General features: G+C 36.7%; 1 long non-coding RNA gene across 1 annotated transcript; it reads left to right on the forward strand.

Moving 5' to 3' along the window:
* Positions 1 to 906: 906 nt before the first annotated feature.
* On the forward strand, positions 907 to 113,617 carry LOC137850126 (uncharacterized). Its single transcript, XR_011092283.1, has 5 exons — positions 907 to 1,040; positions 70,199 to 70,260; positions 71,738 to 71,843; positions 106,888 to 106,974; positions 113,484 to 113,617. It is a non-coding gene; the product is annotated as an uncharacterized lncRNA (long non-coding RNA).
* The last annotated feature ends 30,562 nt before the right edge of the window (positions 113,618 to 144,179 follow it).

A 144,179-nucleotide genomic window follows, 5' to 3' on the forward strand; every position in this document is an offset into this window, starting at 1 on the left:
TTTTCACGGCGGGGGAAAAGGTAATTGACAGCCCCATTGTCTGCCCTGGCCCCCCGCGGCTTTAAAATACTCCCAGGCCCCAGTCACACGTTGTCAATAAGAGCTGTCGGAGGTGACGAGTGAAGAAGGGCTGTTCAGGAAACAGTTTGAGCCCTTCAAGTGGACAGGCCTCAGTGACTTCTCCGGCACTCTGGCTGCCAGAGGCAGCCCCTTCAAAAATAACCTTAAAACAATAAATCAGACGTGTTTCCTGGACTATACAAGGAACAGCTGGTTGTTTTTCCTCCCCCCACACCCTTTTTTTCTTTTTTTTTTTTTTTTTTTTTTAAAGCCTAAAAATTATTTAAGCACAGGAAACCAAGCATGTCAAAGTTTGGCAAAGCAGCTTGGGTGATTTAGCAGTTACAACACTTCTTTCTGTATTGGCCAATCTTTGTGCTTTGACTTTTTATCTCCTCATTCCCACTGGTTTCTGCATTTGCTCTGATGGCTGTGATAACTCATCCCTTGCTTTCTGCACAGCAAGGAGTGCAATCTGCATAGATTGCAGAGAGAAGTTTGCTCTAATCCTCATCTCTCACAGGAACGCTGTATCCTGGAATTCAAAAAGATGTCTTGGTCTTAGTCGATCTGTTTATTTAGGAATGAAAATCCTGCACCTGAGAATTACTGAAATTTCTTGCCATAGGCAAATCTGGACATCTGTGCCATACTTAGTGTTTTATACAGGCAGCACTCATTGCCTTTACCTATCTGATAGAAGCAGTGTTGATATATCATCACACATGACACATCATCATATGCAGTGTGTGTGCTTAATGATACATAGGATGCATTAACTTTTAAATGCAGCTTCCCCCCCCCCTTTTTTTTTTTTTTTTTTTTTCTTTTTCACCCAGAGGCCTTTGCAAGCATACCCTCTGTTCCTGTAGTTGGATCTGCATGGGTCAGCATTTATGTTTGTATCAAGCCCCTGTGGGAACCCACCTGCCTGGACCTGATTTCAGCCTTGGAGCTTTCCTTTCCTGCCATCACTTAAGGTAGCTAGCATATGCTAACTAACTAAAATCCATATGTATTAGAATTAGACTACTTAGTATTGTCATTTAGCAATGCCCAATTCTGATGATATATTCAGTGCATGGCACTGATGGTGCTTAGGAAATAAAAGGCAGAGGTTAAATATGCTTTGCAATATTCTGCAATGACCATGCACTATGACTGAAACGTTGTAAACCATCCAGAAATGTAACTGTTCAAAAGACTGACAGCAAAACCAGAAACAGAGGTAAGGATTTTTTATTATTATTTTTTTTTTCTTCTCTGGAAGTCTGGGCTATCTGAAACATAAATTAAGGAGAAAAGGAGCTAGTTGATCCCCAGCAGCATTAAATTTTCCTTATTAACATAGCACTGGATGTATGTTCTTATTTCTTTACCACAGCATCTATTAAAAAGAACCTTTTTGTTTGCTTAAGGATGACCAAGAGGCATTTAAGTGAAATAAATTGTCATGAGAAGTGAGGTGTATGTCAGAAGGTTTAAGTCTGTGATCTATATGCAGCACAGTTTACTCCATTGCACTAACACATCTACTCTGGCAGCTCTGTGTTCATGGGCCACAGGAAGGATGATTTGTGTATCTTTTTTATTTTTGGAATACTGTCATTGTCTATCCTACATTTGCAATAAGGGATGCAGCTGTTAAAAGAATTGCATCTCCTTGTGCGTCTAGTTCCATCTCACCTATTCACAGCACACTTCTTCCATATTTTAAAGACCAGGTTAACACAGACATGCTAAGTGCCTCAGAGTAGTTTGCAGGCAATTTTAGCCAAACCTTACAGCATGCTGTAAGACATGGTCTTCCTGAATACCTTTTGAAATCCTATGGGAGTAAAAGCTGTTCAAAACCTCAGAACAGATGCTTTCATAGGATCCAGTCTTTAGATTGCAAATTACTTCAGGCAAGGATCTCCTTCCTGTTTGGCAATTTCCTAGAACACATTTGCAGCAGGATAAATAAACAGTATATTACACTGAGGAGATATTCAGCTGGGGTGATTTACCATTGCTAACTTCCATCCTCTGGGAGTCCACCTCCATGTGGAAGTCAGGGGTTATCCATATTCTGCAAAAGCTTCACAAATTGGGAATCTATGATGGCAAGATTTCACTGTATAGCCTGTTTTACTTGTTTTCTGTAATCAACAATTGCACATGCTTGTTTGTCACATTATAACAACCACAGTCTGCTCATGCAGTGTGTATGGCAGCATTTTGCTGTTAAAATTAAAAATAGTTTTATAATTCTGCCAACTGGGAGTTTTTGGGTGTGTCTTTTTTGCTGGGGAGTGGAACAAAAATGCATGGGTAGCAAGTTTGGTATTGCCTTTGCCCTGCAGTGCAGTGTCTGCTTGGACACTATTAGACCTCTGAAACAAAACAAAACAAGCAACAAAGAAACTCTGCTCTTCACTGACCCACATGTAGGAAGGCACTTGAAAATCCATTACAGAATATGTATATTAATTCCACAGAAGAGCTGAATCATTCACTTCTTACATCTTTTCAGCTTTTTAGAGAGGCAGGGAAAAAAAAAAAAGTTTGTGAACATCATTGGCAGAGAAAGCCAGTGTCAGTACTATCCTGACAGGCTTTTCCTTCTTAGCAGAGCTCATTTTTAATGGGGGACAAGAAGCAAGTATGACAAATATTTGTCTTCCGATTTACAAACAGGCCTGTGAGCTAAGGCTGTGAATTATGCCTTCTGAAAAGTGACAGAAAGATGGCAGGAGGGTAGACATAGTGTGCTGAAAGAGTAGTGACAGCAAGGCTGACAGAGAAGCTTAACTGGACAGTCAAGCGTGCAGAAAAGGCAACTGGATGGGTGTCTTTATATGAGAAGATGGTAAAAGAAAGGGCCAAGTACTAGTAGCTGTCCCATAGGAGGGTCCATTTGATTTATTTATGTGTTTATTTATTTATTGCTTTAAAGTCACAGAGAACCATGTGCTATCTCTGATTTGCAGTGGAGAAGGCATTCTTGCTTTTACTTCGCCTTTGCCTCAGTCTTGTGGTCATACTCCTTTAACATTTTGTTGTGAAACCTAGACTCTGTCAAAGTCAACAGAGATTTTGCCATCAAGTTTAGGGTGGCCAGGAATTTGCTCAATACAGAACTCCAGCATTATCAGTGATGCTGTACTCGCATAGACTACAACTAAATTTGGGCAGAGGAAAAGGGAACATTTCTCGCATTTCCCAAAATTGCAAGTTCCCTCTTCCCAAAAGAAAGGTGTAAAAGACTGTTGAAGGACGGTTAATAGTTATTAGTCAGATCTGTATGAACAACGAGAACTTACAGGAAAAACACACATTCTGCAAGGTATAGGCCAATCACAGCCTGCAAGTTCAATCTATCCAGCTCATAGCCTGCTCTCAGCCGTCCCCTTTTCCAGGGGCAGCTTGGGAACAAACTGCATAACATATTCATGGTTTCTGTGAAACACTGTGCTACTTTGCATGCCAGTCCAATGGACTGGCATGTATGCTCTACCTCAGGCTATACAAGTGGTAAGTGCAGGAGTATAAAGCTCTCACTGGCTTGTAGAAGGAACTATGTTGCCCAGACAGTCAGAAAAATTGGGGACTACTGATTTAGATCACGGCACAATTTTCCTTAGAGATTCTTGTCAGTGCTTCCACTATTCAACCAGGAAGAAGTTGGGCTGCCAAATGAATTGAGGGTGAAACCTGTTTCTGAACATATCTTCAGGTTCTGAAGCACATAAATGTAACAGATGAAGTTCTGACTCTTTTGAAGTCTATAGGAAAACTACCCTTGACTTTGATGAGGTCTGAATTTCATCTTTTTCCCATCACCTACTTCTTTCCCCTTCACTTCATAAAATCAAAACTGAGGTCCATGTGTATTTTGGTATAGCTGTTTAGATTTCTGCTTTGAGCTATGCACAGGCATACAGGCTCCATTTGTATGTACAAAAGCCAGCTATACATATTCAATAGCAGTAACTGTGCATGAGAAGATCCTCTACAACCTACAGGCCTCAGCTTATGAAAATCTGATCCCGGAAGCTTTATGGTTCCAGACTCTTTTAGGGAGAATCAGGGAAGTGAGGGACATGTCTGTCTGCTAGATTTTGCAATGAGTGCCCTTTTTAGGAATATAACCTATAAAATGCTGAGTGCTGCTATTCCCTTTAACAAGAGTCTCTTTAAAGGCATGGTAAAGTAGGATTCAATTCTGTGAGAATCTGATAATGAGAATCATGAGGAAAAGAAAAGGCCTTTATTGACTCTGTCTTGAAGTTTTCTGGAGTCCTTTGTATGGACTTTTTAGTGTGTGGAAGAGCTTAACACACAGTTTTCATCTCTTTCATACAAGGAAAAAGCTGGAATTTGGGGGCAAACAGTCCCTACTATTGTCAGCTGTTACGTAGCACAAATGTCATATGCTTCATCTTCAAAAACTTTTACAGTTATTAGGCTTGAGACACATGGAAATTTTACCTAGGTAATGACAGGAAGATCAGGCTCATTAGCTAATTAATTCTCACAACATCCAGATCACACCCTTTTTGTAGACATTTGGGCACAGGTGTTTTGGATCCGTGTATATGTACAAACATGCCCTTTGGAAAACAGCATTTTTTTTTCTTTTTTTTTTTTTTTTCTTTTTTTCCTGTGGCTGCTGTTCATAAGCATGTGTTGTTCCACTGAGTAAGGATGATATGAAGGTATGTTTTGGGGATACATGATGCCCTGGCATATTTTATGTCTTGTCTCAGTGAAATTACCTGCTTGTGTCTGCCTTGGTTCCAGGTACTAAAAGTTGTTTACCATACAGCAATATGACTGTGTTAATTTACAGCTGTACTCATGAGACATAGAAAGGTGCTTTCAGCATTGAAGGTGCAATCGTAATGTTCTAAAAATAATAATAAAAAATAGTAGATGGAAAATTAGAAAAGAAACATTCACTTTCAGGTTTGAAGTCCACAAAAAAACAATGCTTTATACTCCCTCTGCTGGCTCAAAAGCAGCAGTTAGCCACCAAGACTTCCTCTCAAAGATGGAGTAACACAGTAAGATGTTTATACTATTTCAGCATTAAAATGAAAAACTTGTACATTTAATGTAACAGTTTCGTTTGTTTGTTTTTAAGGTGGGGTATGAACTATATAATAAACTATTTAAGAAACTTGTCAACTCATTCTGTTTTCCAGAAGTAAGGGGTTGAGGAAGAGTCTGGCTAAGCTACATGATCCTGCATTTCTCCTTACATCTCTAGCCTGAGTGTACTACTTCTTGTAACATAACCTATGCTCAAAAGGGAAAAAGACATATACAAGGTGTCACTCACAGTGAATAGAAAATAGCATTTTATTCTTACTTTCTAATTTTATTTTATTTATTTATTTTGCTTGAGACCCAAACCTAGTTTGAATGCTGCTGTTCTGACTTCTGCTCTTCATTCTAGGTGTTTTGGAGGCTCTTAGGTTATTAGTAAAGGTAACTTACTTATTTATATGATTTCAGCAGTATTAAATAATACCTTTTTATTTGCTTCTTATTTAAGAAATAATAATCAATGGTAATATTATCCTTTAGTAAATGGTCATTTGCATTGGGCTGTGAGTTGCTTAATGGGCTGTAATTTATATAATGCAATTTACTTATTTTAACTACCCTGACTTTTAATGTCTCTTATTTCTGGAGATATATCTATCTATTTATAACTGTTGAATTGAAGAGAAGAATTATTTTTCAATTTGTTTTGTTATGTAGTACTCTTTGATGCTGAAGAAAAAATAATGGTAACGTATTATTTTATTTTATACTTCTCTTATCTGGATATGTTTTCGTTTGCAGTGGAAGTATCTGATGAAAGGGAACAAGAAGGTATTGTAGAATTAGTTTTTTGTTTGTTTGTTTGTTTGCTTTTTTTTTTTCCTTTCTCTTCCTTCCACCATAGATTTCCCAGCTTTAGCTAAGAGACAGTGCAAAACCTTGGGCTGAATTATCACTTACAATGTATATACCCAGAAGTGCCTCCCTCTGAGACTTGAAACAGATGTGGCAGAGATGGCCATGCATGGGGTACAGGTATTAGCTGCATGGTGACTCTCCCACATTGTCCTTGCTGGAGGGAAGTGATGAAGAGAGGGCAGATAGACACTGTCATACTTTTTCCCTTTTTTCCTTACACTTGTTACCTATGAACTGCAGTTCATTGTTCCTGTCTTCTGCCCTTTCTTTATCCACTTTTTCTCTTTGCTGCCTGTAAAGGACGTGCCTGAAAGGAAAGCTGGATTGTCAAAGGTCAGATCTTTAGCAGCTTTGGTTCAGAAAGAAGTGCAGTAGGGGCTACTTTGTTCTACTACAGGGGTTCAGAGTAGCGCAGATGTGGAAAGCACACCTTAGTCTAGCTGAAGTCAGCCTTAAGTTTGACCAAGGTTGAAATATCAACATCTTCATATTATGCAGATCACCTAACTCTTGGACAAATCAGGTGACACTCCCACCTTCAGACAACATCACTGGCTACAGTCCCAGAAAACTATGATTAATTTTGAAGGTGTGACTTCTTCCTAAGCCACGCATTCTCTTCTCTCCAAAATCAATGACAGAGGTGGATGCCATGACCAAACAGACTTCTTAAACAGAGTCTTTATTTAGTACTGAGACACTTCAAAGAAAACAGATTTGAAACCAATTAAAGAAATGTATGCATATCTAGCTTTTCCCTGAGGCTTATCTCTCCCTAGATCTGGGAGGGCCTAACAATCTGCAGCTCTCTCCATGCACTTCTCTCTCTCTTTTTTCTTAGCATGTTTCCCTAGACAGCTTCTGACAAGTAACTGCAGCAGGATGGGAAATGTTTTTCCTATTCCACAGTGGGACAAGACTTTTAAAATTAAACACACAATATACATAAAAATAACCCCCCTCTCCAAAGACAGCATAAATATATTCTGATAATCTGAATAATATCTGAATGATATGCTGAATAAATATTCTGAATAAATAAAAACAAATGATCAGGTATCTGATACAAATGTAATTTCATGCTTAAACAAATATGTCGTTATTTATACCTAGTGGAATATTTTCTATAGGCAATAGTATACTGCTGGAAATCTTAAAAAGCTGCTTCTGTAACTGGTGCTGAGTAAGTCCTAGCACTACCTTGGCAGATTCCCCTTTGGCTCCTCTTAGGAGTTGAGTTAGAACCTTGAAGGACTGAAGGAAAGAAGTACACATCAGTTAAGAAGAGAAATCTGAGGGAAGAGGATGTGGGTGAAAGCCCTGGTTTAAGTTAAGTAGTTAGGCAATGAATAGTAAAATGAAGAAAAGTGGAATTGCAGCTCGGCTTGTAGCTGGTAGATGTGTAACCTAAAGCAAAATCTTGTAGTATGAGCTTCTTTTTGATTTGGAGGAGGCAGGCTCATGGGGAATCCTGAAATGAGTGGAGTAGAAGGGTCTTTGAATTTAACCTTGGTGAAAGACCAAAACATATGATTTCCTCTAATAATCACAGTTTTAAACGAATCTTGTTAGAGGGCTATGTTCTGAATACAAAAAGCAAAAGGAAAAACTGTGTAAGACTGGTCTGTTGGTAAACCCTGTTATGCAGTCTCAGAACAGACTGTAGTTTAGCTGCTAGTTTAATGAGTTTGGTTATGATAGATAACTGTTCACAATAATGGTTCAAGTTAATTAAGTGGGTATTTGTGCTTGACTTTTCCATGTACTGTTCTAATTGGGAGTCTGTTGGCCTCCCTGGAGATGATGTAAATTATGTTTATTTCTCTCATGTAAATGTGAGTATTTTTTGTTTAGACCGGAGAGAATTCCTCCACAACAATTTGATCAGAAAAATTACAATACCAAAAAAGATTATCTGATGGGAAAAAGTGTACCTCCCCATTCCTGTCTAGCTTTAACAATATGACTGTATCAATTAAGAGTTTTTCAATTCATATTCTTGCCCCCACCTCCCACTTCCCTGGCTCCTTGGTTTTAAACAAACCTTACAGCAACTCATCAGAGACTGAATCATTAGAACACATTGCTTGATCTGTGATTTTCAAGTGTGAACAGAAGTGCTTTCTCTTCTGTGATTACTTTGATTACTTCTTTGTAATTCTTGGATTACTTCTATGAATAGCTTGCACTGGGGTACACTTCGTTGGGTTAAAAACTGGCTGGATAGCTGGGCCCAAAGAGTTGTGGTGAATGGAGTCAAATCCAGCTGGAGGCCAGTCACTAGTGGCATCCCCCAGGGCTCAGTACTGGGGCCAGTCTTCTTTAATATCTTTAGCAATGATAACTCAGTAAGTTTGCAGATGATACCAAGTTAGGTGCTCGTGTCGATCTGCTCGAGGGTAGGAAGGCTCTGCAGGAGGATCTGGATTGGCTGCACCAATGGGCTGAGATCAACTGTATGAAGTTCAACAAGGTCAAGTGCTGGGTCCTGCACTTGCACAACAACCCCAAACAGAGCTACAGGCTGGGAGATGAGTGGTTGGAAAGCTGCCAGGCAGAGAAGGACCTGGGAGTATTGGTTGACAGTCAGCTGAATATGAGCCAGCAGTGTGCTCAGGTGGCCAAGAAGGCCAACAGCATCCTGGCTTGTATAAGAAACAGTGTGAGTAGCAGGTCCAGGGAAGTGATTGTCCCCCTGTACTCAGCTCTGGTGAGGCTGCACCTCAAGTACTGTGTTCAGTTTTGGGCCCCTCACTACAAGAAGGACATCGAGGTGCTTGAGAGAGCCCAGAGAAGGGTAACGAAGCTGGTGAGGGGTCTGGAGAACAAGTCTTATGAGGAGTGTCTGAGGGAGCTGGGCTTGTTCAGCCTGGAGAAGAGGAGGCTCAAGGACAACCTTATTGCTTTATATAGGTACCTTAAAGGAGGCTGTAGCGAGGTGGGGGTTCGTCTGTTCTCCCACGTGCCTGGTGACAGGATGAGGGAGAATGAGCTAAAGTTGCATCAGGGATGTTTTAGGTTGGATATTAGGAAGAACTTCTTTACCGAAAGGGTTGTTAGGCATTGGAATGGGCTGCCCAGGGAAGTAGTTGAGTCACCATCCCTGGATCCCTTTAAAAGATGTTTAGATGTAGAGCTTAGTGATGGTTTAGTGGAGGACTGGTTAGTGTCAGGTCAGAGGTTGGACTAGGTGATCTTGGAGGTCTCTTCCAACCTGGACAATTTTGTGATTCTGTGATTCTGTGTGAATTCTGTGATTTTTTTTTCATTGGTCTTACAAAAGCCTTTCCTAAAGTCATTCAGAAAATCCTCATAATTGAAGATGGTGGTACTGTCATCTCCTTTAATTGGCCAAATCACAAACATCATCCCAAAAGCAAATATTCCTGATATATATCAGGCTGATATATAAATATATATATCAGTTGTACAACTGTACAACACAGGTACCATTGTGTTGTATCAAATGTCAGTCTGGCTCAAAAGTTTGTGCCAGCTTTTTGAGGGAAACATGATCATGCACAGATTGCAAAGCCAGGCAGTATTTCATTTCACAATAGTAAACCAAAAAATGTTGTTCTCTTTATACATACACATTTGGAAGACAAATCTTGCTGCACTATTAGCTGAACTTTGGAGTGATGCTCTTGTCTGAAGTAGCTGCTCAAGCATAACCTCAAATAAAATGGTTTGTATTCATCTAGCCCGGAGAGTCATGAAAAATGGATTTTACAGACAATACATTATTTTGTTACGTTACTCAATTTAGCATTATTCTTATATGCTCATTAGTACCACTCACTCCATGGTTAATTTAGAACAAAGTCACCCAACTGGTAGCCTACAGGTTATTATGGCCCATAGATTGGTTTCTGGTTCTCTGGGCAGCTACATCATCAGATAAGAATTATTTGCCCTGAGCAAACATCTGTAATATAATCCAACCCACAGTTGTCAAGAAGTCGTGCAGCCCTCAGTTAGATCAGTTCTGGGAGTCTGAACAGGTCACATAACATGCATAGCATGTGCACAGTGCGGAAAAGAACTGGGTTATCATGGGGAGCATGGATGAAAGATAAATCAAATCCTACTGAAAATCCTACCTTCAGCTGTGGGAACCCTTATACCCAAGCACTGGAGTCACACAGCGTAAGGCCCCAAAATGAAACTTAAATGCACTGGCACAAAAAAAAAAAAAAAAAAAAGAAAAAAAAAAGAGAGAGAGAGAGAAAGGTTTGAGCCAAGGCAGATGGACTTTGACAGCTGACCAAGCCCCTTCTCATTTTCAGTATTAAAGACCAAACATTAAGGTAAGAGATGATGAAGGAATCAGAGAAAGGCTAAAAGATTAAATGGATGTTTTAAATTCTGCATACTGCGAAGTATTTTTATATTTATATTCTCTCCCCTTCTTACCCCCTCCTTTTTTTTTTTTTTTTTTCCCCCACTTTCAAATAGATACATTGCCTCCCAGACACTTAACCTTATCTGTAGCTACACAGGAAAGTTGGGATTTATCTTCAGAAACTTGTAGTGTCATTAACAGAGAGAAAGAGGCACTTTTAGAGCACAATTCACTGGCATATTTCATATGTCTGTCACAGGTTAAGATGAGTTACATCCTGCAAGTGCCTGCTGTTGCCCTCCAGTAGCTATAAAGGAAACCAGGATGACTAATTTGGAGGTAGATGTCCTTGGGGCACTATGATAGTTTCACTGTGGATGTCTTTAGACAGGCAAAAAACATTGTAATTCAACTCCTATCTTCAGGTTCCTTCCTAGTCTTAGGTTGAGAGAACGTTGGTGATAAACTGGTCTTTCATATAAACACATTGGACTGTTGTGAGAACAATATCCTGTATGCTTGAAACAGAAAGGAAAAGAGGTATTTATCTAAGTTAGTTCTATACCAGAGATACATACTGGAGCAATTGATATAATCTAGGATAATATTAAAGGGAATAACAATACAGCTGTGGTCGTAAACCTCTTCTCTACACCTGCATATAGAGAAACTGATTATTCCCTTGGATAGTTTTGCTAGATTTAGCCCAGAAAGGCTTATCCTCTCTATACAAGAAACAATATTGACTTGTGTTGCAGCGTACACTGGCCTCTGGATCAGCTGTCACTAGATAACAATGTATAATTGCATACTGCCTACATGAGAACATCCTGTCGCCTTGTCTCCAAGAATAACTTTGCTTCAGGGTCACTGCCAGTGAAGTCATATGCTGGAGACCTCCAAGAACTGTAACAGTTACACTAGCCCAAAAGTCCATGTTAAAAAATAAATAAATAAATAAATAAAGAAAGCAAGCAACAAAAGGACAAACCAAGTAAAATATAAAAGTTAAAAGTGTTCTTCTCTACAACCTTAACTTTCCCTTTATTCTACAACTTTCAATCACATGATTACATACATTTGGGCTTCTGCCTCATTTAGTGTACAGCATAGATCATCTTAATTGATTTTCTGCTTACTTGACTTTTCCTAGGAGTTATTTTATACTACAGATTGTGAATTGTTGACAAATGTGTTATAATTCAGACATCCTTGTGCTGATATCTTTTTTTCCTGTTTCTTGTTGACATTAGTGGCAGTTGTAGGTGTCATAGCTGTAGAGGTTTGCATGATTGCAAAGATGTTTTGTACGTGTATGAGTGGGGAGATTCATATTTTTCCTTTAGAGCATTTTAAGTGGTATCTCCTCTCACTGACACAGCATGGCTTAATTTTTCTCTGTTTCCTATAGATTTGTATTGCTAATGAAACATACAGTTGTCACAGTTGTGTTATAATGAACAAAGGTAAATAGAAGTGGACTTTTTTCACTTTTCTGCATCCATAGTGGAATGATTAATTTTAGATTACTGATTACAAGTGAACAGTGTTCATCACTCAGCTGTTACCTTATTTGCAAAGTGTATACTATATGGTATATATTGCATTTTATCTAACAAAATATTATTTTCCTTAAAAAGGAGGAATTTGACAAACATTTATTTATTTATTTTAAAAACTGTTAATGTAATGAGGAATGTAGAATGTTTTAATAAGATAATTTCAAATTGAGCAAAATACATTAAATCAAAATTGGGAATTTTAAACTGGGTTTCCAAACAATTCAGTGATACCAGTTTTCCTGTTGGATTCACTGGAAGATGCTGATTATGTTGTCCTTTTCCTAAAAGAGAATGATTGTTGGGAAGATAAAGCAGTTTTGTTTGACATCAGAAAAAGTACTATTCACATACATATGATACAGTCTTAGTAGACCTGAAATAGAGGTCTACTACACATTTCTCCATGCAGCTTTTGGCCAATAGGCATTACCTGTGCTCCATTTCATAGAATCATAGGATATGAATAGAATCATAGAATCACAGAATCTCATAGGATATCCTGAGTTGGAAGGGACCCATAAGGATCATCGAGTCCAACTCCTGGTACCACACAGGTCTACCCAAAAGGTAGATGGAGATGACAAAGCCCACCAGGGTGATGGTATGTCGAAAGCAATGAATATGCACTGCGTTTTCATTCATGCTGATGGCTCCCTCATGTTCTCAGCATGGTGCCATTAAAGGTGTTAAAGATCTCTAAATCATTTCCTTTCTTTCTACCACAAAATACTTTTCCAAATGCACTCTTTCAATAGCTGACATCTTCATAACATATACAATCTAAAACTTCTGAAAGCAATTAGGAGTACATTTTTTCCATTTCATCCCCTTTGATTGAAGAGATTAGGCATTTACAATACCTCATAGGTCTTTTACTTCCTCTCCTTGCCAATGTCAGCTTTTTTTTTTTATTATTATTAATTTTTTTTTCATTTTTCCCTGTTGGCTTAACCAGTCAACTTTAGGCATTTCTAGTAAGATGTTATTTCTGAGGTTATTAAAACTCACTAGTGAATGTTTTCTTAATGGTAAGCCTGACATTCTTCTTTGTTAATATTGTCCTGTTTCTTCAGTCTACTCTCTTAAATATTTTTTCCACCTTCTTCTGGTGAAATCTTAGTCAAGTTCATGAGAATTTTGGCATCAACTTCAAAGAGGTTAGGATTTCACACTTGTAATTATCAAAGTGTACCTGCATTTTTCTGGGTGAGGAAATCATATACTCAGTGATTACCATTAAGTTTTGGGAAAGTAGGATTAGAATGTAACTCAGCATAAATTAGAATAAAAAACCTAAAAGGATACACAGTCTACATCTGATACAAATATTATTTTCACAAAGATGATACACTACTTCTACCATTACAACAACAGCAATAACAACAAAACAAAATACATCAATATCAAAAACACCACCACCAAAATAACCAACGAACCCCCTCCCGCGCCCTCCCAAAAAAGTTAATGATAGTCACCTGAACTTTTGAATTTTCTTTCATTTTAGAGTCAAGTTTTCAAAACTTGCATGCACTACTTCAACATCCTAGATTTTCTAGGAAAGCAATAGTGGGATTTGCCATGTCTGACTTGTGTCAAGTGTAAACAAGTTAGATCACAGAATCACAGAATGGTTGAGGTTGGAAAGGAGCTCTGTAGGTCATCAAGCCCCATGCTAGAGTAGGGCTGCCTAAAGCAGGTTGCCTAGGAGTATATTCAAACAGATTTTGAATATCTCTAAGGAGAATGTCTAAACCTAAGTTAGGCTGCTTTTTATACTCACAGAAAAAAGGTAGATATCTCTAGCAATAATGTGTCTGACCTTATTCCAGAAGCCAATACTATTATGTAGAGGCTAATTTCCTGTTTTTCTTCATTGATCATGAAAAACCTAGAGGGACTGACTCACAGATGCTGGATCCTTCATTGCCTAAGACAGAGTACTTGAACCACACCACCACACCTTAAATTTCCTATTCCCTATGCCAAGCATAAGTCTCTCTCTCTCTCTCTCTCTTTTTTTTTTTGATTTCTGAGTATCTCAAAAGTATACTATGTGTCCCAAAGTGGTCCTTTTCTGGACCTGTTCCCAATAGTTGAAGACATATTTGGGGGCATTGATTGTAATTATCTATAATTCTTTACTTTTTATCTTAGATGAGATACACAGTTCAGGTCCACGTCTTGGTTTATTGTCCCACCTTAAATTTCATCTTCTTTCCATTTTCTTTCATTGGTATAATATCTTTTTATCTCTCTACATCTTTTCCCCTTTCTGTTGCTATAAAAGTCCTCTTAGTCTCCTTTTCCCTTTTTGGTCTATTCAAACTTAAGAATCCTTGGATTCTTTTCCTGCCACTCCTTCCTGTACATGTACTTTGAACTCTGAACAGCCCTTGGGAAGATACTCTGACCATTGGCTTGCCTTTTTATCATTTTTTTTTTTTTTAATAAAAGTACATTTAAAACATTTATTACCATCCTATGTTCAATCATTTATGTTCTCTAAAATCTTTCTGTAAGTGGAATTGATTCTCTTCCACCGTTTTGCTTTGTGAATTATTTTCTTTCTGTAGTGTATTCAAATATTCTAGTTTTCCATAGTTTAATCATCCTCTTCCCAATAGGTGAAACTTTGGCCGAACTTTCATCATCTTTATTGAATGAGACCAGTAGCTTTGCATGGGTATGTCCTAGCCAGAGACCTAATCAATTAAAATCCACTCAGAGGATTGTTTTTTGCCTTTCCTTTTGGATCTGTTCCAGAATGGTGTCCTAAGGGAAATGCTTGCTATTATTACTATGTATTTTCTTGCTTGCCTTTTTTTTTTTTTCCAAATTGTATGCCTACTGAAGATTTTCACCTTTTTATTACTGTCTCTATAAAAATTATAGCATATTGGCTTTGAAAGCATTATATAACATTTTTTTCACCCATAGATTTACTTCACACTGCCTCCCCATACATACTGCATCCTGTCATTTCAACACACAGGAATTATCCCACTAAATTTCAGTTAGTCTTTCTAGATCGTAATCTCCTTTATTTAGTACAGCACCTTCCAGTTGTTGCTTGTTTCTCCACACATTTGCGTCAGGCATTATATTCTTGTTATCCTTCATCTTTTGCTTCAGAACAATTTTAGTTTCTCGCTTAATTTGTATGTTGGAAGTACAAACTGGATTATTCAAATTAAGTGAAAGCTTTCCCTTTCCCTCCTTCTCCTGAAGGCTTACAGCCTGCCTAACAGGCCCTGCCAGTTCTGAGCCTAAGAGATTGGCAACCTGTCTGCATAAGTGTAGACAGCACAATCCAAACAGTTGGCTCCGGCTGCAGAAGGCATTCCAGTGTTCTATGAATTTAAAACCATCCAATCTACCTATCTGATCTTCCGTTCGTCGGTTTCCAGTATCAGCATTTTACTTTATTCATCCATGTTTGGCATGGCGAAAACTTCTGCAAGTTACTTATCTGCACAGTTCCTTTTTTTTATTATTTTATTTTTTTTAACTGTCTGAAGAAATAGTTGCTTATATATTATATAAATGTACTTCACTACTGTCATTTGTTCCTGTAAAGAATATGTTGATTAGAAATTCCAGAGCATTACTCAATAAATCTAGCAACACCTTTGTTATGACAGTTCTTTGTCCTGGCTCTGTATTATGTTTTCCTTATGTAATATTTTGAACTACTTTCCTTCTATGCAAAGTAATCGGTTGGGACTGTTTGTCTACTCTGTCTTTCTACCTTTCTGACAGGTCTCTTTCAGTGTTTGTGCTTTGGTCATAGATTGCAGTAACTGCTGCCTTCATATCAAAAGAATAACACACCTGTTGCAGGTATTAACAGTGTTTCCATGCATGTTTTCCATCTGTTTTCCGACATGCCACAAAGCTTTACTTTTCTCCTCATCTATATGCAGGACCTTAGTTTCCTCATTCTTTCTTGCTAATTTCTCCTCTTGGCCTGTGTCTGGTCCCTGTTTCAGTCTGCCTATCCAGTTTGCACTTCATTTGGCTGTTCCAAATGATTCATTTGTTAAATACATTTATTCCCCATTTGTCATGGGAAGATCACGGGCATTTTTTGAGCAGCTGTTTCTTCCTGTTTCTTCAAGCTGTTTAGCAGCGTCACAGCCTTTTCCATCCTTTTATAAGAATTGCTACATTGCGTTTATTCTGTAGCTATTCAGTAATTCCCATCACTACCAGGTTTTCTACCATGGTTTGCCATGTGTTTGATGTGAGGTGATATACTGGACCAAAAATAAGAGAGTAGGAAAAGTGGAGGAAAAGTTAGCCTATAGTTTACTAAGGAGATGGCATAATGTCAAACAGGTTTTCCTGCTTCAGCTGGCATAAAGGTTGTTCACGTTTCCTTTAGCTTGGGTTGATTTTGCTGCCAAATGCTTTTTTATTTTTGGGTGGTCTCCTGTGAAGCCAGGAGCTGGACTTGTTGATCCTTGTGAGTCTCTTCCAGCTCAGGGTATTTTATGATGATTCTATGGTTCTATCATGATTCTATGATTCTAAGAAAGCTAAATGTTCTGTTATAGCCATGAGTAATCAAAGTGAGGGAAAAGATAAAAATGTTTAGTTAAGCATGTGCAGTCCATGTAGCACTCACCATAATATTTAGTTTTCAAAACATTTGAGTGACCAGGGAATACTGTTCCTGTGGAAGTACAGCCATCTAGTTTGAGGATAGATCACCTAATGCAATGTCCCCCTCCATAACTGGGAGGAACCAACAGTTTTCTTTTGGTTGGCCAAAGGAAAGACACTTAAGCAGGAAAAAAAAATAAATAAATCTTATTCCTGAGACATCAGGATTCATTAGGACCCTAAGATCTGCTTGAACTTCTTTGTCCTGTTGGAGGTGGGCAGGAGAGGGGGACAAAGTGTTGCCTACCTTCCTCTTGGAAATGCTAGTCATCTCTGTATTAATTACGTTCCTTTTGTACACGTATGTATATTACCTGGCTTTCACTCTCATACAGCAAAGACATGGTAAGATATAGCAGAGAATGGTGGAAATATGGAACTTCTCTCTGAGTCAGGGCTGATTACCTTTGGATTTACCAAGTTTTATAGGAAGCATGTTTGGGACCCGTGATGGGATTCCTCACAAAGAATTGTGATGTGGATTAAAGAAACTATATTCTGCTGTACAAAGTTCCCAAGATGCTAAGGTTTTCAGCCTGATTCTTTGCATAGTGAGTAACTTAGAATACATTTTCTAAAGACACTCTTAAATTCTGTTATCCTTGGGTAGCTGATTTCTGCTGATACTCTTCTCTGTGGATGACTTGCATCATTGTTTTTTTCCCCTCTTACTTTTTCCTCATCTTATTAAAAAAATATAAATTTTACTGGCCACTGAAATGAGGTGGTTAAACAACTATTAACTGTAAGGTAACATTTTAGAAGATAATTTTGTCATTTTGTCAAAAAGAACAATCACACTTATTAATACTAGGTGAAAAATAACATTAAAAATAGATACATTTTCAGTCTACTGGTAATTTTCCATTCTCAAGAAGAAAGCTCAGTTTTATCCAAAACAACTCAATCCCCACTCTTATCGCTAATGTACATAGTGTGATTGATATTACATTTCACTATGTAAACATTGCTTTAATACTTCTCATTACTTCTGCTCAAATAACCCTGAATAAATGTAGTATCTGGCACACGATGCTATTCTTATGGCATTGTTTCAAAATTAGTGGTTTTGTGTTGCACAAGATGGAGTTCTCTGTAACATGGCAAAGCCTCCACTTTTAGTCTTCATTTTAGGAAAACTGTTCAATCTAAAAATAACCTACACCCTACATGGGGTTCTGGCTAGTGATGCAAACCTAAGACCTAGGTATGCAAGGACCTTGAAATCAACAAGAATAAGCAAGTTTTGATTTAGGGCTTAAATATGTTCTTGGAAACATATTGTTGACAATTGGAGAGCACTAGGGAAATGTCTTTACTTCTGTCTGTTGCAAGACCAAAATCATTGTAAAAATACTTTATTTGTTTTGCTGGGGTGGGCAATAAGAGAAGCAGAAAAAGGGGAAGGAAATGAGTGTCTGCCTAATTACACTTCTATAAATGTCCTCAAATATTTTGCTAAGGTGGTTGGGGGAACTTTTTCAAAACCAAAATAGGCAAATGTGAAGTCCTGTTAAAGTGGGCTATTTACACTAATCAGGCTTGGGTAGAAAGCTTCAGGAAAGCTTGGCTTTAAGTGTGGAGCCACACCACATCATTTGCTATGTCACAGTGACCAAAATAAATGACAGCTAAAGCTGTCTATAACATAGCCTTGACTTTTAGGCTCTGAATCTTCAAAGAAATCCTTCATTTGACTTAATGTATCAATACTGGTGATGACATGATTTTATAATCACTTCCCACCACTGGCATTCTGGTTAAAGGCACAAATTTTCATTGTGCACTAAGTGAAAGAAAGCAAGGGAGAGAAGTAAAGTTTCGGATGCTTCATTGAAGGCACTGTTGGCTCCCTTCCAGTCTTAGGGAGGATCTCTCCAAACAACTGCTTCTGAGTCAATATGTGGCAGAGTTCTGGGGATAATTTGTTCCACAGACCACCTCCAAAGACAGTGTCATAATTTCTTTTGGTCTCTGGACATTTTTTATTTACCAGCATAGACATAGCCATCGGGTTTGTGTTGGCTTGCAGTCTTATGAAATTTTTCTAGTAACGTCTACAAAAACTTTCATGGTGATTCTGTTTCTTAGTGATGTCACCCCATCAAATGTCAGCTTTATGGCCCAGTCTATCCAAACCCAAATATAGCCTACAGTTCATTTCCTCTAGCTAGCACATCCAAAGCTCCAAATGTCTGTGATCTAACATTTTCTTCAAATTATTATTATTGTTATTTTTAGTTATCATCTAGGTATTTTCTCTCTTTCTCTTTCTCTTTCTCTTTCTCTTTCTCTTTCTCTTTCTCTTTCTCTTTCTCTTTCTCTTTCTCTTTCTCTTTCTTTCTTTCTTTCTTTCTTTCTTTCTTTCTTTCTTTCTTTCTTTCTTTCTTTCTTTCTTTCTTTCTTTCTTTCTTTCTTTCTTTCTTTTCCTTCCTTCCTTCCTTCCTTCCTTCCTTCCTTCCTTCCTTCCTTCCTTCCTTCCTTCCTTCCTTCCTTCCTTCCTTCCTTCCTTCCTTCCTTCCTTCCTTCCTTCCTTCCTTCCTTCATTTTTTCTCTTTAAATTTGACCTGAACCCCACAAAACTGACTTGAATTAAGGTCTCTCCTCTCCTCTCCTCTCCTCTCCTCTCCTCTCCTCTCCTCTCCTCTCCTCTCCTCTCCTCTCCTCTCCTCTCCTCTCCTCTCCTCTCCTCTCCTCTCCTCTCCTCTCCTCTCCTCTCCTCTCCTCTCCTCTCCTCTCCTCTCCTCTCCTCTCCTCTCCTCTCCTCTCCTCTCCTCTCCTCTCCTCTCCTCTCCTCTCCTCTCCTCTCCTCTCCTCTCCTCTCCTCTCCTCTCCTCTCCTCTCCTCTCCTCTCCTCTCCTCTCCTCTCCTCTCCTCTCCTCTCCTCTCCTCTCCTCTCCTCTCCTCTCCTCTCCTCTCCTCTCCTCTCCTCTCCTCTCCTCTCCTCTCCTCTCCTCTCCTCTCCTCTCCTCTCCTCTCCTCTCCTCTCCCCTCCCTCTCCCTCTCCCTCTCCCCTCCCTCTCCCTCTCCCTCTCCCTCTCCCTCTCCCTCTCCCTCTCCCTCTCCCTCTCCCTCTCCCTCTCCCTCTCCCTTGATGGAACTGGTACAGATATGTTTAGAAGAAAAAAATATCTATTTTATCTATCAAACCCTTACATGATAATCATTTCCATTAAAAACATAAAATTCAATAACTTAACTCTGTAACATAGAGTTAGTAATTTTGAAGTATCGCAATGTGTTTTTAATTAATTACATTTGATTTAGAGGGAGAACATATGTTATAAACACTAATATGAGGGTTTTTTATTTTGTACGAAAGTTGAAAAACGTGTGTTTCGATGCATATAAACTGTGCTTTGTGAAGGCCTGGAAGGTGGCTTAGTAAGCTCTTACAGTCAATGAAGTCAAAGTAATGAAGGCTATACATTGGGATAAATATATATATATATATATATATATATATATATATATATATTGCCATGGAGAGCATAAATATTGATGTATCAATGAGTGGAGGACAGGTATTGTATTGAATGGTTTCCATAGTTCATTAGAGAAAGGAAAAATGTTTGCAGTACCAATACATGTCCACAACAATTTCCTATTAGCATACTCACTCATTGTACTGCCACATACAGTGAAGAATGTTCACGAGTATCTCAATCCTTGTGATATTTTAGCAAAAAGTCTCTCCTTAGAATTTTACAATTTTTTGTGTTTGAAATTAGACATGTTTTCCTTTAGAAAGGAATATATGTGTATCACTGAAAGGATAAGCCTATTCAATCCATTCAGAACAAGTCTTTGAACTGCATCTGTTTGGTTTTTATGCCCTGTGCTTGTAGGACCTCAACTCTCTCTTGCAATCATGCATAGTCTAAGGCTCATTTGATGTTATGAACAGTTCTCTATTCCTTTTATTTTCTACCGAGCTTTTCAGATGTTACCTTGTATGTGTAGTTCACTTTCGTTTTTCATATATAGATTTTAACCAGAAATTAGTCTGTTACACCTCTAAAAAAATGTTTCATGCTGATACTTACCAGTATATGACAAACAGTTAATATGAAGAATGTTTTGATGCTGAAAGTGCAGGTCAGTAACAAGCATGTAAAATTAAATTCAGGCACATGGTCAACTAAAACTTCATTGAAATCAAGGTCAAATATCTTAACTTTCTGTGCAAGCAGGAGGACTGATCTTATTTGTCTTTGGGAAAAAGTTAGACTTTAGAGTCAAATTTTACTTTTGTGTGTATCAACCATTTTTTTTGTGTTGAATTTCTTAATTTCAGAAACTCCTTAAGTTATATTAACAAATATACTCTTTACATGAAAAAGGTATTACACAGCAAATCATATTCTTCAAGATTTCACACTTCAGAAATTTTATAATTTCTTTATTTTAATGAATTCATCTTTTGTGTCACACAGTAAATTAGCTAGAGAAAAATATGTGGAGGGATATTATATCCTCAAGAATATTTCTTCAAAATATTTAAGAATATCTCAAAAACATAGCAGTGGGATTAATAAATGATAGAGTAATGATTAATTAATTAAATGATAAAGTAAGATTGGCTAAGAATCAGCAAGTTGGTTATAATTTTTCTACATTGGGTGGCTCTGAGGTTTGACTGGGTACCAGCTAACAAATTAGTATATTGATATGTTACCTTTGTATAAGGATTAATTCTTGATATCTATGTGGTCTGTCCATATATGCAGGACTCATCTTAATTCCCAGCATCCTTCTATACCATTTTGAGAAAGAGTTTGCTGTCAAAACAAAACCTACTGATTCACTGTCCTCCACCAAATAAAAAAATATAAATAAATAAAGGAAAGAGAGATTGTCAGAAGTTATTTAGCAGAAAACCACCTCACATCAAAAAGAATAATAAATAAACTTCACAAGACTCTAAAACCCCTTAAGTCCATTGTGTTTCTATTAGAGAAAAATGATATATTTCCATTTTCTGAGACAACCAGGTAAAATTTTTTTTAAAGGTTAAAAAATATGTTAACCACAATATGCTACAGTTTGCATATGCTTATTTCATGAGTTTGTCTTCTCTTGAAGTTGGGAGGACTGGATGCAAAGCAGGCACAAAACGCTACTATTCAGATCATGTAGTACTTAACATGTATTTTGTGCAAGACAACTTAGCAGAAGCTCAAGCTTGTGCCTTCTTCCTTTACTTTGCAATGTTTAGCATATACCAGATTTGCCTAATGGTGTGAACTGATGGTGTTCATACTTGGCCTCCCTTCAGGATTGGCTCCTTCCTTGACTGTTGCCTCTCAAGTGTTCAACATATTTTTAGGCCAGCAACTGCCTGACTCTACCATAAATTATGCACATCTCTGGGCCTCTGTGGAGTCACCTGGTCAGGAGACAGACTGACCCCTATTCCTCCTCTCCCCACCCAGCAGACCAGCAAAAGAGATGGAGGAGAGGGAAGGGGAAATGGTGGCTGGCAGTGGTTGCTTTTGGAGGCTCAGCTGAAGGCTGGGAGTGAGGAAAGAGAGTTAAAGACTCTCTTTAGAGAAAGAGAGGAGAAGATGGAGCATTCCAACTACAGGAGAAATGGTGGTTTTAAAAGTATAATAATAATAATAATAATAATAATAATAATAAAGTAACTGATAAGAATTTATAATTTAAGGGGAAAGAGATACTAAGGCAGGGAAGTAGAATAAGGGAAGATCCTAGATCTTGTACTGTCAAAGTCCCTGTCACCCAAATTAAATATTTCAGTGCAGTAATTCTTGCTTGAATGTCGACTGTTGTTATATATCTGTTGTATATGTTATAAGAATTGAGGAATATCAAAACAGGAGAGAAGGAACCTTGCAAAAGAAACATTGAAATGTCATATATAGTATACTACATATTGACTGTACATACTGTACTTCTGTATGCCCATTATTTTTAGATTGTCTTTTCAAAGCTTTCTGTCATTTAGATATTGTCAGGTTTTGTAACATATCTTATTTCTGCATACGCTCTCATAAGAATAAATATCATATTTGTGAAGCTAAATAAAAGATGGCCAAAGAGCCGTTGTTAAAGCACTAGATCCATTGTTTCAACTCAATACGTATCTGTATGTATGCATATATGTAGGTTTAAATACATATATATATATGCATATGTATGTATATGCATATATCAGGGAATTAGGTACCACTGTGATAGGGGTATTTAGAATACTGAATGATTAATCAGGGCAGTTTTAATCCAAAGATTAAAACATAACTTTATTAGATTGAAGTTCATAAACAAGACACAGAACAAATTCCTACTCATTAATAATCATTACATATTCAAAGTAGTTAGTCCTTAAACAACATATCCTAAATTAGTTGTTGGTTGTCTGTGCTAATGCTTTGGCTCTGTCCTGGACTATGCCAATTCTCTCCAAGACATATGTACTGTAGAGGGGATGATACCCAAGCAGTGGGAGTGCAAGCCAGTCAGTGACAACTAAAGCCAGAAATCAGTCCTTGTCTCTCCTTGGTTTAACACTGTAGGCAAAGACTGCATGACCTCAGAGAAGTCATTTGGTCTGTTCTAGCTGCACTGTGTTGGATTAAGAAACTATTGTCCCTAAATGCTCATTCCTAGCTTCTCTATTGTATTTATTTGTCTAGAGAATTTGAGATTTATTGATCTACAGAAAAATAAATAAATAAATAAAATCATCATGATTTAACATCTTCACCAGAAGATGGGTGTTCTCATATCCTATCCCTCTCTAAGGGTTGTTTATATGGAGGGAAAAAAAATGTATACTCACAGCAACAGCAATTTCCACTTCTACATATTGGGACTAGATTACAGTTCCTTCTCAGAAACAGTAATGTTTTTGACATCTGGTTTAGTTTCAGTGAATCTTCCCTTCTTGGAAAATTAGGAAGAGATTTCCATCTAACTTGCTATTTTTTGTTTATTTATTCATGTTGTTTTGTTCTATAACAGCAGTCTTTAGTACAGTTGTATCTGTTATCTGAAGGGATTGCTAGCAACTTAAGTTTCATTGTCTTCTGTGTGTCTATGAAAGAGATTTTTACCTTCATTAACAAAATAACAATGCAAGCCTGTGGTATTAGTACACAAGGAACAAAAGCATTTATTCTGACAGTGTATAAATACAGTTTGGCCTAAAGGTCTGTCAGGAGTCCATGCAGAATTACATGCCTGTTGTGCAGGTTTTTTGTAAATGAATAGTGAAGGTATTTTTTGCCATGACATTTGTGCAAATAGAACTGAGCAAACCATTACAGACGCTTCATCTTCCACGTACACTACCACAGAAGGGTGTGTCACTCTTCTTCTCACTACAGCCTTGCATTGTCTCTTCCCTCCAGGGACACAGCTGATACTTATCTCTGTACCTTGCACTGCAGTCAGACAGAAGCTTTATTAATAATGACAATGGCACATCCTTTGCAGCTTCTTCCTGCAATAATTCACTTGGAGCCTTCTCAGATGTTATCTTAATTGTTTTGTAGTGGCTATAAATACAAAGATATTTACAATGAATTGTTTCCAAACAATTAGTTGCTGAACCATGTGCTGTGTGCTAAGTTTATATCATCTTTGTTACACCCAGACTCAAACCAAGGGCAGACTCAGTTAGATAAGTGTAGTTCTTCACATCTGGGGCATGAAAAAGATCTGCTCTCCTATCAGCATGGAGTCATTTGCATTTGCAAAATATGAGGCAGCATCTTGGATAAATTTGCCCCTGGATAAATATTTTTTGGGTAGGAATACAAGTACTAACAAGAAAAAATAGCAGAGTTCAATTTTCATTTGGAAATTGTATTTAAATTAGAGTAATAATATTCAACATACATACCATATCTTTTCTTGTTTGCAAGCCTCAAAGGAATTTAGAAGTGGATAACACTAAACATGTGCAAAATGGAGACACCAGAGATTAATTTACTTGTCCAAATCACATCGTTCCTCAGAAGCAGAAAGCAGAGCAGAGAGTGGAAATTCGGACCCTAGCCAGGAAAGTTCGAGTTCTTGAATGGTGTTATTTTAAATATTTTTGTCATGAAACTTAATTAAAAAAAAAAATAAAAATCATAACTGAGATAAATGAAGACAATTAGGTAAAAAGATATGCTTACCTTATAAGATTTTTCTTTAATTTTCAGACTTAAACAGAAGCAACTGTCCCTGCAAACTGTAAAGGATTAAGTTAATTGTATTAATTTTTAGAGGTATATCCCAGAGTTCATAAGTTTGGATGGAACTTACCAAACTACCAAAACTGCCAATCATGAATTCCTTTCTGTTTCTCAGACAGCTGTCATAAGTCTTGTTCTGAGAAAACTACATATGATTTTGAGCTACCCGTACTTTGGAATTGTCAATTTCTGACATGAAAAGGTGGAAAATATGATATTCTACAGAGTACTAACTGATGATCTTCAAGTGAATTCAAATAGCAAATTAATTTACTGAAGAGGATATTTATGTGTAAAATCATGTACAAAGGGTGATATTGAGATCTTGACAGACAGCTGGGTAATCACCAACAATGACATTTAAGAAGTGCCAGATTCTGCACCTGGCATGGGGCAGCCCTGGCTATATGTACAGACTGAGGGATGAGAGGCTGGAGAGAAACCCTGCAGGGAGGAAGCTGGTGGTTCTGGTTCACAGCAAATTGAATATGAGCCAGCAGTGTGTCCTGGCAGCCAGGAGGGTCAGCTGTACCCTGGGGTGCATGAAGCACAGCATTGCTAGCTGGTCAAGGGAAGTCATTGTCCTGCCCTGCTCAGTGCTGGTGTGGCCTCACCTCAAGTACTATGTGTGGTTTTGGGCACTACGATATAAAAAAGACCTAAAACTATTAGAGAGTGTCCAAAGGAGGGCTCTGAAGATGGTGAAGGGTCTAGAGGACAAGATGTATGAGGAGCAGCTGAGGTCCCTTGGTTTGCTCAGCCCAGAGCAGAGCAGGCTGAGGGGAGGCCTCATGGTGGCCTGCAGCTCCCTCACCAGTAGAGTGGAGGGGCAGGCGCTGAGCTCTGCTCTCTGGGGACACTGCCATGACCTGAGGGAATGGCATGGAGCTGGGACAGGGGAGGGTCAGACTGGGTGCTAGGGAAAGATTCTGCACTGAGACGGTGGTCGGGCAATGGAACAGGCTCCCCATGTCATGGCATCAAGCCTGCTGGAGTTCAAGAAGTATTTGGACAAAGCTGTCAGACATATGGTTTGATTTTTTTGTGTGGTCCTGTGTAGACCAAAGAGTTGGACTAGATGATCCTTGTGCAACCCTCACAACTCAGGATATTCTATTATTATGTGTTTCTATGGTTTCTAGTACTGTAGTAAAGTGACTTCTCATGTGACATCTGGCCAATGTAAAAAAAGTGTTTTTTTTTTTTTTTTTTTTTTCACTGTGTGACCTGGTAAAAGATGAAGTGCTGTTTCTTTTGCTGTCATGGCTGTGCTACTGAACTAATGTAATTACTTTGAGTAGCATTATGATCACCATTAAAATGAGACTACAGTCCTATGGAGGAAAAACTTGAAGCTGAAGACCACTGTTGAATCAGAGTGGTGAGTGGTACAGAAAATGCAGTGCTGAGACAATGATGTTTTCTGTCACAGTGTGCAGATTTAGTGGTCTCTAATCTCTAGTCTTAATGGGGCAAAAATTCATGCCAGGGATTTTTTTTTCTTTCTTTTTGTTTTCTCTTGTTTGTTTCATATAAACAAGAGGTTGAGGAGGAAGGAGGCTCAGGAGACAGACCAGTCTCAGAAAAGCTGTCAGCAGGAGAAAGGGAGGGATGGAATTCCCCACAACCCTGCCTCCTGCTCCCTCTAGAGACCCACATTTTTTATGTCTCTCTTTTCAAGAGAGACAGGAAGGTAGGCAGTGTTAAGTCAGTGGTAATTCCACTGCTGCTGTGGATGTGAAGCAGTGTGGTTTTTTGCTTTCTCCCATGGGAAAGTGAAATTAGCTTTCGGTGGAGTTCGGGGAAGAGTTGAAAACATAACTGATTTTGAGTCGGAGATGGTATACCCAAACCCATGAGAAATAGCTCATGAAGGCAGCATAAAGTTGTGCTCAGAGCCCAGCTAAATGTCACAGAAAACCCTAAAAAAATCCTTCCATTCATCCCTCAAACGTTGGGATCACGAACCCTAAAAAATCCTTCCATTCACCCCTCAAACTTTGGGATCATGAACCAAGATATCTTAAAGAAGCTACTAATCCCAAAAAAGTAAGGGATAAAGTCAGGCAACTGCAGTCATACTTTAGACACGTGAGGAAATGGTGTCCTGCAGCACAGAAGACTCTGACCCACGGAAACTTTAGGTGATTGGTGTTTTATTGGTCTTTTTTAATTGTCTAAACGTGAACTTAGTATTTAAATGTGTACACGAGTACACAGTATACTCACACAATATATTCCCTAGACATGAATGTCTTCATTAGACCCGTCTCTTGAAAATATTAGCATCAGCAGCACTGCTGTTATTTCCCTGAGAAGTATTATCGACTCCACAGCCTTGGCCACAGTTTATTTAAGACTCCTCTCCACATGAGAAACAGAAATCCAATTTCCTGTTCCAAGAATGAGGAGTAGTGGTTCAAATGCATTAAGTTCTTGCCTAGATTGTATCTTGCCAAAGAACTTCAGATTAATTATTATTTCTTCCTGGTTAAGTACAAAGTATGTGCTTGATGCTCTGTAAGGCATACGCAAAGACTATACCTACAGCCAGTTGCTTTTATTTTCAATACCTAATTCTTCACAGCCATGCTTTCATAGCAATCCCATTGAAACTTTATTTGAATTAATAAGAGTTATTTCAAAGACAAACAATTTACATAGAAAGATTCCAGCACATATAAAGATATACATCACAATAATCTCAATAGGAGAGAGAGAGAACTGACATGGAGATACCGGCAAAAGCCAGCAAGCGAGAACATAGAAAAATAAAATTCTGCAGTTTTATATTAATTGCATTAGTAGAGTCACTTCCTGGCTATAATCATTTTACTTTTATTGTTGTTTCTGGTTTGTGGGGAGAAAGAGAAATAATAACTTTTTTTTTTTTTTTTTTTAACAATAGAGTTTGGAAAGAAAATAAGACATCTGTGGTCTCACTGAGGTCTGAGTAAGGCTAGGAGTGCATTTTCAATTAACTTAAATTTAACAGCATCCTAATATAATTTAATTTGATTTAATTTGCAGTTTTCAGTAATACATTTTATAATATACATGTAGTTTAAGGAGGCTCCAAATTTGAGATGATAAAACATTTCCAAATAAGATGCAGACAATATTCAAATAATACTCATCCTCAGAGGTATATTATTGTAATTGATACAGATGTCAGAGCAACAGATTTCAAAGTTTGTTGATATTTAAAATGCCATATTGTTGCAGCCGATATGGTTATATTCATGGTTATATTCACAAAAGTCTGCTGGATCTGCAGCTAAACAGCTTATTCATTGGCAAAGCTTAAACTCATTTTCCATATAGAGGAAGTCACACTATCAAAGGACTGTCTTGGCATTATAACTCAACCATTCGGTATTTCTGTTACTAGTTTTGTGTGACAGTTAGGTCCCTGTCTCACCTCCCACACTGCAGTATTCGTGTATAGTTACATGCGTATCTCCACTCCAGCTAGGGAAGAACAGATCCTCTGATCAGCTGTGCCATGCACGGGGAACTGTGATCTGGGAGTAGAGTGTTTATGCTTTCTGGAAAGGTCAAAGACTGAGAAAAGTCCCTTTAGAGACATGTCTCTAACTTCAGTCACTTACAATGTTGCTCCTTTCATTTAATTTCTTATCATTCTATGAGGGAAAGATTGAGATGTCTTTAGTTCTGTGGGTGCAATTAGGTTTCACAGAGATTTAACTAGGGAATTAGCAGATAACAAAGGTTCACTTCAGTGAAGCAAAGAGGGCAAGAAAATCAGAAAAAAAAAAGTTTGAGAATGTGAGAGACAAGGTCCTCAATGCAAATAGTAGCATGGAGGAAGGGTCCACTGGAGATTTGCAATTGGCTGCAGGACAAGAACTGTATCTGCTAAACCACAATATTTTGTATGACAGATAAAATATTCAGAAGGCTCTACTGTATGTGTCTTGTCGCTGCTCACACTTGCTGCAGTTCTTTTTGGTTATGATGTCATACAAATAGCAGGAAAGTTAAATCCATATTAATTACATTCTACATAGTTGTACAAACATTCTGAAATTTTAGAGGGAGAAATGCAATTCCACTGGAACCTGGCACATTAGACTTATTTCATTTTTGCCATTTCTGTATAGAGGATATGAGTTTATTAAAAAAAAAAAAAAAAAAGCCTAAAAAATGTTCTTATGCTGTAATAAGGTGGTGGTGGTGAAACCACTTTGCCTGTTCCTTGTAAAAAAAATGCTTTGTTTTTTAACATCATCAACTGAGGGCATGCCTCAAAAAAACTTTTTTGATCCACTTATTTTTCAGGGGACTGCAGCATATGTTTTTCCTCTTCCACTTTTTAATATTTTGGTCTCTGGTGAATACGCATACAAAAGCTTCCTTCCTTTAGTTGGAGTCCACAAATGAAAGGCTTTTCTTTCTCTGATTGCAGATTAGCCTGCCAAGAAACAAACTCTAACTGGAGAACATCACTTTAATTTATTTATGGGATACAGATGACAAGGAAGTCTGTCCTCTTCTCAGGCTTTTTGGAAAGCTTTGGGCTGACCCAGCCCAACAGAGTTCATATAGCAAAGGCAAACTATGCCAGGAACCAAAGCCAATAGTCATTGCAAACCTCTGAACCAAAACATTCCTTTAGTGCTTGAATTTCCCTATAATTTGTGTAGATTCCCTTTTTGTCAATGAAGCTTGCAGTGGATAACTAGCTTAGTGCAATCAGACTAAACAACCGTGCTATTCATTCAGCAATTAGATGATAGCAGTAATGCATGCTTTATGGTTTCCGGTCTTCATTCTTTCCTTTCTTTTAAAGTCCTTGGAGACAAACTCTGGGATGTTTGGCAAAGAAGAGGCTCTTGCTGAAAAATATCCTGTCTTTTTTACTTTAGGGTTGCTAATAAGTTCTATTCTCAGAGGCAAAATATCAGATCCACATAGGAAGAAAAGATCAGCTAGAGAAAAAGCAATAGTGCCATCATTTATATATACATGAACATTTGCTTTGATCTATTTAATTTTTTTTTTTTTAATGCAGCAGCATATGGCTTAATTTAGAACAACAACAACAACAAAAAAAAGAATATTTTTTGACTACAAATAATTTTAGAAGAAATAGAGCAAGTTACATTTGCTCAGTAAATGGTTTTAGTGTAGGGCTAGAGGAAATAATTTTGCTGTTGTTGCAGAAGATAAATCTTTTTGGAAAGGAAGACTTCAGTTCTTCAGTGTTCAATGAGGAGTTTCAGCTTTGGCCAAAATCAGCTGTGGTTTTTAGCCTTTCTTTACCACTGTGCATAACTTCTCTGTGTACAAAAAAAAAAAAAAAAAAAAAAAAGATACATATGTTTCAATATCTCAGTCCCATTGTTAATGATTCTATCAGTTAACAGGCAAAGTTTAGCTCTTTGTGTGTGTCTATATATATACAAGATAAACTATATATATAAACTATTTTTATATATATATATATAAAAGATAAACTAAGTCAATGAAAAAAGGATACAGCTTAGCGGCTCCTCATATAGCAGGAACACGAACTGTTGATTATCTACTAACTTTACATTTTCCTATCCTGGCAATTCTTCCTTCTTCCTCCTACACCATTTTTTTCACTCAGCTACTGTGTGACCTCAAACAGATCAATTAAACTCCCTGCACTATAGTTTCTTTATTTAAGAGCTAATCCAAACCCCATTAAACTCAATATGGGCTCTAAGAGATAAGTACTGGCAGATTTAACAGTGGTAGTTTAAAGCATTACAGCACCCAGACGCCTTTCTTATCTCTTTGAAGAGCTTAATTTCCCAATAATGGGCAAGGAAGGATAGGATATGAGCCATGTGTCAGTCACTGTGGTTTGCAGTAGAGAATATTAGATTAAATTGCACTGAACGTAGGTGCTCATTAATAAATGGACTATAAAATGTGGCAGTTGAGGTACAGATACATACTTTGTTCTGTGGTTCTGTAATACTGGTGATGACCTAAGACAGATGGCCAGGCTGAGAACATGAACAGTACCTCTTCTAACTAAGAACATGAAAGACCACTTGCCAGAGCTATAAATACTTTACCTGGATAATGCAGTAGCATTAGAAGAAACTGATATCAGTAAACTGCTTGAAGATGCTTATAAAAGGCAATGAATAACAATAAAGTATCATTACTGTTTATACGTCTTCAGGAAAGAATGCTAACATTTACTTTTTAAATACTAAAAGAAAAAAAGAAAAAATATAGGAAAAAAGGAATTTTCAGCTGACTGCAAGTACATTGCATTTCTATTCAGACCACTTCATTTTGTTTCCAAATACACTGTTTTGAAACACCTTTCAGTATAAGGATTGTCATTCTTACAGACAGAGATTTGGCAATCAGACACAACAGGATAAATGTTTGTGTGGACTTGAAACAGAAAGAAAGACAGAGTTATGAGAAGCCAACAGAGCAAAGTGACATTCCAGTGTGGTTTGTACTAACCACTGAGTTGAAATACCTTCTGCATTCCGACAGTCCTCGGAAGCTAGTCTAGCATCTGTTTAATTGTCCACTTGAGTTCAGTGAGGTCTTCTTCAGGACCAAGGTCACTCCATCATTCTTAGATAATTTAGCTCATGAAGTGGTCATGATTAGAGTCTTGTTGTCCTTGTTTCTTCTCTTATCAGTGGTAAGAACAGTTCTTCAAAATTAACTGAAGATCTCTTCCCTGTGAGTGCTTGAAGGAGAAAGAATTATGGGGGCCTGGACTATGGTCTGCTGTTGCTCTACTGACATATTAAAGCTGCCTTATTATTTAGACAGAACGATCCGAAGACTGTTTTGCCAAAGCAGAAGAGGTCAGATTTTTTGTTTCCAAGTCCAAGACTAAAAATCATTATACAAATGCTCCATATTCATTTTTCTTTAATTGGACTATATTAACCAAATGTAATATGATATTGGTAAGTATAGCAGAGAGCAATATGAATAGTGGCAAATCATTATCTTTTCCACAGACTAACAGGACAAGATAAAAAGAATGCAAGCCCATTCATTTAAACCTTGCCAAAAATAAGAAGGATAATATTAACAGCAAGAATATAGATCACACAACACTAAAAATCAATAAGTACTGGTAACATCTGAATATCAACAATTAAAGTCTGCCTTGCACAAGTAAATGAAAAGTAAAAGTTTCAGGAAATTGTTACTGAATCACAGAATCACAGAATTTCTAGGTTGGAAGAGACCTCAAGATCATCGAGTCCAACCTCTGACCTAACGCTAACAGTCCCCACTAAACCATATCCCTAAGCTCTACATCTAAACGTCTTTTAAAGACTTCCAGGGATGGTGACTCCACCACTTCCCTGGGCAGCCTGTTCCAATGCCTAACGACCCTTTCAGTAAAGTTCTTCCTAACATCCAACCTAAAACTCCCCTGGCACAACTTTAGCCCATTCCCCCTCGTCCTGTCACCAGGCACGTGGGAGAATAGACCAACCCCCACCTCGCTACAGCCTCCTTTAAGGTATCTGTAAAGAGCAATAAGGTCACCCCTGAGCCTCCTCTTCTCCAGGCTGAACAAGCCCAGCTCCCTCAGCCGCTCCTCATAGGACTTGTTCTCCAGGCCCCTCACCAGCTTCGTCGCCCTTCTCTGGACCTGCTCAAGCACCTTGTTACTAGTGATTCAGTCATATACTCTACTTAACCTCAGTGAAATCAGCAGTTTCCAAACAGAAACAAGCATACAAATTCTCCTATACTTTGCCTGTGTTTACTCAGTTAGTATGGCCTTTGAAACAGAAAAATGAAACAGGAACAAAGCTTCAATGCCTTAGGGCTAAGGAAAAAAATATTGATTCAAGGATGAAAATTTACAACATCGTATTGTGGGAGAAACAAAAATTAAATATAAAATGATCTCTACAGATAAAGAACAGTGATGTGAAAAATATATTATTTATTTTACCCTAGAAACATTCTTACTGGAAAGAGTATGGCATTGGTTGAGTTCTGGCTATAGCAAAGCCTCCTTTGAAAAAAATCTATGGTTTTACAGGATATGGGCAATCGTGCTGCCTTTTAGTTTGATGGTTTTCACTTTTGGGACATGAACAGTTATCAGCAATGCATCACACGTAAATTTACTTTATTTGTACTGTTTACTATCATTTGTAGTGTGTCATTATTTGAATTTTGTTGTAAGTCTCAATTGAAACATTAAACTTTTTATGAACTGGAAATCTTGGAAATCCTTCAGAGGATGGCTTTTATTTATGATATTGTAGTCAGTGTTTCCATTATATCCCCCTGTTTTCAGGGATTTATAACTTAGTTATAAAAAAATCATGCCAGACTGAAATTTGGCATATGGGATTGAACCCAAAGAATGAAGTTTTTACCAGGTTTGAAAATAAGTCTGGTCACATGTAAACTGCAGGAAGAAGTGGATGAGGTTTAAGGTATTCTTTAGAGATTGTTCTGCTTAATTATTATGTTTCCTTGAATTATACCATTTGCTACAGGCATTTCTATATTAATAATATTGTATTTAAAATGCCTTTTTCATCCTGCACTTTTGGTTGAAGAATAGAGTGATTACCACTATGTTTACCACTATGTTTACCACTGAAATGTAACAAGGATGAGTGTTTCTGCAACCTCAGAGGAACATGATAGTTACTTCTGAGTAGCATAGCTTTCTGGTTTAGTACGTAGAAGAAACACAAGCAAACCAAATATTGCCAAAAAACAACTGGCCAACCAACCAATAAATAAATAAAAATGCATACATACACGTGTGTAGATATGCATGTATAATATATATATAAACACAATATAAACACACACACACATATACATGTATATTTATATATCCAAACATCTAAAAGAATCATACAAAAGCAAACAAATAAACAAAAACCCACAAAGCTATAGGTGACACTAGGTAGATTAGAGGCAGGAGAGTTAAGGTAGTCTAAATTCTACAGTGAATATTATGGAATAAAATGATTCTGTCGAATTTTCAGTTTTTTTTTTTTTTTTTTTTTTTTCAAGCTCTCCAGTACCATTCCCAACACAGAAAATGATATCTTTAACTGTCAGATTCCTGTTGCTCTCTCACTGGAAAATAACCACAGTAAAGAAGAAAGACTACCATTACAAATTCATTATTTTCTGGGTCATCTGTGGGAGGTTTCATACTAAAGTAATTACTAAGCTCTACTTCTTTTAGCTTGCCTGTTTAAAGGAGAGAACATTCAGGGAAAAAACAAAAACAAAAACAAAAACAAACCTTTGCAAACACTTTTGTCAACTAACATTTTTAATGAGAATTTCTTCTCAGATTTCTACTGTCTTTATTAAGATTTTAATGCAAATTATATCCTTCAAACAAATATAAGAGGATCTCTTTGAAGCTATCTGAGCATTTTTGCTGAGAGGATGAGAGGATTTACATGATACCAATAATATAGGTTTACTGACCACAAAGACAAAAAAAAAAAAAAAAAAAAAAAAAAGAACCCCCCCCCAAAACAAAACAAAACAAAACAAAACAAAACAAAAAAAAAACACAAAACAAACAAACAAAAAAACATACAGTGCCAGGAAGTTTTAGACAGATATAATGCTATTACATAGTCAGAAAGACCACCTCTGTTTATCACCTCTCTTATTTAATCTGAGAAGAAAGAAGATGTGGAGCAGAATGTACTAATGTACTAGCAGGTCTGAATCCATCAATTCATGAGAGATGTAGCTTCCTGTTTTCTTGGAGTTGCCATACACCTGACAATATAGAATGAAATGAGATCAGTATTAAAAGATTTTTAATGATGAGGTTGAATCTTATTAATTCAACAAAGCCTAATAATATGTACAAAGGAACAACAACAAAAAAATACATTTTATAGGACTGTGAATTGTCATATTGTCATGTTGTGTAATAAATACGGAAAAAATAAATAAATAATAAAAAAAAGTAAAACTGTGGTTCCCTTTTTTTTTGGAAAGAACCTGAGATGATAAAAAAAGAGGATGATTTCCCAAGTGATGTAATGACAATATATGGTGATTGTGGAGGATGTTACAGGACACCCTGCTGTGAGGGTGACTGAGCACTGGAACAGGTTGCCCATAGAGGGAATATTCTTGGGAATATTCAAAAACCAACTGAAGACAGTCCCAGGCAACTGGTTCTAGATGACCCTACTTGAGCTGGGAGTTTGGTCCAGATGAGATCCCTTCCAACCTCAACCATTTTGTGATTCTGTGTCAGACTGGTGTACTTGATTTTGTGTTATGCGATCATGACTGTGACACATATACTCATTACACATTATTTTGTTGCATATGTTGTTACAGTCAGAACAAATACAAGGCACATCTCTACCCCAAACAAATGGTAGAGGGTCATATGTTATTCCGTGGTTTCGTTGAGACATTGAAAACTAGCATGTACCATTTTTTGAAACAGTTCGCTTTTAGCTGGTGTAGCTGATCCAAATGACCATTGAAGTCAGCATGGAATGTTTCCATTAACATCAGCAAGCTATGGACAAGTTCCTCAAAATCTTACTCTACTTGGTAAAGACCATACCACATATATGATTTGACAACATTAAGTTTAGTATTCATAGGTTGGAGTGAAATGGCTGAATACATAACTATAAATTGAGAAATTATGAGAAAAGACTGAGATAAAATGGTAGAAAATCAACAGCTGATTTCAGTACATCTAATGGGACAGAAATGTGCACAGCAAGAAACATAAAAGCACAAACAATGAGAACAACAGTCAAGTAGGTGGACAGAGTTAGTGGTTAAACTGAGTTAGATGGTTAAACTAGCTAGCAAATAAGATTATGAATTTGGGAAGAGACTACCGGTTAAGAAGTAAATTAATATGTAGGGCCGAAAAGGGTTAAAATGTATTTTGGAAAGACTCTTCAAAAAGAATAACAAAGATCACACTTGAGGCAAGTCTTCCATAACATTTTAATGGGTGCTCTGTGCATCTGCAATGATAAAATATGTGTGATAAAAAAATGGTGAGTCGTTGGCAATACAATTAAATTATATGGGCAGAGCTGGCAGACCTACAAACCTGGAAAAAAATGATTCTAAGAATCCCCATCATCTTTTTCAAGGAAGTGAATAAAAATGCCAAAGAGGGAAGAAGAGGATGTGTTAATTAATCACAGCAATATGATCTGGTATTGAAAAAGGTAGATGACACATAGAATACATGTATATCAAAGGTACAGAGAGTTTCAAGAGACATTAGTGAAGTTTCCTTTACATTACTTACAATTTTGTCAATCTGTATATTATACAAAAATATATTAAATTGAAACTAGAATGAAACAGAAAAGAAGGGATAGCAAGGGAAATGGAGAATACCTTCTGAGAAGAGCATGATATTTAACTTTGCAATGAAGACTGAGATGAGGATATGGTTGCTGCCCCTAAATATGTTAAGGATGTAATATCAGAAAAGGAAATAGCTGCGTTCAGAAACAATGTTGGCATAAAAACAAAGTAGATGTAAAATAGCCAGAAATACATGCAAAGGGAAAATATATAAGAAGAAAGTTTTTAAATGCTTGAATAATGAGGTTCCAATATACATTATGGTGGTTAAAACAAGCAAAGCCTTCTTTAAATGCAGCATCGTAAGTTCCTTAGGAAGATTCCGTGCTGCCTTCAACAGTAAGAAAACGAACATGAAGGACCATGAGGCCCTCTTTGTGTTCAGTAAATGGCCTGATTTTCAAAACTTCTGAATTCTTGTAGCTCCCATTGTTTTGCCATTTTTGATATCCATCATTTCCTGTGATGCTCTCAGAAACTAAAACCTGATGGCTGGAAGTATTTAGTTTCTAAGTTATAGATTTGCTTTATGACTGTTATGAAAAGTTTGTTTTAGATCTATGGCAAAATGAACTTGCAAACAGTTATATTGTTGTGAGGTACCTAGTTAGTTTAGTGTTATGGTTGCTAGCCTGCTTATTTCACCAATGCAAGCCATGGAATGCATGAAAGCAACCCACTGACTGGCCATCATGACTTTGCTTTCACACTCCCACAGAATAAGTCTCTATCCTCCTTGAAGTGCCCAGTGGGCAGTCTTAATTCCTACAGTGTTTCAAATATATGCACTTTATTTTAAAGATTATTCTAGATTTCCTTTAGCTTTCATGAATTACATTGTATATAGCTTTTATTTACATGTATGAATGAATTCTAGAGTCAGTTTGTGAGCAGAAACTGAAAAATATTTCTTCTGTAGGGTTTGATTGAGATTGAATGATTTTTTGGTAGTGGTCAATTAAATTTCAGCATTAGTTTTTGTGGAAAATTGCTGAAATCTGCAAATGAAAAAGCATTTCCTCTGTTATCCTTATGGTATAAGCAAAGACCTCATAATAATTTCTTAGGATGAGGCTGAAGATATATACTTTACTTGTGGTTTAAACAAATAATGGAAATTGAGCAGAGGAAGAACTCAGTGGAGGGTGACTGAACCCTCTCTTTTATTTGTTTTTACATTTTCTGTTGGGATTTGCAATCTGGCAAGCTACCACTAAATTAATGAATTTCATGGGCTGGAATTTCACCTAGAGTGATAGTTATTTGTATTGACATGTATCATTTCCTCTATGCCCCCTGGCATTTTTTTTTTCTGTACCTGTGCTTTCAGGAACACTCTGTATATTCTTTTTTAGCCAGGTCTATGTGATCCAATCTACCCAAAACCATCAGTATTCATCCTCTAATATTACCTTTGATCTGCCAAACATATTTCATATCAGTGGGCAAAAAGAGCAGTGTGGTCTGAAAGTTTTCTGCACTGATTTCGTATGCCATAAAAGCTTGCACAGGCCACTCCTCAGGTCCTGCATAGGCCTGCCTACACTGAAATTAAGTTCTGACAGCTTCAACCTGGATTTAATACAAGATCAGCTAAACAGGTGTTGATGTCCTTAGCTATATCTTAAGGTTGCAATTTGTAAAACTGGAGGTTGCAATATGTTATTAAGGGTTTGGTGTCAAGGAAAGCAGAAGGGATACTTTGTCACTGCACAATATCTGCTCATGTGCGCATTGATTCCATCTATTTTTTTTTTTTTTTTCAGTTAAAATGTGCCTTTATTTTTATCTGTTCCTTTCATAAGCCTGCTCCTCATTATTACAACTTGCTAGCCAAAACAGATGCATGACGTTAACTCTGTAAACCTATCACTTCCTTTTTTGTTTTAGTACATTTTGGCAATTTTGCTAGCTTCATTTTTACCCATCTTTCTTTTTTCTTCAGTGGATTCTTTTCCAGGAGCATTTGATTTCCATCTGTCTGTCAAGCTACATCTACACCACTAAGTAAAAGAGCCTGCTGACTTGTCCCCTAGGCAAAGTGACACCAAGCAACTCACATTTGCAATACCAAAAATCCCTTCTAAAGTAGATTTCTCACAGGTTTAGTGGTCCAAAATTGAGACTGTGAGTGAGCTAACTCTTAATCAGTATGAACAATCAGCAGTTCAGTACTTGAGTCACTCCCATGCCCATTTTTGTTTAACAGTACAGTTATACCTTTAGGCAATGTCTATACTAGTAAATAATGTGAACCAAGGCCCATTCTCTGGACCTGGGTGTGTGGTATGGCAGAATTTGCACCCGTGTAGCTAGTCTTTTACCTCCGTGAAGGTTGGCTTCATCTTTAGCAACAACTGTGAAAAATCTGTGGCTTGTGCTATCTCCAAACTATGCCTGGGAATGGTCTGAGAGGCAGGTATTTATCACAGACAAAAGCCATGCCAGGGAATGTAATTAATAAAGATTAAGTAGCTTATATGTCAGATGGAACTTGAAACCATTTCCTGTTCCTTTTAATTTTACTGTCACATGCAGCCTTAGGTCTGACTGCAGGTTCTGGAGAAAGCACTGCTGAGCATGTGCATCCCTTTCTATCCAGTCCTCCTGAGTCTGGTCCCTTTTGCCATGTCTCTGCACCACTCTCTTTGCCACTTTTGGCACCTAGTCCACGTTTGCTCAGGCCTATGTTTAAACTTCATTAGAGAGATGGTTTAGTGGGTGATATTGGTAGTAGGGGGACAGCTGGACCAGATGATCTTGGAGGTCTTTTCCAACTTTAATGATTCTATGATTCTGTGATCTCTATTACCCCTTTACTCCTCTAATGCTATTTCTCTCTTACTGTTCTCCATATCCAGGATGAGTTTCACAGCTCTTCTCCTAACTCCATCGCTGCTGTGAGCTTTTATTCTCTCATCCCACTCTACTTCCTTTTCTTAGTGGTTTGTTTGTTTGTTTGTTTATTTATTTATTTTATTCCCTCTTCCTTTTTCCCCATTTTTTTTTCAGCATTTGGTTCTGTTACCCTTAGCTCTGCTTGCCTTGCTCATTTCTTTTGCCCTGCTTCCAGACCCACGTGAAATCCTCTTCATTGTGGTTTCCACAGCACCCCCTCCTAGGCTTCTTGATGGGTCTATTCTCCCCACATAGCCTGGCCAGCATGCAGCCGAGTGTCCATGAAGAGCCCATTCTGCTCCCCATGTCCAAGTAACCAGTGGCTAGGTTTGCCAGTGTCACCTCCTTTGTCCACATCTAAGACAGATAGGAGAACCAGTCACCATGAAAGCTTGGCTCTTCTACTGTAGTTCCAGTTTGCTTCATTGCTTCCTGGTGAAAGCAAATGCATAGCTGGGTGATAAAATATGTAATGAAGAACTAGTTCATACCCAGCAAGGACTGCACTTTCACAGAACTGTAATGTCTGGCTCTGCAGGAGGATCTGGATTGGCTGCACCAATGGGCTGAGATCAACTGTATGAAGTTCAACAAGGTCAAGTGCTGGGTCCTGCACTTGCACAACAACCCCAAACAGAGCTACAGACTGGGAAATGAGTGGTTGGAAAGCTGCCAGGCAGAGAAGGACCTGGGAGTATTGGTTGACAGTCGGCTGAATATGAGCCAGCAGTGTGCTCAGGTGGCCAAGAAGGCCAACAGCATCCTGGCTTGTATAAGAAACAGTGTGAGTAGCAGGTCTAGGGAAGTGATTGTCCCCCTGTACTCAGCTCTGGTGAGGCTGCACCTCAAGTACTGTGTTCAGTTTTGGGCCCCTCACTACAAGAAGGACATCGAGGTGCTTGAGAGAGCCCAGAGAAGGGTAACGAAGCTGGTGAGGGGTCTGGAGAACAAGTCTTATGAGGAGTGTCTGAGGGAGCTGGGCTTGTTCAGCCTGGAGAAGAGGAGGCTCAGGGATGACCTTATCACTCTTTATAAGTACCTTAAAGGAGGCTGTAGTGAGGTGGAGGTTGGTCTATTCTTCCATGTGCCTGGTGACAGGATGAGGGGGAATGGGCTAAAGTTGCACCAGGGGTGTTTTAGGTTGGATATTAGGAAGAACTTCTTTACCGAAAGGGTTGTTAGGCATTGGAATGGGCTGCCCAGGTAAGTTACCCTCCCTGGAGGTCTTTAAAAGACGTTTAGATGTTGAACTTAGCGATATGGTTTAGTGGAGGACTTGTTAGTGTTAGGTTAGAGGTTGGACTCGATGATCTTGAGGTCTCTTCCAATCTAGACAATTTTGTAATTCTGTGATTCTGTGGATTTGGGCTCTGCTTGATGCAGTCTAAGTGACACATAGGTCTCCTTTCCTAAAGTTTCCTGATGTCTGATTTTAGCCCTACAGAGTTATTTGAAGGGTAAATAACAGTAAGCAAAGGAATATCAGCATAGCTTAGAAACAAAGACCTGAGCCTGAGTTCCCACTGAATATGTTAAAAAGGAAGATTTCTAAAAAGCTTAAACTTCAAACACTTTTACCCAGGCAAAAAGCGCTGACAGGAAATTAGTTTCCCCCTTCTCGTTTCCATCACCCCAAACTTCAAACCTCTGCATTATGCTTAAGAACACTTGAACTTCTTCAGGAAAAGGTCATCATTATTTTTTCAACCTTGCTAAACAACAGATTTTCCTTAACCTCATTCTCAGAAACAGCTGTAACATTTTGGATGAAACTTCCTGAAATATTTCTGCCTGAGGCAGACACCTGGCATGGAAAATTTCAGCCCAAACATTTAAGGTTTGGCAAAGCGATATGCAGCTGAAAACAGGCTGTATAATGGGAAGTGTTAGGCAACTTTAATAACAAAATTACCAGCCTTACCCCAACACCAATCCTAACTGATGTGCCAAGCTCTACGATAAAATACTTAGTTTGAATGAATGATGTCCTTATGTATCAAAAACAAAACAAACAAAACAAACAAACAAACAAACAAAAAATAAGTTGGAACATAGCCTTCTTCCAGATATAACAAGCATTTCCGACTTATGGCTCAGTGATGTAAAGAGGACAAAGTAGATTAATAACAAAACATAAGATGTAATCTTCAGTTTGTGTCTGTTAAAGAGTGAGGTGTATAAGCAAAGTATATAATATTTTGTTGGTTAGATCTTATGTGTTTGAGTCATCCAAAAGTCAGATGGTTTATTTTCTTCAAACATACCCCAAACTGTTAGCCGGAAAACCACTTAGACATTTAGATGGCAAATGTAAGTTCTGAAAACAATAACAGAATTTATTGATCTTTCAACACATTACCCAAAATGTTTAACAACTGCTTTTTCATTCAGTTTCTCCTTCCAGTACAAGAAGAACTTTATTTCCTCTTCCATGTGTTCTCCTTTCTCTAAAATATAGTCCTGTCATGTTCTTTAACCAAAATAAATTGGTAAAATCGGTAAATATGGACACATAATAAAACTTTTTCTCTTTCTTCTATACACAAATATAGTGGAATGGGTTTGTAGTTTTATCTTTATATCTTAAAAAAAAAAAAAAAGTATTTTTTCATACAGATTGATTTAAATAATACATATTTATCTGGAGAAAGAGGCAAAGAAATAAATACAAAAAAGAGACAGGGAAGAGAAGGCAACATTAACGGTGATGTTCATAGCCAGTTTGTATTTTGCAGCCTTTCACTACTTAAAGGGGGCTTATGAGAAAGACGGAGAGCAACTTTTTACATACACAGATAGTGATAGGACAAGGGGGAACAGTTTTAAACTAAAATAGGGGAGATTTAGATTAAAGGTTAGGAGGAAATTCTTCACTCAGAGGGTGGTGAGGCACTGGCACAGAATGACCAGAGAAGCTGCGGTTGATCCCTGGAGTCGTTCAAGGCCAGGTTGGATGGAGCCCTCAGCAACCTGATCCAGTGGGAGGTGTCCTTGTCCATGGCAAGGGTTTTAGAAATAGATTATCTTTAAGGTCACTTCCAACTCAAGATGTTCTATGAATCTATGATTTTTTTTTTTTTTTTTTTGACACATTCATGTCTAAATTCTGTCTAACATACATCTTTGTTGGATTTCATAGAAATATCATAGAATATTTCCTATTGCTTTCTTACTAGCAGTATGTAATCTTTAGAGATGCTTCAAAACACTGATCGCACCTCTATTCCAGAGTAAGAACTATAGCTCCTGAGTCTAGACTTCATCTAGGAGAGAGAACTGAGTGTCCAAGTGCATCATAGATGTGTGATGAAACATTTATGTTTCTCCTAAGTCACTGAAGAAGCTTTATCTGTTAGCTACACTTATTCTTACCTCATTCAGAAAGCCCCAAGTTCAGTTCTGCTAACAAGTGATGAAGTTGTGAGAGACAAGCACTGAAGAAGGGAGAATTGGATCATTGCATTGGGTTCTGGCTTAAACATTTCCAACTGGATAAAATGCAAAAACTGCATGGAAAAATGGGGTCCTGCTCTCCCTCTTTCTCTCAGAATACTCTTGCTATTAGCCTCCAGGACAAAAGGGGAAAATGAACATCTGTGTTTCATGGAATTTGTGTGTTGTAGTAACATAACTTGGTACTGGAGGGGAAGTGGTGATGCAAGTTATCTTGAGGCCAAAGATCAGTTTCTAAAATAAGGTTCCCAAATGTTCAATGCCCACTTAGTATCATAAAAAGCTTAGAAAGCTGCAGCAGAAAATATGCCTCCAGAGCTGCCTCTGGGATGTAATGACTCTGAATCTGTCTTCATCTGTTTCTGTCATTAGAAAAATCATTATCTAGATCTTGCCACACTAGCAACCCCTTAAAGTAAAGTATATGGACACTGCTTGTATCATCTAGATCTAGTTAATATTGACAATGTTTATTTTTATTTATGCTAAAGGCTTAGTAGATTTATACCATGAAGCTATAATTAGTAGTAAGAGATGTTGAATCAGGGAGCTAACATTTGCAAATTGTGGGATTTTCTTCTGTATATGACTTTAGTGCTTGGTACATAGTACATGTACAGTACTATTCTAAAGTGCACTTACCCTTTAAACAAGTCACATGTAGGGGAAAAAAGCAATTACATTAGCTGTTTTTCTCCCTATCAGCATAAAGAAATAATAATAATGAAAAGAATTATAATTAGAATAATTCAGTTAGAAGGGACCTAAAAAGATCATCAGGTCTCACTGCCTGACCAGTTCAGAGCTAACCAAAAGTTAAAGCATATTATTGAGGTCATTATCCAAATGCCTCTTGAGCACTGACAGGGATGGGGCATCAACTACCTGTCTAGGAGGTTCCAGTGTTTGATCGCCTTCACAGTGAAGAAATTATGCAGCCATACAGCAGCAATATTAAGATACTACATGAAGAAAAAAAAAAAAAAACACAAATAAACAAAAAATAAAACAAAACAACAAAAACAAACAAACAAACAAAAACAAAACAAAACAAAAAAAAAAACACTACCAACATACAGGAATGACAATAACATAGAAATGGTGTCTGTGTCAGAACAAGGAACTCATTAATGAAAGGTATGTTTAATTAAAAGCATTCCTGTGCTTCTGATCTTTTGATACACCATCACTGGCAAACAGCTTTTAAAAAATACTGTAAGCATTACACAATTATCAAGATTGAATCAGAGAAGCGTGGTGAGTGGACAAAATCCAGTTTCTCAGAGCATTATCCCTCAGGAAGCAGGACCTATCTGAGATCCATGTGACTACAGGATGGAGAAGTCCTTGGAATTAGCAAAAACATTTGTCCTGAGACTGTACAGTGAGGGTAGAGAAGAGGAACCTTCTCTTGTTCTGAATGTCTTTAAAACACAAACTGTGGATCATACACAACTATTTATAGTATCATATAACTCACAGGAAGTTCTTTTAGGAATAGTTGTTGGAATATTTGTTCCAAATATTGACAGCAGGACAAGCATCTTCCCCTTTGCCAGGATGCATAGGCAACATCCCTGACAATGCAACCTAGTGACTAACTAGGATGCTTTTGTAGACCTTTTACTATTCTCATGTTAGATGTGAAATTCAGACAGCATATAGTGACTGCCCTGCAATCCAATAGACTTGGTAAAAGTGTAAAACAGCTGTCTCTAATAGCACAACTACAACATACAGCTTAGCAAATGTGACTTGGAGCCTCATTTCTGTGTCTCCACTTCTGACATTTATAGTTAAATTATGTTGATTTCTGCAAGAGACACTACAATTTCTCTAATTAAAGGAGGGAGAAAGAAAAAAAAAAAAAAAAGACAACAAAAACCAATCTTCTTTTTCCTTCCCAGATTGTTCCCATTTGTTGCAAATAAGCATGAGTTCCTGCCTGGAAGCACTATCTGCAAACTGCAGTCAGATGTAAAAGAAGACTAATCAAGCTTGGGAACCAGGCCTTAATTAGACTACTTGGAAAACAGAGCAGAAGAGCAAATGAAAATTATTAACCGTCACTCATGATTCCTGTTTCTAATTTGAAAGAGGAAATCATGCATTAATCAAGCACTAGCCCTAAGCTCAGAGACACGTTTTAGAAGTATCCTGAAACAACAAGCTTTTCAGTGTTTAGAGAAAACAACCCCTGATCAGCTAGTATGTGTAGCACAATATATTTTGACATGAAATAAGCTTTCGGTATGCTTAGCTTTTGCTGGTCCCAAGGAAAACAAAACCAATACCAACTGAAATGAAGGCACATTACAGCAATTGGAGTTAAGCCTGGGTTTTGTTAAAGGAAAACAAATGTAGATTATGTTGTTTTCAGAGGATATCAGAAAGACATAGAAAGGCAAGAGCAAGAGGAATGATGCAATAATGCAACTTTGTAGTAGTGATTTTTGGTCATACCAAAGAAATTCTTTAGTGCACAGAAAAAATATTTAATATGAATTATTTCTGATAATAATAACAGGAAGACAACATCTAAATATTACCCAGAGATCACTTGAGATAATATAATAGGATTTCTCAGAACTTCATTGTTTCTGCTACATGTGTATTTCAAAGATAATTTTCTACTTTTTTTTTGGGCAAACTAATGTGAACTTTCTGTCTGTAATTCAGAAATTAATGTTTTCTGGTGAAGCCAAATTGAAATCTTTAATTTTCTTGGAACTTTCCAGGAAAAGGAGAGAAAATAGGATGTTAAACATTGCAACCATTCTTGTGAAAGCATCATTTTACAAAAAATGCCCATCTTTTCAAACATAAATATCCAGACTTCTACCTTTGAATTACAAGCAACACCTTCAAGAACTTCAAAAGCTGATGATTTCATATTTTGCAGTTACATATCTAGAAATTTTGAAATGTTATATACAATAGGGTTGTTATAGGGAATCGCAAACTGCTTTTATTGTTCTGTGAAAAAAAAAAAAAAGAAAAATACAAAAGCTTTTTTTTTTTTCCCATCATGCTATATATGTCATATTTTAATAGAACTAAGTTCAGCAATGAAGTTCAGCAATCAAAGTTGGTAATTTGACAGAGCATCATGGTCTGGAGGAATGGGTATAGACAAAGGTTAGTAAGTACTGAATTTTAATAATGGTTCTGGCAGGAGTTCATCTGAAGTTTTCACTAGTAACCTCAGCCTCACTGTTCAACCCTATGGAGAACAGACTGAAGAAAATTAAGGTTTTGTACTTCAGCTTGGTGGCATCTCCCTGTATGGCATAATACAGAATGTAGCCTTTTGTTTTTAACTAATTTTGCTTCATTACTTTGGCTGAAGATTCCATTGTTTTTTTCTGACTCTTCATTTAAAGACCATTTGGGTGATGCCCTCACTGCTACAATTTGGTTGCAATGCTTCTACTAAATTAAATATGATGGAATTTCAACTCTTGATTTCAGTGAATGAGAAGGACAAGATAGAGCATGTCTAGTCTAAAAACTGGTGCAGTTGCCTTTGAGGTGAAAGATTTAGGATTAAATCCTTTTAGGCTGAACAAGGAACTGAACTCCCATCTGTGGTATGAGGGCTGTAAACACCATGCTGTTGTGCAGGATTTAATGTTTTGTATAATTCTAGACGATAGCATTATAATGTTTTGTAAGAAAGTGGCTGAGACTCTTTTCTTTCATGCTAAACTCTAACTAGCTTGCATGTGTGTTACTGTAGCACTTTAAGTAGGCCATGTCTTGGTTTAGGTTATGTTCAGCATCAGAGCTCAGGTGGTAGGAAGGAGCCTCATGACAGACCAACACTCTTCATACAACATTAGCCTTCTAGAGAATTTTCAATGCACATTTTTGTGCCTATGCAGCTCTAATCATTTTATGGATGCTGGAGAAAGCAGTTTAACACAATCATTAGTATTATGTTAACCTTTTAATACCCATATCTCTTACCTATGCAAGATAAAGTGACCTGTGTCAGTATACACTGTTCTGCTTACTGAAGGATTCAGTAAATGAATATCTGATTTTGCTTTGGTTACCTGACTTTTAATATTTTTTCATATGTTTTCACTGACAATCAGCTTTGTGATTCAGGATTTGGATTTTATAATTTCAGTGTAGCCTCTGTATCAAAGCAATGATGGCACTACAACAGCAGAACCTGTTGATATCTGCTTTGTTTTCATAGTTTTGTGCGTATGCCCTTACAATTTTACTTTTAGGGTTAATTTACTATTCTGGGGACTACCACATGATGATTATTATTATTTTTGTAATCTCCCCCTTCTGCTTTGTTAACCTATACCTGCAGTTATCCATCAGAGCTACAGGGTTATCAACACTTACAAGTGGAAATGAACCTGCCAATGTTTGTTCCATATTTAAGTACTAGTGTTAATAACCTGGTAGAAATCCAAATTTAATTTAGTATGGAGTCAGTTCCAGCACTATTTGACTGTTTATTGAGTAATTTTAGTTTCTTTATCCTACCTCAATTAAATTATATTCTTACATGCAATAACAATATTTCAAATCTTCTTCTCCCTTCCCCACCCCCCTTTTTTTTTTTTTTTTTTGGTCTTGGCCATCCTTTTTTGTTTTCATGCATTTGTTGTTCTTATTGTAACTAAGTGCTTTTGGGTAGCAATCACAAAGTTCTAGGTGCTTTACAAACATTAAAAAGAATAAAAAAGCCCAGTTTCTTGGCTATTGATATCATGTCCATACAGGCCTATCTCAGCTCGCTCTCTGTGTGAAATCTGCCCATAAGCACATGGCTTCGTGTGTTTTTACAAGTGACTTGACTGTTGAAGAACTTCAGTGACTGTTCTGTTTGCATATTTTAGCCAAGGTTGGCTTTAGCATTCGTGACTCTGCTCTCTGGAATGACTTATTCATAGGATTTGATTTTGCTTTACATCTATCTGCAATTTTAGTTTCTTTTATTTTATTTATATATATATATATATATTTGTTCATTTCATTTGGTAATTTTGATCACTGTGCCTGTTCTGTTGTTTTCCTCCATTTAGTAGCATTTCCCTTGTAGATTTTCATTTACTGAATATCAGTGTCACTTCAAAACAAAGCAGAAAGATATATGTATGCTTCATGTATTCTTCTGGATTTTTGTTACTGTTCTCATTTGATATGATTGCTGTGCTATGATCGAGGCTTGACAGCAATTATAACCACTAAAACAATTACTATTATTATTAATTCTGCAGTGATAGCTTGACCATAGCTTGAAGAGAGAGGTAACAAGTATATTCTACATTTCTAGGAAGATCTTAATCTGGAGCTCTCAGGTTCACAAACTCCCTGTGAAAAAGGTATAAGTGTGTGCTTCAGAAATAAGACAGTTTCTCACACACAGGAGGAATTTATCACTTTTTATGGTTACTTTACTAGATCTCTCTTGCTTTGTGTCCATCACAGTATTTTGAACTCTTCAAGGCTGCATTCACACATCTTTTCAGTTGAGTGCTCTGGTGCAAACTGGTCTTTATCTACCAAACATCCACTTCACTTTTCAGTTAGAATTTGCTCTTGTTCCTACTTAGCTTTGAGCACAACTGTCCTTCACAAGAGTATTGGGTTGCAAAGGTTTTCCTAGTCTGGAGTCTTGCTGCAGTGTTTTCTGATTTGGGGATTGGAAAATTCATCTTAGTAGTCATGATACAGACAGCTTTGGAAGGTGACTGTTATTTTTTTTTTTGTTTGTTTGTTTGTTTTTTTTTCCTTTGAAGGAGAAATAATAAAACATATTTTAGAGCAAAGAAATATATAAATACTCCCCATGAGGTGAGAACTATTCGAGGAGTCTGTACCAGCACTGTAGTTGTAGTAGCATATATTGTACTCAAGCATTTGTCATGTTCAGGGATCTTCAGGAAGGGAGGAAAGAATACCAATATTTTTGTTCTTATAATCTTACTAAGTGGAGCATGTTCTCTAAAGTGCTTTCTTGACATTTAAGGTAAAGCTGATTACCAGACTGTAATTGGCCACTGGGGATGTGACTAAATGTGAAGTCAGAGGGATGGAATTTAATCCCTAGGTGGTGTGGATAGCTCAGGACTAGTTCTCTCTCAAAATATGTTTTGTAGGGAACTGCTTTGAATGGTCCAAAACAGATTTAGAAGCAAAGAAATAATTAAGCAATGCAGACAACCGCAGGTCCAGTGTTAGAGGTTGTTCTCTGACCTGTCTTTATTTAGCAATGTAGACATAGCATTAGAAATCTGTCTGTGTGCACCATGTAGTCCTGCTCTACAGAAAATGAGTTCCAGACAGCTGATCTGTGTAGAGTGCATAGGAGGTAGAGAGGTCAGTGACTTTCACAAATTCATTAGCAAAGCTTCAGGAGCTGATAGAGCACTAACCAGTGATGTGTCAAGGTTAGCTTTGTTTCACTGCTCTGTTGCAGACCAGGTCAGAACTTCCATGAAAAGGTTTTCCCCTGTTGACTATTGCAGTATTCCTATATCAGATGGTGGTATCAGCTGTTGTCATGCTTTGTGAATAGGGACCCTATAAATTCCTTAGGTAGATTGACATACTAATGTTGGAGGCTCCTGCAGCAGAGAGATTTCCAGAGCTGATGCAGAGCATCTCTGCAGTGTAGAGGGCAGTACTAATTCAGAGCTCAGATTCAAACTGGTTCTTAGAAGCAGGATATAGGTGATAAGGAGATGGCCTCACTGAAAGAAATAAAAGAGGTACTTTCACATACAGACTTTCTTTCTTTCTGTTACAGAATGAAGGAAACTTTTGTGATGTTCAAATACAATCCTTTTTCTACCTACCTGTCAGGGATATAATACCATCCTATTTTGTTTTTAACTTGATTTATAAACGATTGTAAAACAAGACAAAGTCAGCAGATAGCACAAAATGTGATAAAGTAATTCAAATCTTCATTATAAAATGAATGGAAGAATTCATGAGAGAGAATGCTGGAAAATCCACTTCAGCATTTACACATGGGGGAACAAATGATCTTTTTTTTAAAAAATTTTTTTCCTCTATTCTTCCTATTCATTATGCTTTTTCCTATGTCTCTAAGCTGTTCATGACATTGATGAAACTTCAGTTTAATATTTTTGCAAACAAAGAAGAGTGCTTACAGCATTGTCTTGCATATGACAACCTGCATTCCTGGTGTTTACTATTCTGCTGCATGGGCTGCTTCTTGTGTCTCAGTGATAATACTGACAGACCAGTTAGACAGTCTGCTTTGATCTAGCTTTTATGATCCTTTACCGTAATAGAAGTTGACTTTATTGGACCAGTTAAAATTGCAGTCTTCCTCTGTTAACTCCTCTAGGGTAGAACAGAGATGCAGCTAACTTAAATCAGACATTTTTACTGACATAGTGTTCATGAATTCTTGTTTTATATTGCAAACCTGAATTTATAAAGTGCAATTTACTGTTGACCTTGCCTGCTATTTGTGCAATAAATGTTTTAAGACTAAGGATTAAAAGAGTATTAGTCAGAGGTATGTCATATTACTTAAAGTTCTGTTTGCAACACTAATTACAAATGTATTTTTAATTGGTCAAATTTCAGTAAAACTGTATTTCTTTTTTTTTTTTTTTTAGTTCATGATATTTTGGTGAAATGGGGTTTTGCTTTCTCTAGTTTAGATAGAAAGAACTACTTTTACAAATATGACATTAAAAGAAAATTTAAGTGAAGATAAGCTTAAAGACATTAATGAAATCATCTTTAAGGAATAGAAGGGACGATGCTGACATCCTTCATATGACACAATTACTTCATTCCTCAGTGTGTAATCAACTGCATCAGATTAATTATTTACTGGTTAAAATTAATTTTTATAATAACATTACTTTTACCTAGTCAGCTCATGCTGCTGTTGTTATTCCACTGAGCAGAGGCTATTGCTGGTGCAAGAGAAGTGCCTGAATTTGTTCCCACTTCTGTGGGCAGCATAATATCAGATGGGCCTAAGCTGCTCATGCAACAGCACATCTGAAGATTTGTTCTTGAGTATGAGTCTTGATGATTTGATGAGTCTCACTGACACTGGAGAAAACAGTCCCGTTTTATGATTACAGACTTAAAGTGTGAACGTAATCATTTCTCTTAGTTTACTGATGACATGTAAAAATTAGTGTATCCTTTTTTGTTGCTCACATATTAAACTTCATCTGCAGAGATCCAGTCAAGGACATTTAACACAAAACATCTCTGTTCATTAAATGTGGTGTCATAACTGCCTTGAGACATTTTATACCTTTTGTGGCTTCACAGGAAACTTTATTTCTTAATGTGAACGATCCTCATCAAACTATATGTGCATAAGCCTAAGAACTATTGCCTCTCTTTTGCTTGCCTCTAAGTATTTCTCAAGGAATCATCATGTTACAATTCTACTAGTAAATTAAGTGGTAATAGGGAATTTTCCTATGTACTGCAATTCAACCATCAGTTGTTTTATGTTATTATGCTGTTCTCTGTTAGTTTTGGCCAGGGCAACTCTTACTCTGTCAGTCATTGACCAGGCTCAGGGCTTGGTATTGGCACAGGTTAGGGATCATTCCCAATTGGCAGCCTGATAATGGGATTAGCAAACTCACTAGAGGAGGGATTTTATTGTAAGACATTGATGAAACTTTACTTGTATCTGAAAAGATGGCTTTATATTATGGGAGGTCTCAAAAAGCTGGATGAATTAGTTCTGGAGGACTTTATGTTGCATTGTTCTGAAATGCTTTAAAAAAAAAAAACAAACACAGATTCAAAGAGGTAAGATATTCTTTGTCTTCAGTAAGTCTGTTCATGAAAACAATGACCATCTTTTTAGGTTTTGGTTCTTCTGTAAGAATTCTAAAAGAACTACTCAGCAGATTTGTGATACATTTGCAGCACAATAAAAATAATAAATTGTCTGTCTTTTTTGCAATGACAGAAACATTGACTGTAGGCCAAATTTTAAGTTTAGAGAGGACCATCATTCTTATTTCTAGATTTATTTTTTCACACAGTTCTGTATAATCACAGCTCTATCACCTTTTCAGTTAGCTTATTTGCTGATCATTGAAAGTGACTATGGCCCTTATGGAACATATACTATGCTCCCTTGTTTGTAGTAAAAGGGTGGGTTTGTTTCTGCTAAATCGACAAGAAATATTGAAGAAAGCTTTCTAATTGATGTTAAAAGGCAGGACAGAAATTCTTTTCAAAGGGATCTACTTGCAAATTCTGCTGTTGTTGTGGTGTAACCTGTCCAGCAGCTAAACACCACACAACCATTCGCTCACCCTCCCCACTCCCTCTCTGGAATGGGGGAGAGAAATGAGAAAACTGAAGCCTGTGGGTTGAGATAGAGACAGTTTATTAGATAATATAATAATAATAATAATATGTACAAAACAAGTGATACCAGGTGTTCCTACCTGTTGAGCATAATTTAGGCCCATATACTTTGATTCACTTTCTTTATTACAAATACTTATAGACAGTATCAGATTAGTAAGCAATGTACAGGTACCAAAGTTCATTTTGGAGAAAGAAGAGAGGAAGGCTGTGTGTCAGTGCATTTAAAAAAAAAAAAATAGTTTGTAGATCAATAGAATAAATTTTATTCTCCAAACACAAGAAATACAATTTCAGAATGTCTACTAATCTGATCTGTGCCTAGTATGCCAAAGCTTTGTATAAATTAATTTTAGACATCTCTCAGCAAACTGGCATTCAATAGCTTCATGCACCAGATGCATGGCCCAGAACTGTTCATTTTCTTCTGTAAATAGTCTTTCTTGGTCAGAATTTGGAATTGGGTGTGGACACAATAGCCCCAAAGCCAGAAAAATATTTTTGCAAATTAGATTGTTTTCGAGGTCATGATTTTTATATCATACATGCTGATCAGATGCACTTATTGCTGTTTTACTTTTTTACACTCCTTTTCTGTCTTAGTAAGCCTTCTGTGGAAATAGAATAAATAGAAAACAGAATATAAGCAATATTCTATGCTACAGTTCCAAGAATTATATTTTAAAAGATCAGAAAAGAAGGATGTATTTTAATTAAAAATGTCAGTACAATGCAGCATCAGTGTATGCATATTTTGGGTGATACCACAAGTCAAACTAGTCTGCCCTAGCTTTAGCCATCTCAGTGTCTCAGATTCTGCTAGAAACATGTCATGAAAGAGGATGCAGGATTCTATTCCACCAGTTAAGATCTTGTCTGAATCACATATGCTCTGGTTCATTCCCATGTCTTCTCTTGCAAGCCATAAGATTTTGGCTAATAAATTGTCCTACCTTGAGCTAATTTTGGCTAATATGTCCCACCATAGTTATTGCCTATAAATCTGGTTTCAGCCAATTGGGTGTAAGTTCCAATAATAAAGAAATGAAAGAAAAGAGACACAAGGCACAGCTTAAGTAACAATGTGCCACTAGCACATTGTTAGAATTTAGCATTTACTTCATCTACAAACCTGCTACAGTAAAAATGACCTATATAGCAAGAATTCATTTGTAGGCTGTGTTAATGTGGGTACTATATTATGAAATGATATTGCCTTAATTTTGGAGAAAAGACTCATGGTAGACTTTGGTTGGATATCAGGGATAACATTAATCAGCAGTGCTGACAATGCTATTTAGAAAACAACTTCTTCCAAGGTTATAAAATATTTATATAGCTCAGCAGCTGGAAAATATCTTTAAAAATTTCCACACAGCTTTTGTAATCTTTTTGAAGAAGATTTCATTAATTTTCTTGATCCCTGGACAAAAAGAGCTCAAGATGATTTCAATATCACTGCCTCTTTGAGAGGTAGATATTGGGTAATTTATCTGCAAGTCATAAGAGGTATTCCTTTCTGTGCTCAGAAGTGTGTGCACATTTATAATAAACAGTTAAATGAAAAAAAATAAAAAGAACAAAGCAACGTGTCAATGAAACACAACAACATGCAAAATCTCAATTAAATAATAATAATAATTAATATAATTTATATATATATATATATATATGCCTAGGTATATATTTTTTTAATGAGTGCCATACACAGGGAACAAGAAAGAACCATAATAGTAGTGCTGCATCTTCGCACATTAGTCATCATTATTTTGTTACATTCACTAGACAAAGTTCTTTTTGTCTGTATTAAAAACCTGAAACAGAGTTCCAGTGTCTGTCTTGCTAATTCAAAATGAACAAATGCCTAATAGGCAATTTGTGCTATTCACCAATTTTTATTTCTGGTCCACCAAAAATTTACAGACCCTCCTTAAAAATTCTTCTTCCTGGTTTGTTAGGTTGAAAGCAGAGGGAAAGCTTATTCTGGAATGTGGCAAACAATCTGTGTAAGCAAAGGCTAGAACAGGACAGGAATCAAGGGGCATAGTACAGTCATCCTGTGCCCAGTAAGCGAAGCAAGGGGGACAGAATAAGGGATGGTATATGTGTCCAGTCAAGAGTCCAGATCATAAGCTGGCATCACAACAAGGTCTGAGGTCAAGCCAGAAGACAAGATGTATTTTTTTTTTTTTTCCATAGGTTCATCAGATATCATCATTGTAATCATCACAATTACTGCTGCACTTCTTTGAGATGGTATCATTGTTGTGCTAGGTAGGAAGCAGTAGGAAGCCTATGTTCTTTGCTCTAAATCTGATGGTCTCAATCAAACATACACAGAGACTCTGTGGGAAGCAGGCAACATTATTCTTCCCCTTTTCAGAAATATGAAATGGAAGTATGACAATGCGAGTTAACTGTTTTCACCCTTGGAGTCAGGTTCTGAAGCTGATGTTCAGTTCTTTGCTGCAGTTACCATTTCTGAGTTAGAAACTTTCCTAGACCATTCAGTTGAAACCACATCTCAATTTTGTTTGTTGCTAAATGCTATTTTTTGGGAAAAATGCCACTGAATTCTGACTTGTCAATATTCATTTACAGGCTGGGAAAAGGAGAAAATCAAAAAGAAAAGTCCAGGCAGTAGCTTTAGTTTTCAAGACAAATTAGCAGGGGAACAAGGATTAGATGGCAGAATTTTTCCCTCATTGCATGTAATTACTCTTCTAACTAGCACGATTTTCAAAAAGAAGTTCATCTTATTCTGGAGATTTCAGAATGTTAAATAGAGTTTTATCCACATAACAGTTAAAACTTAATTGTTTTACTACCTCCCTGTTCATCAAGTATATTGCTGTCATTTTCGATTTCCTGTGTCATAGGATGTATCATGCTGCAATATGTTGTTATTTGGCTTTTATGAAAACCCAATATTTTCAAAACCATGGAATTTTAAACTCATATAATAAAATACTATGAATTATACAGTTTGATTTAGATTAAGATTATACATAAACTACTCACAGAACAAAGATGAAATTATTTCTATGTTTTAACTTCCTTATATAACTTCCTTATATAACTTATATGCTTCCTAACTATAACTCAGGACTGAAACATTAAGAAGCATTCAATTCATTTTAAAGATATCTGCTCCAATGCTTTGAAAAAAAAAATAAAATAAAAATCTAGTTTTTAAGGAGATCTACTTTCCTTTTAACGTACTTGAGTAGAATTACACTGCAAAAATTCTGGGAAGCTTGATTGTGGGCTTCTGTGATTTGCAAAACCGTCATCAGTATTTTTAGGGTTGGTGGGGTAGCTGGAAAAAATTAATAGACATTATAAAGAAAATAACTGAAAAAGTTCAGTGCTGAAAGAAAATATTGAGGATAGGAAGGAATAATACAATGAACCTTCTTTGCAGAATATAGTCATGTCTGATTCAAACAATAATTACAATATTAAAACAATATTTTAAATTGTTTCATGCTATTTCTGATATGAGTTCTCCATTCAAATTTGGTGAAATGAGGAAGCTTCAAACACACCACGTTTCTGAGTGTACAATGACATGCATGGCAAAAGGATTGTGTCTTTCACCAGCAGTTTTATAGAAGTGGCAGCAAAGACAACAATAAATATTATATTTTTGACAGATTTTTTTTTTTGTTTCTTCCTTTTCTTGCCTCGGTCAGTGAATGGAAGAAAATGTCTGAAAATAAGAGATAACAGGAAGTAAAATAGAAATACTCAAAACTCTGGCAGCAGGGCAAATTTCAATGAGGAGGTTAATATAACATTAAATTCAGATAACAAGCAGGGAAGTCTTCAAAATAACTGGGAAGTCTCCATAACAGATTCTTAAAGTCACTCTCTGGATAGTAAACTTCTCCGATCTGTAGTTAACCGTTTTTCCACTTCATTCATTTCTACATATTGTATCATTAAAATAAGAAATGTAGGATATGAGGAAGTTATCAGTGTAGACATAACCTTATCTCCCTGTGTGTATCATTCCTGTGTTAATACCTGCTGTGACTTTCCCAACAAACTGGAATGTTAACAAGATAGTGAGATACTCTGAAGATACGCTGGTTAAAATAGTAACTATTATAATTTTTATTGTAATGTGTCTTGAAGCTCTTATCAGAGTTAGGAATGGTGCTGATGTAGGTAAAAAAAAAATCTTAGCTTACACCACAGAGTCTTTTGGTTTTCTTGCCATTATTATGATGAGGTGTGAAGAGATGCAAAGTGATTATTTGGCTTATGGATGTACAACAAAACACAATATATAAAGTCTGATAATTCTTTATGCAATTTTTGTTTGCTTGTTTACTTCCCTTATGTCATGCTATTATGTAAAGAAGGAAATGTGATACTAGAAGCAGAAGAGTAGCAAAAGAACAGCAGAGTGAACAGCAATCTTTTCTACTAGTTGTAGTAGATTTTGGAACAGGCCCAGTACACAAAGAGTACAACTGTATTAATAAATCGAGCAACGTTGGGAAACTTAGTGCTGGAACTGGATTGCTTGTGTTGTTACACTACCAGAATGGTTTTGGCCCCTGTCCACTTTTATTCTCCCATAAAGCTTCTGGGTATGATTCAGATATAAGTGAACTTCACAATAAACAGTTAGAATGCAACTACTCTGTTTTGGAGGGAGAAACAATTTAATAATATGGATGTAAAACATGCTGTTTTAGTTGGCCCCAGTGCTGGAGAGCAGCCTTAGGCTTGTTTCATTTACTGGTACAGGTGTAGCCATAGACATTTAAACTAGAGAGAAAGGCAGAAAGAAAATAGGCAAGAAAATAATAGGTATACATAACTCAAATGCAGAGTCAGCTCCATTGTCCCATGTAGGATAGGTTTTAAAGATCTGAATGGAAAATCTACTAGCCTTTCCCTGAGTCCACCAAATATCCCCAACTCTTTGGTGTATCAATCAATTTTCCAGGATATTTGGCTTCCATTCTCAGGTCAAAAATATGGGGAGAAATTTCTCGGTGAAGAGGGAATGTATAGAGTGTAGAAGACATCATTAAAATTTCAGCTTTGGAAGATCCTTCTTTTGTATCTTGTACCAGAATTTTATGTTACAAAAACTTTCCTAAAATAGAAATATTCCTCCCAATGTTGTAACATGATGAATTAGTGCTTTATGAGAAGACAGGGACGAGAAATCTCAGTTTCTGTGCTGGAAACTGCTATCCTGAGAAGACCTGATTATACATGTATATGCAGTTCCTTTCCTCTTAAAAACAAACAAACAAAACAACAATCACAACTATTTCATGTTGTAGGCCTTATTTCTCTTTTCCACTTGTCATACTGCTTGTTCTTTCAGTAGTTTAGAAGAAATTATGTTACTCACGTGATTTTTTTCTCTCAAACCAATCTCTTAAATGTTTAGTGACGGAATTCATTGGAGACATAGTAAAACAAAAACCAAACCAAACCAACCAACCAACCAACCACCACCAACAAAAAAAACCACCACTGCTCAGGTCAGACAAACAAGAGAAAACCTTTAAGAGAGGCTGTCCACTTAAACAGGGAGAAAAGAGCAAGGACAACCAGTTGGTCAACCCATAAGACACCCAAGTAACCCACTTAACATTGAGTCAGAAGTGGTCAGTCCCTTAAGGGAGTAAATAATAGATATTGTTCTTGAACACACCATGATGTGACAGTTTGCCAAAACCACATAAAGGCTTTTATTACAGTTTTTTGGCTTATTTCTACCTACATGCCTACTTGAATATATCTCTATCATCTGTCTCAGATACTGTGCAGTTTGCATCCATTTTTGATACAACTTAAACTTTGGATTCAGTGAGAATTGGATCAGATACAAAAACGGCACTTGTGGAGGAGAGGAAACTGTTAATTTAGGACTTTTGAACATAATAAAACAAATTTTCTATTATACACTTCATGTTTTGAAGTTGTGAAAGAAATTTATTTTATTCTGCCATAAAATTTGAAAAGAAAAATCAAATATGTGGCTGGTAATATGTGGCTTGCAAGAATATATTTTAACTGCAGAAGAGAATCTTTCTATAGCATATCTCAATGACATTTCTCAAAATTCTTAGCTTAGCTCTTAACAATTGCATAATATTGTATCAGAAAGGTTTTACAAAGAAAGGTTCTTCATGACTGAAAAAATGCTAAATATTTTTGCCGCAGTTTCATATAAGATTGGAGATTCTACTTTTTAATGTGTTTTCTTTAACTTTTATTTTATTTTATTTTATTTTATTTTATTTTATTTTATTTTATTTTATTTTATTTTATTTTATTTTATTTTATTTTATTTTATTTTATTTTATTTTATTTTTTCCCTGCAAGTAATGTAACAGTCCTCAGAATAGCTTTATGGAATTACAGGCTGTGAGGCAAGTATTTTGCATGTCAAGTGCAAATTTGCAACAGACTTCAAGGAAGTCAGGAGCTATCATGCAACAGAATTTCATAAGACTCAACTGACTTCCACTGAAATAAATGGGAGACTTTCCTGTGACTTCAATGAGAGTTGGAACAGATGCAAAAGGGACACTTTATAAGGAGAGAAAACTATTCCGTTTAGGATTTTTGTATATAATTAAAGAAATATTCCATTATTCACATATACAAATGCCAACTTGTTGTACCATGTCTTTTGTGAGTAACAATGGTTGGACAGCACCCAAATGAAAACTTTGGCTACTTCTGGCTATCTGGCTTAAACGAAATGAAACATACTGTGCCAGATTCTTGCAATACCATATGTGTATGCCAAGGATGATCTTTCTACATCATATGCAGTTATTTTACATGGGTTGGGTTTAGAAGGGAGGGGATCCATTAAAGAAAGTCCACACCACTGTTAGGAAATATTTTTATCATACAATGGTGTCAGTGTAATATGTTCAGGAAAAACATAAAATAAAATCCTAACACTGATTGTAAGAACCTATGAACATTGCTTCACGTATTGCCTAAACTTGCACAAGAATAGTTTCTTCCATAGCCAGCATACTCTACACACTCTGAACAGAACCATACTGCCCTCTGTCCCACACATACTCAGAAACAGATGTGCAGCCACATATGGTGTGTTAGTTGAATGAAGTTTCACTAGAACTACAATATATTTTCACTGTGCTTTACCCATAACTTTTCACATTCTCCACCACTGTGTATGGTTCTCTAACAAACACTGTGCCAGTGCTTAAGTTGTTATAAATTATATACAGCTATATTTCAGGAATTTTAAGGTTCCAGTAGCCCTGTTTCTAGTCTCTGGCTATTTTAACTATGCTGTCACTGTCTTTGCCTCCTCTACCATATTAAATACAAACTATTACTCTTCAGTAAGTGCAAGAGTTAAGTTCAAGAGTGTCCCACAGCCTCATCTCTCTTAATCTTCCTTCTCTCTTATTATCTAGAAAAAGTCTTTTTCTCCAATTGACTATAGTACTGCAGTTCTCCCTGTTAGTCAGTTTTTCAAGATGACACTTTTATGCTTTTTCTCTGCTTTTCCTAGTTAAAAAGGTCTCTCCTCAGTCATCTGCAAAGATATTTCTATTTGTTTCAAATCCTTATTTTTTTTTCCTATTCTGATTATTTATTTAAGAGATAAAGGAAAGAAACAGGCTTCTGGGGTAAGACAGCTTCAGTGCAAAAGGAGAGCTTTGCTATGGAAATACATAATAATAATAATAACTATATATATATATATATATATATATATATATTTTTTTTTTTTTCCAGGCAACCTGAAGCCTAGTTGATTAATTTGCCTACTGGAGATCAAGGTCTTTATTTTTCTGCTTCCTTCTTGGATTTATCAGAGTAACTGTGACAAGTGAAAGTCAAACAACAGTAATGTCAAAAAGCTTTCAAATAAAAACCAAGATATGGATTTGATTCAAATGGATTTGTTGGGAATCTCTTAAGAAGATGTATTTCCTTCTCAGGTGATCATGTTGCTCATATTTCTAATCTCAGTGATCTCATTCGCCATTGTACTGTAAGGGAAATAATTATTTTTAATAGCTGTTGAAATAAGTACTATATTTACTTTGTCTTTTTCATACCAATAGGATTAAGCCATTAAGATAATACTTAAAAACCTCTAGAAAAGAATAAAATACTTAAGAATTTTGTTACCATGCTTAATTCAGAATGATAATACACTAATTGCAATCGAACAAGAGATGTTTTTGCAGTTACCTCAATGTTTGCAAGGCTGTGACTCATGAACAAATTACTTTTATGGTCGGGTTACATTTACACAAGTCAGGGTGTGAATTTTACATGAAGATCAACAAGATGAGACAGATTTAGGTGCGGGCATATTTATATAAGGGCATAGAAGAGCAGAAAGCAAAATATCGGCATTGATGCATTTGCTACTTCAAGCAGAAATTGCTCACCACCATATTTATGAAACTTTAAAGAGATTGATTTCATACATGGCATTAAGTAGGATTTTGGCAGAGAGTTTGTGGTAGAGAAATTAGAGAAATCTGAAAGCCAGTGACATCCTAAATCCTTAACTAAATATGGATTGATACCATATGTCAATCCTTCACTTGCAGCAAATGATGTGGACCTCATCCCAAAGATGGCAAACAGCCATTTTAGCCTCCACAGTAGAATACACAATGTCAGTATGCTTCAGAGGCTAAAGGGAAAGTAAATGAATGTAGTTCGATTAAAAATAAAACACAGACATTGTAGACTGCCCCCTACTAATACATGTGTGCGCAATCTGGCATACTGACATAACCCACGGGAGGGATATGACACTTCATTCTGAAAATTCATTGCTTGAAAGGTGAGGGGTGGTCATAGAAGTTTGGTAACTGGGAAAGAAAGCATTGTTTAAAGGATATTCAGATGATGAAGCACCTTAATTAAGAACATTTAGAAGAAAAGATTAGGCTAAGTTTCAGATGTATTATCAAAAGAAATGTCTGCCTCAGACTTCCTTGCATGTCCCCAGATCAGAGTTCAGTGTTTGTTCAGTTCATTAAGAAAGTTTATCTTCTAAGTGGAGGAAGGGATCAACAGATCTTAAAAAAGAGAAAAAGGATTATTTAAGATCAGAAGCCATCCATGTTAGTACAGATTTGAATAATGCAATTCATCTGATGGACCATTTTTAAAGGAAACTTTATTATTATTATTATTATTTTAAGTCCTTCACATTTCATTTTAGAAATAACCTGAATACTAAAGAAAAATGGACAATTCAAGAGTTCACCTTGTGGTTCATCCTTCATATTACAACAAAAAGATTGACACCATGAGATCTGTTATTACTGAGTATCTTAAAAACTCTAGTTTCTGATTACAGTTCCTAATAGAAACTGAGACATCCTTTATGATTTGCAAGGAATGGATATGCAGATGAGTAAAGAAACTAGGGAAGTATTTCTAAATCATTTCTTTTACAAGAGAGAAAACAAAAGAATAATCCTGCCCCCAAATATGAATTGATCCATGTAGAGCTGCTTTTCTGTGTCATTTTCTGTGTCCAATGACCAAAAAAAAAAAAAAAAGTTTTTTCATGGCTTTAGAAGAATGATGATTTTTCTATTGGCTTCTCTTCGGTCTTCCCTGTTTCTGTTAACTTCATACATCAATTGCATTTGCAATTAGTTAAAACATTAAGGTAAAATCAAGGCAACAACATTAAATCAGAATGGAATGTAGCAGACTCTTTTCATGACGTTTTTAAAAAATATTTTTTCTTCAGTGCTGGCTCCATTGGACAATTGCGAAAACCTAGACCAATCTAGAAAAGCAAGACAGTAGCAGCAGATATGCACTAGCAAGGTTGCAGTTAAGATGGTTGCCATCTAATCTTGTACATAATCCAGATTTAAAAATAAGTAAGGCTTCTCTGTTTATCAGTTTTCTAAGAATTACGGAAACATATAAGCAGGAGGAACTTTCTGGGTAAGAGGGTTCAATCCCTTTCTGGGGCTGGAACTACATCATATAATCTCTTTCATAATGTAAAGCATCCTTAATGCTGTATTATAATGCAGATGTTTCTGTTGGGAAGGATATGGCAAAGTGTATTCAGACTTTATGTACTTTGTTTTAAATGAGTGTTTCTCGATCAACACAGTAACATGTATAAATGGAGAAGACTTCTTTATTAGAATAATGATATGATTACATGTTTTATTCAGAGGAAGTCACTCATGTCTGAAGGAAAGCTCAGAGCCTATTTTTTTCTAAACACCCTTGCATATTTGGAGGGGAATTTTTTGCAGAAGGAGATACCTTTCACTTGAACTTTGAAAAACAAAAGAGGATCATAGCAGTTAACAAAAGTAACACCCTCAAGCAAACTGTGCATGATGAGCCAAAAAGTCTCTACTGCAATTTTTAACAGCCTTCTTTCAATTTATGGATATCATGAAACTGCTTAATACATCCTTATCTTGTTTAGGAGTCATTTCCTTACTCAAGACCTGGTCAAGAAAATCTTCTCTAATTCTGTAGAGAAAACAACAAAATATGCACTATTCAGTAGTAAGCATTATGGCTATAAAAGGAACAACATTGATATTTTTGAAAGACATGAGTAGGAAAGTCTTGTACTTAAGTATTTACAAGCATGTGGGTAATTCTCTGTCCATGTGTGTGACAATGCATATGACAGAAAGAGAAAGAACAGGAAAAGAGAAAGGGGAGAAAGAAGAAGGAACTTCCAAAAGGATATGAACCGACACCTACAAGCTGAGACTGGAAATAATAAATTCTCAAAATTGGTATTTTAAACGATACTACCTGGAAGAGTACTGGTGTAGTTTTATCCGGGACTCTGTATGGTAATATCAAAATCTATAATGGTATTTTAGTTCGGTCTTAACTGGTTTTACAGTACCCATTAATAGTTAATGATACACAATAATAGCCTGGAAGAGGAAAGTCCTGTTAATGTACCATCTTTCTCTGAAAAGAGCAACAGCAGAAATCCCACTAAATTGATTTATCTCCTTTCAATTGAATTTAGACCATGTCTAGCACTGTTGAGGCTTTTGTTTCTGTCTGGTAAGTAGGTTTTACTCCATTTCTGCAAGCGTCAGGATATTCCTCCTTCCTGTTTGTCTCCATTACAGAAATCATATCAGGCATGGATTTGCCATTATTTGTAAATCACAAAGGAACTTTAGCTTAGGGTGGAAGTTTGCTGAAACTTTAGACAGAGTTAAATCAAATGTGTTGGCATAACAAAACATTTCTCATGAACTTATGAACCTGTAACACTTACAGATTTGTCTCTCATGTTTTGCTGTATATATGGTATGTATACTTTCTTTACTAAGTATCTGTCAAAATGATGCATGGTTTTTGTATAAAGTATATCTCAGGATGCATTCATATATGAGAAATATGAGAAGGCAATTAACATACAAAAAGAAAAGAATTTATCTACTTAAATAGTATTTTTGATTGATCAATCTTTTTTAATGAAACAAAATCATGAAACAATGTTGCTTAGTTCAAGACCTCTATCATCAATTAAATTCAAATAAATTAATAAGCTTTTGAGCAACAAGTTTTTCTAGTCACTCCAAGCAGGTTGTAGTAAGGTATTTGTGAAATACCATCATGGAGTTTTCAATGTGCTACATTTTTGATAGAAAAGCTATTTCACAAATCTTGAAGAAATTCAAGTAGATGAGTTCTCTTTAATTCAATTTGCAAGCTTTAGTGTTAGGTTCCCAAGTTGCATGAGCAGGATTGTAGAGGACTCAGAGAAAAGAGATTGCAATGAGTACATTTAAAAATTTTTTGGAAGAGGCCTCAGTTCAGCAAAATACTAAAGCAGCTATTAAGTATTCTTAAATTAGATGTGATATTAGCATGAGTTTAAGTGGTTTGTTAAGACAAATGCTTCTGATCTGGGCCACTAATAAAGGCGTAGTTCTTTAAATAATGATACTGTGAATTTAAAGTTCCTGAACAAGAACATAAGCTTTTTGATAAAACAAATATTTTTTCTATTATTTTTCTATTTTTATTTCCACAGGGATAATAGTACAGTAACAGATTTAAATGTTCTAATACATAGATTGAAAAAACAAACAAACAAACAAACAAAACAAAACAAAAAAACAACAAATATTTCTTAAAGAGTTTTTAAGAAAATAATATTCTTCAAATTTCTGTTTGTCTGAACCTTTAGAGGTAGGAGTCCTGGTACAAAGATAGCTTGGTTTTATAGGAAGGCATGAGAACAGAAGCCATATGTTTCTAAAGACATTTTAAAATGCCCTAAAGACAGTTTGAAATGCTTTGAACACGTTGTATAAACAAAATACTTGGTGGAGAAAGATCTCTATTGTCATTTTTCAGAATACTATGTCTAACTCATTCTTGAGTGATGTGACCATCTGAAATTCATTCTTTTTTGCTTCAATATTTTCTCCTTCCAAATCCAATATGTTTTAGGTCCCTGTTTCTGACCTTTTTCCTTCCTGTTTCCTTTTGCAGAAGACAAATGTTATTGGCCAAAACAGCAGTTCTCGTGATGTATCCTTATCTCAGTGTTTGCAACTTAAAACATAATAATTTGAGGTGTTAAAACTTCCCAGGAGCCATATGCCTAGTAAGTATGGGACATCTTAAGGGTATGGAGGTCAACTTTGCACAGTAAATGGACAATGGCCAAGTTCTTCCAGATGTTAAACATCTTGGTCAATGCTACTACTCCTGTTGGACTGACAGCAATCTGGAAAGCTGGACAAATGCCTCAAATCTACTGGGAGAATATTTTTGCTCAGAAGAAGAAATCACATCCTGGTAAAATATAGGATAGTATCACCTGGTGTTGGGGAGAATACACTGTGGGCTATAGCTTCCTACCCCAGCTTTACTTTCTACCTCACTGTTTGGTAAACATGATCCCACATCTATATGAAACTGTATCCTTAAAGTGAGGGGGAAAAAAAAAGAAAAAGATGACAAGTAAGAAAACCTGAGGACAACTTCCACATCCAGATATTAGACAAACCAACTAGAGGAGAAATGTTACTGGACCTGGTGATGACCAATGTGGAAGAGCTTGTTACATTTAGAGGATGCCAGACCATGCCCTGGTTGAGTTTATCTTGAGGGTTAAGGGCCTGGATAAGAGCGAAGTCAGGACACTGAACTTCAGAAGAACCAACTTCCAGCTGTTCAAAGAATTAGTGGATTTGATTCCAAGGGACTTGGTCTTTAGAGACAGAGGATCTGATCAGAGCTGGTAACTCTTTGAGGATATTTTCCTTGGAGTTCAAGAGCTCTCTATTCCCATATGTAATAAATCAAACAGGGAAGGTAGGAAACCAGCATGGTTGAATAAGGATCCACTGGTCAAACTTAGGCAAAAGAAGGAAATGCACAAATCACAGAAACAACACCATGTGCCCTAGGAAGAGTACAGAAATGGTGTCCGGATGTGCGGGGATGGGATCAGGAAAACCAAGGCACTGACAGAACTAAACTTGGCAAGGGATGCAAAGAATAACAAGAAGGGGTTCTACAGGTGTATTGGCCACAAAAGAAAGACTAGGGAGAGTGTAGCACTTCTGACAAATGAAGACAGAGAACTGGTAATGGCAGATGTGGAGCAGGCAGATGTCCTTAACAATTATTTGGCTTGGTCTTCACTGGTGGTCAGGTTTCCTACATCTCTTAAGTCCCCAAAACTCTAGAAGGGGGCTGGGGGAGCAGAGTCCCTCTCAGTGTAAGAGAAGAGCAAGTTTGGGATCTCGTGATGTAACTTAGCAACAATAAGTCTATGGGGCCTGATGAAATGCATCCCAGGATCCTGAGGGAATTGGCTGATGTAGTCACCAAGAAACTCTCAATTATATTTGAAAAATCATGGCAGTCAGGCAAAGTCCCCAGTGACTGGAAAAAGAGAAACATCACTCTCATTCTTAAAAGGGTAGAAAGGAAGAGCTGGGGAACTACAGATGGGTGAGCCTCACCTCTGTGCCTGGGAAGATCATGGAACAAATCTTCATGGAGGCAATGTTAAGGCACACGCAGGACAAGGAGGTGATCTGGGACAGCCAGCATGACTTCACAAAGGGCAAATTATGCCTGACCCATCTGGTAGCCTTCTATGATGGACTGACTGCATCAGTTGACAAGTGAAGACCGACCAATGTCATCTACCTAGACTTCTGCAAGGCCTTTGACACAGTCTCACATGACATCCTGGTCTCCAAGTTGGAGACATATGGACTTAAAGGGAGACCATTCAGTGGATAAGGAATTGGCTTGAAGTCTGTACTCAGAGAGTGGTGGTCAATGACTCTGTTTCCAGGTGGAGGCCGATGACAAGCACTGTCCCTCAGGGGTCTGTTTTGGGACTGGTACTGTTATCCAGTATCTTTATCATGGGCAATGTGATGAAGTGCACCCTGAGCAAGTTGCAGCTGACACCAAGCTGAGTTGTGCAGTTGATACCAAAGAAGGAAGGGATGCCATCCAAAGGAGCCTGGACAACCTTGAGAAGTGGGCCCATGTGAACCTAATGAGGTTCAACAAGGCCAAGTGCAAGGTGCTTTACCTGGGTTGGGGCAATCAGAAATGAGGACAGACTGGGAGAAGAACTCATTTAGATCAGCCCTGCAGAGAAGGACTTGGGGGTTATTTTCATGAGCTTGGGGCTTCTTGTCAAAAAGCTTGACATGAGCCAGCAGTGCACTCTTGCAGCCCAGAAGGCCAACTGCATCCTGGGATGCATCAGCAGAGGTGTGGTCAGGAGGTCAAGGAAGGTGATTGCCCCCATTTGCTCTGCTCTTGGAGTGTTGCATCCAGATCTGGGGCCCCCAGAACAAGTAGGCTGTGGATCTGTTAGAGTGGGTCTGGTGGAGGACCATAAAGATGATCAGAGGCCAGGAGGACCTCTCATTCTTCTGTGAAGCTGGGGATACATGGCCTGAAGAAGTGAAAGCTCCAGGGATAACTCTTTGCAGCCTTTCAGTACTTAAAGGGGGCTTAAAAAAAAGATAGAAAACAACATTTTGCTTAATTAGATTATCATAGGACAAGAAGAAATGGCTTTAAACTAAAAGAGGTGAGATTTGGATGAAATATTAGGAGGAAATTCTTCACTCAGAGGGTGGTGAGGCACTGGAATAGGTTGTCCAGAGAAGTTGTGGATGTCCCATGCCTGGAGGTGTACAAGACCAGGCTGGATTGCCCTGGGCAACCTGATCTAGTTTATGGAATCCCAGTCCATGGCAAGGGGATTGGAACTAGATTATTTTTAAGGTAGCTGTTCTATGATTCTAAGATTCTATGATTCTATGATAACTGCATGCAATAACAATCATTATTTATTATTTATTTGATGGTAAAAACCTGGCAGCTTTAAAGGACCATTTTGTTTCTAAACAAATGTTGTCTGTAGTGACTATAGGGTGTGGTTGTAACTATGATCATCTAAGGATACTGACAAGGTAGAGTTTGTAGGTAACAGTAATGTCTATTATAGTAATAACAGTAATGTCTTTTTGTCAAACTAGCTTTGCCTTGGTTAAATAAATAGCTTTTTCAAGGTTAGAAGTTTTTACAGAAGCAAAAGAATTTCTGTCTATGAAGCCTAAACTTATAGGATCAAAATAAAAACAAGGACTCAGGATGACCTGCCTATGTAAAGCCTCTATTCTTAGCAATACCCAGACCAGTTCCTGTTAATTCACAATTCAATTGAGCGTAAAGTTTGGACTTCTGCCTCTTCTCTTTTTTAGTGAATCAGATTCAGAAGACTGGTTGGCTGAAACCAAAGTCTTCCATGCTGATTGTGATGTGTGCTGCAATACACATGGGAAGTTGCCTTTTTTTTTTTTTTCTATATTTTTCCATTAGTGCTTCTACTGAATGACTGCAAGGACTGTCTCTTGTTTTTTTCAAAAACAAGTCATTCATTAGGGTGCTTTACCTTTTGTAAAAGACATGTTTTCAACTTCAACATGGCCACTGGCCAGAAAAGCAATTTCCTTCTTTTTTTTTTTTTTTTTTCCCTTTAAAATAGGGGCTGGAAATCATCAGTCTGTATCAGTAAGAAGGATTTCAGTTTTAAAGGTGAAATAACATTCTCTCCTTCTACTTGATAAATGGAAGAAATAGGATACACTAATGAAAGAGAGAGGACATAGCAATTAAAAATAGCACAAGAGTGTAGTACACAAGTCTATCCCCTTGTTATCTTAAAATGAATTAGCATAGGAGGTTAAAGAATCCAGACTTCTTTTACTTCATAAATTACTCAGCTTTCAGTACAGGTTTTACAAGAGCATATATTACTTACCTGAACAATTGATACTGTGGTATTTATCACACGCTGCTTCCATTTGTAAGGTCATAAATTCCCTTGCTGTGGTTGCCTGTAACTTGTTTTAGTGCTAAGTGAAGTGGTAAAATGCTGGAAGAAAATCTATAGATTCAGCTTTTAATACCTGACTCTGTATTTTATCCTATCTCAAAGGAAGTGAGAGATAAGGCTGAGGTCGACTAAAATGAACAGGTATAGGAATAATTGGTACTTAGTGTCTTAACTGTCATTTATACATTGATTCGTGGCATTTTAATGGATGAGGAAAGAAAGCTTTTTCTTTCTACATTAAACTAAGATGCTTCAACTAAGATGCTTCAACTTGTTATCTTCTCTAAAACCGATGTCCCTTGAAACTTAAACACATAAATCAATACAAATTTGTAATTTATGTGTGTTAATATATATGTTTACTATATATTTTATATTTATGTAATTTATACAAAAATGTTACTGTACTGTTTTTTTTTTTGTTTTGTTTTGTTTTTTTTTAACATATCATGCTGAAGGCAAAATGCTGTTTTGATGTTGTTTTCCTTCCAAGAAAGATTCATGCTTTTTAAATTGCAAATGCTTCTTGGTTGCATGTGAAACTAGTCATAGTGTCTGATTCACTGATTACATACCAACATATTATTACAGGTTTTCACAAACAGTATGATACATTTCTATTTGAGCTGTTGCAGAAATGCCCCTGGGAAAAAAAAAAAAAAATATCTACACATGCAAACAACCAATATCCATCTCACTCAGATGCATAACACAAGAAAACACAAGAAAAGGGTGTGTTACCACAGCTTACAGAGATGGTATTTGTCTGCTAGTGTTTGTTAATCATTGCTGCTCTGAGAAGATGAGACCTTTGTGTGGAATCTTTTGTGTACTCCTAAATTTACTAGAAATAAAAGGGTATGTGATTTTGCATTTCTTTCAAAGATTCTAGGTAATTCTATAACATAAATCTTTCTCATTTTTTCATTTTTCTGATAAAATAAAAGAAATTAAAAGAGAACAACAATAACAACAAAAGAATTTGAGAGTAAAGAAATCATATACATCCTAGTCAGTAAAGAGACTGATCAGAAAAGAGTGATGTTTTATTTTTACTAAGTCATGGGTGCATTACAAACTAAGGTTATCTTGAAATGAGCAGCAGAAAAGCCCAGAATTGCTGTCATCTTGCTATCAAGGAAGCAAATTCATCCCAAAGTGAAGTAGACTATTATCTGAAACTTTCCTGATTTTAAATGATCAGCCTAATCATTCCTCTCTTTCTGAAGAGTGTAGACTTTGTTATGCGTACACACTCCAATGCAGTTTGCTTACTTAGACATTTCCTTTTTGTTTACTAATTTGTTTCAGTGTTCTCAAACTTAGATGGCAACATAAAAAAAAAATCATTTGAAGAAGGAATGTTTGCATGGTTAAATGATGAAAACCTCAGTAGATACATATTTTACAGAATAATTCATGTCTAGATGTAAGTAAACGCAAAGGGAATTACAAAGGGTTAATGGCTGTAGCACTATCATATGACATTTTTCACTGCTCTTTGATGCAGGTTCACTTTAGTTCTGTCTTATTTTTTGTCTTATTCTGTCTTATTATTTTAAATAATAATTATTAATAAATATTTATTAATTTTATATAATTGCATTATATGCAATTATATGGAAAGAAGCTGCCACAACACTTGTTCATCTACAGACCTCTGATAGTGGTGTACTGCTGTCATAAAATGTGATTTGGAAGGAGTGGGGAGACCTGCTCCTATCTTGTACATCAAATCAGTATATGTTCTCATGTGAAATTTACTTCAAGGAGAAGTTGTACGACAAAATAAAATACTGTTGTAAAAAAGCTACATAAATTTTATCCATTTCTGTCAAATATGCTGAACTAAGTACTCTGCAATGGGTATCTAAATTATCTAAATGTTTTATCTTTTTCCTTTTTTTTTTTTTTTTTTTTTCCCCAGGAAAGAGGGAGGCAACTACCTGACACCTGGAGATTATGAAAGTCATGAAATTCAGCCAAAATGTGAGTTTTTAAATCTTTTCAACTTTAAGATAAATTTGTAGTGTTAGTGGATTTACCAAACTATATCTTTTTATTGCATGTGACAATGAGAGGTATTAAGAGCTACTTCTCAAACTGTTTAGGAAAAGTTAATTTTCTTTAATTAAATTTTCTCATTAAAAAGGTTTTTTCCCATTTTCACTAAAACTCAAAAATTGTTGTATAAATTTGAACTACTGTTGCTATTAAACATTTTCAGAGTAAATCCCATTAAATAATGATGTCTAGATGTTTCTTGTTTGATGTCTGCTTGCTGCAAGTGGTTAAAAGGAGTCATTGTCTATCTTCTGTGTCCTACAGTTAAGAAGAGGAAGTTTGTCATAGTTATTTCCAGTTGATCTTGATTTGTTTTTCCTTGTACTTTTGGTTTTCTAACTTACAGAATGAAGCTCCTGGTGCTTCATTTTTCATACTGTTATCTATTTATAGGATATATAGGATAATTATACTTTCAGAAAAACAGTCAGGAACATACTAATTTTGCATAAATTATGGATTTTTGCAAAGCTTCATATGTCCTGTGACATAGATTCTTCTGCTGATAGCCATTTAGAGTTGTTTGTTGAAATTTAGTGGAAAGTTTTTGTGCATTATGATGTGTACTTATCAAATAAACCAAAAATCCTAATTAAAACTGAGTAGCTTACAAGTGTACTGTCAACATAACCATCCTTGTTTACAGGACTAAGGAAAGTAAACAGAGAAAGGTGTCAAAATAATGATTTCAAAGTAGAATTTCTTTTAAATAAAATCCATGAAGCTTTAGCTGTCTACATAACTGACATTTTATATATTTAGGCCTTAATTCAGATACCTAAGCTCAGGCATCTAATGACATTTGAGATAACTTCAGATATCTAGGGTATTCTTGCATGGCTGGGAGGCATATCACAGGGCCTTGGGCATATCCAAGTCCTTCTGATGAAACATCTGAAGGACAACACAGTATTCTAAGGCATCTGAAAAAACTTTTTATAAATATCCTTAGACAACTGAAATAACCCTTTACTCTTCCTTACTGTTCTGTATTTTTAACAATATTTGGATAGTAGATTACCCAACATGTTTGCTAATAGATTACAGAGAAATATCTTAAAATGACTTAAAACAAAGTCAGCAATTACAAAGGTAACAGTGATCCTGTAGTTTTGGATTTATGTGGAGTCCAGAGAAGAAAATCCAAGTACTAATGACTGGGGCTTCATAACCTGCAACACAGCACATCTGCTTGGGCACAGATAAGCTCTGGAGTTCTGGTCACCTGATGGTTTATACTGTATTGCTCTCCTTCATGAAATATATTTTTCTGGTTGTTTTCATTGTCACACAGAGACAAGTAAGGAAAAGAAGAGCTGATGTGTACCTGACTGCTGTCTGAGTACGATCCAATTGAAAAAGAAATAAAATCTTTCTTTTTTTTTTTTTTTTTTTAATGTAGCTGTTGGCAATATTTGAACTAAGCCAACACAATTTACTGATATTGTATTTTCTGCAATGTCTTCAAGAGCAGAAGAATGGACTAGGGACTTTAAAAGAGAGAAAAGGTAAAACTTTTGACATTTTTAGGAAATAAAAATTGCAACTTTGTAATTATCATATTTTGAGTCTGCTATGAAAAAGGTACCATAATAACATAAACCATATAATAACACAAAACTGTTCACACTGGGTCAAATCAAAGATTCATCCAGGTCTGTAACCTGTTATTAGTTGTGAGAGACAGCAGACACCTGTGTAGGAATATGACAAGTCAATCATGTAGACAAATATACCCAATATATTCCTTGTCTAAAGTTATCTGGGTTTCTACAGATAGATGTCTTATATAATATGAAATAATACTTCAAAAGGAAAACCACAGAGAAGTGGACAGAGGTGTTATGTTTGTTTTTGATAGTTGTTGATGGGTTTCTGTGTTGACGGATCCTCCCCCTACCCCCGTTTTTTCTAGTTGCTTTTCAAATACATTCCCTCATGTGGGAAGGAGATCAACAGCAGAAATACACCTTATTTGAAGAATCACTTCCTTTTTGCTCTGAACCTAAGCTCTGTAGTCCTCATGCCACTGGGAAATGCTCTTCAGGGTAGTTATAGCACTGTTAATGAAGGTGATTTTAGGATAATCTTTAGCAAATAGTCTAAACTCATTTTACATAGGGAACTATAAAGTCTCTGTATGGAAATAACAGTTGGTATCTACTGAGCCTGATTTTTTACTAGGAACAGAGAGGTGAAAGGCTTTTTATTCTGTTCTCACTACCAGTCTCCTGAGCCACACAGTCCTCCAGGATGCAGGATTTAAATGTTGTGCAAAATGATTTCCACTAATACGACAAAACTTTTCATGGTGAAAGCCCAGCTGGAGAGTTGCATCTTTTATAGGAGCTGAACATTGTGTTATTGCTAGTATCCTGAAAGCAATTTGTGACAATAAGGAAAGAAATAGGGGCTATCAATCAGACTGTCAGTTCCTGTTTCAGCCAGAACACATTCAAACAACATATTGTAAACCCAGATCCTTCACTGTGCCAGTTTAAGCAACCTTTTCTTGCTGATTTGCAGCTTCAGGAGGAAGAACACTTACTAGATGCTGGTAGTGCTCCTTATTTAATTCAGCCTAAGTTCATAAAATAAATTACCCAGATAACTGTCTGCGTTCATAGTCCATATGCATGCAGGCTGTATTTTTTTTTCCCCCCATAGATGCAAAACAGATTTACAGCTTAAAAGTAAGTGCAGCAATAAAGGCATATTACTAGTAATAGGCTTGTGCCAAGTTTTATGACAAACTACAATAAAAAAGGAGTTCAGACACTTTGAATAATGGGATCTGTCAGACCCTGCTGACTGTTTCCTAGATGCTGATGGAAAACTCAAGACAAACACAAAGAAAATGCATTTGATCCTTTCTCCAAAATGTTTAAAATGAAATACATATAGTATTACTATTTTAAAATAGTAACGATAAATGAATGAATAAACAAACAAGGAGTAGTAGTTTTTTAACTACAAATTATACTGAAATAAGAAAGAGGCAAATTAGTTCTCAGATATTATTTTTCATCCTGTGAGTTAGTCATTTCAACAGAACCTTGGATCTTCTTGTTTTGGAATTAAACTGATTCAATTGCAAGCTGAAGAAATTGCAAGCTGTAAACTACGTTGTTAGTTGTTTAACCTTTGTTTAACCTTTTACAATCCAGCACATAGTGCTGTAAAAGCATGACTGTAATAACAATATTCTTCTAATACTAATGTATTTTAAATAATATTATGGCACTAAATAATATTGGATCCATGATAAAAAAAAATCAAACTAGCAGAGAGATAAGTATGTAAAAGATCAAATATCAGTAATTTAATGGAAGTTATTATAATGGAAGTTATCCTAAGCAGGAGGGAAGGCAAGGTTCACTTCAAAAGATTATATTTTTTATTAAAAAATACAGAAAGCCATAAAACCCAAGCAAGTTTCTCAGTTTCCTGATGATGTCATTTGGACCTAATAATACTAAAAATGGCAGAGTTATAGTGTCTTCAGAAGCATGGTCTCCTTTGTATGAATGAGGCAATGCCTAATATCCTTAATTAGACTAACAGATTCAACTGAAAGCTTGTCTCTTTTTCAAATTATACCCATTTATAGAGTAAAAAAAAAATAAATAATATATTTCTGAACATGTTAGTGTTGTACAAAGAATTATTTCAAAAAGCACTGTGTATTTTAATATTTGTCTGTTAATTACTATTTAAGAAAAAGGATCTTTTTCTAAAGCCTGTGAAGTATTTTGTTGTTGTTGTTGTTGTTTTACTATTTTGTTCATCTGATCGTGTTTTTAAAACATAGAGAGTATAGTTACCCAGACTAAGCTATTACTAGACAGGGATGTCTTTGTTGCCCCTGTTAGGGATGTATGTTCTCTGGGGACAGAATTTCTCCTACTGTCTACTGTCCCCCACAAGTAGCACAGCAGTACACTGCTGCTGAGAGACCTTCAGGGCAAAAGTATATACAGGATTTTCTGTTTTTCATTCAAACAGCTCCCTGTAGGACCTCCAACTCATTCCAAATTGTGAATTTGCACAAGTTCAGAGACCAATTTATATAAAGCTCCAGCCTGTCAAAGGATGCATTTCCAAGAGGGATATTTTGTGCCACTAATGGCCAGACTTTCATAGGAGTGACATACCTGGCATCTTGCTTTGAATAATATACTTTCCTACTTTGATGCTAAAAGATTTAGGTCTTTAAATAATCTAAAAAGAGGCAATGATTTCTTCAGGACAAAACAAAACAAAACCACACAACAACTGAATAACTAATTTACATTCTATAAAGCACATTACAAATATATATGACATTTTCATAGCTCTTTGTAAGGCATGACAGGGGAAAGAATTCTTCAGCATTTCTGTCTTCAGCCATTGGTATATCATGAACATTATTTTTTCCTGGTCATATTGAGATCTTTCTTTTCTGCTATATTGTGTCTCAGGATTAGTGTGTCACATTACATTTCTGTTTCCTACATTTACTTTAGCAATTTGGCTGGAGTATGACAGATCTTACTGTGTTTGGCAGGATTTGTTTTGATGATGAATCACTCCGCACATCTTGCTTGCAAAATATGACAGTCCACATGCATATTCTTAATTCTCACCACATTTATTGTTTTAAGTTTACATGCTTTTATATCATTGTGATTATTATTAATTAAGGTGTAGATATCTAAAACCAGGTTTCTTTGTATTCTGAAAAACTGTTTTGAAATTTCATTGTATTTTGAAGAGATAACAAATAGAAAATTTTAAAGACATTCTTTTGTAAGGAAGATTATACTTGTGGAAACACAAACTATACTGTTGTAGATATGAGGCTTAAATTATGGTTATTTGAAAATTTTATAGTTGCTTTAGTTTAGCCACACTCATGACCTTCTGTTACTAATTTACGAATAGTCATGCGGGGAAAAAAAAAAGTGTAAGAATACCTGGAAAAATGTCTGTTCTTTTATATAAACACCTAGGCAACAGAAATATTTTACTTAAACAACATGCTTTGCCATATTTTGATTTTCTAATTATTGATTTAGAAATCTGTCATCCTCTCAGGGAACAGAAACCATATTACGTGATGTAGGCATCTTAAAGACAGAGGCAAATGTCTTGTGAATTAATAATCTAAAGTTTATAAATAACTTGTTTATAAAACCTGATGTAAAGAGTCCTTTATTTTTTATTGGTGACTGTCTGAACAACTGTCCCATTGCTTTTAATGGAATTTGTACAGACCAAAGCATCAACTTTCAATTCCAAGCAGCTTTTGAGATTGGGAATAGGGGATAAGAAGTACAACCTTCTTATTTGTTACAAATAATTTTTTAACACTGTTGGAGACTTTCTTTTTTTTTATTTGTTTTGGTGAATAATCTGCTTTGAGCTGGGGTTTGAAAAAATGTAGAATGAAACAAAAAACACTTGAACACCTGAAGAAAGTACTGTATTTTCTTTACATGTTGTTTCAGTCTTAGCTTTTTACAAGGACCATTCTGAAAAGAAAATAATCTCATAAGACACCTATAATAAGCTTTAAGGGAAATAACTCACTGTCAGAATTAAAGTGTATTATTTTATTCTGAATATCCCATTTTTAAAATGAATTAGGTAAAATCTGAAATAACATATATATCTTATCAAATCTGTTCTATACTTGTGGGTCAAAGTATTAACTGATAATTCATAAATTTAAGTAATGATATATATATAATATCTGGAATAGTTAACTGTTTTCAGCTTAGATAACAACCTTATCAGGTCCTCAAACAGTTTTGAATAACATGTTGAAAGAATAATTGTATTATCATGTGAGACTCAAGTCATCTGGGAAAGGAGCCTCGAGATCTCATGAAGTCATCAATACATCACTCCAGAAACACCTGAAAGTTACAGAAAAGAAAAGAAAAAAAAGAAAAAAAAAAAAAAGAGTTAGAAATAGTAGAATTGGCTGCAGTTACTTTGCATTAGGGTGGATAATGGTGAATGAATCACTAAACTAGAAACTAATATTCATTTAGCACAATTAGGGATCTGTTTCATCTATTACACGTAGCCAGAGAATGACCCAGGCCAATAATTAAAACACCTGGGTCTTTTGACAGCTAATTTTCTGAAGCTGAAAGTAACTGCTGACAATACCAAATAAAACAAACAAACAAAAGAAAACAATATGAATGGACTGTTTGTTAGATCCCTGTGACTTCAGAGCCCAGATTTATAATCACAAAACATAGCTTCTTTTATTAAAGCTAGATTAAAAATAGAAAAGACCAACAGGTAAAATAAAATCAAAACAATAGAAACTACAACTAAAAATACAAACATAGGATAAGGGAAGCTAATACTATGAAATGAAAAGTAAACCATAGAATTATAGGATATCCTGAGTTCAAAGGGACTCACAAAGATCATAAAGTCCAACTCCTGGCACCATACAGGTCTACCCAAAAATTCAGAACATAAGACTAAGAGCACAGTCCAATGACATTGCTAATATAGAGCAACCTGGGCATGCTTGGTAACAAAGGGTCTCTTAAGTAAAGTAGTTTAAGCTCAGAGAGCATGTATTTATGAACTGTAAGTGCATGAGTGGAAGAGGTGGTTAAATTTGTGTGGAAAGTAATAGCTCAGTGCAGTGGTAGCACTAGTGCTTTCAGTTGGTAGGAAGGTGAAGAGAAAATCGTGCATGTGTCTGTGGGTATGTATGCACATGCACATAGAATGCAATACAAGCTTAAGAGAATAATGCTATACAAAACAGGAACAATACAAGTACCATCAAGAGGGCACTAACAAGATGAGAGTATTTAAAGTTATATACTGGAAAACAGAAAAATTTTAAGTTTTGTAAAGGACCTTATAACATTTCACATCCAGTCCAAGCTGCTTAAGAGCCAGTGAGATGTCCACTGAAAACCATTGCACAAATTCAGGCCAGCTCTGTAACATTTTTATTAAACTTATTTTTCAACAATATCCCAAAATGTACCTTGTTCAGCTTCATTATGGAAAGGAGAGATGAAGCACAGTTAAATAATCAAATGTAACCACTCTGCTAGAAAGGAAATCAAAGGATAGATGGTCTGCTGTGTCCTTCTAAGTTTTCCTTTGCATCACTTTCAGGTTGCTCAGCCCATGTGCCCATAAATTCTACACTTTCTGTCTGGGAACAGCCAGGAAAAATCTCATGCTAGAAGTTACCATGCAAGTGCAGTGTAATTCCTATTCTGTTGTATTTTCATGTTCTAGTTTGCTGTAGTGCTGTTTTTGGTGTTAGCACTTGTGCCAAATGAGCACATCCCAAGAGGAGAAAAACAAAACAAGACACATAAACAAAACAAAACACATAAACATGGTGTCAGAGATTATACAGATATTATAGAGTTCTGGAAGGGACATAACCCATTCTCCACAGAGTAAGAACTGCCTCTGGTCCAGTGTCATGACAGATAACAGCTGAACATTGGTCCTCCGTGTTATGTTATAGTTAACAAGGCAAACACACAGATATTCCACAGAATACCATTTGTTGTTTCTTCTGCATAGCAGACTAATTTGACTGGAAGAAACCACAGTCTCCCTCCTTCAAGTAGGGTGTTGAAAATTTGGAAGAAATTTGAGAAGATCTGAATTCTGAGGATGCATAGTGGACCTACAAACCTCTTTTCAACAACAAATGTTACACAAATATATTTGCTACTTTCAAAAAATCTGTTTTCTTCACAAAAAAAATAAGAGTTTTTTCTTATACATCCTCTGTTCCATGCAGTCTCATTGTAGCTGAGATATATGTGGCTACAAGCACCTAATATTACTGTTCTTTCATGTAAGAGTACTTAGTCACACTTGTGGGGAAGGTTCTGGTAGAGGTATGAAAGAATAGGAGCAGTGTGTGGGGTTCATATCTAGAGATTTAAAGTAATTGCTTTGCAGGTATTGGAATACACAGATAAGGAGAATGGCTTTCAGCTTAGTCCATGAAGAAGATTATTGTAAGAAACAAAAATCTATACATTCACAAGTGTTAGGATGGACAAGAAATACTGGACATGGCTATATCATTTTGGAAGTTTGGGGTCCAATTTTGTTTTACGGTTGCGGCTTCCCTGCTATCCGCCCTGCCCAAACATGAGTCTCATTTATGCTTTAGTTTGCAGCAAGTCATTTGGCTCCCTGGACAGGGAAATTCAGGCTTTGTGGGATGGGAGACAGGAACGGGGGAGTAAAGTTCACCCTTGACCTCTGTCCCAGCAGACAGAATGGATGCAGCTGATTCAAGCCATATGGATGTGCAAACTTGACCTTGAACTCAAGTACAGCTACAAAAACACTTTCTTTGCCCTAATTAGAAGTGGGTAAACATTACAAGTTTCACATTCATTCTTAACTATACCACATCTTATATTCTTCTTCTTTTCCCCTAACTGAACTGAGAAGAATAAATTTCTCCTAAGTAACAGCTGCTCCCTAAAACCCAGTTGGGACACTTATAATAAGGATGTCTGAAGAAAATTGGTTAGTCTGTGGGGCTGACACCCTTGCACTGATGTGTGCTGGATCTGCAAAGATGAAATTCAGTTTCCTTTTGGAGCTGTGTTTTTCTCCATCCACATCTCACCTGGGGATAAATCCTTTGCTTTGGAAAGGTCCTTGCTTTCTACGAGGTACAGTAGGTGATACTCAAGCAAACTACATCTGCTCCCTGCAATTCTCAGGAGGAGAGACAATCGATCTGCCAATAAGAAAGCAAAAGATGTTTTTTCAAATATGTCAGAAAATGGTGATTATTACACAATAGAGAAGCCTATAGAGCCCAGGGGAAGAGTTGTGTTTAGTTATGTCAACACAAGGGGCTGGATGGTCGCACAACACGTACTTCAAGTTTTGGCTGGCCTTTCTTTGCACCTTCACTTTCAGCCTCCTGACCAATCCCCTTCTCACTCTTCTGTTATCCAGAAGAATCTGGAAATAAGTCATTAAACTGTATGGCTGTTCCAATAGCAGCTGCATGCAAGACAACCCTGAGAGTTCATGGCAATTCCTGTACTCTGCCGGGCTGCTCAGTGCTCTCACATGTGTCCCTGGCAGCTCTCCACTCCAACTCTGCCAGCACAAAGTTGTGTGCAGTCTCTGCAAAAAAAGTGGAAAGAGGTGAAAGTGGAAAAAAGGGGACAGTGTGGCTCTTTGCATGAATTATCTTTGTGCAGGTGAGCTACTGCTTTTAATATGATTGGGGATTCTTCCTCATTTTTCCTTCTTTAACTTTGTTTGATATTTGTTGTTGCATGATTTATTTTTTTCTTTTTCTTTATCTCCTTGTACCTCTTCCTTCCTTCCACTGTATTTTTATCTCCCTAGCCCACTTTTTATCTTTTCTCTCCTTTTCCCTCCTGCCTTTTTTAGAATTAGTTACATTCTCTCCTGCTTTTAGAAATATTTGTTCTCTTTCTCTCTGCTTCCTCACTAGTTTCATTCCTGTCTTTTTTTCTGCTGTTCTCTCTAAATTGCTTATCTTCCTTCTTTCTTTGCCCAACTTGCTCTGTTCTGCTCTATTCTGTGCTGCTCCCTTCCCCCTCCTTCCCAAATCCCCTCTCCATTATTCCCCATCTCTGGCTGCAGGTGCTGCAGCTGCAGGAATCTGAGACACTCCCAGAGTGGGGGGAAGCACCATATGCATCACTCCCACCCTGAAAGCGAGGGGAGGAGGGTACTTCATGTGCAGGTCTTGGGACAATGGTTCTTGTCAACAGGATGTGGGAGTTTTGTTTAAATGTAGGAACGTCCCATGAAAATTGGGACATCTGGCACCCTTACATTCCATGTCTGATTTCAGCTTCATCTGCTGCTGTTATGAGTGTAATAAACATGGGTAATTTGACAAGCCATAGAAGTCACAGTACACAATAGATTGCATTGCAGTCAGTATGCCTGCCCTTAAAAGGACTGGATCTTGGAGTGTTACACAGATTTCAGCTTCACATAGGCTAGAAAGAAAAATATAAACTCAGGAATGACAGATTCCACCAGTGTCATCATGCACAAGTCTAGAAAGTTAAAAATTCTGCAGTCATGCTTTACATACTGACTTAAAATCAGAAAGGAAAAAGATCAAACCAGTCAAATTAAAAAGAAAATATGTTTATTAATTTTCCATTAACATAGGACCTATCATCTAGTACTGGACTTCATAGCATTCCATACACCAAATTATAGGTGTCATATCTATGTGCGTATACTAGGAATTTCCCAACAATCCTTTTAGAATCAATGGTGAAAGTTAGATACCTCAAGGAAACTATTCAGAGCACCTAGTACAGTCTTCTGATCTCACTGAGTCCCCCAATGGGCCTTTCCCTCTCTTCGAGTCTAGGGCTAGCTTTGTTTCTAACTCAAACACCTCTCTCACGATTCAGGTTAGTCTTTCTCTTCCCCACCATTTCAGCGCCTTACAATTCTGTACAGTTTATTGGACATTTTTCCACAAATATAGGCAAATAGATACTTTGCTGTAAGTATTTGCAGTTCTGATCCTGCCCTTGGCTCTGCAAGCATCAAGGTGGTTTCCACTGTATGAACATGGTGTGTATTGTACAGGTGGGGTGGCTTGCAGGCAATAGTCCAACTTTGGGCCTTTTACTTTGCAATTTGTAGCCACCCAGCCAATGTGATAGCCAGAAAAGAGAGCGCAAGTTAGCTCCCTTGATGCCCATGGCTGTTGGTGCCTGTGCAAGGAAATGGCTCAAATGTAAATAGCAGAAGGAGTTCAGTTAACATTCATACGGATAACATGATACAGAAAAGTTGCCAGATGGACGAGACTAGGTGATGAGAGGAATGTTTTCTCTAAGCATTAAGAGGTATTCACAATGTCAGATGAAGAATAAACTGGCAAGAATGTAATTAATGTTCATCTACTTAATCCAGAAATCCCTTTTCATTGTTGATTTAACTCAGATTCTTTTGCAGAGATTCTTGAAAAAAAGCCTTTGTTTCTTTCAAGACTCTATTCTGCAATCTGTTTCTGAAGCGGTGGGTTAGGTGTGAGGGGGGAGAGGTGATGGAGGCTGAAAACAGAAATAATTTTCTTTGGGAATAGCATTTTTTTCCACACTGAAATTCCATCTGCTGTATGGTATAGAGTTAGCTGCATCTCAGGAAGCACTCCTATTTCTTCGAGCCAGATGGAAAATAGGCCAAAGATAAGATGACTAAAAAAACAGCAGACATCTCACATGTCCTCTAACTTATAGATTCTGCTGAATACAGAGGGATGAAAATCTATTCAGATGTGCCGACACTTTTCAGACATGAGAGCTGGATTCCTGTGAAATTGGTGGAGTCATTGCAAAAATGCTTTATATTAGAAACCAGGTGTCATGGTTTGCCTGAGGGTTGAAAATACCTGATCTTTAACCACTTTATTGAACAGTTTACAAAAAAAAAAAAAAAAAGCTTTTCCATTTTTTCAGTATATCTGGCAACTACTCTGAAAGAACACCATGGGTTCAGCCTGAACACACCAGGGTGATGGAAACATTAAAATCTCGAGGAAGTAGAGCCCCAGAAAATCTACTGAACACAAACGTGTTCTGAAGGTGCAAACATTTATTTTGGATCTGACAGATGGGGAAAGTCAGTCACCTGGGTCATATTGTGGTTGATGAAAGCACTGGAAGCACAGGTGTATTTGAAACACTTTTGCCATCAATGTGAGAGATATTGGACTTCCCTTAGAGCTATGGAGATCTTCAGATATGAGCCCAAATTTCTTACCAGTTTTCAATGGAACTTAGTGTCACCATGATGTGTGGAGGAAAACACTTTTTTTTAATTTCAAAGGAAGGATACTGTGACAAAATCTTGTTTTAAGCTTGTTAGTCTCTTATGCCTTTTAAAAGAATGCCATGTGAATAAATCTTCAAGTGACTTTGAGATGAGTGACTAAATGATGAGAAAAGATGAAAGTCAACAATTTTAAATTAAGACAGCAAGTAAAATTTACATATATGTTATTGAGGGATAGTGTCTATTTTTACCTGTTACCTTGTGTTCCCTTCTTTAAAAAGTCTGAGAATAACAGCTGAGTTGCTTTTACATCCACAGTATTTATTGATGGATAAGGAAATGTCCTTAGTTATTTTTGAGAATTGGATCAGATATATTTAGATCTTTAAAATGTTAAGAATTGCATGTCATTCTTCAATTATTGTCTTCTTTTACTGACATTTTGTGGGTAGTTGAAAACTACATTTTCAATAAAAACAAATGATCTTTTTCTCTTGAATATGGAATATGAGAAGGGCAAGGAGAGGAAAAGAACAAAGGAAAGATTAACATGGATGTAATAAACAAAGGATCTGTCCTGTTTTGCTGAGACTTGACAACCCACATTTTTCTTGCTGTCCTTTAAATACATTATTAGACAAACTCCACCAGAACTTTTGCAAACATATTTTTCAAATACATTGAGTAAAAGCTGCAGACCAGCTCATCTTTCATCTTTTGTTGTTGTTGTTTCAGATGCTTTATTATCATTATTTTTAAATCAAATATTAAAATGAATATTACTGATTATGGCATGAAAACTCTATTGAACATTTAAAAAGATTGCAGTTGAATCTCTTTCATTTTAAGTAGATTTTTAGTGTGTTAACTTCAGATACTAATGTGCTGTGCTGATACAGAAAGTCTGTGTTACTTTACAAATATTTCAGTTGCATGATTGCATACACAAAGAATAAATCTTCATACATTTGCTTTTAGCACACAGAAGAACTGTACAAAACATATGTATATATATATATAAGTATATATATTTCTTATCTGCTTTTTGAAAACAGCCTTATGAGCACAAAGGTGACAAGTTACTGATATCAGATGTATCTGTCGAGTACCAGTTTCCAGTAGACAGCCTTATGATACAGCAATTTCCACAAACATAGCTCTTCATTTAAGCCAGAAAGGTCATTTTAAAATAGGTAAATTATATCTTTTAAATGAATGGTATAATTAAAAGCATTTAGAATTTTAGCCAAATGTGATTTACATTCTTTTGTCTCCATTTCTCTTCTGAATATGAAAATACTAACTTAAACTTGGAGTAAGACAACAGGTGTATAATGCAAAGTGAGTTTTCTGTGTTTTGCTTTTAGGAATCAGTCAGAGGGGAATGATCTAATCTGCAGGCTGCAGAGTCAAACTTCTCTTTTATAATGCCCTTACCCAGTGTTTTTTTTTTTTTTTTTTCTTTCCTCTCATTGGTGTCTGCAGGAATACACAGTTTTGGTTGGATGGGTGGACCACATTTCCACTCTTGACTACTGTGTGGCTTTTTAGTAGGATACCTGCCTGATCAAGTCCCTACAGGCTGAGAAAAGATTTGAATCCAGTTGCTTTCTGGGCAATTGCTTTCATTGTAATGTTATTATAAAAACAGTAGGAACCACATCCTTTCCTTGCTATGTTTTGAAGTGAGTACTATTGTTTGGGTAAATATTGGGTATTCTTTGGGTAAATAGTCTTAGCACGGGGAAAAATGTGTCCTTTAGTGGTAGAGACCTGCCTAGTTTGTAAATTCAGAGAGCTGAGTAGGCACTCGATTGTTTGGACCAGTAAAGAACATAACCTCTTTAGGTATGCACAATAACAGGATACTTAGGCTTTGGAGTAAGTGCTTATTGGGCACCTGGCCAAGAATTTTTGGAGACTAAAATACTCTGGGACTTAGATGACTGAATTTCATTGACATTGTACTGTACGGACAGCATGAAGTAGTGGATTGTACTTTTAACCATCTTTCTGTATCTTATGATACAGAAAGCTTATGTCTACTTGCAGGAATAACTTGAAGACTGGAGAGCTTCAAGAATCTCTCAGTGACCATGCAATGAAAATTCTGAACTCCAGTTATCTGTGCATTCTCCTGTGGAAAGTTGAGGCTTTTTCAAAGAAGGCAGCTGTCAGTCATACTTTCTTGGTATTGGATGGGTGACATTGTCACCAAAGCATATACAATAAATGAAGGCAATTTTATTAGAGATCACTCTCTATATTTTAAGTTTTCCCCATATCTCACTCTCTGTAGGAACTAGTAGGGCTAAAACACAACTGTGTGCTGCTTATTGCTCCATGACTGCTTGAGCAGAAAATCGGTGTCCAAAAGTGACTGGTCTTTCACTTCAGTGTAAACATAGCAATGAGGCTATCTGTAGTCAGGACATGTTCTTGGGCCTGATACTCTCCATCTGAAATGTAAGTGAGGTGAAATTTCAATACCTGAGCCCAAAATTTTGATCCTGAGAATCCTTACCTTGCTCTTCAGTTCCAGTACTGGTGCCATCCAGATGTCTATTATTTTTTCTTTTTCAAACATCCTAGAAGCTTTACCATTGTAATTCCCCCCCCCCCCTCTCTCCCCCCCCCCCCCCCCCCCCCCCACACACACTCTGTATGTATTATATTGAGAAAGTGAAATATGTGGCAGATAAAAGATCAGTTCCATAAATGTTTATTAAGGAATAGCATGGCACAAAAACAGAAGTTTGTTTTCTCTACAGGATCTATATGGGAATTGGTTATGCCTACTGTAAAACTACAATGATTTCTGAGAAGAAGCATTTTACTTCCACAACAATAAGCTAAATGTTTCCCTGTGTATGACAAAGTAACGTTTTCTCAGCTGTCTGAGTCTGCAGGGCCATCTACATTTATCACTCTCATAAAGTCCCCTGAATAAGTAAAAGCTCCCCTCACCCACTTTTGCTTGTGGCTTTTAAACAGGAAGGAAGTATCATTTTCTTCTCCGCTAGCACAAAGAGAGCTCTGAGCATCTAATTACAGTTTCTGTGAGCAAATGGAACCAGAAAAGCATTTCCCTGTAGCTAAAATGCCCAAGCAGAGCTCTCACTCTCTCAGTTTTCCCAGACTAAGGTTGAAAATCTGCTCTCTAAATTATTCCATTGCTTTACAGAGGAAGTATTAATTACATGACTGCAAATGTAGATCGGGGTGGGATGTAATTACAGGGCTGGCTTTGTGTCTGTTGTCCAACAGAATTAGACAGGAAGTGTTTGCAATGCCAGCAGTTTCAGGTGTTTTGCTGCCTATTATATTTGCTGGTTCTCACCAGGTCTCACAGATGGATCAGGTGACTTTCTGTTGCCCGATTGTCTGGAAAATCCACAAAGCTGCTATTACTGTAGGTTCATGATTTGTCCAAGGCTGATAGCTGTCGATGTTTAGAGAAGGAGAAGAAACAAAAATCCAAGAAAACCAAAGGGTTTTCATCCCTTGCCAATTTTTTTTCCTATTCCTTTCTTCAAAGACATATATATATATATATATATATATTTATATATATATATATATTTAGTTTTCACATTCTCTAATTCTTATCTTCTGTTTGCTGTTCATTTCCTGCACCCCTTTAGGAACTTTCTTGCTGGGGTAAGAAAATGCCTATGTGTTCACATGACAGAGGCAGTAGGCACTCCAGCAAGGACAGAGTTCTCATGGTGGTGCCATGGCTGGGAAGCATGCTGGGGCATGCATTTGTCTCCAGATAGGACTCCCCGTTCCACCTCCCCCCCCCCCCCCCCCCCCTTTTTTTTTTCTTTGAGGAAAACACTCCATTTTTCCAGTGTTCTTCAGGTGGTAGGATGGAAATCAAATTTCCATGTTTTTCAATTGACAGTGCTTTCACCAGGCAGAATTTTGGTCTGGGTTGAATGAGAATGTCCCAGAAATTTTATTATTATAGCTCAGGAGTTAACATAGATGGAGGCCATTCCCTGCAGGCATCTTTGATGTGGATTCTCTGTGTGGGCATGGAAGACATTAGTTGAACAGAGAGAGGCTGTTTTGTCCCAGTTGTGCTAGGTTTTAACAGATAGTCCTGGGCACAGTTCACCTATTAGTATAGACAAGCAATGAGTTCTGATACCACTTGAGCTCTGCAGAGTGGTGAGCACAAACACAATAATGAATAGTAACAACTTCTGTTTTATCAAGCAAGTAACTGCAAGTGTTTAAAAACTCACTTGGAAGTCTTTGGGATGACTGTTTGGACAATATGTGATACTTAACCTATTTGAACTGACTGCTGTGCACAATTGCTATGCTCTGTTCTGTGGAAATTAAATGGATACAATCTTAGCCACTGAAAGCAGACAGAGCAGTGAAAACTGCAAGATCTCATCACGTCTACCTTTGGATCAAACCGTGTGGCTGAAGACACTGTTGTCTCTCCAGTATGGAATTTCATTTGAACGTATAATCTCATCTGACAATGAACAGTGGGACTGAGTTTATCTGCCTGTTGGGGAAGAGCAGGGGTCTTTTAACTGGGCCAACCAACACACTTATTGCAGAAGAAAGAAATGGTAAACTCAGTAAAGGCACTGCAGCTGTATGTATTTCTGGCACTACCACTAGTTCTTTTATTTAAAGGAATAAGTCCAAAACCAGTATTCTAGTACTCTGGTTTTGTCTAGCTCTATAAGATCCTAAGGTCAAGATCAAGCCTCATAAAACATTAATTACCTTGATTCTTAATGTAAACACAAAAACACTGTGGAATACTCCAGGTCCACACATTTCTCCTGTGGCATTCATCTTTAATAATGTAAACATTTATTTAGAATTTATGAACATCAATTTATCATGGCAGTTACCAAAGTTTCTGCACAGTTTTCAGTTTAAACACTGCTAGCAAATGTGGAAGATGTGTACTAAGTTTCTTTAGTCCTTAAACTTATATTATTGCAAATGGTAATTAGATGCCAAAGAAACATGGGCCTTCAAAATTCCTAAAATAGATAGGATAGCTATTATGTATGCACAGCCCCCATGAATGCTGTCATTTAAGATGTATATTCATGCATATACTGTAGCCGGTGTAGTGAAATGTGGAAAATATTTATATTCATTCTTGAAGGAATGACCTTAATAATTCATTTTGGACTCCACCTCTCTTGAATTACAGTTGCCTCACTTGTGGAATATTTTCCATATCTTGAAAAAAACCCTAATAAATCCTAATATTTTCCTAAGTGTGGAAATAATTAGTAGTTTATGATGTCACAGATTTGCAAACTTTTTTCATAGTTGTGGTTGCAAGACACATATATTTCCTCTCTGTTCCCTGATGCTTAGCTGTATTTTACATTTATTTATGTGAGAATTATTATTATTATTAATTATTATTAAATGTTTAAGAGATGCAACATTTACTTCAAACTTTCTTGCAATTAAGAAGATAACTTGTATGAAAGAAGAATACTTCAATGAAATATCAGTAATAAGAGAAAGAAATATACCTTGATTTGAAGGACTGTTACATCATAATTTTAGGTGTTATTCTAAAGATGACTTTTCTAATTTATCTGACAAGGAATGCATTTGCTATGAATTAGTAGTGCCAATTACAGATCAGAATGTTATAGTTTTACAGACTTAATGAAAATATTTTATTTCCAACTTACTTGGACTATTACTGAAACAAGTTTAAAAAATATAATTTTCCAAAAAAGGGAAAATTCTCTTGTACTGGGTCTACATTGGATGTTAACTTTCCCTGCAGCAGCCCATACAGTGCTGTACTCTACACTTGTAGCTAGAATAGCAGTGGTATCACACCAGTGTTGAGTCTGCTGCTGAGCAGTGCTGGCACAGCATCAGGACTCTCTCTAACCTTCCTAGGGGGTGGTCAAAACAGTGAGAAAGGAACATCATCAGGGCAGCTGATCTAAACCAACCAAAGGGATATTCCATACCATATGATGTCCCACTCAGCAATAAAAGGTGGAAACAGGAAGAGGAGGGGAGGGGTGGGCTCTCATTGTGAAAACATCAGTCCTCCCGAACACTGGCTATGTGTGTTGAGGCCCTGCTTCAAGGATGTGGTCAAGCATCACTCATTTGTGGGAAGTAGAGAGTAATTTCTTTCCTCTGCACTTCCACACAGCCTTTACTTGTTTTGTTCTGTATTTTTTTTTTTTTTCCCCTTTGCCCCTCCCTTTTCCCCTTTCATTTTTTCCATTTAGTTAAATTGTTTAATTTAAAATAATCTTTCCTTAACAATTATTTTTTTTCCTTTAATTAAATTATCTTTTTCTCAACCCGTGAGTTGTTCTTTTCACAGAATCACAGAATTGTCTAGGTTGGAAGAGACCTCAAGATCATCGAGTCCAACCTCTGACCTAACACTAGCAAGTCCTCCACTAAACCATATCACTAAGTTCAATATCTAAATGTCTTTTAAAGACCTCCAGGGATGGTGACTCTACCACTTCCCTGGGCAGCCCATTCCAATGCCTCACAACCCTCTCAGTAAAGAAGTTCTTCCTAAACTCCAACCTAAAACACCTCTGGCACAACTTTACACCATTCCCCCTCATCCTGTCACCAGGCACATGGAAGAATAGACCAACCTCCACCTCATTACACACTACAGCCTCCTTTAAGGTATTTATAAAGAGTGATAAAGTCATCCCTGAGCCTCCTCTTTTCCAGGCTGAACAATCCCAGCTCCCTCAGCTGCTCCTCTTAAGACTTGTTCTCCAGATCCCTCACCAGCTTCGTCGCCCTTCTCTGGACCTGCTCAAGCACCTTGATGTCCTTCTTGTAGTGAGGGGCCCAAAACTGAACACAGTACTCGAGATGCGGCCTCACCAGAGCCAAGTACAGGGGGACAATCACTTCCCTAGCCCTGCTGGCCACACTGCTTCTTATACAAGCCAGGATGCTGTTGGCCTTCTTGGTCACCTGAGCACACTGCTTTTCTTTACTTCTTGCCCTCCTCTTCTAAGGAGGGGGAGTGAGAGAGCGGTTGTGGTGGAATTCAGCTGTCTAGCATGGTGAAACCACCACATCTCTCTGGAGTAAGGCTTGAATCCTAATTTAAAACTGAACAGAGCTGAACTTCACTTTGAATGAATTTCAGTGGTGGAACATGGAATTGTGGGTCCTCCTGGTTCAAGTGAGGTTTGGATCTGGGTAAGTATGACTCTGTGTTTGGTTGTCATTCAGGTGTGAATGAATGGGACTGCAAGTGAGGATTTACTAAGCAAGCTTAAGGCAGAGTGGGATAAGTTTAGAAAAAAGTGTCATGGGAAAAAAGAATTCACCAAAAGAATAAAAACTGCATTTTGTATTGGTCTCTATTGGTCTCTATATATGGTTCTAATGGAAAGAAAAAAACAAAACAAAACAAAACAAAACAAAACAAAACAAAACAAAGGATGTTGTATTCATATCCAAAGTCAGATTCTGGTCTTCTTCATATATGGATCTCACTGAAAGACAACTGCAGATGAGAGGATTGAATTGCACAGTGGATCATCATTTTACATGCCAGAAAGGATTTATTTTACAAAAGAACTCATTGGACACTTTGCACACTACTTTTGCACACAAATTAGTCTCGCAAAAGCTTAAATACTTACTGAAGTTTGAAAAGAATCAGTTTCAGGAAACTTAGAAGAATCATATATACAGCTATATTTTTAATCTTCTGTGTATTGATTTCCTTTGTGATACAGTCTTCTGTTCCACAGGTTTGTAGACCTTTTTCCTTCCTTCCTTCCTTCCTTCCTTCCTTCCTTCCTTCCTTCCTTCCTTCCTTCCTTCCTTCCTTCCTTCCTTCCTTCCTTCCTTCCTTCCTTCCTTCCTTCCTTCCTTCCTTCCTTCCTTCCTTCCTCCCTCCCTCCCTCCCTCCCTCCCTCCCTTCCCTTCCCTTCCCTTCCCTTCCCTTCCCTTCCCTTCCCTTCCCTTCCCTTCCCTTCCCTTCCCTTCCCTTCCCTTCCCTTCCCTTCCCTTCCCTTCCCTTCCCTTCCCTTCCCTTCCCTTCCCTTCCCTTCCCTTCCCTTCCCTTCCCTTCCCTTCCCTTCCCTTCCCTTCCCTTCCCTTCCCTTCCCTTCCCTTCCCTTCCCTTCCCTTCCCTTCCCTTCCCTTCCCTTCCCTTCCCTTCCCTTCCCTTCCCTTCCCTTCCCTTCCCTTCCCTTCCCTTCCCTTCCCTTCCCTTCCCTTCCCTTCCCTTCCCTTCCCTTCCCTTCCCTTCCCCTCCCCTCCCTTCCCCTCCCTTCCCCTCCCTTCCCCTCCCTTCCCCTCCCTCTTTTTTTATCCTTTCTCTTGCTCTCCCCACTATTCTCACTCTACCTACCCCTCATACTCTTTTTTTTTTTCCTCTCCCCCTCTTATTTCTTTCTCTCTTGCATTTCTTTCACTCTTCTCTCTCTATCTAGTAGCCATTCTAAAAATGTCTATATGGCCCAATAATAGAATTGCACTGTATTAAAAATAATTAAAAAGTAGGAACATTAGGGAAACGTGAAAGGACACATGTAACTAACATACAGGCTACAAAATAAAGACCATCTTGTGTACAGCGTAAAGGAAACATAATGACTACAATCTGCCTTAGGGATTGAAAACAATTTACTGAGAAGTCTTTTACAGTGGCCAGCTTTGCAGCCATTTCTAATTAGCTAGCAGGTAATTCAAAGTCTGTTTAAGTATGTTCAATAAATTTCCATCAGAATTTCTGTGTTATAAATCTGTCATGATGACTTTTTGGATCTTCAGGAATTAACAGATCCTAATCTCTGAAGTAAAACTCAGTTATATTTCATGCTGGCATGTTTCAAAGAACAATATATTTCCATAAGAAAACTAACCTAAACTACACCTGAGAGATACACACATAGCAGCATATTTGGGAGACATTCACTCCTTGCAATTAGAGTGTCTACTTTGTGTCTTGATAGCAAAATACAAAAATTACCAGAAAACTTTGATTTTAAATGCATCTTTTGATTTTGCATAAGGAGAATGTGATTTTTCTCAAAGTATATAACACTTTCCCCCCTTTTCAGTTAGATACATTGGTCTGCTGCAACGGAAGATACCTACAAGATTATTTGTTCCATTTCCATCTCAATGCGAATTTAGATGAACATACACCACATGTATTATGCATACCTTCCTTTATAGATAAGATATGGGTAGAGACGGGTAGAAGATCAAAACACCATGCTGTCATACTCATTATCCATGGTACTGGGATGGTGGGATGAGAGACCTTGGGTGACACATGTACTTCAGTGTGTGTTTGAGAGTGTGATAAAGACAAGCGAGAATGACTCTGTGGGGATACAGCTCAAGTCTGGCAGGACTTTTTAGCTCAGTGTTGAAAACCAGGCAAACGTACTGAACTAACCTTAGAAGTAATGCATCCTTGTTCAGGTACTGTTCTGCATGGAGCCAGTATGGGAGACTGCCTCCATAGCACACTTTTTCTACAAAATGGATGCACTGCTCACAGGTAATAGATAGTTGATAGTACTCTATTGCAGCAAAAAACATTCATGCACTGAATGTATGTATAATGGAGGTATCTGAATGTGGAATTGAAGCTGCTTGATATTTAAAAAAGTGGAGAAACTACTAAGTAGGGCAGACAGACTGAAAGTAGGATTATGCAGAGATAAAAGAAGGAAACAATATAGCTAAGGAGTACTTAAAACTCAGGAGAGAAGGGCAAGTTACAGCCAGGAAAGGACAAAAAGTATAATTGAAATCAATATGTAAATAGAGTTATTCAGAGCTGTAAAAGATAAGGAATTTTAATGTAGTTCAGAATGGGGATGTAGTAGACAGCAAAATGTTGTTTACTTAGTCCTATAGCACTGACTGGTTGGAAATGCTTGCACTTCTGATATTTTGTCTTTTAAAAACAGTGAAAAATGAAATGTCACTGACGTGACAATGCTACCTTCTCTAAGAGCTGCTTCTGTCTGTAACTCACCAATCTTCCATTAAGTGGGATACAAACTACCAAGTGCCCCTAAGATTTACATTTCTTGTTCCATCCTACATTGATGAGTTTGCTACTTACTCCCATTGGATTAGGAAGAAAAAATAAATCTATAGTCATTATTCAAGAAAACAACTTTTTTTTTTTTTTTTTTTTTTAACAAAAGTGAAAATATGCACAAAGCTTTTAGTGGAAAGCAGAGTATCAAGAGAACTGTGCTTTGGGAAATGGCATACATGCACTGACAGATACCAATGTGCTTTCCAGACATCTTTTTTTTTTTTTTTTTTTTGGTCTGTCATTCCAAGAGCTGCATATGTTCTGTGTTTCAGCTGCTGGTAAACTCTAAGTAAATTCTTCCCAAAGCTTCTAGAGGCTCCAGCAACATTCCTCCTGTCTCTAGAAAAGGCAGAAGTGTCCATGAAGATAAAATGTCACACATTACAAGTTGGACAAAAAATCGTACTGAGAATAAATCCAGGTATTATGAGATTAAAAAGACAAGGAAAAAGAACAAGTGGCCAAACAGAAAGCAGCTGTCTCTTTGGTACCTTCTAGTGTAGTGTTATCAGATGTATGTGAGTGGGAGCAGCTGCACTGCTGCTGTCAATATCAGATCTGGTGCTGTCTGTCTTCACAAATTTATGTGGTGATTTTGGCCTCCTTGAAGGAAAAAAAAAATCCTTTTTGTGTATGTTATTTTTCCAAACAAACAAAGTCTGTTCCCTCTAATTCATTCCCAGTTCCCTCTCTCTCTCTTTAGGCCCTCCAAGCCCACCAGATTGTCTAAATTCTCACTTCTTCAATCTCATTCTGTCCCCAGTCTCTTCATCAGCTGTTCCAGGGGATGAGATGCTGCATCTATCAGGATTCCTATTTCATGACTGGGAGCGACAAACAGGGTTTTTCACGTGCCTGCCATTTTCTTAGACTGCATCATATTGAAGGCAAATACATTTCTCAGAATTAAAGACCCAAGGGTTAGTTCAGTTGCCTCATGAATACCACTGTCTTTTCTGTACATTGGCCAGCACCAGCAAGGTGGGTAAAAAGTGCTGCTCTCCACTTCCAGAGACCCTCTTTTCCCCTTTCTAGTCTGTTAAGAAGCTCTGGTGAGTTCTCTTGGTTTTGGGCAGTCACCTGGAGAGGAGGAGCCAGAGGCTGATACTCTTCAACCACATAACCAACTAAAATAATGTAGATGGAGATTAGATATTAAGAAGACATTAATTATTTAGATGGTGGTGAGCCACACTAACGGGTTGCTGAGGGAAGTTGTGGATGTCCCATCCCTGGAGCTGTTCAAGGCCAGGCTGGATGGGGCATTTAGCAACCTGGTCTAGTGGAAGGTGTCCCTGCCCATGCCAGAAGAGTAGGAACTAAATGATCTTTAATGTCCCTTCCAACCCAAATCATTCTATGATAGTTCTATGATTATATGTAATTATTAAATTGCAAAAGTTGAAACATTTAATTGATGGTACCTGAACCACTTTCAGGCTCACTACAGATTATATTATAAGGTTGAATCCATATCTCCCTATCACTGTTTGAATGAAAATAATTTTCATTTGTTAAAGCATAATTATAATAACATGATGATGAATATCACCTCATGGAATATGGTCTTCTTACAAAAAAAAGGTCTCTCAGTGTCAAGTTTCCAGTAAAAAACCTTTAGCTAGACCCTTCTAATGGAACTTTTCTGGACTTTCATTTATGTATTTATTTATTTTTTTTCAGCAAAGCTTTGGGGTCTATACACAGTGGAGTGACAGAGCTGTTCAATTAATTTAACCTGTTTCACTGAATTAGAAATACATGTAGCCAGACTGGATTTCTTAAATAAACTGCTGTATATTGTCAAGATTCCAGAGAAAACTTTTTTTTTTTTTTTTTCTTAGAGAAAAGCCAAAAGTGGCCATCGATTAAAGGCTTTTTTTTCCAACGCCTCATGGTTCCTTATTCCTCACTTATTCCTTAGTGGCATGGAAGGTTCATATGTAAGTCCTTTCCTGGGTAAACTTACACTGAGGTTTTGAGCAAATGCTCCAGCATCTGTCTCTCTATATATAGGCAAAAGTGTTATGTTGTATTTAAATAATTATGTAATGAAAGAGGAGCTAAAGAGAAGAAGGTATCAAGCAGGAAGATGAGAAGTAAAGAACAGGGATTCCAATCCTGCTTTTGGAAGTATTTATTTAATGCTGAACAGTTACACTAGTTTGAAATACACTACTAGTTACACTAGTTTGACAGGGTCATGATCCAAATGTCAGTGAAGAAGGAGTCAGGGGATGCCCCTTGTCAAGGTCTTTCACTGGATAATTAAGGGACTAGGTTCACGGACACTACACAGCATTCTTGTGTCATGGTATAGATCTCACCACTTGAGAATAAGTAAATATTGAGATGATAGTTAAGACACATCAAAAATGTTAGAGAATGACAAATTAGCAGCTTGAATTAGCATTCCCACATTTCTAAGAAAATTCTGACTTTTGCCTTAATGGATTTTCCAGTGAAGGCTTTCTCACTCTCCATTTGGAGCTGGGAAATCTGTCCCCAAGAAAATGAAGTAGAAATTGAAATGTTTCCATTGTCATGAAGGAATGTTCTGGATCACAGAGGCTAATATCAATTAGATGGTTAGAGACAGTTTGAGACCTTCTAATTTCCAAAATAATTATTTTTGTGATCGTATTTGATTGCTCACTGTGCCAGAATTCTCTTTCATCTCTTCTTCATTTCTGTTTTATCTTTTACTTATATATGGAAGGTAATTTTACCCACGCTCAGTGTTTGTTTTGCTAGAATAAACAATCCTGCTCATTTTAGTCTCCTTCAATACAGTAAGACCTATATTCCCTGATCTTTCTTTTCCTGATCTGTCCTTCTATCTTTCCATTCTAGTTTAAATTCCTCTTTATGGTACACATTTTTTTCATAATTGTTTTTGCTTGGTTCTTCAACAGCAGTCTCTCTATCTTATTATATGAAGTGAAAATACCGTCACGAAATCCTAAGAACACATTTGACATTTTTGCTGTTGTTTGGCCAAGTCAACATTTTCATCTGAAAATTGCCAACCAGCTCTAAATTTTGTGCCTTTCTGTATTTATTGAGTGAGACCTTGAAGTAAACAAAAGCAAACTAACAAAACATAACCCACTGGCACTACCAAACACATATTTTCTATTATTATTCTTTAAGGACTGCAATTGTTCAGAAAATAAACATCTTTTTGTACTTATGACATTGAAGAAAAACATTTTCCTTAAAACATTTTGAAAATCAAAGTGGATAGGAGGAATATGAGTGCTATGTTCCCATCAAAGCTGTGGCAAACCTGGAAGGCACAAGGGGAAAATCAGTCTTAGTCATTCTTGTTTAGTTTGCAAATTATCTGTGATGAGAATTACCTAATTTACGTCTGATGGTCTGTTTGTGCAATAGAGGAATTCAATCTTATGTTCTGCATTAGCATCTATCTAGGATCTAAGGACCAAGCAAAAAGATATAATTACAAAATGAACAATAATAATTAAGGCCTAAGGAGTGACATATGATAGTATTACCTATGTACTTTTGAAAAGGCTCTTTTTTTTTTTTTTTTTAGAAAATGGATAAAAACATCAATTTTAAATATGTTAATAATTTCTTTGTCATATTATTTTATTCATGCTTCACTGTTCCCTCATATTTAAATGTTGTTGGGTCCTCCTTAAACTTACTACATTCATATATACAGCAGTTTATGGGCTGAAGATTTTAGAATTTCAAGATAAACACTTTTGCTCACCCATAACTTGGAGACATCTTGCTAAATACAAGAGAACATATGATGCTGTTATCTTTGATACTGTGTCACAGAAGTGGATGAGCTGGGCTTTCCCCTTCAATTCCATGTTGAAATGTAAGATGAAGAAGTGCCATCATAAATGAATATAATTTTACTCGATCTTACTCTCTTATACTAGTTGTTAATTTTGCTCTATGTGGTTATTGGCAAGCATGATTCTCTACCTCCCTTACAGCAAACTTTCATGTTTTCTTCTTCATGATCCTAACCATTTTTAAAGGCCAAAACCTTACAAATCCTTCATTCACAGGCCAGCAGGAGGCTTGATTTATGATAAAATAAATCAACATACTCTCATGGGGAGGGTGGAAACATGATAAAATGATTCTTCCAGTCCTACTGACGCAAAGCCAAGTACTGTATTTTTTTTATTTATTTATTTTTAAATTTCATGTGCTACTTGTTAAAATGGACCCTCTCATTTTTTAGATGTTACCTGTATTCTTCAGTTGTCTGTGGTAATAATAATCCACCATAGATTGGTAGATTTATAACATAATAATAATTATTATTATTAGGAATTACTTACTGAAGGAAAACAAAACAAATAAATGACAAAAACAAGCAAACATTTGTTTTCTTCCCAACGAAACCCCTCTCCCCCAAAGAAGAAAGAAGAAGAAGAGAAAGAGGAAGCATCCAGTTAGATTAACACAGACAAATCAACATGAAGAAGCCGATGTAGACCTTCTACCTCCTCCAGAAAATAAACAGACTGGATTTACCCTTTGCTCCAAGTCCATGGAGGGTCAGAGTTTGTGCTGGTAAAAAGATCAGAGTTTATGTAAGACAATTGAATATGCAATTTACTACTGAGATTCTCAGTTTAGACTATCACAGCGTATTACCAATGTTGCAGTCTCCCATTTTCTGGATATAGAGGGAGATGTGACTTTGTGTTTCTCTATCATTGGGGGCTGTCCATAGTCTATCCTTAAGTATATTAGAGTGGCTCCATCAAACTTTTCTGCAGTAAGTGTGCAACACTAAAAGGTAGTTATCTTGTTACTGCTGAAAATGCCATATTCGGGGGTTGGAATTTTAAATTCTTTTTCCAGCTTGTTTATGTGTGTGTGTCTGCTTGTGTATGTGAGAGGGAGAGAATGAGAATTATTGGAGTTTTAGATCACATAGGCTTGAACAATAGAGCAACTAGTTGTAGGTGCTTCTGACAGACTGTAAAGTGTGTTCGTCTGGGAGGGTACACCAAGGATGTCAAGCTAAATAGCCAGCATTGCAGTTTGTTCACAGAAAAAGAAAAAGAAAAAAAAAAGTCTTGTCTTGGGATGGAGAAACCCAAACACATTAGCTTGGTGAATGTACAGCTGCTGAAACTCTACTAGGAGTATGAAGCAGAGAGCAAGCTAGAAGCAGACAAATTTACTGCTTTATTTACTGGTTTTATTCTTTTCCATTCTGAACTTTTTTTCTCCCATAAGTCACAGGTCATAACAGCAGCTTTTTAAAGATTTGTCTGGATAATAACTTACTTTAGTTTTTAAGTAATAATTATTGAGGCTTACATCTCCCTGAGTAGGTGTTCGTACTTAAAGCCTCTTTGGTAAGATTCACGTAAATTTAGGTGCCTGAAACCTTGCTCAAACCTAATTGCTTTTATAGTTAACAAGGAGAGACAGGCCCCTTCAGACAGCGGTTTATCCTGAGCATTATAGGCAGCTGAGTGGTAAGAGCCTCACTCTTGACAGATTCATTTTTTGGCAGTACTTGTTTCTCTGCGGTGATCAGAGCCAAGACAATTAACATCAAACAGAAGCCTAACTTCTCACAACCAAAGCTGGGGTAATTTCCTTACCTATAGAAACCCATCCTTTTGCTGAAGCTTGTATTGATCATCATTGATTGATTGGTATTCATACTGCTGAAGAATAAATATAAATGATGGTTCCATTTGGAAGATCAAAGCCCATATACAGTTTTGGTTAGAGATCATAGAATGAAATATAAGGAAAACTCAATTTTTAAACTCTTTTCCCTAAAGCATTAAGGATTGAATTTAATGATCCATATCTGAAGGACATGCTTGAGGCACAAGGTCAGAACTAATTTTACATGTGGTACACAGATTTGAAATGACTCTCCTGAATCATAGAATGAATGATCTATTCAGCTCTCCTCAGAAACAAGGTTCAATGAGTAGTAGCAGATTTCCCTGCTGTTTCAGGTGTAATTACAGAATCACACAGGTGGCATTCAGTCTTCCTCTAATTTAATAAAACAAAAATTATTCACATTGTTGCAAATTGAATGTTTTCTTTCTTTATAAAACACAATTGGAAAAATAAAAATGAAAGCAAAAGCAAAACAAAAGATGTTTTTGTTTTATGGAGAAAGTATTACTTTTCTTTTTTTTGCTGTTTTTCCTAAGTCAAACATTTTATGAAGACAAAAAAAAAAAAAAAAAAAAAAGTTAAAACTTTACCAAGAGAGGCTTGTTTTTGTGGCAGGCTATGAACATGTACATGAACCTGTGGTTCTTTCTCATGATTTGCCCACATACCACTTCAAAAGGGCTCTGAATTCTTACATTTTGCTTGTGATACATTTCTAAAGCGCATTTCTAAAGTGATGATTTCTTTGAAGCAACAGAAACATGCCAGGGATGTCATATTTTTAGGAAAACTAAACTAAAATAAAAACATCGCATTCTATTTCCTACATTCTTCTAGTAACTCAGAAATGGTCTGCTAAAGTGTAGTCCATCCTAACAAATTTGCAAATAGTAGACTTGACTGTAAAACAGTTTTCATCAACCATGAAAATTGCCTGCTTTCAAAATGTAGGGAAGAAGTATAAATACCAAAAATTTCAGAGCATTTAAGCTAGTTGGACAAAAACTGTGAATATTTTGGGTAGATTCAGCTAAGTTTAAGATGATTATCTTATTTTTCTAAATCAATCATTCGACGTGAAATTGAAAAATAGATAAATTTTCACTTTAAGTAGTAATATGTTTATATTTGTATTTTTCCCTGAGGTAAAAGTGCTTTTGTACATGTTTTTTTTTCAATAAAAGCATTTTAGAAATTTATATATATTTTTTTGCTAATTATATATTAATTTGAGCTTCATATATTCAGTTGAAGTTCATTTCATTCCCATCAATTATTTAGTACAACTGCTGTATTGAAATCTCTACTTGTATGATCTGTTTATAAGCACATATGTGTACTTTTAGTTTTGAATTTATTTTGTCCTCAGTTTACAATGTATGATTATCTTACAGTAGAATGGCACTACTGTTAAGCAAATCACATTTTTAGTATTGACTAGCTCTAAGATTTTGGGCAAGTCACTTAACCTGCAGCCTGGAGTCTTGCAGTAAAAACCTGAACTAGCTATGGGATACTGAAGAACTTATTAAGTAGACAAAGGTGGTTAATTTTAAAATTAACTACATTCTTAAGCTACATTTTGTCAAGTCTCTCCAAGAAAAAGCTGAAAATAAAGCTAAAAAGTAATTAACAGCTGGAATAAAACCTGAAGATATGTATATACATATTTAAGTGGTCTGAAGAGCAACATAGGGAATTGCTGCAGAGCTGCAGCTAATTAATCTTTTTAAAAAGCAGCTTTCTGTTCTGACCACACTTTGCAAAGCACAACCGAGGAAAACAAACAAACAAACAAATTAATTACAAGTTTCTTTTTTTGTTACCTCATTCACTGATATACTTAAATACTCTATAAAATTTAAATTCCTCTATAATTCAGTGAAGTCTGAAGGTTATTCAAACTTGCATTGAATGGTTAGGATTCCTTGGAGGTTATTTTGCCTATGAATGAATTCCTGAGTACAACATGTGGTGGTCACCTCTTCGATGCCTCCTGTGACCAGGGATGTGTATAGCAATGCAATGTATCACAAAATATCTAGTAAATTATTCATAAAGAAAGAAGAAACTATATGTAAAACAGCCTTAGGCCAATGTTTTAAAGTTAAGTTGGCCTATAAAGATCTTCCCCTTCAGAGGGAACACTTATCTGCCTATTTAAGGAAATTTTGATTAATATTGTGTTGCTAGAGTAGTACAAACAGGGCCTTAGCCTAGAATATATAAATGTAGTAACAACACATAACTGAAAAGATAGCTCTTTCTTCCTCTGTGTAATGAAAAGCTGAAGGTCTGCCAAAAAATATCAAAGTGTTAGAAATTCTGTCAATGTGAAGACATCTTTCTGCCTGTAAATCAACAGCACATTTAAATTACTTCCTTTCATAATCTATTAAAATATTTATAGCACAGTTCTCTGTGCAACATTTATTGCATAATTTCATTTCTGGTCAGCAGTTGTTCTTTTTAACTCTCAAATGCTATTGATGAAGGGTATACATCTTTTTCTGTGAATGACAAAGGTGATCTAAAGCATATATTTTTAAGTTAAATTGAGATGATTATCCTGGTTATTTAATAATTAATATTCTGTTTCTAAGGTAAAGACAAACAATATGAAAAGAGTGGAAGTAATAAAACAGTGTAGCACTGTTAAATTCTGCATTTGGAACAAAGAAATTCATTGTAAAACACATTTTTTTTTTTTTTTTTGGGGGGGGGGGGAAGGAGGAGGGGGAGGGTCAAAATATCTATTACACATTAGATGAAGCTAATGAGCCAGCCAAGAAAACATCAAACCATTAAGAACACAGTTTACTTTTCTGTATGTTTTAAAGGTCATTTAAAACACACTTTCTGCCACATCTTTACCATTAAATAAATTAAAGATTGCTTTTAGAATAAAAATGTTGCAATATATTTTCAATAATACTTACAATACACTATACAGCATGATACAGGTAAAAGGGGTATTCCAAAAGTGGAAGGAACTGGAGGTTTCTGGGTGGTGTCTCAGACCCTGCCAGAACTTTTAGTCCAGCTGCATTCAAACTTGAACAGACCAGGGAAATGAAAAATTCAAATTATCATTTGAAAAATACAGAAATTAACCTACTGGCTACCACTGTAATTCAACTTTTGCCCTGTTCTGCAGAGTTAACAGTGAATGGTACAGGAAATCACAGATTAACAAAATTATGGAATTGTTGAGGCTGGAAGAGACCACCAGGTATCATGTAGCACAACACTTCTGTTAAACACAGGCTGCTCATGATTGCATTCAGTTGTGTGCTGAATATCTCCAAGGATGGTGGCAACCTGTGTCAGTATTCAACAGCCCTCAGAGCAAAAATATTCTTCTTATAATTAAACAGATTTTTTTGTGTTTTATTATGTGCCTACTGCCTCTTGTCAGCTCACTGGATATTACTGAGATATTACTGAGATGAGTATGACTATCTTCTTTACTCCTCCCTGCCCTCCCCCCCTCCCTCCCCAGTGTTTACACCCATTAATGAGATTTCTGCCCCCTGATCCTTTGTTTCTGCAGGCTAAACACTCCCAACCTGTCATATGTGGGATGCTCCAGGCCTTTAGTCATCTTTGTGGCCCTTCATTGGACTCTCTCCAGCAGCTCAATGTCTTTCTTGAACTGTGGAGCCCACAGCTGGACACAATACTCCAGGTGTGGCCTCATCAGTGCTATGGGGAAGGGTCACCTCCTCTGACCTACTGGAAACACTCCTAATGCAGCCCAAGAGGCTGTTGGCCTTCTTTGTTGTGAGGAGCAATGCTGGCTTATGTTCACTCTGACGTCCAGCAGGACACCCAGAACCTTTGCTACAAAGCTGTTTTCTAGCTTGTTGATACCAAGCCTGTACTGCTGTTTGGGTTTATTCCTACCCAGGTGTAGGGACTTGCATCTTGCTTTGTTGAAATGTGCTATAATTAACAGCTATGAAAAATGATGCATATGCTCAATCTCCATTCACAGGTCTAATTACTGTTATATGGAATGTTGGTGGATGAATTGGAGTAATTTAATACATTGTTACTTTTATGGAATGTTCACAGCCCCTAACAGGGGTATGCATCTCCCACTTTCTGCTTTGCAGGTTCAACCACTAGCAAAACTGAGCATGTATCCCAGAGACACAGACACACAGTCACGCAGGACATTGCCAAGACTGTCACAGACCAGATGCTGTCTTCAACAGCATCTGCACCCAGCACCCACATAAAGCTCAAGAAGAGACTTCCCAGCCCCCTCCACCTCTCAGGCTGGCATGGGCAGCAGCTCCCTTGTGCAGGCACACACACACCCCTCCAGGCCCATTGCACACACACATTCATGGGTGCCCTGAGCAATGGCAGGGCCCCTCTGCCCACCCAGCACTGCTGTCCTCATACCACCCCCTTTCACCTGCCCTGTGTGTCCCCTTCCTGCCTGCTGTTCCAGCTGCACACATGCACCCTGTGCACATCTGGCTTGGGGCAGAGAGAAACTGCCCCCAGCAGCCAGCACTGGGCACAAAGGCTCTATGACTCATGCCCCTTCCTCACCCCCCTATCCCTTCCACCTCACTCACCTCAGTCCCCCCCTGTAGCTGGTTTTGGAACACACATTGTTTCTGCACCAGTGGCTGGGACTAGAAGACCCCACTCTCTCCAGTAAGCTGATGCTAGGATCCCACTCACTCCAGTAGCTGGCTGCACAGGCTGGGGCACCTACAGCTTCAGTCTGACTCCAGAAGCTAGCACCCAGATGCCTCATGCTGGTTCTCCCAGGAGCTGGCAACAAGTCTTTTCAGCGCACACACACACACAGGCTGGTGAGTGAGATTACACTTAGAGATAATGCTAATAAAGGCTTAATAAGAAGACAGAACAGACTGCAGTGATCAGATGCAGAGCTCAGTCAGACAAGCACACTGACCAAGCCCAATGCAAATGTTTAAGAGGAAGCTACATCTATTTAACTTGTCTTTGATGCCTGGAGAATGCTGATGCTTTTTCTTAACAAAGAGCAACTGATGAGCTTGATTCCATCCACTCTTGTGCCCTGTTCCCATAGAAGAGAATGCTAGTCCATGCTGAGTGACAAATACCTTAATTTTATGTATTATAGATGTGGTGGTTTTACCCAGATGGCAGCTAAACTTCACCACACCACTTCCTCTCCTCAAAGGGAAAGGAGAAGATACTATGGAAAGGGCTCAAGGGGTTGAGATAAGGACAGGGACATCACTCAACAATTATCATCACAGGCAAAACAGACTCAGCATAGTGATATTAATATAAATTATTACTTATTGCTAACAAGCTAGAGCAGTGAGAAACTAAAAGCAAACTAAAAACACCCTCCTGCCATCTTTTATGTCCTCCTCCTGAGCAGCACAGGGGAACGGAGAATGGGAGTTATGGTCAGTCCCTAACACTTCGTCTCCGCTGCTCCTTCATGGTCACTCTCTACCCTTGCTTCACATTGCCTAAACATAAGTGTCCAGTGCCATTTAAGATGTCTTGGGATAAAAAATAACAATAGACTCTTTATATTTCCTGAATAAAAAAGTTTGGATTCAGGTAAATCAATTTCTATCTTGATGCTTATGTTTAGACAACTGAATCCTGCTCTACAGATGAAATTCAGTTTGTGATTTAAAACATCTATATTTCATTAAATTGAAGCTTTTTTTATAATCAATGGAGATATAGTCAGCAGAGCCATAAATGAAACACCAGTGAAGTCCAGAAAACAATGCTAAAATGGAAACTTAAATTCAGCAAGCGGAATAGCTGTCTAGAATTTCTTGAATATGGTTACTAGATCTACTGGACACCATTATTCTGATAGAAAAGTTTGACATTTCTTCTGTCATACCTTATGCCAAGACATACCTTGGATGATATGGATCATCTCAGCTGGCATTAAACACCTGTATAGGTACATCTGAATCAATCCTAAACTTAGATTTCTTAGTCTGTGAGCTGCATCCTACCTTAAAGAGTCATTTGATACTCAGGTGATAAAAAATACACAAATTTTCATTCCATCTGTATAAAATATAAATAAATAATTAACTTTTAAATCTATTTAAAATTTTAATCTATTTAAACATATTATATCTGAAATTACTGAATCAATATGCTATACAGAATTATATTTTATGCTTTGTCCATTAGGGAGTTATCCATGAATTTACATAAAATATAAATAAATATAAATATGCATATACACATATACAGATATTGTGTATGTATTTATTTAAATGAGTTGGAGTAGGAAGTTCTTCTTTATATGTCATTAAGATCTCATCTTAATGACACTCTATTTTATTAACCAGTAGAACTATTTTATTTACCAGAAGAATTGGTTAATGAACCCAATTAGAAAGACATTTTAAAAAGAAGAAAACTTTTTGTACTTTTCTCCCTGTATTATTTCATATGCTTCTAGTTAGTATTAAAAAGAAATCCTGAACACCAATAGCTATGTTTTCATGTTCTCTTTAAATCCACCAAGAGAAAAAATGATTATTGTCATCAGTGATAGTTTGACTTTGTAACAGAATATTAAGGGAAGATCATATCTGCTTACAGAAGAATATTAATGACAAGAAAAAAAAAAAAAAACACAAAAGGAATAAGAATCAGCAGCTACAGTATCACTATCTAATGTTATATTGTTGTAAAAGAATACATTAATCAGAAAAATATAAAAATTAAGAAGAACTTGATTTTTGAAGTGAAAATAATGCCCATTTTCATATGACTGAGTTTCTCATAATGTGAAGCATTTTACTGTACATTTTCTACTGTGTTGCATGTGCAAAAGAGGAAGATACAATATACCATTAACAAAGCTGTTCTGTTTGAAGGAAAATATCTGTGTACAGGATATTACTCAGTCTGAAGAAAACACTCATGTCTGTCTAGAATAATGAAAATTAAAGATGACCAAGTCTTTTATTCAAGATACTAATGCTTTTTTTTCCCTAAAACATTTTTCATCCTCTCAAGATTCACACAAATTGTCTTAATGACAAAACCTAGCTCCAAAAGTATTGATCTGTCATTTAGATTCCATTTTTGAATATCTGAAGACAAACAAGATGCTGCATGAGGAAAAGAAAATGAGGATTTTTTTTATTTTCTTCAGCTTGACTGCTTACCATTCATTATGAACATCTCAATTTCAATGTAAGGCATGGAAAAAGTGTACAGTATTGGCAAGAAGAGTCCACATTTTTAAAAATGTAAAAGCTCAGAATGGAAATGTAGAATATGAATGGAATATGAATATGATGTCAATGTTCAAATTAGTAAAACACAATCCCTAGTGTTAGCACAGTAACTTACAAACCACTTATAACACAGAAAGTTACACTCTAAATCTTAAGGAACTTGAATTTGAAGGTTGCTTTTTACTGATTTTGTATCATTGTAATTTTGCTGTCTTCATGGAACTGATCTTAACATACACTGATGTAATAGAAGAATCAGGCCAAATAATTTTGATTGTTCTACATTTTTCAGTAACATCAGCTATTGTTACTTCTTTTTATTTTTTTTTTATTGTAGCTTCTAAAGCATATTACCAGATCACTAAAATCATTTAATTAATTAGATATTTAAAAAGACATCTATAAAAGTAATTTTCTTCGCTAAAGGAGGCATAATGACAGTTTTAATCAGTGGTGACAGTCTACAAGGACAGAAGCACTAGCAAGACTTTTTTTTTTTTTTTTCCCTTAGCACTTGCTACTCAGTTTTTCCAGTGTAGCGTACTACATTGGAATTTCTCGAAGTCCTGTTTTTCATTCAGCTTAAATTAGATAAACAACAACAACAACAAAAAACACAATGACATTGGTTGGGGAGGCTATAGAATGAGGAGAGGTGAAATATAAGAAATAGAAACATTTCAAAAAACACCAGAAATTTGCCAACAAGCAAACTATAAAATATAGATTAAATTAGCCATCTTCCTTGTTCTCTAATGATCCATGAAAAAAATGAATGTATAACAAAGTTAGGAATTATAAAGATCTTTCCCCTTGTCTGCTGTTTTAAATGGACATCCATATTGATTCTGCTTAGATCTTTTTGTTTAAAGTTTCAGTTATTTCTCTTTGCAGTTGTGTAGGGAGACAGAAGCTCTTTCTATATTGCTAAATGTAGTTAGGATCCCCAGCTCCAAAGTGCTACAAACTTTTTATACCTATTCTGTTTAAGGGTAGATTGCTACAGAGCAGGTACACCACAGCCACATGGCATAGCAGCTATTGTATTAGCCCATTTGGGCTGCCACTGCAATATCACAATTGGCTTTTTTTTTTTTCTCTCTTTTTTTTTTTTCTTCCCTTTTTAGTGTTGAGTTGAGTTTAAATTGATACTATGGGAGAGCTTTCATGGAGCTCTTGAAAGAGGTATTTTATAGGATGGAAGTATTTGCATGCTCAGGCATATTTAATCTGGAGGAGTCTGAGTGAAATATATCAAGGAGAGACTTTCAGAATAGAGCAATAGGAATCACCCAGCCTCATTCGGTCTTGTCCATATTGTCTAACCTCCTAAAATGAACTATTCTGAGATGTACATCCGGCTTTGGTTTTCAACAAATTATATGATGTACCTCATATAAACAATACCCTAGGACTGACCTAGATGTAGATTTTATACACAAAATCAGATCAGGGATCAACCTGCAAAGCTAAGAGAGGTGTATACAGAGAAACTATAACAGAATATGGAAAGAACTTTACCTTTGCTGTGACACATCTGGAGTTTAATAGACATAGAAATCAATCAATTAATTGATTATCATTTATGATTTCAGATGGCCCAGACCTGTTTTGGGACAAGGAGGAAGGGGCTAGATGATTGCTGGATGTCATTTCCACTACTGTTTTCTCTGAATATTTTGATATCTGAAGATATTTAATTTTGATTTCTGTGTGTTCGAGGTTAAACTATCTTTAGCTGCTTCTTCTGTTGTTTCACAGAATCACAGAATGGCCAGGGTTGGCAGGAACCTGAAGTTTATCTAGTCCAACCCCCCTGCCGAGCACATTACACAGAATGGCATCCAGGTGGGTTTTGAATATCTCCAGCGAAGGAGACTCCTCAACCTTTGCAGCCAGTTCCAGTGCCCTGTCACCCTCACAGTAAAGTGCCCCCTCACATTCAGCTGAAACCTCCTGTGCTTCAGTTTGTGCTCATTGCCTCTCATCCTGTCCCTGGATGCGACTGAAAAGAGACTGGCTCCATCCCCTCAAATATTTACATACATTAATGAGGTCTCCCCTCTGTCTTCTCTTCTCCAGGCTAAATAGGCCCAGTTCTCTCATCCTGTCCTTGTAAGACACGTGCTTCAGTCCCCTAATCATCTTCATAGCCCTCCACCCTCTTCTGAACTCACTGCAGTAGCTCTAAGCCCCTCTTTTACTGGAGAGCCAAGAACTGGACACAATACTCCAGGTGTGGCCTCACTAGTGCTGAGTAGAGGGGAAGGATCACCTTCACCACCTTCACCATTGGCCTTCTTGGTCACAAGGGCACATTGCTGTCTTATGGTCAGCCTGCATTCTGTCAGCACGTTTAGGATTTCACAAAAAAAAAAAAAAAGGTTCCTCTAATTCAGTGGCTTATTTTATTCAGATGAATTTAATCTAATTTGATTTTAGACCACTAAAAATTTGGTACATAAATCTTAGAAAGGTAGACTATGTTCATATTATAGAGAGAAATGGATGTGTTCAAAGGGCAGATAATCTGACCTAGTTAAATAGTTGCATGAAGAATTTTGTCTAGAAGTGCATTTTTACTTATCTTAATATTAAAAAATGTTTTGTTTGGGATAAGGCATTTTGGATCCCTAAAGTTAGCACTGCAGAACACATATATATGTATTTATTGCTCTGTGTTCTGTCCTAAAAACAAGTAACAAATAAGTTGCAGAACAGATACAACAGAAATAGCATAACAGTTTAAAAGAAAACATAGAAACTTTTTATTTGTATAAGGATTACATTATGTTTCTCTTTTACTTATACCTTTTTTTGGATGGTTTCTGTGACCTTCTGGTCCTTAGAGACATTCCTTTTTCCTCTCTGATGCTTAAACTATTTTATATAGGTTCAGATACAATCAAGTTGGCTTTCTCCACCTTATTGCTTTGGAAGTAATTTCCTCTTCATTTAAAATTTGTCTCTAGAGAAAACCTTTTCTTCCTCTCAGCCAGACAGATGTTTTTTATTTTTTATTTTATTTTTTTCCACAACATTTCTACTAAAGAAGTCAAGATCATCTTTAGTAAAGTGAAATACGATATTTACTCCTATCATCATCATAAAAAAAGTCATGTAAGTTTTAAATGGAATTAAAGTCCAATAGATTGTTTCATTTGTTTATTTTTTTCTTCTGAAGCATAGCTAAACACACATGACTTTGGCCCTTGTCACTTTAGGACAAGAAATTCTTCATCACAAATGAGATTGTCCTCTGAACTTTCATGTGGATATTTTTGGGTAGCCTTGGAAGGAAAGAGTGAATTCAGGGCTGGTTAAACCTCATCTTGCAGTTCTGGAAAGAAAGCACATGGTAGTTTAAATGACTTTTCCCAAATTTAACTGAAATTTTAGTCATGTGAGACAATAATCTAACAATTTTTAGCTGTACATAGAAACATATATGTGCATGGTTGTCCCACTTGAACTGCAATGCAACTTAATTTACTCCTAAAGTTAAATACTTGCTGTTTATACAAAATTGTATTTCGAATGGGCTAGGAATATGAACACATGCTGATAGTTACAACATCTCTGCAGACATTCTGTAATTACTATAGTTCATCGTTGTGTTCTTAGTATAATCATTTATCTTCATTACCAATAAGAAAGCAACATTGTCATTAGAAAATTGAAAATTGCTATTAATCCACTTGATTTCTGCTGACCCATCACTACTCAGCAGGTTCATCACATTGCACTATTAGCCTCTCTGTTGTCTAGTGTAACTGTACAGAAACAGATACAGAAAATTGCTTCCCTGATGTACTGTCAGAGCTCAGGAAAACTGGTGCTTTTAGCTTGTGCTTCTTCCTACCAGTAGTATCACTGGACTACTGTGTCACATATGAACACAGCAGTCTGGCCTTAAATGGGATTTATGCTTAAAAAGGCATGCTCATATGTATCTGCATGTCTCCCATGTGTACATATGAAGCCTTAAGGAGAAATTCTGACCATGTTTAAACTAATAATAATTATAAAAATATTTCTATTCTAAAAACTCTTTTTTAATGTTTCATATTTATGTTCATGGGATGTCAACATAGAAATTAATGAAAGAGAAAGTCTTAAAGACTGGGAGACCACAGCGATATAATACATGCAGAAGCTTCTGGAGAAGCCTGAAATCAAAGACATCAGAAATTATTTGGAAATGTCTACAATTTAAATTGATGATATCTCCCCATCTTAGCAGTGTTTACTGTAAATAGGGTATCTATAAGAGCAGTATAACATTACAAAGCAAACAAACAGAAACATAAATTAAATGCAATAACTATATTGTTGCAAAAAATAAATATTTGTAAAATATTTGAAGAGAAATTTGCATCTGTCTACAAAGACACTTTATTAAAGTGTAATAAACACATTATTAATCTATGGTTGTGTTATTCAGAAATTTAAAAATACTCTTCACATGAGACCTGTTCAATGAACTTTTATGTTCATATTGCCAAGAACCACTCAAAATGGTCCTTTTGCAAATAATTTACAGTTACCCACATCAGATTCAGCAAGATTAAGCTAAATCTTCTTTTGATATCTAATGTGTTATACTTCCAAAGCAATTCAGTGGCAGAGACAAATAGTTAAAGTGCAGGAAATTCACATGCATCCCCAGTGGCAAGAGATCTTCAGGGCAGTGAGCATGGGAAATAAAGAATTCTTATTTGTGTTTCTTCCAATTTCTTGCCATGTTTCCTCATCCCAGCCAGAACTGCATTGCTAAAGATTCCACAGTGGCCAGTGAAAGGATGAATGGAATTTAGTTCTCTTTTGTGAGCTGTATGAGGAAAGAGAAGGGACACAGTTAAGCTTTTATTGACCCAACTCCAAATCCAGTGTGTCTAACTAGGAAATTGTTCATTCAGATGGAAGCCAAAAAAGCGTCTATGTCTCAGTGTGGCTGAGACAGCAAAATCAATTCAGAAGACAAGAGTTCTGTTTAGTAAGTATTCAAAGGAAGAAAATGTACCTACATTAATAAATAAGATACAGAACAGGGCATTTATACTGCATAATATTTTACCAAAGGTTCAAAAAATACAAAATTCATTAGCCTCTCCAAATGTTGTTTTTTCATAGACCAGAAGGCCTAAGTGATTTTTAAAATACAAATAAAATTCTCTTAAGGAATAGAAAGATTCATTAATTTTTTCACTCTCTTCCATACCATTTTTTTTTGGCCTTGTTTTCATTATAAAACTACTTATAAAGTCAAAAAATCTAGAAATGCTAAGAACTTTAATATAATTTTTCCAATCATACCCCTGAGATTCTTGTTGTTTACACATCTATAACTCAAAACCAAACTTCATCAATGGTAATGATCAATTCAATAATACATGGCTTTTAAAGTGAAGGCTGAATATGAATAAGTTTCCAGTTCAAACTTTTCCTCATAAAAGATCAGTATTCTTAGGCTTTGAGACTTATACTGGTCCATACATTACTTATTTAATAACTAAAGTGGGTGTTCACTAATGGCAATAAGTCAATTTAAGTTTATTGCTATCTGTACAGAAAGATGAAGTTGGAACCCATGTTTTAAAATCTGTATATTTCTATTATTGTTTTAAGGAAGACTATGTTTTATTAATATTTGTAGGTTTGATATGTTCAACACCACTTTCTTAAGCCTTCAGATGAGCTGAATACAGGGTACATAGCAACCTGCTTTCATTTGAGTTTGGCCCAACCACAGTGTCCATCTCTTTCCTTCAGTTACAAAGGAAACTTACAGTGAAGAGACACCTTTTTAAAGTATCTGAGTGAAGAGGATTGGTGTGAGAGAGGTGTAAACTGTCCCAATCTTTATGCTTGATTGTTGAGAATTGTCAGGTAGCTATTGTCATCTTTTTCAATCCTAATTTGTACAGAATATAAATTAGCACAGTTAGCTTTTAATTTAGGATGTAATTGCAAAATACATACAAAATCTATTTTTGCCTACATTTTATGTGTAAGGCATCATGCATGTGTTTGGGGAGAAGCATGAAATAGCTCTCACGAAAGAGGAAAAATGAAGAATGATGGACCTCTTCTCTGGCATAAGAAAGCCTCAGTTGTCTCCTCTGCAGCATTATCAAAATCTGCAACCTCTCACTTGTGGTCATATATATGCTCCTGCTCTATTCCACGTCTGTGGCAGAGGTAATCTTAGGAATTTTCTTATCTTCTCATGCACTTAATTATTCTGAGTGCTCCAGCTTATCATCCATCCTTTCTGTCCTATTTTATAATCTTAAATGATGTCCGACTTCACTGAGCTTGCCTCAAGAAGACTTTTTGAACAACATTAGACTGCACATTAAATTATATTGAAGGTAAGAGTTAAGTGTAGGTTATGTCAAAAACAAACATAGATATCCATTGAGTGGACTGTCTGCTTTTGCATCTGACTCACTGAAAATACATTCAAGTGAAACGTTTGTAGAATGTCTAACTCACATTAAGCTGTTGCAGAAAATATTCTGATTGCTTCAATTAATCATAAAAAAGAATAATAAAAAAAATCACCCTAATTCATTAATCTGTAAATTGTGGGCCACGTCAGCTTCTTAATGGATAACATGTGAAGTATATGCCCAAGCCTCCAGTTTTCTCTTAGCATCAAGAGTTTTCAAATGTCTTATGATCTGCATGCGAGGGGAAAGCCTGTCCCTCATGCCTCTTCTGTGATCATTAATTGATGAGAAGCCCAACATGAGCTGACAATGTGTGCTTGCAGCCCAGAAAGGCAACTGTTTCCTTGGTTGCATCAAAACAAGGGTGATCAGCAGGTCGAGGGAGGTGATTCTCCCTCACTTCTCTGTTCTTCTGAGACCCTACCTGGAGTACTCTGTTCAGCTCCAGGACCCCCAGCACAAGAAGGACATGAAAGGGTTAGAATGAGTCCAGAAGAGGGCCACAAAGATGATCAGAGGGCTGGAGAACCTCTCTTATGAAGACAGACTGAGGGAGTTGGGGATGTTCAGCCTGAAGAAGGGAAAGCTCTGGGGAGACCTTATAGCAGCTTTCCAATAACTAAAGGGGGCCTACAGGAAAGCTGGGAAAGGACTCTTTGTCAGGTAATGAGTGTAGTGATAGGAAAAAGAGTAATGGTTTTAAAATGAAAGAGGGTAGATTTAGATTAGATATTTGGAAGAAATTGTTTACTCTGAGGGTGGTGAAGCACTGGAACAGATTGCACAGAGAAATTGTGCATGCTTTCTGCAAGTGTTCAAGTCCAGGTTGGATGTGGCTTTGAGAAACCTGGTCAAATGTGAATTGCCCCTGCCCATGACAGGGGTTTGGAATTAGATGATCTTTAAGTTCCCTTCCAATCCAAACCATTCTATGCCAGTATAATTAATACCTCTTTTTTTCTTCTTCTTCTTTTTTTTTTTCTTCTTGCCTGTGCTCTTTTACACTTCCAAATTTTGCCTCTAATGACCTTATAGAGATTAAAGCTGACACTTCTTTTTCAGAAGAATATATCTCTGTCAAAAAACTGTTGAGTGTATTTGTAGTTGAATGTATTTTCTTATTTTTCATGTCAACTCTTTGAAATTGGTTATCTAATGAGTTGATTTATACTGCCTTTTCTCTCAGCCTCCATTACTTTTTTCTGCTGAGCCACGTAACTGACTCTAAGTGTTCAGTGACTATGTGTACCAAACACGGATCATGAAACACAATCATTCTCTATTGTTAAAAAAGGCCAAGATATAATCTGATTACATAAGGCTGTTAAAGCACTTTTTTTTTTCCCCCCACTAATATCAATGCACTTCATCTTATGTAAGGAAGAACAATCCTTTTTTAATCAACTTCATAGAAATTAATTTTTAATGTGTACTAGCTGTACTAGATTATAATATTATTCTCATGATATTAAATAAAGAATTAAGGCTGTGGGACACTAACTTCAATTTTTTACTTTTGTGAAATATCAACAATTTCTCTCTCTCTCTTTCTCTCTCTTTCTTTCTTCTTTCTTTCTTTTTATTTTGGGAAGGGAAGTTTTAAAAATCTCTAGTAAGGGAAATAAACAAAATCATTGTCAATTCATAGCATAATAATACAAGCTTCAGCTTTAAAGAATGACTATTTTGGAATGCCTGAATTCAGTTGAATGCTAACTTTACTCAGAGTTTGGTGTAATTATTTAATTAATGGAAATGAAGCATTGCAGCACTGAAGAGACTGAATAACTGTTGAAGGACACTGGATAAGCCCCATGGCTTGACTGCAGCTCAGGGTAATTCACATATTCAAATAATGAAATAGTGAATTTTCATTGCTTGTCTCTCTGTTCCTTCTTTCAGCTTTGCGTCATGATAGAACCAAAGAAATCTGTCTTCTGCCAGACAGCAAGAACCTACGTTGCTAGGGAAACAAGCTGACTGCAAAAAAAACGTTAAAATAAAGGTGGCTCATTTCCAAGTCACCATTTTTCAGGAGTTTTTTTTTTTTTTTTTTTTAATAAAAAGGCCCACACTGGCAAAAAAAGCCCTGTGTGAGGTTTTATAATCAATAAACCCGTTATTTGTAGAGAGATTATGAATCAGAAATGAATACTGAGCAGGTGACAAATACACACCAGTATTTCTCAATTTTAAAAATATGAAAACCCGTAGAGGAAGTACATAAAAGTTTTAGGAAAGTTTTAAAGAAACTATTGCGAAAGCATCTGCTTAACTAAGAATTGGTTGCTAGGATTTACAAAGATTGTCACAAAGTTGTTCCAAAATCTACTTCACTGAAATGCTAACTGGGTGAAAAACATGTTCTTAATGTTAAAAAGGGCTGCATGGGATTAAGCTGCATGCTTCCCATTCAATTAAAAGGAATCTGTATAGTTAAATTTAAGTTCAGTCCTTTGTAAACACTTATTTTGCATCATGAGTACAGAAATGTTTCAAATGCAGGAGAGGAAAAAAAAACAACAACTGTTTTCCAGTTACAAATATGTGACTCAGCACAAAGAAAAGACAAAACAAAAAAAAAACAACAAACAAACAAACAAACAAACAAAACCACACCCAGCTCAAAATGTATTTCCATTTTCTGGTATAAGAACAACAAATTCCACTAACAGCAATGATGTAATGGTAAAGGGTGCTTGCAGAAAATAAAGCCCAATGTGTTGAGGTGTTAAATATTTTTATGTTTTGTTTTGTTTTGTTTTGTTTTTCCCTAATAAAATGAATTAGCAAGACACTGTGAAACTATCTGAGACAGAGATCTTTCTAGAATTACAACACAACACAGTCTGACTGAATTTTCTGATTTTGATAATGACCCAAAGGCTGTATTGCAGGAGAATGTATCCCATCTAATTCAGATGCTATTTGTTGTTTAGTACTGAAAAACAAAAGGAAATTTTAGCAGAATATATTCACTTGGGGGCAGTTCACTGAGTGTTCATCCAAGAGCCAGTGCTGCATGGAAAAGAACACATGGGGTCAGCATTTTTGCATATGGTGTAAGGGTTAGAGCACTAGCCAGAAGATATGGAGCTTGGGCTATGCTGAGATTAAGGAGAATTAAACCCTCACTGTAGCATGACACAGCTGTCTTCACTGTGATCACATACACACCCCAGGAGGGAAAACAACAGCTAAGACCAGCCAGAGAGGAAAAAAAAAAAAAAAAAAAAAAAAAAAAAAGCCACAGTCTCAGTCGTCTTCCCTTTTGGATCATCTAACCTACATGCAGGAAAGGTCACACGCCTGTGTACCTATAAAGTGGAACATCTGGGGCAAATTGAGGTGAGTGTTTGTATAATGGAGTATCTGATGATGAAGTTCCATCAGGCTCTGTGATTCTTTCACTGACACATCTCACAGGCTCCTGTTTTGTTAGGTTATATTCCCCAAAACATCAGCACAGTGGGCCCCTAACTGATGCAATGTGTGCAAGGGTTTAAGACTACAATGCTAGGTGCCAGGAAGTGGAAACACCCAGATGTAACCAAAGGAGTTCATCTGCAATGCATGTTGGACTATTTCCTGTGTGTTATAGGGTCCCATCCACACCTTATGGAAAACTTTTGCTTACTTTACTAGACAAATACTAACGCTAACATTTCTAGTCCCAACTTGAAGTGGGACTTATTCTTTACATGGCCTGGGGACTAAAGTCTGTTTCTTGAGCAGTCTGCTCTTGTGGTTGTTGTATGGGACATGAAAGTGCTCACTGATGCTTTTTGAAAATCAAGAAATTTACAGAAATATCAGTTTTGATAATCCTTCTGGGGCTTGTTTGTGAGAGTGATTCTGAGCAGTTTAGTGGTTCAGACTGGTATAGACAATCTGACAACCATAAAAAAAAAAAAAAAAGAAAAAAAAAAAAGAAAATTTTGGTGCTCAGAGGTCTAGCCTAGGGATCTAATGAGTACCAAGACAACTGAATGTTAAACTTACAACAAATGGAAAGGTCTAAGATCATATCTACCAGAGAATATAGCACAGTTTTAAGAACCCTAAATTAATGCAGTCAGGCAGTTAACAGTGCACACATGCAGCCATAATGCTTTCAAGCCCAAATTGTCTTAAGCAGAGCCAGAAGAGTTATCTCTGCAGCGTGCCTTTCCTTAATTTCAATTTTTACCCTGTATAGGACAGGACCCATAGGACACAAAGAAATACTATGAATAATTTAGCATAATTTAGCATATAAACTGGACTTCCCAGTTTACCTGCCTGTGCTTTAAATACAAACCCATTTTTTCATGATAACAGGATTAAAACATTAGGAATGCTTTGCATGAGCTTTGCATCTTTTCAATAAAACTATGCTGTCTTAAGTCTGGAAACAAGGTTGACAATAGTTAGCTACTTTAAAGCAATACACAGCAGATACGTTTTCTAACAGATAGACATCAATTTTAGTTTTATTTAGTTGCACTACTATTTTTTGGGGGGGGGGGGGTGAAGACAAGAATAATTTTATCTAATCAGATATATAATTAATCTGCTGCTGTTTCCCTAGAAACAGTAGTCAATATGAGGTTTGTAGGTAAAAGTTGTAGGGCAGTATGTGAAAAATTATTGAGAACTATTGGCAGCATAATTTGCAAAATGTTGGGATCCTCAGGGATTTTACAAGTGCAGGTTGCTGTGTAGATTTTTATAGGAATTTAGAAGATGGTAGAATGAAACTATTTGTAGATAAATGCTCCTCTGATCCTAAAAAAACTGTTTATTATAGTGTCTCCCTTATAAGAGAAGAGACAAAAGCTATCCAACTGCATTCTTAGTTGAGCTGCCATGAGATTGATGGATGAACTTAGTGGTGCTGGGTGTAGAGTTCTGTGGTGGAAGGGCTAATGGTCCGTCAACATTTGGGTTTTATGAGTTAGCAATCCTATGAAACAACCTGATTGTCTTCTGAAAATACATTAAGCTATGGAAGAAACAGTTTATTCAGGACAACTGAATAAACAGATAAATATAATTGTACAGGCAGAATGGACAAGTGAATACATTCTAAATAAATAAATAAATAAAAATTATCCAGATGTATCTTTTCTGGACAACAGTACGCGACAAAGCATGTAGGTAGAAGTTGTCTTTTTAGGCATTGTACTAAAATCATACCGCTCAACATCTCATCAGCACTTATTTCTCAGATTAAAACTCCTGGTTGAAACTGCTTCAGATTCAGAAAGCAATTTCTAGCATTACAATCCTCTTAAGTAAGTTTAATTACTAGACCAGTTAGGAGTTCTGGCTTCACAGGACTGGGTGTGAACTCCAGCCAGGTCCCAACTTTATTTTGAGATGAAATTTGGGCACTGTTATCTCTCTGTGTCATGAAGAAGAATTACAAGAGGATATGACAGAAGTTGTGTCTTAGTGTGCCCTGCTAGTCCATGAAAAGAGAGCCAGACAAGAAATGAAACAAAATAGATATAAGCACATTAAGTCTGAACATGTTTAAGGAGAACAGCTTGTTAAGAGGTCTGGATCATTTGTATAATAGTTTAGGTACAAACCCAGGCTCTGTGGTCATGTAATCATCAAAATCTTAGTGGCCAGTATGTGAGAGAAGGAGTTTCCCTTCTTGCAATACTTTCTTATTCAAGTACTGATCTAACTCCATGGCAGCAAATTTGTACTTTGCTCTTCAAAGTACAAATGGTGTTTGCATTATACCCCTTTCTGATTCGCTTTCAGTATGAACCTCCTTAACCCAGCACACTCTCCACCCATACTTAATCTCTCAGAGAGGAAATTCTCACAGTCCCCACGTGCACTACTTTCTTATGAACGAGTAATGACCAGGAATGGCAAAGAAGATTGTGGCCTGAAAACAGGAAGGAATTAATACGTTTACCTTGGGCTGAGGAAGGGAGAAGAGTGGTGAAGATGCTGCTAAATAGCAGCAAGCTAGGTCTGATCCTCAACTTTGATACCACATTGTAGATAGACACCTTGGGATGCTTAGCCCTTAAGCACACACTGGCTGTGCCTATGCTATATTGCATCATGAATCAGAGAATCATAGAATGGCTTGGATTGGAAGGGACCTCAAAAATCATCCAGTACCAACTCCCTGCCACAGGCAGGGATGCTATTAGGGTCCTCTGAGGTCCTATCCTTTGGGCTTCTTGTTCACAGGACACACACCCCTTTAGTCTTGTTCATACTGTCTTTTGGAAGCATTCCTAGGGTTGAACAGGCCAAGGCAGAGATGGAGGAGAGAGCTGATCATTTGACAGTGTGAAGGGTCAGGCATCTTCTTCCCTGGTCTTCAGTATTTTAGCACCGTAGACATTGCTTGCAGGGGCTGGAAGCCCAGAAGAGGAAGTGTTTGGTCTGTGTACATTAATGCAGGATGAAAGGCAAGACTGGTACAGCAATGGCAGAACAGAACAAATGTCTGTGTAATATTGTCCAGCATAGTATAGGCCTAGTGGTACTGCTATGATATTGGCATATTACTTAGGTATGGTGCAGAACTGTGGAGCAACATGGGAAATTCAGGCACAGGTCCTATAGGATTTAGTGTATTACCAAAATTAATGTTTCTGGATTAAGTGAAAAAGTGTTAACATCCTCACATTTCTATTCTATTCTTTAGGATTTTTTTTTTTTTGAGCTTTATATGACTACTTCTCAGTGTAAGGGTTTTGAAATGAGACTCAATTTAACTACAGTATAGCTTTCTAACATTTCTTTTCAAAGAGATTTGTATTGTTTAATATGTTTTAGGAAGTGCTTTTTGGATAATTTCAAGATGTTCTTCCCTTTTAGAACCACAGGGAAAATTGCTAATTTAAAGTATTTGGTACACTTTATTATTCTCTTCTTTCAGCAGACCTGAATCTATCCTAAATAAACAAGGATGAAAGAGAAAGAAAATTACATTTATCACAGATAGAGATAAATATACTGAATGTAAGATAGTTCTTTAGCTTCCATAGTTATTCTAACAGCTGGTTGGAGTATTTATGTAAAGAATTGTTTCTATATTTTATAGTGAGTCCTATCTTCTAGATAAAATTCTCTGACAGTTGATATCAGCATCACAAGATTGTTGATGTACAGTTTATCTTTTCATCAGTGAAAAGGTGCTTATTTGTTTCTATCCTTTCTACCCTTTAGAACAGTGCTATCACAATACTGGCACTGGATATAGATAACAGTAGGATTTGGGAGCAATTAAAAGTCCTAGTTATACTGTTACATAGTGAAAGAAACAAAACCCAGTAACAATGCATTCAGTGTGACATGGCACTGAAAACCAGAAAGCATCAAAATGTCTATTCCACTTGGTGTTCTAAGGTATAGTTCTTAACAACATTATCTGTGCTGTAGTATCACTCTGGCTGCTATACTGTGGAATAGTTTCCCTTGGGCTAGGCTAGAAAATATGCATATGAAGACATGGAAACCTCTAAGATGTCATGTTGGTTAATAATAAACTAAAAAGGATTTTTTTTTCTTTCCCCACAGAGTTTCATAGGAAGAAAGTCTGTAGAAGTGATGTAATACTGTGTGTGGGTAAAACTGATAGGAGTGTTCATGAACCATAGCACGTCAGCTTCAATGATGTTTAGGATAATCAGAGCAAAACAATATCAAGACTATGAAATTTTGAGATCTAACTTGTAGATTTGATGAAAAATATATTTTTCTTTCATTTTCTAGACGAATGGATACACAACAAATAAATAATCTTGCACTCTTTCATATTTATTTGTTCAATCACACTTTTTCAATGTCCTGTAAGCAATCTGCGATACATAGTTTTTTCTGTATATGTAATTCCAATAAAAACCCTTATGACCAGTACAAAAATAGGAAACACGCAAATAAAAAAAGCTTATCTGTTGTAGGTTGCTCTGATAAGCAATTCAGAAAGAAGCTAGTTTGTGTGGAAGGCAGATAAAAAAAAATAAATTGGGTAAATTACACTAGGGAGTAGCATCCTTTTCCTTCATTTACTATATAAAAGAGTAACAGTAATAAGATTCTGGTAGACTTTATGTGATAAAATATCTTAGCACTTCAAAGATTATTTCTTCTCATTGTAATACAGATATCTAAAACACATCAGTGTAATCATTCTCCAAAAGTGCTTATTTCTTCCACTGCCTTCCACTTTTCGTAAAGAATGACTTCCACTTCACATGAATGTGTAAGCATCTAAACTTTAATTGTCTAAAGTTAGGTGAGATTAATATATCTCCTTGCCTCCTAGGTTAAATGCTTTAATTGAACATTTAAAATTGGATGGGTCTAGAGCTCTATCCTAGATAATATACTTTCCATTTTTATTTTTATTTGGACAGGAATTCCCTTATATTTATCTCTGAGGAGAAAAAGAACAATTAGGTGTAACAGATAAATAACATTCATTCAAAAAAAAATTCAAGATTTTATCAGAGTATGGACAAAGAAGGAGAAGAAGAAAGACGAAGAAGAAAGAAGAAGAAGAAGAAGAAGAAGAAAAAGAAGAAGAAGAAGAAGAAGAGAAAACAAAAATTTAGGAGTACTTTCAGAGTAATAATATTTTAGGAATGGTTTCCTATATTTAGCAGTTGTGTCCTTAAATATTTCAATTCATATTTTATATTCTTTATTTGAACAAAATAATGTGTACTGCATACAAAAAAAACCAATGTTTTTCTTGAATGTTGCTGTTTGCAGTTACATATTAATCTGATGTTTTGCTGCTTTCAGAAGAAGACCAGAAAGTGAAAACATATCCACAAACATCAGTGTATTGCAAAACTGACACACAGTCAATTCTTTTAAGGGCAAAGGTGTTATTCCAGTATAAAAATATTATTATTATTATTATTATTATTATTATTATTATTATTAATAATAATAATAATAATAATAATTTAGTTGCATAAACAAATGTACACTATGAAAAAAACACTATTCTTTTACAGTATACTGCTTTACTTATTATCAGCATAGATTTCTACCTTTTGTTTCCTTTATCAAATAGGTAAACTTAATATATCTCAGCATAGGCATAACATGTACTGAAATAATATATTTTATATTTTAGGGATTGGGCCAATACTCCCAATCACTACACAATGAAGGGATTATACGTTAAAAAATGACTGTATGCAATCAAGAAGAAATTTTAATTAATCATAAATAGAACTGCTTTAGTAGAAATAATTTGACCAGACAGTTCAAGGTTTGATCAGCACATCACAGTGATTAAGAATACTTTTAACTTGAGCAGACAGAGTCCCAGAGAGTCATTGCAGCCTGAAAAACTTTAGAAAAGCTAGTGTGTACAGATCACACAATGTCATTGTTTCTCTTAGTGCTTCCATTCCATTAGGAACCAATGCGGACTCTTCTAACTTCCGAGAAACCTTCCAATATCATGCTGTCCTGGTCAACACAGAAGCAACAAAGATTACAAGAAATCAAACTACAACCTTTTATCCCATGTTCTGTGTATATAAAACAGGGAGTCAGCTTTCCTTTGAAGTACTAATTGACTGTCTGTATCAATCAGCACCTAATCCCTTTCCTACATGCATTTAGGTCTCCACAGTAACTGAGCTGTCTTTCTCTCAGGTCTAGGCTGTGAAGCGCTTACAGTAAACATGAAGTATGAAAAGACAGTAATTGATTTCAGTCTTAGAAAACCGAGGCATCCTAATTCATGCCTTAGTCTAACAGTAGGAAGATGAATATAAGTTAAGAGAAAAGAAGTTTAGAAGAGAGTACATTAAATAATTAGCAGTGAAAAGAAGTCATCTGATCTGATTTTATTTTTTTTCCTCCCAACACAGGAATGTGAGGACACCAAAGATTTAATGATTGTTCTGGGTTCCAACATTTAAGGTTGGAAATATAATCACAAATAATTTGCTTGATGTTGATAGGCACAGCTCCAATCACTACCTTGCTCATTACAAGAATTGTTAGTAACAGACCTGAAAGACACATTTCACCTATTACTGGAAACATGCTCCACACACATGTGATATTTGTGGTCTAGTGACCAATCAGCTGAAGTGAGTTGCATGTATTTGATTGCAATTTCTGCACCTCCCATAAAATAGTAATCAAGAAGAAGCTGACTTGGAATACCAGTTTGCAAAAGGTAGAAGGGAAATGAAAGGGATTTGAGGGACATTATTCAGCAACTACTGGCTTTGTGAGTTATGAGAGAAATAAACAACAACAACAAAAAAGACATAGACCATAGTAAATGACCAAAAAGGCAGATCTTCAGTTGCTTAGTAAAAACAACAAGGACAACAACAAAACAAAATAACAAAATCACCACCAACAAAAAACTTGTAGGAAGCACTCTGAGTAGCAAAATTTTAGTGGATTTAATGAACACTGACTATTCAGAAAATGTTTTTCATTTCTTTGAGAAAGTAAAGAAAACATTTACATTTTAGGACTTTGATAGCTTTTCTATGATAATACCTTTTTTTTTAAAAAAAAAAAAAAGAATGAGCATTTTCTAAAAAAGAAATAATAAACTGATAACATGTAGTATCTATGCTCAGTACTTACTCCTAACATAAAATAAAAAAAAATATTTTGCATACTCCTTTATTTATCTTTTGTAATGTTAAATAATTAACCTTTCAGATTCAAAGATTAAAAATAGAGGTTTTATATCCATTCAGACATTTGCTTAAGAGGAACTATACCTACACTACTACCACTGGAGAGCTGATAGCATGGATCTAAAGGTAGAAAATTGTAGGTACTCAATTGAAACATCAGAATAATTCTTACCTTTTTAAGACTTCAATTTTATAGTTAAGTAGTTGATGTGCTGGATTGAAAAGATTTTATCTCAAATATAGGGCTCATTTTCATTGTTTGAATTAAAATAACCAGCACTTCTGTGTGCCTCCATTTTTGGGTACCTGGCTTGTCATACCATGGGGTAAGGTTTAGTTATTAGGAAACATCTTCTGGAAAGTCATTGTACTAATCTGTTTGGAAAAATCTTTTCTAACTTTTTGTTATGGAGTCACACACAGTTCAGTTAAATTTTAAATGAAATATTGAATTAGATTTTTATTAAGCCATTATTTTCAAGTGGCCTATCAGGGTTTCCATAACCACTTCATTTTTATCTTTTTATAAATTCCAGCTCTTAGAAGTGAATTAGTTTTGTCTGTGTCTTGCGTGGTCATTTTACATAGGTTTCTGCATATGACCAGAACTGAGATAAAGACAGACCATGTAGCTGTGTAGTGAGGAGGTCAAGACAGAGCTGACTGTAGAAAAACAAACAAATCAAACAAAGAAAACAAACCCACTTGTGCAACAGCTGCTTACACCTTAACAACTTTTTATCTCTGCAGCTCCTTGAGCAGCAACTACCCAATACCAACCCATGTGACAGTTTCTTTCTCTTTCAAAAACTGTCTAAACTGTCTTTTTGAGAAGATGCAACCTTAAGCCTCTCCCCCACTGTCATATTTGTCTTGCTTTGCCCCTGACTCTGTGTTACGGCTCTATTAAATTATCAAATTAATTATTAAATTAATTATTAAATTAATTATTACATTAAAATATTGCTTAATCGACTCTAAGTAGCAAAAAGGAGTTTCTAAGACAGTCACACATATCTCATTTTGTAGCTTGATATTTTACTTCTTTATAGTAAACAAGTAATCAGCAGCATTTTACAAAATTATTTTCACTTGTACATATTTGACTATTGTTAGATTTTTCTTTCCATTCATGCTGTTGCTCAAAAAAATCAGTTTATCATTACCCAAAGCATACCTCAATTTGTTTTAGCTTAAAAAAAATAGCTTAATCCATCCTACTTTGGCTTGAAAAATGTAACGTGCTTGTCTTAACTTTGCTGTGGCTGTGCCAGAGGAAGAAGACCTATATTTATTATTGTTTTCTGTGTTACCGATCTTGGTCTGAATTGGAAAAGCTGACCTTGTATGAATGTACTGAGTGGTATGAAAGTTTCACTAATCAGTGCTTTATAAAGTATCATTAATAATTTACATGTTTTAAGAATGGACCCCTAGTGTTTCAAGGAAATATGCCAAATATTATCTGAGTAACCTCCTGTTAAATATTTTATCAGCAAGAAATAATTTAAATCATAAAATGAATTCCAGCTTTTGGTGTCATAATGGGTCACGTGTGTGAGTCTGGTGTATTTCACAACAGACTGTGGATAGGTCCATGGATAAGGAGATAAGGTATTAAAGGGGCATGGAGACCACTTAGTCAAGAAGAAACCATGCATGTCTGGGGTGCTGAGAAGAGATTAAAGCATTAATGATTGGTGGCAAAGGGAGAGATTACCTCTGAGGTAGGTTTAAGAGAAAGATCAAGGAGCTGGAGAAGATAGAGTTGGAGCCTGAAATGAGTCTACACAGTAAAGATGGCAAACATATTCCAGTGAATCTGTAGCTCTGTTTTAGTCTCCTCTGAATTGCTGAGCAACAGACTGTTGTAACAGACTGTTTTTTGCTCTTCTAAGATCAGCTGAACTATGTTAAAATCAAGGTTTGTTCCTTAAATCTTTCAGCTAGTCTTTAAGCAACAGAGCAGTTTTTCATGGTCATAAATCATTATATACTTTATTTCATAAAAAAAAGTCAGTGTTATTGTTATGAGTATATTTAACAGTCTGAGTAACAGACTGTTTTTTTTTCATATTAGCCTCATTCAGGATGATCTTAGTGGGGAGTGATTCAACTATCTGGCAAGGCAGCCTGTTTAGAAATCAACCATGTGAAAATCAATATAAGTGATCGTCTTAGGCTACTGCTCTCAGGCAGTGCTCTGGATATGCTTCTAGACCAATGTCAGAAAAAACAGTGCAAAGGAGTTAGGAAGCATGCTTCTGATCTTGCACGCTGTTGTACTCTTATCCATCACTTTTTTTTTTTTTTTTAAAGAAAGCTTTTTCTAAAGGAAATATCCGTCATTACATTGCATATAGAGATCAACAGGTTTTGCATTCCTTGTGGTGTTATCATGCCCTTTCATCAACTAACCAGCTAATTTACACCACCACAGGCTTCCTGTTACAGATAGAAGGAAGGATTTGATGTAACCTGAAGCCCTAACTCACTCATTACCCGGCAGAGGGTCACTCTGTTATAGTAGTGAATGAATATAAATGCACAATGAATATAAAAGCACTTTAATGGAAACCTTTCCTGCAGCTGGAGAGCATCATTCTGTTTAAGGAATTCGTGGTAAACAGGCATTTTCCAAAACATAAACATTTGGTTTTAAAATGAATATTTATTCTGTTTCACTCTACATTTATTTGTAAAGAGGAAATGTCTTTATAAATAGATGATTAAGATCTAGAGTGCATATTACTGAAGACAGATTGTAGCTTATTCCTGATAACTGTAGAAAAAAAAAAAAAAAAAAAAAGGGCAACAACAACAACAAAACATCCTGAACTTCAAATAGTCAAAGGAAACACCATGTGTGAAGCTTCTTTTAGTACATTTAGGGTGAGAGAGTGCATTGTTGCATGTTTAGAGCTTTAAGTGTTTCTTCTATCTTTTTTATGGTCCATAGGGCATACACATAATCACATTGCAGCAGTCAGAATCATTTGCAAAGCTGCAGAGCTCATGCTTGTTCATAGCTGGTCTGGGGGTTGGGAAGCAAAGTATGAAAATGATAAGAGAAGCCTCCCTTGCATATCAGACAAGGTTGCTTTCAGTAACTGCTCTCACTCTCCCAAATATAAAAACATGGGAGAGTTAATCTCATTATTCATCAAGGCATTTTAATTACATGAGCTGCCTCACATATGCTTTTACATATGTTTACAGTGATCCTCACTTTAAATATTTGATGGTAAGGCAAACTTCAACTAAGGCAAAGCCAAAGTTTTGACTCACTTCTGACTACTGTACAATGAAGAAAGCTGATAGCAGATGAGGATCGAGATAGCGTTTGATGATTGAGATGATCATCAAACTGAAGATCTTGCTGTCAGACCATGCTGACTGGGAAACTATAATTTGCTCCTTTATGTCCCTAAGTTTACTCTTCTAAGATCAGCTGAACTATGTTAAAATCAAGGTTTGTTCCTTAAATCTTTCAGCTAGTCTTTAAGCAACAGAGCAGTTTTTCATGGTCATAAATCATTATATACTTTATTACACAAAAAAAAAGTCAGTGTTATTGTTATGAGTATATTTAAATTGTGACTACTTACATTAGGCATATAGTAATTTTAACAATTATTCACACTTTCTGAGGGTAAAATTCTAACTACTTATGTGTACGTTAATTATACAGTTTCAGAGGACTTTGAGAAGCTGTGAGTATTAATTCAGACCAATATAATCCTCCTCTGACTAATCTGTAGTTCATTGCACTGTGTGCACAGGTAAATATGAACCAAATACATACATATATACTTATATATACATATATATAATTCTCAAACTTATGCTTACATGGAACTTTGCAGGAGGAAATATAAAATATAAGAACAATGAGGTGATTATTACTTTCAGAAGGGGTGGGTACCCTGAATTTGGGTTAATTTCCTTCTGTTGTTATTTTGGACTTGATTCCCAGTCTGCTGATTATTTGCAATCATCTATACTGCAGGTTGGTCTAATACTGAGAAGAACCTTTGTGGCTCTGTATGAATTCTGTATAATTCCTCTTGCTGAAAAAATTCTATCATTATTATTCCATTAAAAATTACTCCCTTGAAGAAGTTCAGGAATGCTATGTAACACCACATGTAGAGTTTTTCAGAAGTTATGTTCAAATTCAAATGAAACAGTTTCAATAAGATTAAAATACCTAGGAAGAGTGGAGTGTTCCAGAAATCAGAATATTTAACATATATTATTGTTTCATAGAGCTATGTAGCCTGCTGAAGAAATAATTCAGAACATGCTCTTCTTGCTTTATTGCACTGTTTGCAAAATATATTCACTTATTTGCAAAATAAGTGGAATTAAGGATGGACTCAGAACAGCAGTTTTGCCTTGATCAATTTTTTCTTACAATACACATTTTATGTCTTTCTTTTAAGTGGTCTTTTAAAGTTAATGGTTCAGAATCTATAGGAATGTTTGCAGGAAGGGATCATTGTTTGATTGTGTGGTTATTTTCTTTATATCTGTTAAACTGCTATACTTCTTGAATTGTAATTGACAGAGTAATACTTGAAAAATTTCTTTGTTCAGTGATCCAATTTTACTTTTATTCTCATTCTTAATTGCTTTCTGAAAAGACATTTAAAAACAAAACAAACTCATAACAGCCTCTAAAAGGGTAAAATCTTAATGAAAACATAATTTTCTTTGAATGAAAAATTTACTGTTTAAGCTTTGAGGTTAAACACTGTTGACTGTGCATTTTCTCCAGAATATTGTGAATTATGTCCCCCAAAACTATGTAGAAATGATTTCTTTCCTTTGAAGAGACCATCCTGTTGAACACATTTTTAAAAATTGATAATATGTATGTAAAAGTGGTAATGGATACAACTTTGGAGCAAGCAAAACGAAATGATAGAACAAAGTATATCTTACCTGTATTTTTAAATTAAGAAATCAAAGAAACTCAGGGAAGAAAAAGTGTGGAAAATGCCGCAGTAAACCTAGGAGGTAGTAGGAGTCATTTCACTGGCTACTTCCAAACTTCCATTCTATAAAGAACCAAACAGAATTAGTACAGTTTCTTGAGAAGTGAAACAAATGTTCCCCATAATTCCACATTTCCTACTACTATAATTATTAACATTTTGAGGGTGCATCTGTATTTTTAAGAAAAACGGAGCCAAGAAGTGTAAGCACCCATTTGGTTCCTCAGAATACTTAAAGTATTCATTCCCTTCTCTCTTTTGGACTAATTAAACTTTCACTTCACTCTAGTAGAAAGTATGTGTGTGTATAAGCCAGTTAGTGTTATTTGGCCTGAGTACTGGGGATCAGACCCTATTCCTTCTTTTAATTAGGAGGAAATTCATAGGTGTAGTGGATGGAAATCATATATACAAAGAAGTTCTTGTAACAAACACTAAGAAATAGATGGTCCTCATTAAGGCTATTTACAATATAGATAAATTAATCTGTTGATACAGACTGAAGAATAAAACATAATAGATGTCAGACAGACATCAGCATTTATAAACCAGCTGTGTAGCTCTGTACAATTTTAGTATGCTTTAGACAAAAAAAAAAAAAAAAAAAAAAAAAGTTTTAAAGAGGGATTAAAAAAGAGGGATTAAGAAGATGTATGTACTGTTAGACAGTATTCTTACTATGTTTGAGGGAAAAATATGAGGAAGAATGAGTACAAAAATATCTTTACCCACTCTAAGAAGAAAGTGAAAAACCTTGAAATTACATACAAAATAAACCTTTATTGCCTGGTACAGGTGGTGTAAATTTAAGACAGGAAGGGCTTTGAGGAGAAAAGACAAGATTGTCACTCTTGATGCCAGAGAGAGTGAAGAACGAGTCAGGGAATGTGGTGATGTTCAAGCTGTACTTTAAGGGAGGTGGGAGTTTTCATTTTAGCAGAAGCATTCCAGATGGGCATTGTGTTACACTAAAGTAATTTTGTTAAAAGTCTTGTTATGTGTATACAGACCTACAAATTTAATGTTAGTCCTAATAAAGTTTTATTATTGTAACAAAAAAGACAATAGACATTATTTATAGTAGCTACATGTATATTAATATCGACCCTTTTAGCTGAATTAATACAGAAAACTCACATTAAATTAAAATTAAATTTGTTATATTTGAAAACTTACGTGTAACTATCCCTTTCATCTGATGCCATATTCTTCTTTCCAAAGCCTCTGAGTCCTAAGGGTGACAGCATCAGTCATCTTTAAGCAGAAAGGTGAGACGTGCATCCTGTCTTCTTCAAAATCAGGAATTCAGTGTCGTTGGTAGAGACCCCTTCCACTGTAGAATTTGGTCTATTTTAAACTATTTTTATATATTTTCTTATTGATTTTTTTTGTTGTTGTTGTTTTTTCCCCATCAACCCCAACTAAATTTGCACAACAGCCACCCCATCTCCATTTAATATACATGTAAAGGGCTGCTGTTTTATTTTTTTTTGTTTGTTTGTTTATTTGTTGAGTGATTAGCTAGCTTTGGTTTTGATTACCTTTACCTTTGTGCTTCCAGAACAAAGTATTGTATTTTTGTATTTCTCTGCTAAAACAGGCTAGATGATAGTCACTTAACCAGCAGGCAATAGTTATTATAGCTAAAAGAAACTAAAACCAATTTATAACAGGAAAAATATAGGTAAGTTTTGAGACCTGGAGCTATTTAGTCAATATAAAAACTAGTGTTTTACCAGTCATGTTAAAAAAAAAAAACAAGCTTTTTACTGGGATAGAATGGGTACAGCACGTAGAGCCAAAGAAATGTCTGTTGCAGTAATGCTGGTGAGAACCTTTCAGAAGAGCAGCATTTCCAAGGACAGCCATGTGCTGGGTGTTGAATTTGCAGAAAGGCCTGTGATGAAGATGCTGATGGGGTTATGGACTTGGAAAACACACACAACAACGATGGTGCCTGTTGTTAACAACAGGCACCCACGACCCTGAGATTAAGAGTCTCATGCTCTACCGACTGAAGCCAAGCAGCTGGGATCCCTCTCTAGAGAAAGGGTAATTGACAAAGTAATCGGGAGCGGAGCACAGGCCCTCAGCCTCTGGACACGACTCCTGGCAGCTGTGAGAGAAAGATATCCCCATAAGGAAGATATTGTGTATCACACAGGCAAGTGGACCACTATGGATAAAGGTCTGCAGCATCTGCGGGAATTAGCTGTGCGGGAGATGATTTATAGTGATTTGGACGATGCCCAGACACCGCAAGACCCTGATGAAGTCCAGTGCACAACATCCACATGGCGTAAATTTGTGCGGAGTGCACCATCAGCACATGCCAGTACCCTGGCAGTAATTAGCTGGGATGAGGGGATGGCACCAACAATGCATGATCTGTCCTGCCAGCTTCAAAAATATGAAGACAATCTCTCTGTTCCGCTACAGTCCTGTGTCTCAGCTGTGGAGAAACTGTCTAAAGGACTTGACCAGCTTGTGGAACAAGTATATTCCCCCTCATTTAGACAGAGTGATACTTCAGCCACTAACGATCAGCATTGAGGAGGCGGCGGTGGCTCACCCGGCTCGAGGCGCTTGCATAACCCCCCACCTGGTGACGTGAAGAGAAATCGGAGGTCGGGGGTTCGAGATGCAGCATGGGGGTATAACGTCCCTCCTTGGAAGGCAGTGTAGTTCTGAATATTCTCTGAAAGATAGTTTCCATGAGACCCAAATGATAACAGCGCAGAGCCTGAATTCCAGATTAAACCCAAGGTCAGTGCTTGGCAGCACAGCGAATTAAAAAAAGTGAACACAGATTGTAGCACGTTGTCGGATCGGATATATAGGAGAAAGGAGAATATAACACGGATTGCATGATATATGATCAAAGCTATTATTAACAGGACAGTGGACATGGTTACTAGCAAGTAAGGGTGTTAGTTGTATACGTTTAATCAATTCTATTGTTATCTCAACCCTTCATTGCCCCACGTTGGGTGCCAAAAAGGACTGTGGTGGTTTTACCGTGCTGGGCAGCTAAACCCCACAACCGCTCTCTCACTCCCCCTCTTTTAGATGAGGAGGGGGAGAAGTAAAGCAAAGAACAACTCACGGGTTGAGATAAGGATAATCTAATTAAAGGGAAATAATAATAATAATTAAATAAAGATTATTATGAACTTGTCCTGGTTTCAGTTAGAACAAAATTAATTTTCTTCCTAGTAGCTGGTGGAATGCTGTGTTTTGGCTTAGGATGAGAAGAGTGCTGATAACACCCCGATGTTTTAATTGTTGCAGAGCAGTGCTTATACCAAGCCAAGGACATCTCAGCATTTTGCTCTGTCCTGCCAACAGGCAGGCTGGGGGTGCAGTAAGAGCTGGGAGGGGACAGACCCAGGACAGGTGACCCAAACTAGCCAAAGGGGTATTCCAAACCATCTGACGTCATGCTAAACAATATATAGGGGTGGCTAGCCGGGGGGAGGGGGCCGGACTGCTCGGGGTTAGGCTGGGCATCGGTCAGCGAGTGGTGAGCAATTGCATTGTGCATCACTTGTTTGTACATATTATTATTACTTTCCTATTATCACCATTGTATTATTATTATTATTATTGTTATTATTATTTTGTTATTATTATTTTCCTGTCTTATTAAACTGTCTTTATCTCAACCTACGGGCTTCACTTTCCATTTCTCTCCCCCGTCCCAGAGAGGGAGGGGGGAGGGTGAGCGAACGGCTGCGTGGTGTTTAGCTGCCGGCCGGGTTAAACCACGACAAACAATTTAACTAAAGGGAAATAAAAGGGGAAGGGGAAAAAGGGAGAGGGAAAGGGAAAAAATAAAAAGAAGGGAGGAAAACAAACAAACAAAATAAATGAAGGCTATATGGAAGTGCAGAGGAAAGAAATTACTCTCTACTTCCCACAAATGACCGATGATTGACCACGTCCTTGAAGCAAGGCCTCAACGCACGCAGCCGGTGTTCGAGAGGAGGACCGACGTTTTCCCAACGAGAGCCCACCCCTCTCCTCTTCTTCCTGTTTCCACCTTTTATTGCTGAGTGGGACATCATATGGTATGGAATATCCCTTTGATTGGTTTAAGTCAGCTGCCCTAGTGATGTTTCTCTCCTCACTTTTTGCCCACTCCCTAGGAGGGTTAGAGAAAGACCCAATACTGTGCCACTGCTGCTCAGCAGTAGACACAACACTGGTGTGATAACACTGCTGTTCCAGCTACAAGTACAGAGTACGGCACTGTATGGGCTGCTGCTGGGAAAGTTAACATTTCAGCCAGACCCAGTACACTGAGAAAGAAGGTAATAAAGATATTTGGTCGGAAATAAATTAAGAGTTCTTTTTTAGACACTAGAAAAAAAAATGCATTAGAAAGTAGCGTCAACATTTCAGTGTGGACTAAACTGAAGAAATTAATGAGTTCTTCTGGGAGTCTGCTATTCAATTTACATGTGTTTGTGAGATTACCCAAAGATCGAGATGAGCTATCTTTTTTAGAGAAGGCACAACAAAAATTAATCGAAAGGACATGCTGAAGACATAAGTGTAACAGTAAAAGAAGAATGAAGAATGGATTAATGAATTAAAGAATACCCAAAATATCCAGAAAAAAAAATAAATAAACGACTGTTTTCAAGCTAGCAGATAAAGAAGATGACTATGAAGTACTGATTTTACTCTTCGGGTAAACAGAATCACAGAATCACAGAATTTCTAGGTCAAGATCATCGAGTCCAACCTCTGACCTAACACTAACAGTCCCCACTAAACCATATCCCTAAGCTCTACATCTAAACGTCTTTTAAAGACCTCCAGGGATGGTGACTCCACCACTTCCCTGGGCAGCCTGTTCTAATGTCTAACAACCCTTTCAGTAAAGAAGTTCTTCCTAAGATCCAACCTAAAACTACCCTGGCACAACTTAAGCCCATTCCCCCTTGCACGTGGGAGAACAGACCAAACCCCACCTCGCTACAGCCTCCTTTAAGGTATCTGTAGAGAGCGATAAGGTTGCCCCTGAGCCTCCTTTTCTCCAGGCTGAACAAGCCCAGCTCCCTCAGCCACTCCTCATAAGACTTGTTCTCCAGGCCCCTCACCAGCTTCGTCGCCCTTCTCTGGACCCGCTCAAGCACCTCGATGTCCTTCTTGGAGTGAGGGGCCCAAAACTGAACACAGTACTCGAGGTGTGGCCTCACCAGAGCCGAGTACAGGGGGACGATCACCTCCCTAGCCCTGCTGGTCACACTGTTTCTGATACAAGCCAGGATGCCGTTGGCCTTCTTGGCCACCTGAGCACACTGCTGGCTCATATTCAGCCGACTGTCCACCATCACTCCCAGGTCCTTCTCTGCCTGGCAGCTCTCCAACCACTCATCTCCCAGCCTGTAGCTCTGCTTGGGGTTATTGCGCCCCAGGTAGAGGACCCGGCACTTGGCCTTGTTAAACTTCATGCAGTTGACCTCAGCCCATCGGTGCAGCCTATCCAAATCCTCCTGCAGAGCCTTCCTACCCTCAAGCAGATCGACACACACACCTAGCTTGGTGTCATCCAGATCATCGATAAAGATATTAAAGAGGACCGGCCCCAGCACCGAGCCCTGGGGAGCGCCACTAGTGACTGGCCTCCAACATGATTTGACTCCATTCACCACAACTCTTTGGGCCCAGCTATCCAGCCAGTTTCTAACCCAACGAAGCATGCACCAGTCCAAGCCAAGAGCAGCCAGTTTCTTGAGGAGAATGCTGTGGGAGACGGTGTCAAAAGCCTTGCTGAAGTCAAGGTAGACCACATCCACAGCCTTTTCCTCATCCACCCAGCACGTCACTTTGTCATAGAAGGAGATCAGGTTCGTCAAGCAGGACCTGCCTTTCATAAACCCATGCTGACTGGGCCTGATTGCCTGCTGGCCCTGCAAGTGCTGCGTGATGACTCTCAAGAGAATCTGCTCCATGAGCTTCCCTGGCACTGAGGTCAAAATGACAGGCCTGTAGTTTCCTGGGTCTGCCCTCCGGCCCTTCTTGTAGATGGGCGTCACCTTTGCTAGCCGCCAGTCAACTGGGACCTCCCCCGATAGCCAGGACTGCTGATAAATGATGGTAAACAGCTTGGCCAGCTCCTCTGCCAGTTCTCTCAGTACCCTTGGGTGGATCCCATCCGGCCCCATCGACTTGTGCACATCCAAGTGCCGTACCAGGTCACCAACCAGTTCTTTGTGGATAGTGAGGGCCACATCCTGCTCCCTATCCCCTTCCACCAGCTCAGGGTACTGGGTATCCAGAGAACAACCGGTACTGCCAGTTCTCTCAGTACCCTTGGGTGGATCCCATCTCTTGAGAGTATGAAACAACTGGTATTCAGTTGATATTGAGGATTCAATTGATAATCCAGCTTTAAGCATATCTGTAGTCCTGATGTCCTCATTAGGTCTTAGTAAAAACTAGTAGAACAGTTTTAAAGTTTTTAGTAAAATATTTGTCCTCAGAAAAAGTTGATTCATCAGAAACTTGGTGGCATTTCAAGGAAATTTTCTTTTTGACAGGCTTCTGTTCTGCTGACTGAAGGTAAAACTGAGACAGACAGTGTCATGCCACACTGGTGTCCTATACCAGGGCCTGTAGCACACAAATATACCTCAGCTAGTCCCTGTGATGGCTGATTTGGTGTGGAGATGTTAAATCTAGGCCTTTCAGAGAATTGAGAAGTTACCTCAGAACTAGAGCACCAGCTCTCCATGTTTGGGTCTCTGTGTTTCTGTCTGTGAAATAGATAAACAGACTTGGAGCCTGTCCCATCAAAGAATTTGCTTTTTTTTTTTTTTTTGACTGGCATGTCATATGCATATTTTAACACCTTCCCCATCAGGTTAGTCATTTATTTTATAAGCTAGAGTAGATTTAGTGCTAGCAGTCTTTTAACACTTTGCTTGTCAGCTTCTTGATGTTTAATCTAGCATTGTTTAGGATATGGCCTCAGTTTCTAAGCAGTTTTTAAAATCAGTTAAGTATTTGTCCATCAATATCACATTATCTAAAACAATGCTTACACCAGTCAGTACTGTATCACAAACCTTCTTGAAATTAAAAGGCTGATTACATCAGCTATTTTAGCAGTTTTTACTTTTACATCCTCAAAAAAAAATCAAATTTGTTTTTGTAATCTACACTATTGCCTTTCTTTAGCTATTCAAATTCAATTCTGCCTGGTTCTTAAAACTGTTAACTTTAAAATATTTTTAAAGAAGAATTTTAATATTTTATTTTGTTTCTCTTTGTCTTGAGTTTGAGAAGTGGTGTCTTGGACATAATAGCTCACAGAAAACTTCACTGCAGCTGGCTTGTTTCTGGTAGTTTTCCCATCATTGAACATTTTTTTCCCATTGCATGATCCCAGCTCTTCAGCCCCCATATCCCTAAGTAATCCAACAGCAGGTCCTTCAGAACAGGTAGAAATGTTTTTGGCAAAAATTATCATTGAACTCAAGAAGGTCTTGTAATAAAAACAGGAGCTCATTTCTTAATGAACTGGGTTATTCACTGGGTTATTTATATTTTTCTCTACTCTGTATTTTTGTATTTTGTTTTAATAAAATTATTACAAGTTTTCCCCCATCTCACTAAAGGGAAAAAAAAATAAAAAAAAAAAAAGTGACAAATCATTTTACAGAAGCACATTTAGGCATTGTTTTTGTTTTTGCAGCAGAAACAATCTTTTTGAAATATAATAAATCACTTCCTTCACCCGCATGTCTCTTTGCATGGCTATGTATACTCATGTTCTTCATGCTCTTTCACTTAAGAAAGAGGTGTTGCTTGCTCCAACATGAAAGGAAATGTGCGAACAGGCTCTCTGAGACCTGCTAGGTATGGTTCCTGCAAGTTTATTCTCCTCAAGACTGACTTATTGCTTTCCACTTCTTCATATTTGACCTTGTCATAAAATGTTCACTTTAAGGATTAGATCACCCAACTTAATCTCTTTTCTAGACTCTAAATGTTTGTCTCCTAAGCCATGACTCATTTTAGAATTTGAGATCATACATGTATGAGATGCTTCATCCCTGGAAATGTTTAAGATCAGGTTGGACAAAGCTTAGAGCAACCAGGACAGGGAAGGTGTGCTTGCTCATTGCAGGGGATGTGTGTGTGTGTGTGGAACTAGATGAACTTTAAGGTCCCTTCCAACCCAAACTCCAAACTGTTCTATGATCATACAAAAGACCTCAATGACAATTTTGGCATTGACAAGAATTTGGGGTAGCAAATAGCTGTGACCTTCCATAGGTCATTTGGATTCTCATCATATTATCAGACTAAAAGTCTTTCTTATGGATACACAATATGAGATCATGCCTGGAATTACTTAAATGAAAAGAATGGCACCACGCCACTTTAAAGCAACCTTCTTTTAAGGCAATTTCTGAGATGGCCAGTGAACAAGCATTAAAACTGAACATTACTCCTGACATTGAAGGTTCTCAGGGGTGAGGAGCAAGTCTGGGTTTTCATACTCTGTTATATGCAAGTAGGAAAACTGGGAATGAGCCTTGATACTTTGTGAACACTAAATAAACTGAGATAACAATGATTTAAATTTTATCTGGTTGTAAGAAGAGAGGCTTTCCCCATATGTCTGACTCAAAAATTTAGGACTTTGGTAAACCTTTCTAGTATAACTCTGACAATGTAATGCTAGTCCTTCACTTAAATGTCTTTTCTACGCTGAACCAGTCTTCTGCTGACTGTGAAGAACTGACAATGTTCCTGAATAATGTCATATCCTGTGTTGCTTTTGCTGTATTGCCAGTAACAGAAACACGACTAAAACTACAAAAAAATTATTCACCTGGACCACACAACCAGTGTTTGAACAGAATCTGGAGGTGAAAGCATAGCGTGCTAACCTCCAGCTGTGATGTGATCAAAATAGTTCTCATGTAAAGGTAGGTTATGATCATAAGAACAGTCAGAAACTTTATGAGTAAGAGAGGAATCTAACAATAAGATGTTAAAAATATATGCATAGATTTGCATATATGTTTTACGGTATGTTGGTAGTCTAAGACCACTTAAATCTTAAGAGTAAAGCAACTGAAAGAAAAAAAAAAAAAAAAGAGAAACATTTGTGAGCAGAAGGTGTCTCCCCAATACTAGAATGGTAGTAAGATGTCAGCTTAAAAACAATAACTTAAAATATTAATGATATCACATTGTAGTGACATTATGTAACCCAAAAACTGTTCTGGTAAGCTTTTCATATTAGTCACGTGTACAACTTTCTATGGTTTCCCTGTAGGCTGAATAGGACAGTAGTGGAAAATGGAAGCAGTCAGGGACTAAGAAGGCAGTTTTGAGATGGTAGAGTAAAAAGTTTAGAATCATACCAAAACTGAGATGTTTTCTGAATCAACCTTTTGATCTTGACCTAATTCTGCTTCATAAATGCAATAAATACATAGCTCTATTTTTCAGTGCATATTTTCTTATGTTGTTAGGGGTGAGAAAATGAATATTTATATGATATTGTTTATTTTATCCATCTCAAAGTTAGAGGTGAAATTCAATTTCCAGTTCAGACACACTGTGATATCTAAATTTAGAAATGCACAAAGTAGATGTTTACGTTTCAGCTAAGGATTTACATAGCATCAATGCAATCTTTTTAAAACCAAACCAAGTGTTAGGTTGGAAGTTTTAGACAGGAAGGCAATGATTAATTTGTTCACTCATTGCTGTCAAATGCCCCTTGTGCTCATATATCCTGTCTGGCCTCCAGCTGCCACTGTAGGAAAAAGTAGTTTCCCATCAGTATTGTGTTGTATCTCATAAACCCGTATAGATTTCTTAGATGCCTAGGGCATCTCTACTGGTCCTCAATTTTAAATTGGGGACAAATGAATCATACTGCTTGAATTAAGAAATATTTTCTTGTTGCCCCCAGAATCCTACTGTCTTGGGTAGAAAAAATATTGAGCTTTGACAGTAAAATGGAAATTGATTTGCAGAAAATTTTTAAATTTCCTTCTATAACTTACTAAGTGCCTTTTTCAATACTTTCAGCAGAACCCCAAAAGAGAACAAAAAACTACTGCAGTCCACAGATGGATATGGTACCATATTAAAATGGATCCCCTTCTCTATAAATTATGTATGAATGATATTGTTTAATAGATCTGACCCAACCAAAGTTGTATGACTTTTTAGTTTTTATATATTTTTATCTTACTAGTTCCATCAAGGGCATCAAAGAGAAGTTTACAACATTTAAAAGTCGGGCTGTTGTTTCTAAGAATTTATAGTGCTGAGTTACTCACCTAAAAAAAAAAAAAAAATCGGTCACACTGGATTGGGATTTGAAATAGTCAGCCTGCTGAGGGAAGAGAGGTCTAAGTCAAACAGCAGAATCATAGAATCATAGAACTGTAGAATCATTCAGGTTGGAAAAGACCTCTAAGATCATCTAGTCCAACTTTTAACCTAGTACTGACAAGTCCAGAAAGCATTAAAGAAAAATATGTTTGAATCATTTTTTTCACCTATGTTGAACACAGACCCAGAAGGCCAATGGCTTGTATCAGGAATAGTGTAGCCAGCAGGACCAGGGAGGTGATCGTCCCCTTGCATTCTGCTCTGGTGAGGCCACACCTTGAGTACTGTGTTCAGTTTTGGACCCCTCATTACAAGAACGACATGGAGGCCCTGAAGCGTGTCCAGAGAAGGGCTATGAAGCTGGTGAAGGGCCTGGAACACAAGTTTTATGAGGACCTGGCCTTGTTTAGTCTGGAGAAGAGGACGCTTGGGGAGACCTTATTTTTCTCTACATTAAAGGAAGTGGTGGAGAGCTGGGGGTCAGCCTCTTCTTGCAGATAACTAGTGATAGGAATAGAGGCAGTGTCCTCAAGTTGCACCAGGGGAAGTTTAGGTTGGAAATTAGGAGAAATTTCTTCTCAGAAAGAGTAGTCAGGCATTGGAATGGGTTGCCCAGGGAGGTGAGGTGATGGAGTCACCGTCCCTGGGTCCCTGGGCGTGTTTAAAGAAAGGTTGGACCTGGTGCTTAGAATTACAGAATCATTAAGGTTGGAAAAGTCCTTCAAGATCATCTAGTCCAACCACCACCCTCCTACCAATGTCACCCACTAAACTGTATCTCTCAGTTTATCAGCACCAAAATCAGTACACAATTATTCACAGACATTTGTAAAATCTTATATTCTGAGGACTAGAGGAGTGATTTTATCAAAAGCAAAGTTATGATATTAATTTGACAACTGACCAAAGTGCAGTTCTGCATTTTATAACCTTATTTTTATAATTTAACTCTCTCTTTTTTATTTTTTTGTATTTTTCAGAGTTAAAGCAGACAGGCTGCCAACAATCATTTCAAATTAATACAGAATCAGGCAAAGTGCTAAGATTATCAGTGCAAAATATTTGATAGTTTACCATAAGTATTTAAAAGTCCAGTGCAATGTACAATTATATATCTCCACTTAGTGGATCAAGAGCTCACTCAATTTTAATTTGGTCACTTATGGAATTTTTTGATTTCTCTCAGTTGAAAGGTGTGCCTGACTTGCAGAGATTTTATGAATTTTGCTAAATGTACTGCCGTCTCCAAAATCAGGGATTATCCTTTGTATTTGCCCATGTTAACCAGTGTTCAGTTAGCCTTGATGAAGCACCCCAATTTTTTTCTAGGTAGGAATCTGTCTCTTTTTAACAGGACTATATCTTAAAACTGCTGTACAGCTTTCACCCAAACTCATTAAAGCTACCAATAAATAAAATTGGGTGGATAAACAACAAACAAATAAACAACAACAACAAAACAGCTTTGCTTGTGGACATTATTATGAAGCAAAAATCAAAATACCTGATTTAAAGTAACCTCTGAGTTTGTGGCCTCCTATGGTTGGTTGTCTCACAAAGATCAAATACAGGAAATAAGAAATCATTTCCATTAGAGAAGAACACTTTACTTTTCTGTAGCATGAGGTCAAGTGAGGCCTTGATTTTTATCAAGACTATAATAAAACAAGTGAAGTAATTGTTTTTCATGATAAGGAGCATCACTGTGGAGGATGAATTGAGTCTGGAATTTATTTCATCATCCTTTGCCAATAACACATCTGTTAACTATGGGAAGCACGTTTCTATGCTAAAGAGATTAAAAACATTCTAACTGAAAGCAGCTGCCAACCAGTTGCAAATCACATCTTTCATAACTGGACTAATTCAATTTGAAATCCTGGTGACTTATTTCTGAAATATTTGTCTTTAACATAAATGACCATTTTATTCAACAAAACAGAAATATACTATGTTATTGCAAAACTTATGAATGTACTGGAACATTTACTACATCTCCAGCTTGTAACAGGACATCTTGTCACCTGGTTGGATTCCCATGACCACATCAAACCTTCCTTCTATGAACTCAACTTTCCACACCATGGTGATTTGTATACAGGGTCTATTTTCAAAGGATTTCATGTCATGGGGCTATGGTTTTAGGATGACGTAAAGAAAATGTCTACAAATAGATAAGCTATGGAATAAGTGTTTTCCAAGTGGCTATCTCAGACTTTGGGATGAGTTCCTACAAGAAAAAAGGACTAGTGTAGTGCTCACTTTGGCCTGCCTTTTCTAACATAAACACATGTTCTTCAGCATATACCACTAACAGACATAGCAAGAAATAAAATTTGATGATTTGGTAATGCAGGCAGTATGAGAATGCATATAAAATAACCACAATGACTTCTGCAAAGGTGAGTGACTTTCAGACCACATATGAAATCTGATCAGAATAAGAGAAATCAAGCTTATTATGGAAAGATTTGTCACAAGATTTCCAAATTATTCAAGACATGCCTAACTCTGCAGTCATGAAAGTTGCATGCCCGCTTGCCTTGTATCTCCACTGACATCAACTAGAATGTTTTTAGCAGAAGCCAACTACTTTTTGTTTGTAAAACATAATAAATTAAACACTTTACTTTTTATAGATTTACAGATTTATATTTCAAAAACATACAATTTTGTACTTTTTTACTAGTTTTGAATTTAGCAAATACAATAATTTTGGAATTATCAGATGTCAGATGTCTATATACTTCTTTGATATGAGTTTTTTGAGTTTGTGGTTATTTTATTTTATTTTATTTTATTTTATTTTATTTTATTTTATTTTATTTTATTTTATTTTATTTTATTTTATTTTATTTTATTTTATTTTATTTTATTTTATTTTATTTTTTTAGAAAAGGGTATTATTAGATATTTCAAGTTTTGAAGCTGCAAGTCATTTGGAATGAAAGTGGAATGAAACAGTATGGTCAACTTTGAAGAGTATTCTGTTCTACACTCCCAGTAATGGTCAAAATCAGAGCTGGTCTTTTCAGAAATCTTAAATCATTATGGTAAAATATAATAATAAAAATTAAGAATGATTTGTTGACATTGTCATTTCTATTATATTCTTGAAAGCACATTTTAATAGAATTTGCTTCTCAGTGTTCGTTATACTATTTTTAATGGATTAGATAGGTGAAGATAACAATTACAAATATAAATATTTTTATCTATTAACCCAAATTTATATGCTGTGACTAAAGCGAAAGTATAGTAAGTCCTGCAAATAATATTTTTTTCCTTCATCAAATATGCAATTTTTTCAGAGATATAAAACAGTCAGACCTGAAAATCAGCAAAACTCCACTTAAAAAAAAAGAAAAAAGTTTATTGGATTTTTGGATGTCTATTTCATTGATTGGCGTCTTCCTCTCCACTCCCTCTTGTGAGGAAGTTGTAGGCTGCAATGAGGTCTCCCCTCAGCCTCCTCTTCTCCAGGCTGAACAGGGCAAGTGACCTTAGCCACTTCTCATATGTCTTCCCCTCTAGGTCCTTCAACATCTTCATTGTCCTCCTCTAGACACTCTCCAACAGTTTTACATCATTTTTGTACTGTGGTGCCCAGAACTGCACACAGTATTGAAGGTGAGGCTGCACTAGCACAGAGTAGAGTGGGACAATCACTTCCCTTGACCAACTAGCAATTCTGTGCTTGATGCACCCCAGGATACAGTTGGCCCTCCCAGCTGCCAGAGCACACTGCTGGCTCATATTCAGCTTGACTCATAACCCCCAGATCCCTCTCTGCAGGACTGCTTGAACACTGATAGGCATAGGACATCAACCACCTTGCTAGGAAGCCTGTTGCAGTGTTTGACCACTCTCACAGAAACAAAATTTTTCCGATGTCCAGTCTGAACATCCCCTGGCACAGCTTTGTGCCATTCCTGCATGTCTTGTCATCAGCTACCAGGTACACACACACAAAGAAAAAATCTCTTGGATGTTCACCATACGATATCATGAGAATAGGCAGTTAGAGTACAGACAGCAAAAAATCATTGTGAGAAAGTGATCAGATTTACATTGGATACAGTTGTGATGAGATGGAAGCAGAAAGGAGAGGTGGAATGTAGTAATTTGGTGAAGGAAAAACAGAAGATGGGCTTTTTCAGTGGGAAGAGCAGAGCTGGACAGGAAGCTAGCAGGAAAAACTGAAAGAGATAGCTTACAGTTGAGAGAACTACCTTTCTAGAGTCAGAGTTGGGAAGCACTGCTTCTCCTTCCCAAAGTCCTAGAATAGTTGAGTTCAGTAGGGACATCTAGAGATCACCAAGTCCAACTTCCCTGCCTGAGCAGAGTCAGCTAGACTAAGTTGCCCAGGACCATATTCAGCAGGGTTTTGAGTATCTCCAACAATGGGGACCCCATAACCACTTTGGAAACCCTTCTCTTTCAAAACATAGATTCATTTCTGTTATTTACTCTGCCTGCAGAAGACACTACAGATTCCTGTCTACTACTAAGGAGCTATTCAGGACCACTTTGTATTTCCAACTGGCCAACTTTTAAACTGATCCATCTGGCTTTGTGCCCAAATTAACAAGCTCTTAGATATATACCAACTTAATATGGATTGGCCTGGAAAGTCTCTACTCTGTCAACAAATAACACCATATCCTGCAGAGTCCTGGAGTGGTTTTTGGTTTAGTACAGTTTTGGCACCAGGCTGTTTTCACTGCTTTAGCACTGAATTCACGCTAATTTTTTTCTGAATTAAAGAAGTCTCCCATATCTTGGAGTACTGGACCTTATAGTTCAGATACCTTCCTAACTTTTCAAAAACCTGTGTGGATTTGGAGTAGTCAGAAATTAATTGGAGTCAGTAAATCTGGCTGGATTCAATCTGAGTTATTTCTAACCCATGTTGCCCACAGAATCATATAGCACCCGCATTGTTGGGAATTTATATTATTCAAGTCCATCAGTCTTTTGGATAATGGAAAGCGAACTTTGCACACCAAAGTGTTCATTGAGATACATTACATTTTAGGCTAGGTACAATTTTGCTTTATCTTTTGATCTCTCTAAAAAAGCTAACATCAACATTTTGTTAGAATGGTGACCTATACATTTTTACCTCTCTAGGGTGAAATAGCTATGGTTATTCCCTACTGCCAGCTCATGTCTACATATTACTTCTTTCTTTTTCTTTCTTTCTTTCTTTCTTTCTTTCGTTCTTTCGTTCTTTCGTTCTTTCTTTCGTTCTTTCTTTCTTTATTTATTTTTCTTTTTTCTTTCTTTCTTTCTCTCTCTCTCTCTCTCTCTCTCTTTGTCTCTCTTTCTTTCTAGCTAGTCTTCTGCTGAAAGGTTTCTATTTATTTATTTATTTATATTCCAATATACTTCCTGTGACTAAAGTCTTATACTTCCTGTGACCTGCTTGGATGTATCATACTCTATCTGGCATTTTCATTTCTATTCTCTTTAAACCTACTACCGTATATCTGAGCCATACTCCCTCCCTTTTCCCCCAGGCTTGATTAGGAGAACATAAAATGGGCCATGGTCCAAAAAAAGTGCATCTGGTATATTTTTTAATTTTGGCTCAGCCATCTGACCAGAAGCTGAAGAATGGAAGGACTGAAGCCATCTGGCAGCAGCAGTGTGAGGAGATACTGCTGTTTTATTTTTTTTAATGGCTTCCTCCCAGCTCTGCAAACCACAGATTCTGCCATTGCCTTCATTTAAATTAATCTTGCAGCTGTGGCTAGATCTTTGACTTCTTCTTATCTCCTTGCACCATGGTAAAAGAGAAGGAGAAAGAGAAAGAGAAAGAGAAAGAGAAAGAGAAAGAGAAAGAGAAAGAGAAAGAGAAAGAGAAAGAGAAAGAGAAAGAGAAAGAGAAAGAGAAAGAGAAAGAGAAAGAGAAAGAGAAAGAGAAAGAGAAAGAGAAGAAGGAGAAAGAGAAGGAGAAGGAGAAAGAGAAGGAGAAAGAGTCCTGGCCTTAATGTCCAGGCCTGTCATTTATATATTTCACACAAAAAGTATGGGACACAGGTGGCTGAATGTCAAAGATCATACTCTGTCTGCATGCTTCATAAGGCATGGACATAGGGACAAATATATGAAACAGGCTGGGTGAACAGGCAAATCACAAGTGGGTGCAGTTTCAGTGACCCAGGTCAAAGGTTGCATGGCTTTTGGTGTTTTACAAATGTTTGACAGATTAAATGCCCACCTCCCATGGTTAGCAAATAAGCCATGCAAGTTAGAGTATTCATAAGAAATAAAACTTCATTCAGTGTCTTTATTGTGAGGGATCAGGCTCAATTAGCCTGCGTAGCATATGTATACTCTCAGTGCATACACACACTTTTGGATTATCCTGGATTTTGGAAAACACATCTTAAAATATTTCTGTAATTATAAAATAATACCCTGGTAAGGTCAAAAAGGATTAGGAGCAGGCAGGTAGGATATTTAGATACCATTATCAAGGAAGGTGATAATTGTATAATTTCCTGTATATGTATTTGGCCCATTTATATCCTTCTTGACTAAAAGTTTATTTAATGCCATTT

Source organism: Anas acuta, chromosome 1, assembly GCF_963932015.1.
Source record: "Anas acuta chromosome 1, bAnaAcu1.1, whole genome shotgun sequence".
Lineage (NCBI taxonomy): Eukaryota > Metazoa > Chordata > Aves > Anseriformes > Anatidae > Anas > Anas acuta.